The sequence below is a fragment of the Meriones unguiculatus genome, chromosome 11 (genome assembly GCF_030254825.1).
Source record: "Meriones unguiculatus strain TT.TT164.6M chromosome 11, Bangor_MerUng_6.1, whole genome shotgun sequence".
NCBI classification, from domain to species: domain Eukaryota; kingdom Metazoa; phylum Chordata; class Mammalia; order Rodentia; family Muridae; genus Meriones; species Meriones unguiculatus.
Genome location: NC_083359.1, coordinates 83,802,701 through 83,946,879, shown reverse-complemented (window position 1 = coordinate 83,946,879; position 144,179 = coordinate 83,802,701). Strand labels below are relative to the sequence as shown.

The following is a 144,179-nucleotide window of genomic DNA, read 5'->3' as shown; positions in this document are numbered from 1 at the left end:
GCTCTCTCTGCTGACCTGGTTTTAATGACACTCTTAAAAATCCCTGAGACGGGCTTAGCGGACAAGCCAGAGGAACCTTAGATAACTCTTCAAGGCAAAATAACTGCTCTGTTCCCGACCATGTGTGTCCTCAGTAGCTGTCTGCCGCTGGAGTCTGTGTCACTATCTGGTTAGTATTTGAGGGAGAAGCCCACTCTGCTGTCTAAAGACCATTTGCCTTGTGAAGGAGCTATATCATATCACGCTATATTGACACACTGGTTGTTCTGACGTGAATCGCCTGAGAATTGGACTTCAGAAGGGCAAAGCTGGCATCTTCTACTACGCAAGACAAGGAAGAGCTTATTTGGGAAGGGATGCCCACCCATCTAAGAGCAGTTTGTTGGAGAAAATTGTACTCTGCCAAAAATTTTAAAATCATCATTCCTACCAAGGCTAATAGAAAAGGATTCCATGAGTTAATGCCAAAGCCAGTCGTCTGGTTTACTGTCACCCCTAGCAATGTATCCACTGCCAGACAGCCGGTGGGTTTTCAAGTGTGGAGCCCTTAAGAGAAAGTACATACTCACAAAGAAGATAGGCGATGGTGTACATCACTGCGTGGCCACGATAAATCTATAACAGCAATATGCCTTGCAATGTGCTTCTGTGCGTTGGCTTATGACACAAGTCGTTAAAAGTGATTCTAGAAGGATGCAAAACAGCTCAGTGTGAGTAAATAGGCGCCTGATGGAAGAACCACTTCAAAGCCTTTTCAAATTTCCCTGTGGAGCTGAAGAGATGGCTGGAAGCTTAAGAGTGCTTGCAGCTCTTGAAGAGAACTGGAGTTCAGTTTCCAACACCCACCTGATGGCTCACCCATCAGGTTCCACCCACCAGTTTCCTGATGGCTGGAAACTCCAGTTACAGGAGATCCAACACCTTCTTCCGGCCTTTGACGGCTCCTGCATGCATGCGGTACACATAAACTCATGCAGACACACACACACACACAAACAAACAAACAAAAAACACAAAAAGAAATAAGAAAGAGGTCATCCCTGAAAGTTCCTCTTCTTGTGAGTTATTGGGAAGAGTTTGCTCCCTATAGATAGGTGCGAAGGAAGATCTGTACACTTTGACAGTCAGTTCTGCAAACACACACACACACACACACACGGACCAAATTCTCCCTTATATGCTTTTCTGAATATCTTAAGAGTCTCTGAGCTCAGGAATTCAATTTGCTCAGCTACTAAGAATTAATGGGGAAAAAGGAAGAGGAGGAGGGATTGGAAAGGGAGAAGAAACAACAACTTCTGTGGAGTGTTTTTATTTTTGCACTAGTGGTAACGTGGGGAACCTTTTCAAATAGTCTACTTTCCACCTGTGGAAAGCCTGAGTAAATAGCATGCTCATTTATTTCACATAAACCACCTCCATAGGCAGATATACACTGGGGTTGAATATATGTAATAAGCTCTACTCTTCTAGTTTATATATTCAAGTAGAAAGATTAAAATTAAACAAACTATCATAAATCAATACTGCCAAAGTGTGAGATGTGCTTGGAAGGGGCCCTACAGGATGACCCAGTGACCTAATTTAGCGAAGGGGTATGTTGTGGAATATGTTTGAACTTTGGGAATAAGGATGTTCCAAGCCAAGGACAAGAGGTAAGAAGTCCCTGAGCAAAAGAGAGTGCTGTCACAGTACCGAGGGGACAAGCAGAAGGCTCAGGGTTAAAGCCAAATAAACGAAGACTTTAGGGGCCATGGCCGTTGTTTCTGACTTGACCTAAATGCAAAAGCAACATGATTTAATTAGTGTTTCCAAAATCTTAAATACTGCACAAGAATTTTTTAAACATCATACTAAGCTATGATTGACTTATGACAATAACTCATCCACTTAGACAAGCACTTGAACGAATTTTAGAAATATACTTAGTTGTCATTCATCAGCGCAGTCACCTCAAAATGTGCCTGGAGTCACAGATACCTTCGTTTTCCTACCCTTTGCCCAAAGCAACCACTGACTTGATTTCTAACACTGTAGACAGGGCTTGGAAGTGGTTTGCCGGGTCCCAAGGTGGGAGTGTTGAAAGGTTGAGATGTGTAAGAGTTTGGGCTAGTAATGGGTCATGAGGACTCTGTCCTTGCGTCTCAGCAGTGGATCAGGTTGGTAGGAGTGGATTAGTCCCCATCACAGGAGGTTGTTATTTAAAAATATAAATAAATAAATAAATAAATAAATAAAACTCAGTCCTCCCTGGTCTTCTGCTCCCTATCTCACCATCTACTCTCTCTGTGGCACACATTTCCACCATTATGCTGCCACGCTCACCAAGACAAACAGAGATGTTGGTGCCATGCCCCTGGGCCCTCAGAACTATGGCCCTCAAAAGGCCTCTTCTCTGTGTCAAGTGTGTGTTCTTGGGGGTCTTTTTCCAGTAGCTGAAAACAGACTAAGATACCTTAATTGCCTTCTCTAGCATTTTATCTAAATGGAGACCTGCACCAGGTAGAGTTTTGTGTCTGCTTGGTTAGCTCTGTGTACCAGTGTTGCAGGGTGTCCCAGTAACTACCTCTGAGCGGCACTCGGTAATGCACATAAGACACAGCTGTTTTCCTTCACCAACTGGTGAGCACCTGGGTTGTTTGCAGACACTCACTATCCTAAATATTTATATATTTATGTGGACATATTCTTTTCTGGGGTAAATTCCTAGTAGTGGGATTCCTAACTCCTTTTTAAGGTTCTATGTAACTCTTCGACAGCCTCACGGGAACTGGATTCTAGGTGTGCCGAGATTTGTTTATGGTCATTTTCATCACCTTAACACTCAGTTTTAAGCGAGCACACTTTTCTCGTGGCTTCCGGCTGTGGTGTCCTCCTTGTGTCTCACTTCCCACTTCTGCCCAGAAAATTACTAAGGTAAGATTTGTTGTAATTTAGTACATTTATGGTATGGACTTTTTAACTCTTTAGAAATATTTTTTATTATCAAAGAAGCAGAGGCCAGAAGCATCAGATTCCCCTGGAGCAGGAGTTACAAGCAGTTGTGAGCTATCCACATGGGTGCTGGGACTTGAACTTGGGTCTTCTACAAGAGCGGTGCCTGCTCTTAACCACCGAGCCACTTCTCCAGCCCCTATGATATGAATTTTTATACTTAGTCTCTAAAGAACTTGAAATTCATGTGATTCGTGCTGTGAGATCGGAATGAACTTTTCCTTTCTATAAATAACTGAATATTAGAAGCATTTTTTGGATACCTCGTTGTTCCTCCGTTGGTCTGAAAAGCCACTGATTTTTGAAAAGTCATCTTTAATACACTAATTTTCCATGAGCACACACAACAGCGTTAACCAGTTCTCTAAAACTGCTAAGACATTCTTTCTTACAGTAAGAAAAAAAATGCAATAAGAGATTAAATACAGTAAGAGATTACAGTAGCTAGGCAATAGTGAGTCCTAAAATAAAACTGTGATTGCAGCATACATGTGTTTTCACTTTTAGCAGGGGCTTCATCTACCCGGCTGAGAGAGCTATTATGTCAGCACATGAAACGGCTACTTTAAGAGGAGAGTACAGACTACATTACATAGTATTTACTTTGAATAAACTAAATATCTATCGACTTACATGATGCTATTAAAGTCAAGTTCTACATTAGCGTCCTGAGCTCTTGGGGTGCACGAACATTCAAGCTAGAACCCTGGCCTCAGAGGTAAAGGCCAAGATCCGAAGCCTCAAACAATGTTAGGCCTCCGCTAAGTGATTTCATCAATCCGGTGAGAGGTGGGTGTGGCAGTGTGCAACATGCCTCCATTTCTCCTGCTTGTCCTGCAAATTGTTTTTCAGAGAGACCCCAGCTAGAAATTACCCAGGAGCAAACTTACTGAGAGGAATTTTAAATTTGATAACTAGTGAATAGAAGGTCCGTGACCTGTGGCAGTGGAGAATTGGTCTTTAAAAACAAAACTAAAGCAAGAAAGACTTCACTTAGGTCCCACGTCGACAGAACAAAAGTACAAGCAAGTGCTACAAACTAGAAACCATTATTCCACAAGCCTATTTAGATGCCTGACAGAAAGGATATTTCCATTACACATTTACTTATGGGGGCATGGTATGTGAAAGAAGGAAGGGTCTCAGTCTCTGGCAGAGAAAGGACTGGGGTTGGATTCCCTCCTTTGCTTCCTTCTACTGCTGCAGTTCTAACCAAATGGGACACAAGATTGTGAGTTGAGGCCATATTTTCAGAGTTCTTAATCAAGCCAAAGTATTCTAATAAGTATTATGGTCCCCCTTATACAGACATGAAAACTGAGGCCCAAAGGAGTTAAGTGACTTAAAACGTGTATAGCATGCCATGGTTCAAATCTAAGTCCAGCTGATTCCAGAGTTTGTGGTCTTAAATGCTTGACTCCGACTATTCGAAGTAGGAAAACGGTTGGAGGCTTGAGCGACACATTAGATCAGCTGGCTGTAGGCCCTCCAACAAAGACACACTCTCACCATCCAAAGTACCAGAAGGATGTTCTCAGATAATCCAAACTTGAGACAGAATAGGAGAGTTAGAATTACTGCCCTAAACAACCTTGTTGCAAGTGATCTGATTAGCCTTTTGCTCGTCTAAATGGACCAAATATTTAATTTAAAATGGCAACTCAGGTAGCAGAGATGGCACAGTGGCTGCTCAAGCATGAGGACCTGAGGTTCGGCGCCTGGCATCCATGTAGAAAGCTGCCTGTAATCCAGCACTAAGGATGGAGACAGAAGGATTCCTAGAGCTTTCTGTCAGCCAGCCTATCTGCATTGATGAGCTTCAGGCTCAGGGAGACATCTCGACTCAGAACAATAAGGTGGAGAACAACAGAGAAAGGCATATGACATCAACCTCTGGCCTTCTTGTACTCAAGTGTGTGTATGTCCTGGAAACATGCACAAACTTGCACACACATACATGAAGATGATGATGATAAATAAACGATCAGATTATAGCATTATAACTGGAACTTTGTTTCCCACCTATGAAACGTTAGACTGAATGTCATAGACCAGTCATAATCAAAAGCATGTAATTCTCTAAGTATAGGATTGTAGGAAGAATTAGCACAATAACACCCTGAGGGAAAAGATGTTCCAAAATAATTATCTTAGCACAAACTGAGAAATGCAAACAGGTGAATGGATGTAAGAATAACATCTACATCAAAGAAGGTAGCAGCATAAGGGAACTCTGTCATTCCCAGCCCACACTCAGAACATCATCACCTACGCTAAGAAACATTCTAGCCGACAAAGTAGAGTGTAACTGTAGCTGGTGACCAGGCAGGCATGGGAGGTAACAAGATATTACTTGCTCTAAAGAACATCAGAAGAAGCTTGAAAACCAGAAGGCCTTTGTTTAGAGCTCTTAGTGAAACTGTCCCTTCAAAAGCCCTGAAAACATACATAGGAGTACCATTATGCAGACTGAGCAGGTTATTTTTAAGAACATATATGTACATGCATGTGTGTGCATTTCTTTCAACAATTACTGAAAACAGAGGCCATAAATTTGAAAGAAAAGAGGAAGGGAATGTATGGGAGGTACATTGCAGGGAGAAAAGGGATGATAGAAACTATGTATTATAATCAACAAAAAGAAAAGTCTGGCCACCGGAAATTTCCTAGGAGTTCACACCAAAGAATGAGCTACAATGAAGTGATTATCCCTGTCCGCCCAGGAGCTCATGGGGGATAGTGCCACCTTATTTGTTGAGCTTTTCAAGACCAAACAGAATATATCTGTGGTGCCTTTCTTTACTCACCTCTCCAATCTAATATAAGATATCCAGATTTCATCTGTTGATGGAAACAGATCTCCACACTCACCTCCCTCTTGAGCTAAGGCATCTGCCTCCCTGCTTCTAATCTTGCCCCTTGAAATCCATACTCCCTTCAGCTGCCAAAACCATACGTTTTCCTGCTTAAAACATTGTACTGGCTTCCCCTCCCATTTACAGTAGCTCTCAGACTCCTTCTTAGAGTTCAACACATCAAACTTTCCCCTGCTCCTCCTATTTGTGTGTTAATCACTTGTCTTATTGCTGTATTTAAAACACCCATTGAAAAGAAGGATTCATTTCACTCCTGTTCAAAAGTATAGTCCATCATAGTGGAGAGTAGTGATGGAGACAAGAGCTTGAGGCAGTTGGTCACATTGTATCTGCAGTTGGTGAGCAGAGAATGATGGATGCTGTAGTCACTCATGTTTTCACTTTTATTCAGTCCACAACCCCAGACCATGAAATGGCACCACCCACATCTTGGTCTATGTGTTGGTTTGAATAGGAAAGGTCCCCACAGACTCATGTGTATAAATACTCGACCCATAGGAAGTGACACTATTAGGAGGTGTGGCCTTGTTGGAGGAAGTGTGTCACTATGGGGGCAGGCTTTGAGGTCTCCTCTGCTCAAGCTATGTCCAGTATGGCAGACAGTCTCCTTCTGCTGCCTGATGATCAAGATGTAGAACTCTTGGCCTCCAGCACCATGTTTGCCTGCATGCCACCATGCTTCCCACCATGATGATAATGGACTAAACCTCTGAAACTGTAAGTCAGCCCCAAATTAAATGTTTTCCTTTGTAAGTGTTGCGGTAGCCATGGTGTCTCCTTACAGCAATGGAAACCTTAAGTCAGTGGGTCTTCCCACCTCCATTCATCTACTCTGAAAAGTTCACGTCAGCATGCCCAGTCACCCGTCTCCTTGATGATTCTCGGCAGTAAGCTTAACTTGCCCACCTTTCTCAAGCAGAACCTGTGCTGTTTCTTAGGGTTTTTCTCAGGTGCATAATAAGAAACAAAGTCACTCCTTGCTATCTATGGGGCATTGCCCACAGGACTGCCCAACCCGTCTCTTTTGATGCTAAAATCTAGGGTTGCCTGTCCCTCATTCAAAATGTCACAGGCCTGGGGAGACAGCTCACTTGGTGAAGCACTTGCCTTGCAAGCATGAGTGCCCGAGTTCTAGCCTCTTTTGAGACAGACTCTCACAATGTAGCCCTTGTGATGTAAACCAGGGCGGCCTCAAACTCACAGAGTACCTGCCTCTGTTGCCTAAGTGCCGGGATTAATGTCATGCACTTCTAGGCCCAGCTCAGAACCCATGCTTTTGTTTTCGAGTTTTTTTAATTGCCTGTTGCACTTATAATCCCAATTTTGGACAGAAGGATTCCTGGAGCTCCTTGACCAGGCAGCCTAGCCTGACTGACAAGCTCCAGGCCACAGAGAGACCCCGTCTCTGGGATTATCCCTGATGCCTTGCCCTATCAGTCTCCCCCTCCAGCTCTTTATCTGTTTGTTTGTAATATACTTTATAGTAAAACAGTTAACATAAAGGATCTCCCTGGGCTCTGCGAACTGCTTTTAGCCAACTGAACAAACGGAAGGAGGGGAGTCACAAGGGACCCCCATTTACAGCAATGTACACAGCACAATATACAGAGCAAAATGCAGGGCTTTCAAATGGCACCTGAACTGGAGAGGAACGCATAGAATTGCTTTGCTTGCTGAGGGCCACCTGAGCCTACCCAACCTTTGCTCCAAGGAGGAAGAGAAGCATTCTCAGGGGAACCTACCCTGAGAAACAAAGCTTGATGATTGAAAGCCGCTATGGGAACTAGAGAAAACCAGCTTTCTCCAGGTGGGCAGAGTCAGTGCAAAGTCCAGAGGGGCCCCCCTGCCTGTTTGCGCACTTCTCTCTGGGTTAACATGCTTTTGGTCCCTACGTTATCACATTCTGTTAATTTGCACACTCTCTTGGCCCCTTGGCCTCGGTGAAATCAGATAATCTTTTTGATAGAAACTCAAACAAGATTCCCAGAACAGTTTCCCCTACTTTTTTTTCCCCTGCTGACCAACATTGCAATAGCAAGTCTGCTTTTCAAAATCTGGGTGCTTGAATTTACATTTTTCCAGTGAGGCCAGAAATTCAGTATTTAGTATAGGCAGCAACCAAGACTACATCTTTGCTTTTGCAAGAAATGACTTAAAAAACAAAAAAAGCGACACTAAGATTGTGTCAAGTATGAGCTACATTTAAAGTGCTAGTGGGGTGTCAGAGAAAGTAAGAGAATCAAAGCCATGAGAAGCAACTAGCAGTTTTAAAGGTGGCAGAGGAGGGGAAGAAATTCCAAGTTATAGACAGCCCAAGAAAACTGATTTTCAAGTCTAACATGGCTGAGGTAGAGAAATATGAAAAGTTAAAATAGGTCGGCCTGAAAGCCAGGCCCTGAACCTTCATGTGTCTTGTTAAGTTCCTCTGGGGTGAGGGTAATTTCACTTACTCATTTCTTAATCTTTGGTGGCACACAGAAGCAGATGATTAAATATTTGTTACATGGAGAAGCAAATGTGTGAAGTTACACTCCCTCACGCTTAGCGGAGGTAGGCGGCCTAGCCGTGAGGAATCCTGACAGATGGAAGAGGCTGAAAGATAAGCAAGGAGAAAATTTGCATTTGACTTATGCATGATGCTTGATGACTCATTAGACGACTCAGAGGCTGTTTTCTCGGTGTTCCTACACAGAGTCGGATGGTGAGAAAGGCAAAACTTATTTCCTTCCAACAATTTTCTTTAAAGGAAAAAGAAACAATCATGAAAATAGAGTATGTTCACTTCAGAAAAATCGGGAGCTGTCTCAAAGCTATAAAGAAGGCTCCTTATATCCCAGGGGCCTCACCATCACAGTAGCAGTAACATTTCTCTCTTGCGTCATCAAAGATGCTCTGAAAATATGACTCTGGCGATGGGATTTTTCTGCTGGCGCAAATAGCAATGTCCCTTCATTAAACTGGTCTTCTGTTGTTGGACATGCAGTTTCCAACTGTTCACTCCAATTTTGTAAATGTTTCTTTAAATGCATGCTTAACGTGTTCCACACTCAATGGTCCCAAATATAGCCTTTCAAATCCCATGTAGGACATAAAAAGAAGGCCAGAAAAGCTACACCACATTTATGTAAAACAGCCTACAAGTAGAAATCTCTAAAACTAACACATATTCACAATATTTTCTCAGTCAAAATTCCTACTGAATTTAGAGCTACAAGAAATGAGTCTAATGTATACAAAGAATAGCAAAGATTGTGAGTAGCTAATTGTGTGCGGTGTGTGTGGGGGATACAGATATGAAAGACTTTTTGTAGTATATATTAAAACACAGGAAAAAGCCACTTCAAAGAACTAACTGAACACTAGCACAGCACAAACAGATCAACAGAGCAAAGAGAGCCCCAAGAGACCTGCAAGCACATAGTCTTCACATAGGATGTTCATTTTTTCCGTATAACTTAATTTTATTTGTGTATTTGAGCACTTAGATTTCCCCTTTTATTTTTTAACTACAATTTCTTTGGGTATGTTCTGTTGTTTGCTCATTTGTTTGTTTGTTTGTTTGTTTTGGATCATTTTCTTTCCACTTAACAAAATTTTACAGGCATATAACCAACTATTTTCTTTTTTAAATTTTTTATTTTTTTTAATTATTACATTTTATTGACTTTGTATCAATCTGTATCCCGCTCCCTCATCCCCTCCCAGGCCCACCCTCCCTCAACTCCTCCCATGTCCCTTCCCAAGTCCATTGATAGGGGAGATCCTCCTCCCCTTCCATCTGACCCTAGCCTATCAGGTCTCATCAGGACTGTCTGCATTGTCTTCCTCTGTGGCCTGGTACAGCTGCATTCCCCAGCAGTGGGAGGTAATCAAAGAGCAGGCCACTGAGTTCATGTCAGAGACAGCCCCTGCTCCCCTTACTAGAGAAAGCACTTGGAGGCTGAGCTCCCAAGAGCTACATCTGAGCAGGGGTTCTAGGTTATCTCTATGCATGGTTCTTGGTTGAAGTATCAGTCTTTGCAAAGACTACTGGGTCCAGATTTTTTGGTTCTGTTGGTCTCCTTGTGGAACTCCTATCCCCTCCAGGTCTTTCTATCTCCCCCTTCTTTCATAAGATTCCCTGCACTCTGCCCAAAGTTTGGCTATGAGTCTCAGCATTTGCTTCAATGCCCTGCTGGGCCAGAATCTGCAAACCACCAAGTTGTCCCTCAACTGAGGAATGAATACAGAAATTGTGGTACATTTATACAATGGAATACTACTCAGCAATTAAAAACAAGGAAATCGTGAAATTTGCAGGCAAATGGTGGGAACTAGAAAAGATCATCCTGAGAGAAGCAAAAAGACACACATGGTGTATACTCACTTATAAAGAGATATTAGATATATATTATAGGATAAACATACTAAAATCTATACTCCTAAAGAAGCTAAACAAGAAGGAGGACCGTGGGTAAGATGTTCAATCCTCACTCAGAAAGCAAATGGGATAGAAATCAGAAGAGGGAGAAAACAGGGAACAGTGCAGAGCCTACCACAGAGGGACTCTGAAAGACTCTACATAGGATGTACTAAGAGACAGTTTACTGGGTCCAGCCATCTCAGGAACAAGTTCCATCTTGCTGGCAGCATCAAAACTGAGTCCATGTTCCCAGACCTGGAACCCAACTCCAACTTGTTCTAAATTCTGGATCTCATGAGTCAATTGACCACATGCAACAAACAAATCCACTCCCGCTTGCTCTGTGATCCCATCCTTTGAAAGTGCTTTACAATCTCCCTGTGGGCATCCGGAATTGGCCATTTCCCTATGGGTGCAGAAAATAAAGCTTTCATTTTTAAGCTTTTCTGAAATAAGTTTTCTCAGCTTCCACCCCAAACCCGGCACCGGAAAGGACAGATACTTAGTAAAGGATGCTAGAACTGAAGCAGGAGACAACAGGAGTCCTGCTACAAAGTAGCTGAGTTAATTGGAATCCAAGAGGAAAACCTCTGACACCAAGGAACACGTGAGAGATCACCATCCTGTACTTGGCATAGATAAGGAGCTAGGGAGGACAGCCTGAAAAGTACACAGTCAGTGCGAAAATGCGTAAGTTTAAACATCAAAACAGAAATTGTCCTTCAAAGAAGGATATTGTAAAGCTGGCTGGCCAGTAACAGCTGCAAAAGAATACCAGCCAGGCATGATAACACACTTTGGGGAGAGAAGAGGGAGGACCAGGAATTCAAGGTTACCCTGGGCTACAAAGCAAGTTCTATGCAAGACTGAGTAACATGAGAGCCTATCTCAGGAAAAAAAAAAAAAAAAAAAAAAAAAGAATCCGTCTTCTCTAAAATTCTACAGTTATATAGAAAATACAGGGAATTTCTGTAAATTAATAAATAAAAAAATAGAAAAAGCAATAAAAAAATTAGATAAAATATTACACTGGGAAAATCTCAGTGGAAAGAATCTGATATATCATCTATGAAAAATAATTTTTAGGCACTCTAGTAATCAAAAGCATACAAGTTAAAGAAGCATGAAAGAACTGGGCTGTGGTGGCACATGCCTGTAGTCCCAGCATGTGGGGGATGGAGCAGAGAGATCAATTCAAAAGCATCTTTTGCTACATCATAAGCTCCAGACAAGCTTGGGCCAACCCCACATCCTGTCTCAAAAAAAAAAAAAAAATAGTAATGAGATACCACTTCATAAACACTTAAAGCTTTCATACTACTAAGAATCATTAAGAATTTAGAAAAAAAAAAAATCAGTATTCTCAATAATGTTCATCTAAGCCAGGCACGGTGGTGCACACTTTTATTCCCAGCACCTGGAAGGCAGAGGCAGGCAAATCTTTGTGAGTTCAAGGCCAGCCTGGTCTACAGAGTGAGTTCCCAGACAGCTAGGGCTACACAGAAAAGCCCTTTCTTATAGATAGATAGGTAGGCAGGTAGACAGACAGACAGACAGGTTTGTAGATACATACATACATAGAATAAAACACTCCTCATCTGGAACTAAGTTTATAAGGTCACACTGAAGAGTGAGTTCACAATACAGTCAGTACTCTATAACTGTGTGTTCCATGTCCAGAGAGTCAACAAACCAAAAAATTGCATCTGCATGGCCAAACTCCTTAAACAGTATAGTATGACAAGTATTTACATTATACTCTGTATTATAAGTAATCTACAGATGATTAAAACATAATGATGCTATACATAAGTAATATCTAAATTCTGTGATATCTAACCCAATGAATTTGTCACCTGAAGAAAATTGTGTCTGCAGAAGAGATCCAATTCCCACAGAATACCGAGCGATAACTGTGGTTGTGCGGCTAAGTATCTAGAAGCAATCAGTGGCATCCCCAGAGAGACCTGGGTGTCGACTTCATCTGAATCTGAAGAACCCGTGTGTCTCAGTGCGTGTTGCAGTCGAGAACACAACTCTGTCACATGTGACAGATGTGTTCAGTGGGAGACTGGGCAGCGGTCAGCATTCATGAGCCAGGGACATTCGGCAGCACAGCTCCTTCCTGAAGACACAGTATCAAGAGGGACAACACGTAAGAACCAAAATAAATAATATCTGTATCATGACAGCAATGTAATTTTTTCCAGCATTCCACTTGTATTGCGTCTCTGGGAGTTTCACATCACGCACCCCAATTGTATTCACCTTCCAGTCCTCCGTGTCTTTCCATCCTTTTGTTACCTCCCTTACCGAAAATGTAAAAAGGAAAGTAAAAATTAAAATTAGAATTTTTTTTTAAAAAGTGTGTTATCTGCATACTCACTGGAGGGTGGTCAAGCCCTCAGTGGCCTGTCCCTTAATTAGAACTGAGTCCTTTCCCTCCCATACCTTTGCCAGAAGCCATCAACTGTGGAGAGCTACACTTCATCAGCCCCATCACACCTTTTAAGAGTTCTCTTAAGCTGTTAGTTGAGGGGGAGGGGGTTGTCACAAAAGCCTTCCATGCCCCTCCCCCTCAAACATGTGTCTGGAGTCATCAAGATCACTGCAAAAGTTAGTTAGCCTCCTTGCTCTTCACAGCCAGTGGGAGCATGGATCATGGGTCTCCACATGATTTCTGGTGACAGCACAGACAGCAGTAGGACCACAGAGAAGGCACAGCCTGACTGGCTCTTCTGTCTCACCACCCAGCTGCGGCAGGGGCCTGCCTGCAGTGATGTGATTATTAAAGACTGCAGCGGAGGCGTGTCCTTCTCCGTATCTTATATCCAGAGGCAAGCGATTGTGGCTTGTCCCAGTATGAGTGATGTTTTTTGTTTGTTTGTTTGTTTGTTTTTAGATTTAGGTCACTACTGTATTTCTTTTTTTGTTTGTTTGTTTGTTTGTTTGTTTTTTATTTTATTTTATTTTTTTTTATCAGTTACATTTTATTAACTCTGTATCCCAGCCGTGTCCCGATCCCTCATTCCCTCCCAGTCCCTCCCTCCCTCCCTCCCTCATCTCCACCGTGCCCCTTTCCAAGTCCACTGATGGGGGGGACCTCCTCCCCATTCATCTGATCCTGTTTTATCAGGTATCTTCAGGACTGGCTGCAAAGCCCTCCTCTGTGGCCTAACAGGACTGCTCCTCCCTTCGGGGGTGGGGAGACCAAAGAGCCAGTCATCATCACTACTGTATTTCTACGGCCTAGAATACCACAGACACACATTACATTTTAAGAGACTTTGTTAGAAAAAAAAAAAACTGTATGACTTCAATTCTGTGGAATTTTAGAAAAGAAAGTAGGAGAATGAGTGATGTAGTAAGAAGAATATTAAGGTCATAAATTCTTAGTCTATATACTTCACACTTTAGGCTCACAAATTTTAAGGAGGTTGTTGTGTCAACTGACAATATCAATACTATGAGTTTTCCAGACTTGTGGTACATATTTTTTTAGATGGTATCCCACTGTGTAGCCCAGGCTGGCCTTAAACAATACTTTCTCTGGCCCCCAAGTGTTATTACAAGCTTTTTTACACACTTGCTAGCTTAGCAAGCCTATCTTTTAATGTTCCTCTGAATGAAATGATAACTCAGTTTAAAGTGATCCTGGCTCCTCAAAGCTTTTCCAAGTTTTTCAGGAGAAAATGCCTTACAAAATACACTAGAGAAGCCACAGACGTCTGTGTCCTTAAGTGTCAACTTTCTTTAATGTAAGACAGGGGGAAACAACCTCTTCTGTAAATATAACTACTGTTTACCTCAAGAAATAGATTGTTTGATTAATAGCCTTGTGGTAGTTACATAACAAACAATGCAAAAAGTGTGGAATGTTCAGTTCATAAGCCAAGAGAACTGAAGAGCATGAAAACATTACCCTGAAAATTGCTGTGGACCAAAACCACAAAAATCAGCTTTGATTTGCTGCGGGGGCCCATCAATTACTACAATAAATGAAAAAGAAAATTACATCAACTATATTATTTAAAATCATACTGTGAAGTAATAGTGGGAGTGAACATTGTGTTAACTTTTAAGTTAACTGTATAACTAGTGGTAGATTTTAATACTTTTAAAGGGTTTTCCTTTTTAACATTTAAAAATTCTCATTGAGGGATTTAAATTATCTGAGGTGTAAGCAGCTTTTCTCCTGGCTTCCTGTAATGAAAAAACAAAACAAACAAAAATCAAAAAAAATAAATAAATAAAACAAGCCTGAGTAAATGAATTTTGAAGAGCAACAGTTTAAGAATCCATTCTTGGCGTTTTGGTTGTGAGCCTGTAAGAGGTGATCTATCTCTTTTTTTTTAAATGAGTTTCTAAGCTGATTACTTCAGGCTAACCTGTCTTTCTCATATCCCCTTGGGATTTCGTCACAGTAGCAGAAAGGGATGCACCCACTGGGCTACAGCTGATTGGATGCTGGGCTGGTTTTCCTCTTATGTGTGAACTTCTATAGGAAAATACACTCACACATGCACTCAGGGGCACTCATTCATAAAACACTCACATACACACACATTCAGATACATTCACACTCTTATACACACTCACAAACACACATTCACACACACTCTCTCTCTTCTTCACATACACACATGCTCACACAAACACACATGTTCACACATACACACACTCTCACATTTACACTCAGAGACACTCATACAATATTCATGTACATACACTCATGTACACATGCACACATGCGCACACTCACACACACGATCAGATACCACCTTCGGCTTAGACACGGGCACTGTCCTTACACTCCCTGCATGCCATTTTTATACACAAACAGCCCACAGAACACACATAATGACATCATAATCTTCCTCTCACTTCCTACCCCCTTACAAGGGGTGAAACACTGAAGAGAATGAGCAAGTAGATAAACCAATTGAAGAAATCATGGGTGAGATTTGGAGTTGTTTAGGGATACAAGAATATACAAACGATTATACCCTCAAACCATGGAAAACTGTTTCTTAGCACTTAGCATTGATGACGTAGTTTTTACTGATAAACTGTTATTTTCATTTCCACATGAACATTCACATTTTCTCACCCTTTAATAAGGAGTGAAATTTACTTTGACAAGTAATTGAATTTAAGGAAGGAGTTTTTATAAATTACATTTTCATAGACAAGAGCATAATTGAAATAAACTATCGCCTCAACATCTAAAGGAGTCTTGCAAAGAATGTAAATATCATAGTAAGTACTGTTCCTCTCGCAGAGTCCAGGGGCCCTTGGGGATATATAAATCTATAAAGGTTCAAGTCCTTTATATACGTGTTCACACATAACCTGTGCAATTCTCCCACGTATACTCAACCAACATAAATGCTATGTAAATGGGTGCTAGGTTCTACAGTTTAAGGAATAATGGCAAGGGGGGACATTTGTACACGTTCAATGCAAATGCAATTTTTCTTTCAATAATTTTGATCCCCCGTTGGCTGAATCCACAGGTGCAGAACTCACAGACTGAGTTCTGGCTGGCTGTATATGTGTAGTGAGATCCGCTTGATGCTTTGCACACTGCCGTCCGCTATACACAATTGTTCAGTGTCTGTTTGCCACACCGTAATGAAAGATCTGAAACCTCAGGAACATTCGTGTGTGTGTGTGTGTGTGTGTGTGTGTGTGTGTGTGTGTGTGTGTGTGTGTTCTGTTTTATACACTGTGTCCAGAACATAACAGGCGCTAACAAAGGTTTGCTAAGTAAATGAAGGCGTGCCAACAGGGCAAAGTACTGCACACCTGTCATCTCCATGCTGCGGAGGCTGAAGCAGGAATGTCTGCAGAGTAGCACTGTTCCCGAGTCAGCTTCTGATGCAGAGAAAAGCACTTTTTAGAGCACCACCAACTGGGCCCACGATTTTCTCTTTCTGCTTCCTCTAGAAGAGCATTACTGTTTGCCACGAAGCTGCCTTCCCCAGCTCTCAGTAGCGTTATGTTCTGGAGAAGTGGTTCAGCAATGAATTGCCTCAAAGGTATTCCCAGGGCTACAGTTTGTTTATGTCACCAGAGCTGTCCCTTGGAGGCCTCCCAGGATTCCCTGGACACACACCCAAGACATTCACAAGAGGTGTGGTTAAGCCGATGACTCCTGGAAATTTTTTTTTTTTTTTTTTTTTTTGCAGGTCAGTTTGATGTTGAACTCAGTAGCAGCTCTGATGCAGACAGAGTTTGCAGCAGGAGCCATCAGCAAATGCACAGAAGGGCCAAGCTGAGCTCATTCTTCTCAAAAGCAAAGCCAGGCCGCAGCTTCCTAAGAATCACTCAGCTTGGAGAGGGAATTAGATCATTTTGACACATTCGTTTCATCCTCTCGCTGCCTGCGCAGGGGTTTGCTGAAGCAGGGGTGGATTCTGACACAGGGTGATGAAGAGGACACTCTGTTCTTATTGATGGAGGCTGTTCAAGAGCATCAGGCTCTCCTCCTGCCATTAGGGAATCCCCCGCCCACAGTCCTCAACTTCTGCATGTTTTTATGAGGCTGATGTGATTTTTCTCCTGACTCCACACAGCTGCAGATGCAGAAGGACGATCCAAACGTCTTGTTAGAAAAATCATGTGAATACCACATTTTTAATTTCAACTTCCAACCAGCTATCAAAAGTAACCAGAACTGAGCTGGAGAGATTGCCTAGTGGTTAAAAGCACATACTGCTTTTCCAGAGGACCTGAGTTCAGTTCCCAGCACCTACATCAAGCAGCTCAAAACTGCTTTTAACTCCAGTTCTAAGAGGACGCAACACCTCTGGCCTTGAAAGGGGCGTGCACTCATGCACACAGACACCCACACAGATACGCACACACATACATCCCTGCCACGATGAACCGTGTACCCTCTCAAAGTAATTAGTAGAAGAGTGGTGGCAGCTTTGCTGAAGGCGGATAGACATTGAAAGAGCGCTGTTTTCTTTTTTCTTAGGAAAGTTTTGATCAAACTTTGTTTGGTGGCCTGTCTCCAACCACTGCTTTTCAGTCAAGTCTGCGTGCTCCACTAGCAACATTTCCACCTTCTCAACAAAACCTGTGTCCCAGAAATTGCACGTATTTAGACTAAATTTTCCTGGGCCCTCTTTATGTCTAGGACACCTCAGAAAGGTGCTGCTCTTTCCCCAAAGCTAATCCTGGTTGGAAATGCCATCCCAGACCTCCCCAAGACGCATGCCCTAGCTGGCTTCTGATCCAATCAAGATTCAAACACCAAACTACATTACACTTCTTTTTCTTTAAAGATTATTTATTTATTTTATGTAGATGAGTGCTCTATCTGCATGTACACCTACATGCCAGAAGATGGCATCAGATCCTAGTATAGATGGTTGTGAGCTGCCATGTGGGTGCTGGGAATTGAACTCAGGAGCTCTGGAAGAACAGACAGTGCTCTTGACTGAGAGCCACTGATCTAAAACCTCAGTGCTACATGTCTGTAGTCCCAGCTTCTTAGGGAGCTGAAGCAAAAGAATTGTGAGTTCAAGGCCAGCCTGCGCTGCCTAGAAAAACATGCCTAAGACATGAAAAAGAATAAGTTTAACCTTTTGAATGTTCATGCTATCAGAAAAACATGGCACCTCTCTACTTTTTGGTTTTCTTACGCTGCCAGGGAAGAAGGGCACTCTTGAGAATTTAGATGCATACAGCAAAGTATTTACGCCTGAAAAAGGGTGCTCAGGAAGTTTTAATTCTACTCTATGTCATAAAGAGGTATCTCAGTTTAGGAAAGTGTAAATCATACATCCATTTCACATAACTATGACTCAAAATACAAATTATGAGCATTGACTATATTTTCAGGAAAATTACTATAAACAGCATTAACATGGCTTAAGCTTGGTAACTCAGTATAAAGCAAGTTACAGTTTATTCAAATATTCTGCATAATAAACATAACTGCTGTATTTCATGGTATTTATTCTTCATGTATCTGCTTAATTGCACTAGTGCAATTTAGTCTTTTGTTCATTGTTACAATATGTTCCCAAAAGTGGTAGCAATTACTGCATTTGGTTAATATAACTGTGAGAATATTCTCAGAAAAGAAAGCCTTACAGGCTGTATCTCTATTTGAAGAAATTAAAGACCATTACAGGTGAAGTTGGGGCTAATTTTTTAGTCTCTCTCATAAAATGTATACATTTGGTGATTTAGCGGGTGGTAGTGCTGTTTTAGGTTTGGGCAGCGTAGTCTGAAACTCACTCTGTGGACCAGGCTGACCTAGAACTCAGAGATCTGCCTGTCTCTGCGTCTTGAGTGCTGGGATTAAAAGTGTGCACCACTACACAACTGGCAACATTTTGAAGTTTGTTTTGTTTTTGTTTTTAGGGATGAAATGACAAATATTCTTTGTATTTTTTTAAAAAGCACAAAAAAGCTCATACATTAGATCAACTATCTTTAAGGTCACATGTAGTTGGTTGGTTGATTGGTTGGTTGGTTGAGTTTCCTTTTTTGCATTGTTTCTTGAAATGGGGTCTTGTTAATGTAACCCAGACTAGCTTCAAACACTTGAGTTTCTTGTCTCATCCTCCCAAGGCCTAATTTCCAAGAAAGTAGACTTAAACAGGAGTACAACTAGATTTCTGAAATCATGGAGTCTGGTATTCTTATTTTCCAATAAGGAAACTGAAGATAAGAAGTGTGTGTTGGTGTAAGGAATGGATTTTAGTGGTGGGGATCTTGCCTAAGACATAAAGTTCTATCCCCAGCATCATAAAAATAAAAACAAAGAAATCTTAAAAAGGTCACTTGGTGGTGCCCAGACCATAAGCTTCTATGAATTTTCTTTCATCAGCAGCAAGTGCACAAAGCTCGGGAGCATACATTGTTTAACAGATGCTAGCTGGATTTATCCCGTGAACCAAGAACGGGAAGAATGGTATTGCTTATATATTAGATGTGCTTCTGGAACAAGGCACTATGCGGTGAATGTTTGTGCCTGCTAAGCTGCATTTGTTAAAGCCATGACTTTGATGTGGGAGAACTAGGAAGTGAGCTTTGGAGAGGCAGTTAGGGAACACATAGGAGCCCTGTGTGTGTTAGGGCCCCACAGGAAGAACCATGCTCTCTCTCCCACACCCAGTTCAGACTCTTGTAAGAAAGCTCTCAATTGGCCTTTTTTTTTTAACTTTACATGTATGTGCACCATATGTGTGCCTGTTGGATCCCCCTGGAACTGGGTCATGGGTGGTAGAGAGCCACAGTAGAGGGGTGGGTCCACTCTGAGAGCATGCTTTTAACCACTAAGCCATGTCTCCTTGCTCCTATACTTTCTACCCTCTGCCACTGTGAGAAGGAACTGTCCATTGTTTAAACTACCCAAGCTGCTTTATTTTGTCACTGCAGGCCAAGCTGGCTAAGGCAGAAGGTTTGTGAAAAGAAAAATTTCTAAATGGTGAAGGAAACTAAGATGTGAAGTAAGCCATAAAGGAAAACATTGGAAAATATTTTATTATGAAATTTTTCTCTAATTTATGAAATGAGGGACTACAACAAACACCCAGGCATTTACAGGCCCACTTGAAGCAATTGTCAACATTTTGCCATCTTATTTCATGTGTTCCCTTCCTTAATTTTTTTTAAATTTTAATTTGCTTAGTGGAATTGCTTTTAGATTTATTTTATCTTTAAATACTTGTTCATGTGTGTTGGGTGAGGTATGTGCACATGAGTATGGGTGACTGGGGACACGGAAGAGAACATGATATTAAGCCACCCAGTAGGTGGTTGCTTGGAACCAAACTTGAGCCATCTATAAAAGCAACAAGTCTTCTTAACAGCTAAGCCACCATGTGGGCCAAGTGGGATATTTTTATAGCAAAATCAAGACATTTTACCTATAAACATTTCTGTAATTATCTCTAAGAGATGAAGATTTTTAAACAACACACCCACGTTAACTTTGTCATACTTTATAAAATTAAGGACAAATCTTAATGCCAAAGTCAGACGTAGAGAAACATAAATTTATGTATACTCTAATGAATCAAGTTTTCGAATTACCTCACTTTTTTCTTCTGCTGTTCTGCAAATACAAATCTGGGTGCTCAGACTCCAGAGAATAAAAATAGGCTGTGAATCAAAACCATTAATCATGTCCTGTTATTTTTAGTTATTTGTCTCCTCCTGATATTTTAACTCAGCATCAGTTCAATATATTTCGTCATGCTTTTTTCTGGGGAACAGTGTTTTTGATCAATTATGGAAATTTTTGACCAAAACACTTAATCTAAATCTGAAGCCAAGCGAGTTGTCAAAGTCTACATCCATCTGCCGCTTCGGTGATCACTTCATCATTGAAATTCCTATGCCAGCTTTCTGTCCTAGAAGTCACCTTAGGTGGTACATGTCCTGGCACTTGGGAGGCAGAGGAAGGAGGATTAGAAAAGTCCAGTGCCATCCTCTGTTACATAACAAGTTTGAGACCAGCCTGAATTGAATGAGATTTTGCCTGAAAAAAAAAAAAATTGTTTCAAGTCAACTGTGATTCAAGCATCTTCCACAGAATTTGTATAAAATCCTCCAGAAAAAAAAAAAAAAAAAAAAAAAAAACAACACTAAGCCAGGCTTGGTGGTACAAGCCTGTAATCCCAACACTCAAAGGGGCAGAGGCAAGCAGATTTCTGCAAGCCCAAGGCCAGCTTGGTCTACAAATTGAGTCCAGGATAGCCAAAGCTGTTACACAGAGAAAACTTGTCTCAAAAATACAGCCAAACAAAACAAAAACCTAGAAATTTAAAACTCACAAACAGATCATATTGCCCTCTTCACAAAGACAAAACACTCATGAAAATTTGAGAGAGCTATTTGGCTTTGGTATCAGTGCTTTTATTTCCATTTGAACAATGTAAAGTCCTTCTGTACTTAATAGGCACACAATAATATTTGTTAATTAGTGAGGGCATGGAGATAGTTCAGTAGAAAAAGCATGTGCTATGCAAGTAGGAGAACCAGAGCTCAGAACCCCAGCACCTACATAAATGCTGGCTGAGTATGTTGGCCATTTTTAATCCCAGCATTCATGAGGTGGAGAAAAGGAGCCCCCGCCCCCCCAAAAAAAAAAACAAGATGGCTAGATATATTTGCTGAATTAGGGTAATCTAAGTTGAAGTCATAAAAAAAAAAAAAATCCTGCCTCAATGCTTAAGGTAAAGAACAACCGAGAAAGATATCCAACATTAGCCATGTGCACACAATTGCATGCACATGTGCCCATGCCATTTTACTGCCATCAACAGAAGCATGAATAAAAAAAAAAAAAAAATCACTTTACCCTCCTTTAGATAGCATTTGGCAGGAGGGATGATTGTTTCAGGATATTTGAATATCATACACAGAAAACCTAATTGTTAGCAAAACATAAAAGCTTTCACGGACAGATGTCAGATGCAGTTATGTGTGTCCTAAAAAGATGTGGCTTGGGTGTGCCTCTAAATGCCTCCATAGATAAGGATTCGAAAGAACGGAAAGTTCCTTCCTACTTTAAGACAAGTTGCTTGGGAAAGATTTTATGGTCTTTGCTCTATGACCTGGGTGTCTTAATTAGGGTTTCACTGGACAACTCTTTTAAAGGACAACATTTAATAGGGGCTGGCTTACAGTCTCAGAGGCTCAGTTCATTATCATCATGGCGGGAAGTATAGAGGGCAGACATGGTGCTGAAGTAACCTAGAGTTCTACACCTTGATCCAAAAGCAGCTAGGAGGAGGCTCTCATTCCACACTGGGCAGAAGATGAGCATAGAAAACCTCAAAGCCCACACTTTCTCCAACAAGGCCACACTTACTCCAACAAGGCCATACCTCCTGCAACTCCCTGTGGACCAAGCATTCAAACACATGAATCTGGGGCCTGGGAGGAGGGCATGCCTATTCAAACAACCACACTGAAGCAAGGTCAGCCTCCACTCCCCACCCCTTGTAAAGGTGAGATGATTCAGCCCCTACTGACATGGCTTGGAGCACCCCCACCATGACGGGACATGGTTAAGCCTGCCAAAGGTGTGGGGGAGAAGCTAGAGACCTCTTTTATAGGAACTGGACCTTTTGGCTTGAAAGAGCCAAATTGACCCAGATGTAAAATAGGGACTATGAAAAGTTGGGAGCGGGTGGTAGCATGGATAAGCATGGATAAGCCTGACGTGGCACACTATAGTCCCAGCAGACTTAAGAGGTTAAGAAGGATTCTGAGTTCTAGGTCATTCTGAGCTATACAAGTCCCCTTTCACAAAAGAAAAACAAGAAATAATAAAAGGAGGAAGGATAACGAGTACTAGATACAAGGACCAGGTCCTGGTGCTGCACAACACAGACAAATTATTACAGTTCAAAATAACTTGCTGCATATTTTATGAAGAGCTATGAGAGAACTCAAAGGTGCCAAACAAAGAGCTGATGAAGTGAGAGAAATACTAATTGCCAGGTCTACAGAAATACTAATGGCAGGCAAGGTTCAGTTGTGTTGAAAGTCTACATAGAGCCCATGTAAAGTGAAAATTAATACACACTGATACAAAATTACACAAGCCAGGTATGGTTGATATAGGCCTGTAATTCCAGAAGGCTGAGGCAGAAGGATCACAAGTTTAAGGCTAACTTGGGCAACTTTCACAAGATCCTCTCAGAATGATTCAAAGGGTTGGGCTGTAGCTCGGTGATAGAATGGGCAAGGCCAAGGGAGGAAGGAAAAAGAGGAAGAGAGAAGGGGAAAGAACATAACTAAAAATCATTTTTCGTTAGACATAGTGTCACCTAGCCCATTCCGGCCTCAGACTACATAAGCATTCACTACATAGCATATGACCGTTCAACGTCCACTCAAGAAGCATATGATACTCATGCCCTATGTCCTAGGTCCCGAGACAGATGTAAGTCTCCTGTGCTCCGTGTCTTCATACAGTGTGAGAGCCAAAGTTATGTCTTAAGTTTTAATGATTATGGCTAAGAGATCCATGAAATGAACATGCCCCTGACCTGTAAATCCCTTGACCAAGGACAGATACTTCCTGAAAACCAGGAGGCTGTTGTTTATGGGAGGTAACAAGCCACACCTGTTTTCACTCCCCTAGCCCAACTACGAAGCATCTGTGGGCAGGATTATGTGGGCAGGAAATATGTTGGGATGGATGCTTGCCCCTGGTTGGACCCAATGGGAAATGCAGTAAATTGTGGGTTTTGCCTCTTTAAGCCCCTGCAAATAGTGACTCGGGGTCCTTTCCCTTTGACCCCAGGTATGGACCTGGCCAGAGTACATCCATCTGGCCAGTATTTAATTAAAGCTAGCTTCATGTCTGACTTTATAATAGTGGTCTTATTCTCAACCGGTAGGATTAACAACACCTTCTAGTTTTAATAGGAAGACAGACTCTTAAGAGAGAGAGAGCAGTAAGTACGATGAAGGAAACCTGCAAGATCATACACTGAAGCCTGAGAACAGAGAACCTTTAACTTTGGTCTGTTAAAGAGAACATCATCCAGACACTTGTGAAAGACAGTGAGACAGATTTTATTTGAGACCAGTTATGATGACAACAGTACAGGGACCACTGAAATGTGGTCTTGGGCTGTGGGAGAGAAAGGAGGGTCCACTGAATACAACAAGAAAAAGCAGAGGTTCCAGAACTTTAAACTTACATGTTATACTACTGTTAAATACATCTAAAAAAAAATCCACAAAACATAATAAAATTACAAGGAAAAAGCTCTTTTAGATAAAGGTAAAAAATGCAAAGACAAACCCTTAGGCACCATGGTTGCCTTAGGTGACAGGCCATGGAGACTTGGATTACAGTCATGGCAAATGAAATGGAAAAACAAAGACCTGACAATTCACTGTGTATGGAAGATGGTCCAGATGGAGGGGAGAATGGAGTCTGGGGGACTTCCCAGATTTCTGGTGTGAACAAATTATGTAGATGGTGGTACTGCAGGTTGAGTTGCTAGGGAACAGGCAGAACCATGCATGTGGAGCTTTGGAGAACTCTAGCCTGGGGAGAGAGAAGGAGGCAGAATTAGGCTAAGAAGCTGCCCAGGCATCCAGAGCCAGTCCAATATATCCCATGTGGAACTCTGGAACTAAGGCAGGCTTTCAGGACATATGATGAGTTGAAATTGCCAGACCTCTCCACTGCCACTCCAACCAACAGCATAGGCCTCTGTGAGGTAAACCCGGGAAATTCAGCTCCCTTTAAATGAAGCCATCCTCTAAAAAGGGATCATATCCAAGGGCTGTTCTCATCCAGCGCTCCCAGGAACTTACAAAATAAGCCATGTCTTCTCAGTGGAAGACCTATGCTGCACACTGTACCGTTCCTGTGGCTGGTGGCTCTCTCGTCCACCCACACAACACTCATTTCTTGGGTTGATAACAAGTGTGTATTCAGTCAACCCACAAGTGCCAGCCAAGCACTCTACCGGTGTGTTAAGAAAGACTGAAATGTGATAATGTGTTAGTTACTTTTCTCAACACTGTGACAAGAATACTTGGCAGAAACAACTAAAGGGAGGCTGGACTGGTTTTGGCTTACAGTGTCAGGGCTCTTGGTACACCACAGAAGGGAAGGTCCAACGGAGATTCTCTGTGATGGTGGAAATACACAGCAGAGATTGCTCACAGGGTAGCCAGACCAGGAACCAGGGAGTACACAGACCAGAAAACATACAGAGAGAACATAATGGACAGGCCCTGCCGGCCACCAGAAACCTGTTTCCTTTAACTAGGCCTTCATCTCTCAAAGTTTCCACACTGTCCCCCAAACACAGAGTTCCCTGATGGAGACCAAGGATTCAATTTTAGGAAGAGGACATTACACATATCTACAAAAGAATTTTTAATTTATTTTTACTGAAAATAGTTTTTTTCATACAACATATTGATTATGGGTTCCCCTCCTGTCCTAGCTAGTTTTATGTCAACTTGATACAAGCTAGAGTTATGAAAGGAAGGAACTTCAATTGAACAAATGCCTTTATAAGATCCATCTGAAAGGCATTTTCTTAATTAGTAATCAACAGGGGAGGGCCCAGGCCATTGGGGGTAACGCCATCCCTGAGCTGGTAGTTCTGGGCTCTATAAGAAAGCGGGCTGAGCTGGCCATGGGGAGTAATTCAGTAAGCAGCACCCTTCCGTGGCCTCTGCATCAGCCTGCTCCCATGTTCCTGTCCTGTTTGAGTTCCTATCCTGACTTCGTTCAATGATGAACAATGAAATCAAAGTGTAAACCCCTTTCTCCGAAAGTTGCTTTGGTCATGGTATTTCATTATAATAATAGTAACCCAAACTAAGCATGATACATCCCCCAACTCCTCCCACATCCTCCCCACCTTCCCAATTGCCCAGATCCATACCCTTTCTTACTCTCACTAGGAAATAAACAGGAATAGAGTAGCAGCAGCAGCAATAATAGAGTAGGCTTAGATTTTTCAAACACCTACTTTAAGGTTCTTAAACGCCTCTACCATTCTTCCCCCCACCCCACTCCCACACACACCTTAGGTAGATTAGTAGGGAAAGAGGCTGGAGACCTCTTTTGGCTACTTCCTGCTGATTAGGGTCATTGGGTCCTTTGGGAATATACCAATCTCAGTCGTCGGGATACCAGCAGTCCAGTCAAACAGCAAAGCAGCAACCCACAGCAGCAGCAGCAGCAGCAGCAGACAGCAAGCAGTAGCAACAGAGGTGCTACCCCTCACTCAGCAAAAGTGGCCAGACTCCGCCACAGTGGTGAGTCCACTGAAGCAGCAAAGAAGTGAAGTCCTCCGGTGCAGCCTGAAAATGCAGAAAGTGTTGTCTCGCTGTCTGTAGGCTTCTATTTATTCCTGTCAGAGTCCACATGAGGATGTTTTCCAGCTGGCAAAACCTATGCCCCTCACATGAGGTAGTTTCCAGCTGACAAATATCACTCGACTTTTCACAGGGGTGGTTTTCTGGGGCAGGAGGGGGAGGGGACATCCCCACATCTCGCAGTCGTATCCAAAACCAAAAACATGTTCACATGACACAACTGAGTTTCCAAAGAAATGAGAAATTTTCATTTCATAGTAATAGTAGTAGAAATAATAATAATAATAATAATAATAATAATAATAATAGAAAAAAACCAGAATATGACAAAACAAACAAATGAAAAAAAAAAGGCATACAGACAGACACAAAGAGACACACATCTATACACACAGAAAATCCATAAAAACACAAAACTGGAAACCATACTATATAAGCAAAAGACCTATAAGGTAAAAATAAATAAATAAATAAATAAATAAATAAATAAATAAATGACCATACAAAACATTACGGGACAGACCAAAAAGAAACTTCCAAAAATCCCATTGAGTTGTTTTGTGTTGGCCTATCCCTGGGGCTGGGGCCTGCCCTTAAGTGTGGTTTGTATGCCCAGTGAGCGACTCCATTAGAGAAAACTAATTTTTCTTTTCCTTTTGAGCAGTTATCAACTGTTAGGTTCTGGGTTAGGGATGGAGGCCTGTGTCTACTTTTTAATCAGTGCTGGGACCCTATCTGTCATACACTTACACATATTTGCACAGTCTCTGTGAGTTCATATGTACATCAGTCCTACCATATCTACAAGGCCTTGCTTCCTTACTGTCTTTCATCCCCTCTTGCTCACAATCTTTGTGCTTCTTTTTTTTTTTTTCCAAGTTCCCTGATGCCTGAGGAGAGGGACTTGATGGAGACATCCCGTTTAGGGCTGAATGTTCCAACATCTTTGACTCTCTGAACACAGTTTAGTTGTGGATATCCGTATTTGTTCCCACCTACTGCAGAAGGAAGCTTCTCCGATGATGGCTGAGCAAGGCACTGATCTATGAGTACAGCAGGGTGTCATTAGGAGTCATTTATTGCCGTGTTGCTTTTCCAAAATAGTGTTTGGTTTTTCCCTAGGTCCTTCTTCTACTTTTCGGTTCTTGGCCCCCCTGGCAGTGTTGGACACGGGTTCTGTCTCGCTGAGTAGGCCTTAAATCTAATCAATTAACAGTTGGTTACTCCCACAACTCCTGTGCCACTATTGCACCGGGTAGCTTGCATGCAGACCACCACTGTAAACTGAAGGACTTGTAGCTGGTTGGTGTTTACCTTCCTCCCCGGTAGCATGCAGACTTCCTTCAAGCAGCATGAACGTTAGTCAGTATGGGTGAAGGCTCTAGGTAGGCATCAGCTTCACTTCTCTGTGTTCAATGAATTACTTAGGTGCTGTCTTCAGCAGGGGGGCTTACTAATCAGTTTGTGGAGAACAACAAATAGCCTGGGTTGTTTGGTGGTTTCCAATGGGACCCCTTTGACCAGAAATAATTCAATTAAATGTAACCCATTCCTTGCATTGGAGGTTTCATCTGGCAACAAGAACTATCTAGTTGTAGCTTTGTCTTTCCCATTATTTGGTGACTCCGTTTATGTGTATATATTTTCTTTCCTATGTGTATATATTTTTAGATGATTCTACTATTTTGGATTTCCATATAACCCCTCAAATGGTCCTTAGTTTTAGCTGTCCCTCTCTGTATTCCCTCCCTCTCCCCATTTGGTTCTTCTATTCCAGTTCCTTCCCTCCATCCATCCATAACTCTCTATTCTATTTTCCCTTTGTAGGGAGATCCTTCCCTAGCCCCCTAATCGCTTACTCTATACCTAACCTTCTACAAAGGAGTTTTAGACTTTTCATCTTCTGTAATCAAATCACTGTGAAGTTAATCCTTAGTTTCTTAAGATGGTAATGATGAGGTTCCTGTGGGATTCAATTTGAGGAAACTGGCTCTGTCTACGTCTGTCTAGACTGCTGCACTCACACCTATCTCATTAGTGAGCAGCAGCCCAAGCTCCTCAGAGCTGCTTCTGTGTCCAGGTAAACCATACTCTATCTTCCAGCTAAATAAATATTCCAAACAATGACCACTTACATCTCCAGCAGCCACATAATGGCTAAGACACAGTCTACAGTCAATTAATACCTCCTGGAAGAGACCTAAGTGCTAATAAATTTGGTACTTGACTTCTCACATGATAGCAACACAATATGTAAATTTTACATAGTCTACACAGTATCCAGGTAAGTCCTGCCCATAGGCTCCTATGACTCCTGGGATGAAATGGAAATCTTTCTGGAATAAGTACATTGACACCAAAGAGAGTGGAAGAGAGAAGATGTCACCAGGGAACCCAAGACAGGACAGCTCCTGAAAGGCTTCCTTCTCAAGTCCACATTTCAGTCTAATCTAATGCTCAAACTCTCACTTTAGGGTGAGAAGACAAGCAGAAGCAGATGTGGCAGTTAGGTTGAGGAACGTTAGTTTTCAAAGGCAGATGTTAGAGTTGACAAGTGTAAGCTTTGTGGTCTGATAAGGGTAAAGGCTTATTGTTTCAGCTGTGTTTCCAGGTCATTCTGTTCCAGATAGCAAGTGAAGTCGTGCTTGGCAATAGGCATTACAACTAGGGTTTTAAGTGAATCATTGAATAAGTCAATAAATGAGTGTAAAATGTTCTTTTCTACCTTATTCTACTCCAATAACACACATTCAATTGGCCAGATATTTTAGGATCCGATTTTTTTAATACATTTGAAGTTTTACTCTTTTGTCCTTCATCCTCACTTCTCTTTTATGTTCAAAACCATACAGCTACAAATTAAAATGCTTTAAAATCTTCAAATATGTCTGGCTTTAGGGAGTAGTTCCACAAGATGTTGCCTCTGTCTGGAACATTCTTCACCCTCTTCTAAAAATATTTTTTTATACATTCATTCATTCGTGTGCAGGGTCAGGGAACATGCCACAGCGTGTGAGTGGCGGTCAGAGGACAACTTTCAGGAGTCAGCTCTCTCCTTCTACCTTGTGGATTTCCAGGGTCAAACTCAGGCCATCGGGCCTGGTACTAAGAATCTTTACCGACTGAGCCACCTGCTGGCCCTCTTTACACATCTCTATATACAAACCAACTGTCTCCCTTTTGTCCAAATGTGGCCCTATCATACCCTGCCAGAATTTCATGTATGTACACATATATACACATACACACATGCGGTTCTCTAAAAAGTACTCATAAACATAACTTTTAGATATAGTTGCTTGTAATTTTTTAACCCCACTCTACTCCCGCTCCCTTGAAAGAACTTGTACAGTCTTACTCATTTATGTCTTCTGTCATCAGCATAAGTGTGCACTGCATCATAGCTTCTTAGTAAATATTTACTGAAAAAATTTTAGCCCAGTGTGATGGTTGCACACCTTTAATCTCAGCACTCTGGAGGTAGAAGTAGGCTGATCTCTGTGAGTCCAAGGCCAGCCTGGTCTATGTACTGAGACTCTGACTAAAATAATAATAATAATAATTCACCAGGCGTGGTGGCACATACCTTTAATCCTAGCCCTTGGGAGGCAGAGACAGGCGGATCTCTGAGTTTGAGGTCAGCCTGGTCTATAAAGTGAGTTCCAGGACAGCCAGGACTCCACAGAGAAACCTGTCTCAAAGAAAAACCACTACTATCACCACCAACACCACCACCAACAACAATAAATAATTCAAATATAACTCAAGTTAAAAATCCTACATTAGAAATAAAACCAAAATATAGATTTATGACATATGACATGCCATAAGATGCCTAAAATCTTCTGAACTACTAATTAAAATAGGTCTTTTGCCCACTCACCTTCTCACTATGTAGCATTGGCTACCCTGGAACTCCCTGTGTGGTCCAGGCTGGCTTTGAACTCACAGAGATCCGCCTGCCTCCACCTCCTGAGGGCTAGGATTAAAGGCGGGCACGATCACACCCAGCACCTTTCCTTATTTTTTTTTTATTTGTTTGTTTGTTTTGTTGTTGTTTGAGACTGCGTCTGTCTGTATTGTCCTGAACTTTGCTCTGTAGGCCAGGCTGTCCTCAAACTCTGCCTCTGCCTCCGAAGTGCTGGGAACAAAGGCATGTGCCATCAACACCCAACACCTTTTCTAATTTTAAGTTATTTTGCTATTTTGTTACAGTGACAGAAATTGGCTAACTCATTTCAACAGTCTAACGGCAAAAGAATAGTGTGATGCCAATAACAGAACCAGCTGTTAGAGTGCCATGTCATGATTAATCTGTGCTATCAACCAAAATTTAGCATCACCAGGGAAACAATTCTAGACATGTCCCTAGACATGTGGACAGCACCACCCAATGGACTCAGGTCCCAAAGTGAAAAAAAAAAAAAAAAAAGTTGGAACTCACCTGAGTGCAGGCATTCATCACACTCAGCTTCCTGGTTGTAGACACAATGTGACCTCACTCACTGCCACGCCTTTCCTGCCATGATGGACTGTATCACTTAACACTCTAAACCAAAACAAACCCTTTCTTCGTTGGGTTTCTTCGTGTCGTGTCATGTATTTTGTCACCACAATGAGAAAACTGCCTAGTATACCCAATGCCATAGAGCCCGTGAGAAGGAGGGGCACTCCTGGGGCAAGGAAGACTTAAATGCAGCCAAAGTGTAAAGCTGGGCCTTGGCTCAAGCACCAGCTCTAACGTTAGTATGAGCTTGAGACCGGAACCATTTCATCTCTGAGCCTTGGTTTTATAATCTGTATTACGAATTGCATGTGTCAAATATGTACATAGGTTTCACAGTGTCAGCCCCCAGGAGTCACTCAAAAATTGGCATCTATAACAAAGTAAAAGGAATGAATAGAGTGATGGTAGGCCAGACCAAAACATGGAGGTAGTGTGTTCAGTTGCTTTCTTTGGCACCTGGGACCTACCTTCTCAGCTCTCTGTAGCCTGGGGCTTACCCCTGGATGAAGCAGACGAAGCTCCCTGCTACTGGTCTTAAAGAATCTTTCTAAGGCAAAAATCAAGAAGAGTTTTTTTTGTTTTTTTTTTTTTTTTATGAGGCTTGAGGCTGGAATTCCTGTCTCTACTCCTCTATAGGCACCATAGGTGAGACAACTGTTTTGCTCTTAGGGCTTTCCTGGGTCATGAGACCTTCTCAACTAAGACCAGAAAGGTTCCATGAAAACAGGGATGGCGGGTCACTTTGCCAGCACCTTGTCAGGTTGGGTAGCTGTCATAGTTAAATGTAAACTAATGTACAGCACTATTTTATCAGTCACTATAGTAACTGAGATTTCCAAATTAAAAGTATATATTCATACAGGGGACAGTGTGATGGCTCAGTAGGTAATAGTACTTGCCGTGTAAACCTGGCAACCTGAGTGTGGTTCCCAGGACTCACAGTGGAAGGAAAGACCTCACTCCCCTTCTGACTTTCTCACATGTTCAATGACACATGAACTTGTAGAGTCTGAGAGTGCCTGTACGCATGCAGCATATACACGCAATAAGCAAATATTTTTTAAAGTTTCACATAAGCAATATTGAACGCTGAAATGAATAGTTACAGTTGAGTGTGATTTACCCCGGGTATTAGATACTTGCAAAGCTGTTAATATTTTTAGTTGCTAATCCCATTTTCTTTTCTTTCTACCAAGACTATGTGCCATATGAAGTTAACAGTGCCCCCGTGCTGAATATTGAACTAATTCCCATTTGAAGCAATTATCTCAATGAGACTAATCAACCCAAAGAAGTATTTCTGAAACAACCATTTAATTAACCCCAGCAGAAATAGTAATAGAGAATACAAAGAAATGAATAAACAAGAACTGAGCTAGGCATAGGCTCTAGACTTGCAGCACAGGAAAATCTCTCTTCCACAAGATGTTCCTCAAAACGCCTGGTTACCATGGAGAGAGAGAAAAAAAAAGATTTGAAACTGGGTAGCTCCGCTTGCATACTGCATGCACAATAAGTCGGACAGGAAACAAATGAAGGGTCCTTACGCTTCGAAAAAGCAGCAGCCAGGCTTGTAATTTCAGAAATAATGGAGGACTGTAAGTACATTTGTCAGCATTACCTCAAATCTCTGTTTTCTGGCCTAAAAATATTCTAAAAAGCATTTTCCCCTGTATCTCCAATTACCACCCCTTACGTTCTGTTCTGGTTTCTCCTCTGCATCCGCGCCACCTGACCCACTCCTTTGTGCTCTTCCCCTCCCTCTTTACACCATGACTCACTTCCTGGCTCAGGGAAACTCATTTGAAGAATGCTTAAGGCAAAACTGTGAATCAAGCCTTCCCCCTCTTCTCTCCAGTCCCGAGGGACTAGACATCCCAGCTAATGTTCCTTGCTCCCCAACAGCAGTGCCTCTTGACTTGGTACTCACCCCTCCAAGAACTTAACTTCTCTCAGCTAAGAAGAGTGGAGAGCAAATCCCAGTTACCTCATAACTTACTGACATGACACGATAAATGAATGCTTTGAGCCAAAATGTATCTTTTGTTTAATTATAAAAAGTTTTTTGGCTATCTAATCATAGGATGGCAAATAAAATATCTTTAAGTTAATAATGGATTAGCAAATAAAAGTGTTATCTTTTTATATCTAATGTAAACTTCTATATGTTAAAAATGCATTGTAATATTTCACATAAAACGTCTGAGTTGGCAAAAAGTGGTCTCTTTTCAAATTTTATCCTAGTGTGTGTGAGTGAGTGCGTGCACAAGTGTGCCACACGGATTCAGGGTACTCTCTGTCCAGAAAATCCCTGGGAGCCCATACGAGGGGGTGTGAGCTGCCTGGTGTGGATGCTAGAAACCTCACTCAGGCTCATAGAACCCATGAGCCGTCTCTCCAGCCTCCAAGGTTGTTCTTTGAAGCAATGATATCGTCCTTGTCTTCACTTACAAGCTTGCAACATCTGCAGTCATTAATATAACAAGGTTACACTTTCGTATAGTGTTCAGATATTATGGCTTTCCTTATAGTCAAGTTATCATGTTTCACAGTTGTCCCACATCCTGCTTTTCTTTGTTTGAAGCTAAGTCTTTCTATATAGCCCAAGCTGTCCTTCCGCTTCAAGTCTTCCTGTTTCATCATCCAGGTTTCCATGTGCCGGGCTTCCATTTTGAGCACCATCTTGCGGAAGAGGGAATTTCCTGTGCTATAAATCTGGAGCCGATGCCTAGCTCAGTTCTTGTTTATGAGTTATCATTTTATTTATTTTCTTGCTTGTTTGTTTGGGTCAGTGATTTACTAATAACCCCAGCTGGCCTGGGACTTGCTATGCTAAGGCTGGCTTTGAACTCACAGAGATCCACCTGGCTCTGCCTGCAGAGTGCTGGGAGTAAACGGGTGTACCACAACGCCCAGTCCCACTGATACTTTTACTTGTAACCTACTGTCTTATCAATTCTTAGTGCCTCCAGCTTTCTGGAATCAAACACATAAGTTATTAATTAATTAATTTTACTTACTTTTGGTTTTTTGAGACAATGTTTTTCTATGTAGCCCTGGCTGTCCTGGAACTCAGTATGTAGGCCAAGCTGGCCTCTAGCTCAACAGAGGTCCACCTGGCTGTGCCTCCCAAGTGCTGGGATTAAAGGTTTGTGCCACCACACTCAGCTAAGTAAACATTAAAATAGTAGATAATGCTGAACAATCACACACACACACACACACACACACAAATCATATTGTTTGGCAAGTCAATTTGTTTTCAATTAAAAACTATTTTGCCAGATTCCATACCACCAATTTAAAATCTAGTGTCAGTCTAAAATTATTGTTTAAAAGGCCACATTGAAAATTAAACAAGTTTTTTTTTTTAATTTTCCATGAAAACATTTTTGTTGTGGCAAATTTATCTATACTACTGAGGTATTGGGAGCTCTACAAATAACTGAAGACAAAGTAAAGGTTTTTTGAATGTTTTGTTTACATTTATATGCACGTGTATGCTGTATGTGTATACATATGTATGAATGTGGAATGTGTGAATGTATGTATGTTCACATGCCTGTGTGTTGGGGTCATGTGCACATATGTGGCATGCATGTGGAGGTGTGAGATTGACACCAGAGTTCTCCTCCATTGCTCTCCACCTTATTCTTGAGGCAGATTCTCTCACTTGAACCCAGAGCACAAAGGCATGACTAGCCTAGCCAAACAGCTACCATGCCTACTTAACAGGGTTCTGGGACCCAAATTCCAGTCCTAACTCTTGCACAGTAGGTGCTTACTCACTAAGTCATTAGGCCAACACAAAAGGTGTTCAAAGAGTAATGTTCACCAAAACAATTTTACTACATTGTGTAACAGTAACTTTTATTCTTCTGATTCAATTATCGTCTTGGAAGCTTATTGCCCTTGTCTGTTAACCCAGGCCTAGTCCTGGAAGCTTCTAGCTTCTGTACAATCTAATCTAGGCCTAGAATGTTTCCAGCCTCTGAGACTCACTGCTGAATAAGCTCCTCCTTTCTTGTTTTTTCTCAACTCTTGCTGGCTGGTTTAACCCAGCTGTTCTGGCTCAAACTCCTCTCCCAGCTGACTTATTCAATCTGGCTTTTCTCTTGGCCTCTGAATTGCCCTGGTTGGCCTCAAACTAATTCTAGAAATCTGTTGTAATCTTCTGGCTCCTTCTCATTTTCCAGCTCGTTCTGTGTCTAGCTTGTTCTCTCTTCAAGCTCTTGATTAAATCTGCCTCCCCTCGCACTCATTCTCTCTGCTGCTCCCTTAAGTGGCTTCCCTTTCCTGGCTGCTCTCATGAGAGTTGGGGGTACCCTCTTCTGTCAAATCTTTCTCTAATTCATCACTTTTTCTGCCTCTCAATCAGACATCATTTTCAAACATGGGTGCTTCCTTCTGCAAATTAACTTTACTTTCATTGTTTGCGATTAAAGGCATGTTCAACCACGCCTGGGCCTAAGCTTTTCTTTATCTGAAACTTGCTCTCTTCTGGGCTGGCCTTGAACACACAGATCTGCTTGCCTCTCTCTCCTGGAATTAAAGGTGTGTCTGTACTGTAGCTAAATCACACAGATCTAGAAGGTCTTTGGATGTGATCTCTTGCCAGAGCAGCCATGCCCTGAATTAAAATTCCTCTACAACATTGTTTTTTGTTTTTTTGTGGTTTTTTGTTTGTTTGTTTGTTTGTTTGTTTATTTTTGTGTGCAGAAATTCCTGCCATTTGCACCCATGGAGAGGAGATGATAACTTGTGGGAACTGGGTCTCACCATTCCACCCTATAGGTCCTAGGGATTGAACTCAAGTCATCAAGCTCGGTGGCAAGCATCTTCAGTCACTGAGCCATCTCACCAGCACAAAAAGCACTATTTTGCTGTGGACATTAAACTAATACTTGGAGCTTTTAGTCAGACTCTCCCTCTTCTCACTACCAAAAGAAATGGGAAATAAGGAAAACAAGACTGCTCTCTGAGAGTTAAACTTTAAGATTGCACACTAAGAGCAAGAGTGGAAATAAGTAAACTCACCTTTAAAGCACAAACTGACCTGACTCCACTGTGATTTGATTTTTATTGAAAGAACATTGCTAAGAGGTAGCTATGGAAACAGAGGAAGGAACACGCAGGGGCACTTCAGGAGCCCGTGGCCATCCAAGTGCTGTCAAGGAGGAGAGGAGCCTAAACCATGTTCTAGCTATATTGGCAATCGATGTAGAAAATTGCAACCACTAGAAACTTGATACATATTTCAACTTTTAGAACAAAATCATCCTCTTGTGGAAGTGAATGAATCAAGGAATGTCCTCACACTTAACTACGTTTTCTGAACCTATGCTCATGCTCACCAGGCATTTCAGACAGCACCTTTGGTTTCTTTCTTTTTCTTTTTAAAGATTTATTTATTATGTATGTACACAGTGTTCTGCTTGCATGTGTGCCTGCATGACAGAAGTTCGCACTAGGTCCCATTAAAGATAGTTATGAATCACCATGTGGTGGATGAGAATTGACCTCATGACTTCCTGGAAGAGCAGCCAGTGCTTTAAACCACCGAGCCATCTCTCCAGCCCCTACCTTTGGCTTCTTAAGTAGGTTTAGCTACACAGAAAATGCTCTTGCTAGCCGGGAGTGGTGACCCGCCCCTTCAACCCTTCAACTCTAGCACTCAGGAGGCAGAAACAGACAGATCTCCAGCCAGCCCTGGGCAGTGGCCCATGCCTTTAATCTCAGCACTGGGGGAGGGGGACATAAACAAGCGGATCTCTCTGAATTCAAGACCAACCTGGTCTACACAGTGAGTTCCAAGACAGCCAGAGCTACATAGTTAGACCTTGTCTTGAAAGAAAGAAAGAAAGAAAGAAAGAAAGAAAGAAAGAAAGAAAGAAAGAAAGAAAGAAAGAAAGAAGGAAGGAAGAAGGAAGGAAGAAGGAAGGAAGAAGGAAGGAAGGAAGGAAGGAAGGAAGGAAGGAAGGAAGGAAGGAGGGAAGGAAGAAATGCACTAGCTCTGTAGTTATAAACATTGATGTTCTTCTGGGTGAGCAACCTGACTACTATCTGGAATTAACTAAAACTCACAAATGGAGAGACACACCTGGGAAGGATTTTTTTTTTCTTAATTTGAAGTGCTTGTGGTTTATTGTTCCGTTATTTTATCCCAGCGTTCTACCACTGTGGCGTCATCCCATAAACTGGCGTCACACCAGTTACCAGCGGAATAGTTTACTCAGACCAGGAGAAATGACAACAGGCCTTTAACTTGATTATACACTATACGTATATTTCATAAAGTAGACAAATAACATACAGTCATGAATATTTTTCTTTCCTTTGGAAAGAAAGATCAAATCCAGAGCCTTGCACCCATGAGGCAAAAGGCTACATGGCACTGAGGTACACGCTCAATCCCCCCAGACACAATGTTATTATCTTCCTTCCTCAGTTCATATACTTTCTTGTCTCTACGTTATACTTATCTAATAAATATCTGCATAAGTGAATTTTTTTTTTGGCTTTTTGAGACAGGGTTTCTCTGTGTAGCCTTGGTTGTCCTGGACTCACTTTGTAGACCAGGCTGAGCTCGAAGTCACAGAGCTAGATCCGGAAGCCTCCCCAAGTGTTGGGATTACAGGCCTGTGTCTGTTATTTTTCTCTGTTAGCTGGTTGGTCCAAGAGATAAACACTGCCAGGAAAATCACAGAAACAAATAATGCCTTATTTTACACAATTACAAATGCCAAAGGTGGTCTTTGCTGAGACCACTGAGTCCACTCTTTGTCCCTAACCCTTGGATTTCTTTTTCACTCCGGGGTAACTTCAAATCTTCTCATCCTGCCACACCAAGACCCCTCACTTCGCCCCCCTACTTCACCAAGAACACTGTAACAAAGCGCCGGGTGTAAATTTACGTGCTCGTCCATCAGCCGTGTCGATGCACGGAGACAGACCAAATCAGAATTCTGAACGACCCAAGGCTTCTGGAATCTTCCCAGGTGAAAAGCATTGTCTCCCCGAGATCGCTCTGATGGATGGAACTCCCTTCTTCCAGTAGGAGGCAGCGTTATCCTCCGCCGCAGTAGAGCTGCCACGGAGGCGTCACGTGACCCCGAAGCCTCCACCCTCCGCCCCGGGTGGGCGGTCCTGCGGAGATTTTGCTCTACGTACGCAACGTCGTGACGTAACGCGTAGGGGCTGGCTAGCCGCCATCTTGCTTCTTTTTCTCGCTCGCTCTCACCCTCTCAGGAGGTAGCGAAAGTGCTTTGGCGGTTTGTACGGCCGAGGCTCGGGCTTTCCGGACCCGGCGGCCCTGCGGACGCTACCTCGGGGCTCCTTCCCTTCCCCTCCCCCTGATCCGTACCCGGCGAGTTACTGGAAGCGCGCATCCCTGGTTCTCACCCTGGCGGGTAAGGAGAGCGAGGGCGTCCGGGGCGGGAGGAGGCCCGATGGAGGAGGACGGGCTCGGGGCGCGGGAGGCCTGGGGCCCGCGGCGCCTTTGCCTGGGCTCCCGGCATCGCGGCGTCCGCCGGGGCCCGGCGCGGGCCCGACGCCCATGTGCGCGGCGTGTGCTGCGGCGGGACCCCTCCACCCGCCGGCCTGCTTGCGCCCTTCTTCCCCGGCGTGGAGGATGGTGCCCGTGGCGGCTCCCAGGGCCCTTCCTGCCCGTGGAGGCTCCTGGGGGGATGCTCTGGTCTGCAGCGGGCGCTGGGGGGCCCTGGCCGGTGGTGGAGGCTTTGCGGGGACCCGGGACCAACCCCACTTCCGCTAGGGACGTGCTGAACAACTTCTTGGAGGGTTTGGGTAGGCTTTCCTCCCGCTAGGCCGCTCCAGCCCCGCGTTTGCGGGCATGCCGCTCGGCTGCTGCCTGTTACGTATCAAACCAGTTAGTATCGCTGGTTGCTAGGGTAGAGACCCCATTTCGGAACGAAGAAAATAGCCTGGGGGTCAGCGAGGACTCTTGTTTACACACAAGAAGCTCTCTGTCCCTTTAAAAAGATGTGTGTTTGTTTGAAGTTTGTTCAAGATTTTTGGGGTTGGGGGTCCGGCTTGCCCATTAATCCCTGGCTGTTAAAACTACCCGGATTTCCGCATTGGCTGTTCTGTAGCCCAGGTTCATAAATTCATAGCCGGGCAGGATACTTAAAATGGTACGGTAGGCGGCTCTCCTGTTAGGATTACTCTTTTGTAATGCACCAGAAGAATCGGAGGGTGCTTGGTTAAGTGCCTGGTAGTCAGTCCCTGCAAATGGAAGTGATAGGGTTGGTATGAGCCCCACAATTTTGAAAAGTAGATCTAAGCTTCCATGTTGGTCATTAAGATGCTGCTTTGGCTGGAGCCATTTTTAGGTGTGTGTCACAGATGCACTGCAGCATCTTTTTTTCTGGCTTGCCCCAAATGTATTGATTCTCCAAAAATTAGAAATAGGAGTTTGCATATGCAAAGAATTTATTATTTGCTTTTCTGGGATTGATTTTTCAAAGTCAGCTGTTTGGTTTTTTTGAGGGGAGGGGTTTCTGAGCATAGAACGCCGGCTGTTCTCTTATTAGTTAACCTCTAACTGTACTGATCACAAGACCCTTACATACATTATTCGTTTTGATTCCTTCTAGTCTTTTGAAGAAGGTGCTCTTATACTTGTTTTACAGATGAGGACAAGATATTTGAGAAATTGAAGTAATTTGATCAAGGTCACACAGACATTTTTAGTGGTACTGTATAGCCTTTCTAAACCCAAAGGGGATGCTCTGAACTATCAAATGATAGTGCCTATTTGCTCTTATACTTTTATAATTGTTGCTAAAGTAAGGTACATTATTAACTGGTAGTTTTACTGTAGCTTGCTTTCAGTATTTGAACATTGTTACCTGTGAAGGTTAAATTGTTGCCAGGTGTAAATGTGGGTTTTGTCTGTTTGGCTTGGGGAAGACAGTGGTGGGCGTGAGGCCAGCCTAGGCTGCCTAGAAAGACCAGGTGAATGCTTAAAGCTAATTTTCCCTTCCTTCCTTCCTTCCTTCCTTCCTTCCTTCCTTCCTTCCTTCCTTCCCTTTCTTTTTTTGAGAAATTGTCGTTAGACCATTCTTTTCCTTTATAAACTAAAGATGATAGTAGCGGTGCCTCTTAGGCTGGCTGTAGAATTTGACTGTATAAAGGTCTTATTACTGTGGGTAGTGCATAGTAAAAGGTCAGCTAAAAATGGAGGGAGAACAGTAGAGTACTAGTAGAAAATAATCTTTCAGGCAGTATAATCTGTGTTCTCAGAATAACCCAAGTCTTTGAACACTTAAGTAGTTTTCTTTTCCTCTTCTACGTATCTTTACATTTACTTATGAACATTACTTCGTAAAAATTTCTCCTTCATGCTCTGTATACTAAATAGCCCTGGGATCAGTTCTAGCCCAGAATGAAGTGTAGAATTTCTTCAATGTCTATGAAGATAATACTGTGTCCCTGAATATACTCCCCTTCCCCTTACACACCTCAAGTTGTGAGTTAGCTAGGTGATACCTTTCTATGGAATTTTCATAATAGTATCTGTAAGAGATCATTGCAAAAATGGAAAACATGTCAATTAAATGTTTAGAAAACTGAATTCTCTTTTTTTGGGCATGGGTTTTTTTGTTTTGAGACAAGGGGGCTTGCTCATGTAGTCCTGGCTGTCCTGGAACAGACTCTGTAGACCAGGCTTGCCTCAAACTCAAGAGATCCTCCAGCCTTTACCTCCTGCTGAAATTAAAGGTGAGTGCCATCATATCCAGGAGTGAACTTTCTATAGTTTATTTAAGTTCTGACTAAGACACTTTGACTTCAGTAAAGCCAGACTTGTCTTGTTGCCTTGTGCGTGGAATGACGTGGTGAATACTTATCTCAGTCTGTATTGTTGCTTAGAAGTCTGAGTTAATGTTAGTTTCCTTTGTCAGAGCATTTTAAGTTTAGTAATACCATTGATGTATCAATTCAAGCATCTTTGTGGATCAGTATTTAGAGAGTCACTTGTGTTTCCCTTCTAGAGCTAACTATAAACTTGTCTTTGTGCCACTTCTATTTCTCATTTTATTTCTAGAGATTAGCAGGAGGCTAGCCATGTTGAGGAGCCTGTGTCTGCATATTTGTAGGAACAGCCGATTAAATGAGAGCTATTACTGAGGTTCAACAGTTAACTTTTGTCTCATTGGTAGGCATTTTTGACATAATACTACCTAAGATAATAAAACTATTACTGTGTGTTAGATTCGTCCTAAGAAGCATTGCTGGGTGCTGAATATTAAAGGAAGGTGCGACCAGCACATAGAGCATTACTGGTATTTTTAAAAACTGCTAATTAGGAAGCCAGATTATCCTGGTAGCCAACTTTAATCCCAGCACTCAGGAATCAGGGGCAGATGAAACCCTGTGAGTTCAGGGACAGCTAGGGCTACACAAAGAAGTGCTGCCTCACGAAACAAAACAAAAAACTGCCATCTGAGAATTTTCGTTTTCTTTATTAGTCTGTTTTTCATTACTAGGCCATTTTCATGGTTCTATCACCTACCTTCTATGGTGGCTGGCATAAATAGTTTATTTACATTGAGTGATCAAGGGTTGGAAATACCAAATAATAGATACACAAATAAGGTTACATGATGCAATACTAGTTGTGAAGTTAATTTGCATCAGATTTTTCTTTTTTTGTTTGAGACTGGTTCTAACTGGTGTAGAACTCACAGATTGGCCTACCTCTGCCACCCTGATGCTGGGATTAAAGGCTTGTGGCCCACAACTGGCCTAATTTTTATTTTTATTAAGCTATTAATTAAAGAATCCTTTCATTTTGGCAGATCTGCTGAATCAGAGGAATGTGGCTTTGTTTCTTTCTACCAAGATATTTAGTCTTAAAGATTAATGATATTAAAAGTTACCATGAGCTGGTACATACATGCCTTTAATCCTAGTAGTTGGGGGCAGGCTGTACAAATAAGGTATGAGTAGGTGGGGCTTATCTTAGAATTGGAGAGAGCTCTTTGTGTGGCATTCATGAGGTCTTAGGTTTAGTCTCCTATACTGCCCTTCACACCACAAAAGCTCCCTTATAATCTTTGGATTCATACCTGAGGATGAAAATAAAGGCATACAAGAAACTAGAGGAGATTTGGTACAAAAAATCTGCTCACAGAAAAGTATAGTATGGATCAAATGACTTAAAGGAAGGCATGATGGCTAGAAGATAAAATAATTGTGGGGCAGAAGAGGTGGCTCAATGGGTCACTGTTTACTGTGAAAGTAAGAGACTATGGCCTCAAATGCTCGGCACTTACATAAAACCAGGCATTACACAGACCTGTAACCTCAGTATTTGGGGGGAGTGGTAGTAAGCTTCTGCTTCAGTAAGAGACTCTCACAAACAAGGTGGAGAGAGTCTTAGAAGACGCCTAGCATATTCTGATCTCTGAATATAGGCACACAACAACACACAACAATTGTAATTTTTCTTACCCCCCCCCCATTTCCACTCTGTAGCTCAGGACTTGAAATAGAGACACACACCAACACCAATAATTGTAATTTTTCTTATCTTTGTTTTTTTCCACTAAGTTTCACTCTAGCTCAGAGCTTGGCCTCAAGCTCTTACCTCAGCCTCCCAAGAGTGCCAAAATTACAGGCATTAGCTATCATGCTGGAGGGGAGGGGGCGGTGTTCTGTTTGTTTGAGGCAGAGGTTTATTATGTAGCTGAACTGTCCTTTAGTTAACGTCCTCCTGCCTCAGCTCTTCAGGTACTGGGGTTATACATGTATTCCAGAGTTATGGTTGGTTCTTTGGGTGCCAGGGAGAGTCTCGCACATGCTTGACAACTCTTGTTTGACTAAGCTATATCCTAAGCCCTGTAACTTTTTTTATTTATCAAGGGCTTTCTACCCAGCTCTAGACTAAGGCTATTGGGAGGTGGGGTGCAGTCTCTGAATCTGTACTATAGTAAACCTTAGAAGTGGAGTCTTTTCATTGTAACATTAGAAAACATTTTTAAAGTTGATTCTATATGGCTACCTAGCAAGAAGACAGTAGTAAGGATCCTGAACTGAAATAATTCACAAGTTTGGCTTTGTCTCCAACCCATCTGTTAATACTTTATTACCCCACGCTCCACCCGTGTCTCATAGTGTATCCAAATTGCTTCAGATTTGCCACCCTTCTATCTTAGCCTTCAGAGTACTGGAATTGCAGGTGTGTGTACTATACAGTTTTACTTTACTATCTTTTAATTAAGTGATTTTAAAATTAATGTACGTAATTATGTGGCATTAGTTTGTTTTTTTTTTAAACCATCTAATAACTTTTCAAATAAACGTATACTCTCAAATTCTGATGTGTGGGCCACGTCAAAATGTCATTCCATCGGTCTGTCTTTCTACCCTTTGGAACATATCTGCTATAAAAAATGAGTGTTGGATAAGAAGCAACAGTTGCAGATAATGAAGACCAAAAGTGATTAAAAGCCTAGAATGGAACAGATTCACCAAACAGGAAAAGATAGCATTACAGAAAAGGATACAAACTAGTCCTAATAGGTATTTGACAACTGTATTAGAATGTCTTAAGAGAATCTAGAACAAGAGCAACTAAGTGGCACTTCTACAGCAATGAGGCAGAAGGGAATAATATAAACACAGGGTTACTAGAATTAGATGTAACAAAATTTACAAAAATATGTGATAAACAGCCTTTGGTTTAAGTAAAATATTCTTGATGACCCGAAAAGACTTTAGGTCAAGTACTGAGGATGGAACAACCTCTTTTTCCACAACCCTCTTAAGGCAGGGTTGTGGAAAAAGGTGATGAAACCTTGAATTTTTTTTTTCAGGTGAGCCAATACTTGAACTCTTAACTATAAGTTTTAGAACTTAGGTTTTGTTCTTTTCAGTTTGTAGGAGCTGTCAAGTTCAGATCCAGTCTCTTTGATTTTTATAAAGAAAACCATTAAATGTGTTTTCTATATCTTTTGAATTTAATATTCTGCACATACCATGAGTCTTCCCTTTATTTATTTACTTACTTACCTGTTTATTTTTGGGATTTTGAGGCAGAGTTTCCCTCTGTAACTGGCTTGTCCTGGAACTCACTGTGTTGACCAGGCTGGCCTTGGTCTCACAGAGATCTGCCTGCGTCCTGCATGCTGGATCAAATGTATACACTACCATGCTTGGCTTTAGCCATATTTAAAGCACAATCATGGAAAAGGAAATATAAAAGAGGCAATAGGTGTCCTAAGATTAGGTTATAAAATGACTCTAGTCAGGAGAGAGACAGGTGGTTCTCTATGAGGTTAAGGCCAACCTTGTCTACACATAGAGTTCCAGGCCAGCCAAGGCAATATTGTGAGACCCTCTCTCAAATAAGTCCCTAAATTTTGAGTCTGAAGAAAGGTGATGGTGATGTGTCTTTCTTTCTAGATGCTAATTTATAAGTACAGGGCTATTGTTTGTGGTTGTATGGTCAGTGCATTGCATAGGGATTCTAGGATGAAGAACACAAGAACTTAAATATAGTCCATATTCCACTAGCAGAGTTAAATGCTGTTTTAAAGATATCAGCTCCTTGCAGAGAACTCTAGTTATTCCCAGAAGGATATATTTTTTCTATTTGCTCAAAGGCTTTGTAGAGCCCAGCAGATGTTCTCTGAAAGGCTGCTTAGGGAAACACTTAGATACACATTTAGAACATCAGAAAGGGGCTGGAGAGATGGATCAGTGGATGAAAGCACTTGTGCTCTAACAAAGGAACCAGGTTTGGTTCTCAGCATCCACATGGTGGCTTACAACCATTTTTAATGCGTTTTAAAAGTGTACATGAAGGCTGGGCATGATGGCATACGCCTTTAATCTCATTACTCGGAGGCAGAGGTAGGCAGATCTCTAGAGTTCAAGACCAGCTTGGGCTATGGAGTGAGTTCCAAGATAGCCAGGGCACAGAGAAACTTTGTCTCAAAAGGTGGCTATTGTAATTTATTAGATATTTTTAGTATAAATGAAAAATGGTATATTAAATACCATATCAAATTTCAAAGAGGTAAGAGCATTTTAAGAGTTCTTATTCAGTCAGACAGTGGTGGCACACACCTTTAATCCCAGCACTCAGGAGGCAGAGGCAAGCAGATCTGTTTGAGGCCAGCTTTGTCTTCAGAGTTGAGTTCAAAGACAGTCAGGGCTATGCAGAGAAACCCTGTCTCAAAACAAAACAGAACAAAAAGAGTTCTCATTTAATCTTTAAACATTTTGTTTCAGTTAAAGTTTTGATATTTTTCAAAATATGGCTGCTGTACGGTAGTCTGTAATTATAAAAACTGCCTTTAGAATTAAGTTTAAATTTTTATATCTAAATTGAAGAAGCATGAGATGGGAGATAGCGAATTACTGTTCAAAGTTAGGGAAGTGGCTCATACAAATTTTAGTTTAAAAGTGGGAAAAGAAAGATGAATGTGGGACTGGAGAGATGGCTTAGTGGTTAAGAGTACTGTCTGTTCTTCCAGAGGTCCAGAGTTCAATTCCCAGCAACCACATGGTGGCTCACAACCATCTATAATGAGATCTGGTGCCCTCTTCTGGCATGGAGGTATACATGCAGGTGGAGCACTCATTAAATAAATAAATAAAACTTAAAAAAAAAAGAAAGCTGAATGTGGTTGCTCGTGCCTGGGAAAGTGAGTCAGGAAGATTGCTGCTAGTTTCAGGTCAGCCTGGGCTACCTAGTAAATTACTTTGTCTTAAACCAAAAAAAAAATAAAATAAAATAAAATAAAAAAAAAGAGCATTACTGGCTGGAGGCTTTGGACAGAGGTGTGAAATTTGGTTATATTGCTGTATTAGATTATTTATTCAATAAAGTACTTTTTGTTGTATAGTTTTGTGGTTCTAATACTGTGATTTGTGTGTTATTTACCACAATTAAGATCAGGTTGTAGAAAGATGAACCATCTTTCAACAGGCAGGAGGAGGGGTTTTAGTTTTGTTTTGTTTTTTGACATTTTGAAGACAAGGTGTCATGTGCTATTTCTGACAAATTTGTACATGGAAAGAATAAAATTAGAAAGTGTAAGGGAAGGGATATACTCCCTTTAATGTTTGAAGACCACCATTTCAATATTGGGAGAGTTAGTAATTTGGGAAAAGGATGTTATACTTAGATTCCAGCCCCCACTCTAACCCTTTAGTTATCTGAAAGATTGAGTCTCTGGGAAAGAATACTTACCCCATAGTTTAAAAGTCTTTGGCCCTCCCAGAAAGTAAGATTGGCTAGAAAACTATGGAATTGGTCTTAGGAGTAGTTGTATATAAAAAGCAGTTTAAAATGCTGTGCCTTTTCAGTAAGGATGCCCAGATAATCACTTGAAATAAATACTAAATGTGAGAGTTGTACTTTTCTAGAGTAGGCCTTTGTGTGCGTGTTTGCAGATGTGGAAGCCAGCATTACATGTTTTCCTCAATGCTCTCTACCGTACTGAGAACATCCATCTTTCACTGGACACATCTGCTCACTGTTTGACTAGCTAGAAAATCCTAGGGATCCCCTTGTCTCTGAGTTAGCACTGGGATTACAGGTGCAAATGGCTTCTCCCACTTCCACATCCAGTGCACCCTGATCCTCATTCGTGTTTGCAAAGTTCATTTTATCACTAATCCATCTCTCTTCAGGTCTTCTTAACCTTTTTACAGAAACTTCTTTTTGTCTGTGGTCTTGGTATACAAAATATACAAAACAAACATAGTAATAATCATGAATTTATTTTAAAACAATACTTTTGGTATTTTACTGTTCAAAGATAAAAGCTTTATAAACAATGATAGCTTGTTTATTTTTGCATGAATAAAGAAGTTTAAGTATTTGCTTTATACAATGTAAAGTCTTGAGCATTTTTCAGAGGTTGACTGGTACAGTACTGAGAATGACATAAGTTCATAATATAAATATCAGAACTACGAGGACCGTCTTAGGAATTTGTAAGACTCGCATTCTAAACTAGAATGAGGGTGAAGTCATCAACTTGAGCAGTTTTAAAATCAGACAGTGTAGCATAATGTAGTCTAAAGGTAAACTAATTTGATACATGCTGAGGAATGACAGGAAAATATTGTTTTTCATAATTAAATCATTGTTTCTATATAAGCAAAAGCTATAGGTACAGTGAAACACTGGAATTCATAGCACACAGACATTGCCAGTACTAACCAAGGTGTTACAGGCAGCATTGTTGCATGGCACGAAGGTCTACACAGCATGCATGGTTCAGTGCTTCCAGAAACACTTTGGATTTGTTATCAGACTGCAAGTTAAGAAGCCTTTTACTATTATCACATTTTGTCATTGACCTACAGAAGAAGCTGACTTTTTTAATCATTTATTACAATTTATTCACTTTGTATCTCAGCTGTGGTTCCTTCTCTCATTTCCTAATTCTACTCCTCCTCCCTCTTCTCCCCTGCTAGTCCACTGATAGGGGAGGTCTTTCTCCCTGTCTGTTTGACCCTAGCCTATCAAGTCTCATCGGGACTGGTTGCATTGTCTTCCTCTGCGGCCTGGCAAGGCTGTTCCCCCAGGGGTTGGTGATCAGAGAGCCTGCCACTGAGTTCATGCCAGAGAAAGTCTCTACTCCCTTTACTAGGGTCTCCACTTGGAGGCTGAGCCTATGGGCTCCATCTGAGCCTGGGTTTTAGGTCCTCTACGTACATTGTTTTGGTTGGGGTATCATTCTCTTCAGGTCCCCGAGGGCTCAGTTTTTATGGATCTGTTGCTCTCCTTTTGGAGCTCCTGTCCCTTCCAGGTCTTTCTGTCTCCCCCTTTCATAAGATTACTTGTACTCTCCCCAAAGTTTGGCTATGAATCTCAGCCTCTGCTTGGATACCACTGGGAAGCTGACCTTTTTTTTCTTTTTTCTTTTTTTTTTTTTTAGCGGTGTTGTTTTTTGTTCTTTGTATGAAAGATTTGCAAGTTAGGTTGTTTTTCTGATTGTAAAGGCTTTTCTTTGTCCTGGAAACATATTTTTCTTATTTTCTTTTTGTTTTTGTTTGAGATGTGTTCTCATAATTCAAGTTGGTCATGAACTTCTAATGTTCCTGCCTCCGTTTTACAAGTCCTGGGATTATTGGGGTGCACCACCATACCCAGTAATGTTTGCAATTGTGGCCTGGCAGTTATTTGTATTATACATTGTTCTTGGAGAAATGATAGTTTCTTCCAGGACAGCCACAGAGAAACTGTCTCAAAAAAACAAACCAAATGAATGAAAAAATAGAAATGATAGTTTTTGGTATTTTAGAGGCCTTCAACGTATTGGGTTGTTTTTGGCTTTGCTATTATGGAAACAAATGTACTTTAAAAACATTTGAAGTTTCTTACACAAATGATTAACACTGGAGACAGAAGATATGACAGTTGCTCTGATAACTCACTGTTATGTGTGTATATTACATATATACACATTAAAATATCATTATACCTCGAATATATAATTAAAGTATGTAAAATCATTGGATATCACTTTAGACATTGAAATTTCTAATTCTTATAATGTTCATTAAACCTTAGAATTTGGGGAATACAGTAGCTTGCTTTTTACCTGGAAGCCACTTGTGATTGGGAGGTTGCCAGTCAGTCTTTAATGTAAATAGTGTTTATGCTAAGGTGTTTCTAGAGTCCAAATTGCGAATGCCAAAATAGCATTAAAATCTTTTTCCTCTCTTCCTCATTTCTTTTCAGAGCTCTCTTTCTCTCTCTCTCTCTCTCTTTTTTTTTTCCTAAGAAACTGGTAGATTCTATTCATGGGAGTTATATATACCACTCCTGGCTATCTCCCAACATATACACCACACACACAATGAAGGAAGTCACCAGAAAAGAAAAAGGTGCCCAGCATATAGGCATAGGGAGAAATTTTAATAACTAACTTGCAATTATAAAGTTTATGATTGGCCTGGTTTGTTAATAATGATCTTCAGATTTGAGCGTGATAACCTTAAACTTAGTGTGGTAAGTACAAACTTGGGTAGAATTGTTAAAAATTGAGATCTGTGCATCAGATTTCTATTAACACAGCAATGTATTTGTAAAGTAATGCTGTCATAATGCTAGCTATTGTAGAACTAGAGGCTTTTCATTCAGACTGCATTTAAGAAGTCATGTTTGTGGGGAGGTTGTTTTGGAAGCCCTACCTCTGTTAACCAGTTTAGTTACCCCTCTCTTGGCAATCTGCCTCAGTAGCTAGGATTATAGACTCCACTACCACATAGGGGGAAATTCAATTTTTAAATTGTTATTGCAATTCTTTAACAGTCTTAAGATCTTTTTAAATATTTTATTTAACTTTATGTGTGTCAGTCTCTTGGAATTTATGTTGCAGACACTTAAGAGCTGCCATGTGGGTGCTGAGAGTTGATCCTGGGTCCCTTGGAAGAGCAGACAGTGCTAGTGCTCTTCACCACTGAGCCTTCTTTCCAGCCCCTAAGATCTTTTTAAATCATAAGAAATCATTAATAGATTGCTGTTCTTTCAGATGTGTCTATGATTTCATTTGTTATGTCTGCTTTCCAGCTCTATCCAAAAAAAATTTTTTAACAAGAGACAAAGAAAAGGACAGGGTCTAGCAGATTATCCAGACTGTACTTACTGGTCATTTTTTAGTATTCAGTGGATTCAGATAAGTCCCCTGCTCAAAGCAAACCCTATAAATGCCCAACTCCTCCTACATAATAAAATTGACTGGTACAGGCCTGTAGTTCTGACACTTGGGAAATAGAAGAAACAGAAGGACAGGAGATCAGAAACATCATCGCCTACATAGTGTGAAGTTGAGACCAACTTAAATTACATTAGATCCCGCCTCAAATAAATTAACATGGTGTTCGCATTTAACCAGTACACATGCTCCCATATACTATTAAGTCCTCTCTAGATTACTTAATACACCTAAACAGTGTAACTGTTACATAAGGAGTTGTACTGTATTTACCGCTTGTGGGTTTATCTATGCAGTTCCTTATTTACTTACTTAGTTTTTATTTATTGAAACAATACTTCTCAGAAAAGGGTTCCATCTGCAAGTCAAACTTAGAACTCAGAGATCCACCTGTCTCTCCCTTCACAGTGCTGGGATTAAAGGAGTGCACTACCACACACACCCAGCGTGGCTTCCTTTTATTTTACTTCAGAAAGGCTTTTGTTTTTTCTATTATTTATTGTATATTTAGTTTAATTTTCAAAATCTCTCTCTCAGTGACAGGGACTCTCTGTGTGTATGTGTCTTTCTCTCTTCTCTCTCTCTCCCCCCTCTATGCAGGGAGGTCACTTCAAAAATTTCAGTACCTGGTTACCCTACAGCTTGGCTGTTAACTTCACCATAATGGAGGCCACCATGGGGATGGCAGCCATCATGGTTCATCACCAATCTTTTTTGGTTTTTTGAGGCAGGGTTTCTCTGTGTAACTTTGTCTGCCCTGGACTTGCTTTTGGAGACCAGGCTGGCCTCAAACTCCTGGAGAGAGCCATCTACCTCTGCTGGGATTACAGGTGTGTGCCACCGTACCCGGCTAATATTCTTATTTTTATTTGTATCTAAAGAATATTGTTAAGCCTGGTACAGAGTACTGTTTCAAAAACAGACCGAAGATGAAGGAATTAAATAACTTGATAATGGTTATATTTCATGAATACTGAATATATTGAAACTAGGATGGATTGGGCTGGTGAATGTTTGGTCATTTTAAATTGGACAATCTAGTTAAAATTGGAGTAATAAAATACTCTGTTCTAGACTTAATACATCAATCCTCTCTTGCCCCCAATATAGCTAGGTGACTTAATTTCTTTCTCAAAGTTATGGAGACTGGAAGGTTGAAGTTGCTAGCATGCTTTGTCTTAGGAGGGCTTTCTTCCCTGCTTACCCTTGAGCTCTTTTCATTGTACTGTCATGACAGATGGAGCTCTGTTGTCGCTAAAAGTGTTGATTTATTCGTGGCTTTTATGCCATCATCTAAACCTAATTACCTCTCAACTATGTTTCTAAATACTTCTGGGTTAAGGTTTCATAATTTTCAGATTACACAAATTCCTCTTCTAATCTGTGGTGCTTTTATGTTATATACTTGAAAATAACATTTCTAAACAGGTGGTCATCTTTATTAATGGAGGCATCACTTAATTGTGTGTAATGATTGATCTTTGGCATCCTATATTGTAATACATCATGAGAAAACAAACTATTTAGAGTCTCTAACTTTAAATATGTTACTTAATTTAAAATGCTAATCTCCTTAATGAAAATAAAAATTTTATTTGTTATGATAAAATTATTGGGCACTTCTTTTGAGCACACCTAAATTAATATTGAAGCCACTGTTTTCTAGCTGTATGGGTTTTCTTTTTTTATAAGTTTCTTCATTTGTGAATTTTAATGATTTTTAAGTACTTCTAAGACACAGTCCATAATTTTACATTATTTTGCATGCCAAAACATTTTTGAAAGGTGGGCTCCAAAATACATTGTTAAATTAGAATGTAGGTCTATAATTCTATACATGTGAAAAATAAATACCAAAGTTTACTAGTATTTTTAAGACTAGAGATAAGAGAAAATGCTCTTGGAGAAATTGAAGGAAAAGAACTTACTTTGTGGAGAACATATCACCTTTAAAAAATCTTAAGGAGAATTAAACTTAGTCTTTTAAAAAATTTAAAAATGATTGAAAATGCCTGTATTTCTTCATCTAGGTGCCCTGCCTGTTGCTATTTTACCTTATTTCCTTTGTCCTCTGAGCAAAACCAGACCGTTAGCAAGCTTGATTCTTTGGACATGCTCAGTATTGTTACTGCCAGTAGTTTTGGTGACTGTTGCTGAAGTCACCAGCCCCATTTGCTCTCCTCTGCCTTATTCCTTTCTGCTTTCATCTGCTAGCTTTGTTGTAACATGCCTCTCCCAGTTTTGTAGTGTCTGGTTAAGAGCCAGACGTTTTGCTTTCAAAATGCAACTTGAACACTGTTCTCACATGAAGTAAGGGTAGAAAGACAAAAAGAAGCTCACTGGTTAGCTTCTTCTCTTCCCACGTCCTCTGTAAGAGCAGCCAATGCATTTAACCACTGAGCTATCTCTAGCCCAGAGGCTGGTTTGTTTGTTTGTTTTTTGTTGTTGTTGTTGTTTGTTTGTTGCTAATTTATTTTTTTGAGAATTTCATACTTGAAACTATATTTACATAATTTCCTTCCCTCCAACTCTTACTCCCAATCCCTCACAAATTCATAGCCTCTTGTTCTTTAATTATTGTTATATATATGTATATATAATTATAAGTACAATCTGCTGAATCTCTTTAGTGCTGCTTCTATGTACATGTGTTTAGGACTGATTCCTTGGGATTGAATAAGCTACCTGAGGGCTTTCTCCCTGGAGAAAACTAGTTTCTCCTTCTCTTAGCAGCTGCTAGTAGCCTGTAGCTCTTCATTTGTGAGTGTTTTTTCATGTTGTTAACTATTGTCATTGTTTCGGTTTTGTATAGGTTAACATATTGTTGTGATTTCTTGGGTGCAGCTTTCCTATCCTATAGAAAAGGCAGTCTTGTAGGAGAGACCCTGGTCCTCTGGCTATTACCATCTTTCTACCCCCTTGAGGTTTTTTAAAATTAGAAATTATACTGACAGAAAATAGTGTTTTTGGTCCCTGTAATTGCACTGATGTTTTTAAAATCAGAACTTAAAGACTGAAAACAAGTGGTTTGAAGGGTTTCTGGGATTACTAATTAAATAATTTGTACTGGTTTGTTAATATTAATGTCAACTGCAGCCATGTCTTCACACAGCAATTATTTCTCTTCAACTAGTTTTCTTCTAGTGGCTCCTGGCATGTAGAATAAACACAAAGGCAGCACTTCTTGTCCATCTAGCAAACTCTACAAAATTTGATTTCTGTTTACTTTAACTTCCTGTTCTCCCTTTCTCTTTTAGGCATGAATTTTATGGTTGACCTTACATTTCTGGGCTAAAGTTCAGTGGGTTGCAGTTGGGGCTGTTCTGTAGATACACGTAGGGGTAAGGGAAGGTTTTCAAGGAAACTTTACTCAGCCTGTCCTTAGCAATTCTGCATAAACTAGTAAGTAGTGGGGAAGGGGGGCAGGGAGAGGAGAAGCCAGAGGAGGATATTGGTTGTATCCTGCGGTAGACCTGGAGCTAAGGAGCCAGCCAGCCCCAGCTATCCTTTTGCCCTTCCCCCACAACCTCAAGCTGTTAGTTACATGACTCTGTCTGGTATTTACCTTGGTGCCAGGGTTTGTCAGGTCCTGTTTGGGTGGAACCTACTGGACCATTTTCCTTTAGTTCCTGTCATCTGAGAATTTTGTTGCCCTTGTACCCAGCTGAGTTTTTTCATTTACATTTTTGTTTTACTTGTTGATTGTTGATTGCTGGGAGAGGCATGTAAAGTATGGTCAGTATGGCTCCATACAAGTGAATATAGACAAAGTAGCTGATGGTCAAAGACTTGTGAGTGAGTCTTGTCTTTTATACGGGAAAAACAATTAGAAAGGTAATATACAAATATGTATACACACACTTACTATGTTGTCATTCAGTTCGTTCTTGTCAGGAACTTACTTGCCTTTCATCACAGGCACATACAACTCTGCTAAGGACTTGAATTAAAGTTAAGATTAACTTTCATCTCTAACACGTCTCAGGGTAGCACAAGCACTCCTGTGTTGTATACATACATACATACATGTATATGGATATGGATACTAAAATCTTAACCAATGAAACTAATGTCTTTAAAACCTGCTGGAGCAAGTTAATTCATTCAGATGTAAGTTTTAGCAAGTCAGTCATCTGTAGGATACACAAAGTTTTCAGAGTATGTCTTTATTACACATTTAACAAAATAAATAGATACGTGTTTAAAGCTAATAGCTGTGCATGATGTTTTAGATGTTGTGGTATATTGTAAAAGGACAGGTGGTGCCTTTGTCTTTGTGGATTTTAAAAAGTGTGCATGCGAGCATGCCATGGTGCAGGTCATGAGGTCAGGACAACTTTTGGGACAGTTTCTTAGTTTTTCTGGTTTTGAACATGATAGGTATCTTAGGGCGCCAGGGCATTTGCCTTTTCTTTTTCTTCGTCTTTGTTTTCTTTGCATTTGGATCCAAGTCTTTGGATATTTGGATCCAAGTCTTTGGATCCAAGTCAGAGTAGCCTTTAGTGATCAGCTAATTAGAAGTAATCTACGTTCCTCATAGTGTTCCCTAATTTGTAGCATTGTTGATATCTGAAGTGACATTATTGTCATTTAAATCACAACAGTAGAACATGAGGCATCAAATTTTTAAGATAGATTCTTCTATCTCTGGTCCATGAATTACTAGAGCACTGTTGCAAGCTGGTTGAGAAGAGAAAATGTGAGACTATCTGAGTTAGGCCAGAAACAGGGAGGGGGAGCAAGAAAGCTTTTCAACAACTCTTGTTTTTCTAAGCCAAAATTGGTACTTTAAATTTTCCTAGAGAACTTTTATTTCTTATGATTTATCCTAAATTTTGTGTATTGTTTTATCACCAATTTTATCTTTTATTTTGCTTTGTTTTTCAAAACAGGGTTTCTCTGTGTAACCCTAGACCAGGCTGGCCTCAAACTCAGATCTGCCTGCCTCTGCCTCCTGCCTTCATTCAGGTATATGGGTTCACTTATGTGTGCGCGCACACGTATTAGGTGTTAGCTCATTAGGCTTCATCTTAATGTTTTGTAGTTTTCAGTTAACAGGTCTTAAACCTCCTCAAGTAGTCTCTTAATGCTGTCTTAAATGGTACTTGTTATATTTACTTTAAATTTCTGATCATTGTTGCTATATTGAAATGCAGTTGATTTTGTGTGTGTGTGTGTGTTCAGACTTTGTATAATTTTGCTATGCCTTATGTTTTTCTTTAGCCCTTACCAGCTTTTCTATGTATGTAGCCCTATAATCAACAGATGAGGCAATTTTAATTTTTCTTTTTAATTTGATTTCCTTTTGTTTCTTTAACTTTTACTGGCCAGAATTTTATTTTGGTATAGTTGTAAACAGAGAGGAAAGTGGATATCCTTTCTTTGTTCCCTTTTTGAAGAGATAGGGTTAAGCAAATCTGTTTTTTAACCACTCCTTTCTATTTGATTTATTGAGTTTATCAGAAACAAATGTTAGTTATTTCTGCATCAGAGGAGATACATGATATTTCTGCTTTGCTTTGTTAATGTGGTAAGTTACAGTGCTTGAGCTTTGACTGTTGAGCAGAGCAAACCTTGCAGTTTGTTTGCATCCTAGCAATAAAATCCAAGACCAAGGCAAATGCTTTACCACTGAACTATATTCCCACCCCAGTGGTATTTTGTTTGTTGGTTTGTTCTTTGCAATACTAGACTTTTTTTTTTTTTAAGATTGACTGATTCATTCATTCATCTCTTTATTTATACACTTTATTTATTCGTGCACAGCAGAAGAGGGAATCAGATTCCATTACAGATGGTTGTAAGCCACATCTGGTTGCTAGGAATTGAACTTGGGACCTCTAGAAGAGCAGTCAGTGCTCTTAACCTTAACCACTGAGCCATTTCTCCAGCCCTAGTGCTAGACTTCTTACCTAGAGATTCACACAAGCTAGACAAGTGGTCTACCACCAAGCAGTATCTCCCTGGAGTAGTTCATTGAGTATTGTATTTTAGCTTTGTTAAGTTTTTTGGATCTGGATTTTCATTAGATTGTGATGGTTTTGGCCCCTTTTTCCCCTCTCTCTTTAGGAAATCCTAACTGTGCACATAAATGACTAATTGAAATTGTTAAAAGACTCAGTTTATAATGTGTCATTTTAGTTTGGTTTTTGGTTTTGAGAAAAGATTAGTATGTAGCATAGGCTGATCTTGATTGGCTTGATCCTGCTTTAGCTTTCCAATGCTGAGATACAGGTGTCAGCCACCACATCCAGTAAGTTTCAGTGTTTCACGTTTTTATGTATTTCAGTCTCTATGCTATTTGTGTTGATCATTACTTTGTTTATTACAAAATTTTTAGGTAGCCATGTGTCTTGGGGTTTCTCTTTCTGTGAAAAGATACCATGACCATAGTAATGCCTATAAAGGAAAACATTTAATTGGCTGGCTTACAATTTTAGAGGTTCATTACCATCATGGTGGGAAGCATGGCAACATGGAGACAGACATGGTACTGGAAAAGCTGAGGGTTCTACATCTTGATCCAAAGGCAGAAGGAAACAGTAGCCACACTGGGCCTAGCTTGAGTATAGGAGACCTCAAAGCCTGCCTCTCTGTGACACACTCCACCAACAAGACTATCCCTACTCTAACAAGGCCACACCTGCTAATATTCCCACTTCTATGGCCAAGCATTCAAACACACGAGTGGTGGAGGCCCTAATTATTCTAACCACTATATAATGATTGTGATTGATTATAATAATCCAAAAATAAAACTAAATCTTGGTGCCGGGTTTTTGTTTGTTTTGTTTTTAGTTACTTGGGTTCTGTTGCTGGCTAGCTTCATTTCTGAACAAATCAGTGGTATTCTCTCAAGTTTGAGTAAAATTTTTGACCTGAGAGTGGCATGATGCTTCCCTAGGCAAAATTCAACTTTAATTTTAACTGAAGCGATTATTTAAGATTGCCCTTTCTTATTTAGCCACCTTTCTTTTTTATAGTTGTAAATTCTGTGCCTTTAGAAATTATATTTGCGTAAGGCCAGACATGGTGGTGAATGCCTTTAATCCCGGGCAGAGAGGCAGGAGGATCACTGTGATTTCAGTGTTAGCCTGTTCTACATAACAAGTTCCAGGACAACCAGAACTGTATAGGGAGACCCTGTCTTGAAACAACAAAGACATTATATTTGTAACACTATGTAGTTTGCCCTTACCTTTGATCTCATTGTTAACTGTCATATTTATAACAACATTTCATCCACTCCCACCATAGTAGGTAATATAAAACAAAATCAAGAGTGACTTGTGGCTCCTGAGAGCAAGATCTTCATTATTCCAGTATTCTGAGAGGTTGGATCCTTTGTTTACTTTTTAACTTAAGAAAGTGCATCCACTGTATTTTCCTGTGTTTTATCTGGGAAGAACTGTTGGTGGGTATCTATTCAGAAAGACATTTTACAGATATTTTTTTCCCCAAGACAGGGTTTTTCTGTGTAGCCTTGGTTGTCCTAGACTTCTTTGTAGACCAGCTTGGCCTCAAACTCACAGAGATCTGCCTGCCTCTGCCTCCCCAAGTGCTGGGGTTACAGGCGTGCACCCAGCCATTTTACAGAATGTGAACTATACAAAAACTCATTTTAACACACCTTTTGTTCTATGTAAAAACAGTACTTTGTGACTTTCAGGAACAGTTCTTTTGTGAACCACCATGTGGTTGCTGGGAATTGAACTGAGGATCTTTGGAAGAACAGCCAGTGTTCTCAGTCTCTGAGCTATCTCTCCAGCCTCAGTCCTTTCTTTATTTTATATTTGGAATTTCTGTATAATTTATAGGATTATTTGTTTTGCCTTTTTAAAATTCAGGGGTTTTATGTATTTGAAGTGTACATTGTACCATTTGGGTAACCTCTAAATGACTACTGAAGTTAAGCAATTTGCTGTTGACCTCCATCTCCATTGTTATCTGAAGGAGTGCTAAAAGTACCTAACACCCAGGTTCTATTAAGGTGTGGAGCTCACTGTATAAGTGGATGACCTTGAACTCCTGATCTTGCCATTTCCTAACACCCAGACTTATTCATTGTGCAATGTACAGTCTTCTCCTTTTAATTGTAATTCTCACAATTAGTCTCTTCCTTTTGACCTAATTCCCTTCCTCTTTCTTACCTCCTCTAAGTACTTTTTCACTGTTCCTGTGTATTGGTTGATTGAATTTTCCACACATAAATGAGGTTCTTTAGTCTTCCTGCTGTTACTCTTTCTGTTTGGCTTATTTCATTTAGCACAATGGAGTGGCACCAACTGAAGCCTTAGCACTTTTATCCATGGGTGGGGATGGAGAGCTAGCTAATCTGGTAGGTAGGTGCTATCTTATTGTAAACATCTGGGATGAGGGAGTTGAAGTTGCTAGTTTGTGTATGTCAGCATTCAAATTCCCAAAGGAAGCCTTTGCTAATTTTCCATGTGTCTTGAGGCATTTGGTCCTTGACCTGATCAAGCCCACCTTAGATAATATGCATTCACTTGGGCCTCCCTCAGTCTAAGGTTCATCTGTGTCATTGCAGGTAGCAGTAGCAGTTTTTCTTTTTTTTTTTTCTTTTTTTTTTGGAGGGGGTTGTTTCAAGACAGGGTTTCTCTGTGTAGTCTGGGCTTTCCTGGCTTTGTAGATCAAGATGGCCTCTAACCCACAGCAGTCTTCTTGCCTCTGCCTGCCTGAGTGCTGGGATTATGCCACCATGCCTAGCTATCAACTTTCTTAAGGCTAAAAAAAAAATCTCCATGTTTGTGTTCACCACAATTTCTCTATCCATTCATACACTTTTGAATGTTTGCATGTTTTAGTTCAGTGTGAATATTGCTATGGAGTAATGAACATAAGAATGTGATTATCTGTGAGGGAATAATTTTGTTATTTAATTATAATTAATTATATCAACACCAGTATTATTCAAGGGTTGCCTTTTTCTCTATACTTTGCCAAATTTACCTTTGGGAGATGTCTATTGGGTCCTATATTTCTGGGCCCTCTCTATGTTCATATTGCCAGTTCTGTATTATTTTATAGATTTGAGTATGTGTACACTGTCAACATTCAATTTCCAACCAAAGGAAGCCTTTGCCAATTTTCCATGTGTCTTCAGTCATTGCATCCTTGACCTAATCAAGGATATATATTATATTATGTTATGTTATAATTATATTATGTTATATAGATTGTATTATTTACATATTATATATATGTATGACTGTGTGTGTGTGTGTGTGTGTGTGTGTGTGTGTGGTCATGTTCCATTGACCAGAGCAGGAGTGTTATAAGGTGCTTCACCTGCATAGTCAGTGGCTGGAGTGGGGGGAGGGGACCTTTTTTGAAACAGGGTTTCTTTTGAGAAAGGGTTTCTCTGTGTAACCCTTGCTGTCCTAGAATTTCTCTTTAGACCAAGCTAGACTCGAACTCAGAGATTAACCTGACTCTCCCTTGCACATTAAAGGTTTAAGTCATCACCAACTCTGCCTTACAATATCATCTTTGAAGAAGGGAGGAAGAGATCTTCAGTTGTATTGCCCCCTCCCAGATAGTTTTCAGTCAAGCATGATAGTACTTTCCTATAGTCCCAACTACTCTTGTGCACAGGAATTCAAAATTAGCAGTTGGGCAATTTTGTGAGACCTCTACCTAACCCCAGATATCCTGGGGATGTCCTATGTGGGACCTTCCTTGGTTTTGTAGAAATTTAGTTGTTTATTCCCTTACTAATACATCTTTAATTTTTCTCATCAGTGGTTCAGTTTGAGTGAGCGTATATTTTCCTTCCTTATTTAAATTGATTCTCATATTCTTTTTTGCTGTGGCAGTTGCCCTTCCCCCATTATTTTGAGATAGGATCTCCCTACACAGCTCTTGCTGTCATGGAACACACTTGTAAACCAGGCTGGTTAACTCACAGAGGTCTCTGCCTCCTTTGTGCTGGGATTAAAAGTTTGTGTGTAGTTAAGGAGGGTGCAACATATGTATACCACAGCCCACACATGTGGAGATCACATTTTGGAAATCAGTTCTCTCCTCCTCAGGTAAGGGGTGCCCAAGAATTAAGCTCAAGTTATCAGATTTGGTTGCAAGTTAAAGTTGATTAGTTGTTGTGTGTTTAATCAATCTTGCTCCCAAGAATAAACTATATTTGATTATGGCATATAGTGTTTTGGTTTCTGAGACATAGTTTCACTGTGTATCCCAGGCTGGCTTTGAACTCCTGAGTCTCCTTTTTCTATTCTTAGATGCAGGTATTACAAGCATGTTCCAGCCATGCCTGACTTCCTGAATTGAGCATTTTAACACATTTGCTCACTTGTTTTATTGCTTGGTGAATTCTGTTCATAGATTTAATATTTGGGTTTCTTGTATTGAGTTCTGGTTAACATGTAAGTATTTGTTCCTCATAGTTTAATTTTTCAACTTATGTTTTTATGCTGGAAAGATGGCTCAGCCATAAAGGCTATGCTCACAACCAAAAATATTCCTATATTCTATGTGAAGTTGAAAGTGTGCTCCAAAAGGAAAAATATAATTAGGCAGTGGGGTGTGTTAGTACTTAGTTTGGGATGATCAGTTAGTATTGGAAGCAACAGGAGTTTTGATGAAAATACGCAGAGATGAGAAATGGGTCAAAGACAAAGTATACCCCACAGGAGGAAGAGTAGGCTTTAATTTGGGGTGAGAGGGAAGATAGAACATTGCTACTCAGCTTCTCACTCTTAGTATAATAAATATTATATAGTCTGGGTAACAAGTTGAGAATCTGTGTAAATATGCCTATTCATAATGAGTGTTGATAGATTTGTTCCTCTTTGTCACTGTATCTATTTCTTCCTGTATCATGAAATTGATGAAAATTTGCCAATGGGTTAGATTGTGTAAGTGTGTACAGATCTCCTTACCCCTAATTCTTTTGAAACTGGGTCTCACTGTATGGCCTATGCTGGCCTGGAATTTAATGTAGACCAGGCTGGCCCTGAACCTGTTTCTTCCTCACAATGCTAGGATTAAAAATTTGTGCACCCATGCTTGGCCATACATACTTTCCTTTTAAAATTGTCATTGAATAATTAAGTGAATGTGGGGGGGGTGCTTAATGATTTGATAGGTAGGTAGTAGCAAATTGTATATGTAGTTTTTTGATTATAGCTTTTTCCTAAACTCTCAAAGGACAAATTGGTATTTAATGTATATCTGGAGAACTGGGGCTATATGTAGTTCTGATTTGCCTAGCATATTGTGTAAGGTCCTCAGAACTGTAAAACAAACAAAAACCCTTGTGTGGCATGTTGCTGACATGAGTTTTTAAAATGTTTGTGCAGAAAGTTGTACTGTCCTATAAGCTATGGTTTTTAAGCTATTGATAGTTTGCCCTGTTTCCACCGTACCTAGACCCTTTAGAAAACACACAAACATTATCTCTTTAAATTGAAAGGACAGTGTGAGAAATAATTTCTTTTCCTCCTTTTTATTAATAAGCGAGTTTTAAGTTAGAGCTTCTGTTAAAGATTTTTTTCTATTGAAGGAAATTGTGTCATTTTCCTATGATGAATTCCATGTAGACTGATAGACAGTCATTTTAAAACTTTAGTTAAATAATGTGTCATTATTAAGTAGTAAACTAGGTTCATCACTTCGGAGATGTGAATTTAGTAAGCTTTTTTATCAGCTTATACTAAAAATTTCCTTTTTTTTTTTCTTATGTGCATCATAAAGACTACTTTTAAGGGGCGTGGCAGGAGGCTTTGGACTCGATGAGTTTCCACCGAAATGTCGGAGAAGTCAGGCCAGAGCACAAAAGCAAAGGATGGGAAAAAGTATGCAACACTCAGTTTGTTTAATACTTACAAAGGGAAGTCTTTGGAAACACAGAAGACTACAGGTGAGTAGGCCCAGTAGAATTTATAGTGTTTATGGGTTTGTTAATGCAGATGCTACTATATCTACTGTTTTTGATTAGAAGCTAGGGAGAGCCCATTTATATTGCCCTTTGTATGTGTTCACATACACAGAGCAAAAGAGGGAAAAAGAATTTAAATATTTTACCATTGAAAATTTACACTTAGAGAATGTTGAAGATTTATTTTTTAATTATGTGTTGGTATGGTGTATGTATTCATGTAGGTATGTGAACATGAGTGCAGGTGCCTGCAGAGATATATTCCCGTGGTGCTGAGGTTACAGACAGCTGTGAGCTGTGAAACGTGTGTGCTCAGAACTGAACAGTCAGTGGTCTTAACCTCTGAGCTAACTTACAGCCCCTCACAGAACCTTTTATACATACTTTTATATTCTCTCTTCTGACTATAGAAAAAAAAACATGGAAAGATCCATTCATTCTCTTCTTACCCCCTCCCCCCAAGTTTAGCTACAGGAAAAGTCTTTTAACTTGGGTCCCTTGAGCCAATAATATAGTGAAAAGTGGAATATTTACAGTACTGTGAACATAATTTATATCTGTAACATTCTTTTGTTTGTTGGGGGTCAGGAGGTGTTGAGACAAGATCTTGTTGTGTAAACCTAACTGGCTTAAGCTATGTAGATCAGGCCAGCCTCCAACTTAGAGCAATTTCCCTACCTCCACTGGCCAAATTGTGTATTTAGAGCTTGTATGCTACCACTTTGAACTTCCTTTTAACATTTTAAGTTTTTGTTTTTTTTTTTTTAAACTTTGAACAGATTGTTTAAAATGTTTCAGAACTAGTATCACATACATATACGCCCCCGAGGCCTACAGTATTGCATTTTTAGAAATTTGGGGTTTGGGGGACAGGGTTTGGTGCGATTTTTTTGTTTGTTTGTTTGTTTGTTTTTTGAGAGAGATCTTGCTTTGGCTCCCAAGATGACTTACCTGTTGAGTGGCTTGTTTAATTTAACCTTCTTGTTGCCGGTTTATAAACTGAGTTTTCAGAGATTTTGAGATTAGGGACTATTCAAAGACTCCATTGAATAAAATGGATTATACAGTAGATGTTCTAAGAAAATTGATGTTACTGATCTTTTAGTTGCAGCTCGACATGGGTTACAGAGTCTTGGAAAAGTTGGTATTTCACGGCGGATGCCTCCACCTGCTAACCTCCCAAGTCTCAAAGCAGAGAACAAAGGCAATGACCCTAATGTGAATATTGTGCCTAAAGACGGCACAGGATGGGCATCAAAACAAGAGCAACATGAAGAAGAAAAGTGAGTCAGAATCTGTTAAAAGAATAAAATACTTCTTTCTTTGTAGGAAACTTTTGTGTCGGTAACTGCTGTGTGGTGAAAATCCAGCCTTTATTGCATATAAAAATAGTATATGACAGTTAAGATTCAGAGAGCTCTTTCATCAAATGGAAACAAGTTAGCTTGCTCTTTCATGCTCATCTGATGGCTCCTATCTCAGAATGATAAAATCTTTGACCTTTCTTAACACTATTACTTAACAACATGAAAAATGAACTCAAAACACCTACTATAAGCCCAACTAGCATCTACTGCAAACTTTCATATGAGGGTGGAACCCAGCGTTCTGGGTCCTTGATTAATTCTGAGAGTTATTATATATGCTATTAAAGTAAATATATAATAAATGTGTGTATGCACACTTTTACAGTCTTTGAGGCTAGTGGCATTGTCAATATAGTAGCTAATCAACAAATTTACTTATATTACATAGCCTGTTCCATACTCCCTCCTCTCCCACCCCTTCAAATCAGGGATTTTCTTTCTAATGGGAGTAGGAATTGATTCAGAAAGAAATAAAAAGAAAAAAAAATATGAAATTGGTTCTGTTTCCTAAATTCCAAGATGCCTAAGAATTCTGTTTTCAGCATAGAAACTGCTTGGTGTATCATGGGTGCTCAGGCATTATTTACAAAGTAAGTGAAAAATAAGAATTGGTACTATTATGTTAGCCTTAGTCATCATTCATTAGTAAATATTTTGTCTTCTATTTGTCAAGATACGTGCCAGATTATTAGTTGGGCTAAACAGTAATTTTAAAAGTTTGAATAAGTTATTGTGCAGTTGATAGGATTTATGTTGTTTTGTTTGCATGAATCTTGTCAAATTTCCATATTTCTGCTTAATTTATATGCTATATTTGACCACCTTTGTAAAAGCCTTAGTTTGTTTTAGAATTATTTTATAGTAACAAGTGAGCTGGGGTTGGGTATACCAAAAAATTAGTTTTATCTTTTAATTCAGTATTACCATGTTACAAGGATTGCATAAAACTGTGAACTGTTTTATTCATGAGAATGGATTAGACAGATTGCTATTGCATGCTTGAATTGTAATGGAGTGGTGAATCTATCAACTAAAATTGAAGTTTGCCTAGCTTTTGCCCCTAGTTATCCCAGCATAAGCTGTATGTCTGCTTATACTTATACTTCTGTTTATATGTATTTCTTTGAAGCATACTGGTAGTTATTTTTAGTATCAAGTATTTTTTTAACAAAATGAAAAAATAAGCAGCTGTCATCTTCATAGGTTATTCAAAGGTAGAGATGAATGGGAGAAAACAGCCACAGCTTTAAAGGAAATAATACAGGAGCAAACCATTTATGAGTGATACATCTATAATCTATATTAATAAGCTTGTAGCCAAACTTAGCATACTTAATTTACATGCATTTAAAAATTTTTAATGTGTAATATCTGAAATAATGGATTAATATTTTTTTAAAGAGCACCAGAGGTGTCACCAGCACAGCCCAAACCTGGGGTTGCAGCTCCCCCAGAAGTAGCACCTGCTCCCAAATCATGGGCCAGTAACAAGCAAGGTGGGCAAGGAGATGGTAAGTTGACATTAGTTGGGGGATCTGATTAGGTTTGATGGTTATTGAACAGCCATGCAGGAAACCAAGGTAGAAAGCATTGCCAAGAGATATGTTCATATTCTTAAACTTTATTGGGCTAGTTACATTTCATCAAAAGTCATGAGTGATCTAAAGAAAAGTTTGTAAGTTATCCTCTACCTTTTAAAAGTTGTAACAGCTCAAAAGACATGGCTTATATCCTTAACACTTTGATCAATGCAGATATATCACATATAGACACTGTGTTCATTTCCCTAAATGTCCCACCTTTTTTCACATACCCTAGTAAGGACTTCCGGTTTGTGAAAAATTAAAGAATGTCCATAAAGCACAGTAGCTATAATACTTGTAAAAATGGACACGTATATAAATGAATAGTGAGATGGCCTTAATTATTTGGTGGTAAATCAAATGCAAACATCTTAGTCTTGCTTGGAACTTGGTGTTTATCTAGTCAGAAAGTACATTTCAATAATCCAATTTAAACCATTTGTTAAATGCTTTTAGTGAAGAAGTTGGACTTGGGTGGGAGTCAAAAATACAAGAGAAGCAAAGTAGCAGCTCACTTGGCCTAGTCCTTTTCATTGATGCCTCTGCAGTGTATCTGCAGGTTTCTCTCAGATTTCTGTCTCCTCGTGGCGGTTCATTAATTTTTTAAAGGCTAATGTACATTTTAGTATTTTATTGATATAAACAATCATTAGAATGTGGAGTAACTAATAATTCATCAGAAAGAAGCAAGAGCTCTATCCTGGGAGGGTTGCTTCAATTATCTTCATTATAAAAGTTACCTCATTGTGTTTTTGAAAAAATTTAGGAATCCAAGTGAATAGTCAGTTTCAGCAGGAATTTCCCAGTCTACAGGCAGCTGGAGATCAGGAAAAAAAAGAAAAGGAAGGAAATGATGAAAACTATGGACCCGGACCAAGTTTACGCCCACCAAGTGAGAATGCTTTCTGCATGTTTTATCTTTGATGTCACTCGTGTGCTCTTGCACATAGGACTTGCCTACTCTCTAGAGACTGTTGTATTCATTTAAAACTAGAATTTTTGTCTCAGTAGTACCACTGTAACTATAGAGCTTATTGGAAATGTATAATTATATCAAACTTACTAAATCAAAATCTGTAAAATGTTCAGGAATTGTCTACATTAATAATACGTAATTCTTTTACCTTTGGTTTTGCCCTGTTCATTTCCTTCCTCCTTATCACATGCATGCATCTGCCTCAGTCTGCCAAGGTTGGGATTCTAGGCTTATGCTACTGTGCCTAGCCTTATATTGATCTTCCTATGGTAATAAGTTTTTTAGCACATTTTTCCCATTGTATAAGATCTATTTTTTTTAACTTTTCTTTGTATTCCATGATTGCTTGCTTTCTGAACTCAAAATGAAGAAATATATTATTTTAGGTAGTGAATGATACTTTATATGTAGGATAAAGCAGAAACTAAAAATAGAAATATGAAATGTTTGAGAAATATGCAGATGTTTTAGCTTTAAGATTCCTCTGACAAATTTTACAGGTCCATATTTTTAATGTTATATTGTTTTTCATATTTTAGCCTACTTCCTGTCAAACTTAACTATATCATATACTTTTATTTAACATTCATAATATTAATCAATTAGAAATTGTGTTGGCTTGACTATTTCTGCAATTGGTTAAATTTTGACCTCAAAGTTACCTATTGCCTCCTAATAAATATGGCAGCTTGAGTCAACAAACTGAACCCAACATATGATCTCCCACTGTTTCTGAAGGCTAGGAATCCAAAAGAGGCCTAGTTAGAAGTTGTGACTAAAGGAGTCTGTTACAGCGCTTTTTGCTAGTACAACTCGTGACATGCCTTCCGCAGATTAAGTGATAGAGAGAGGCTAATGTAAAAGATTGAACATTTTTCTAGAATGAGGGATATTTGTCTGTCTCTTTTAATAGTTTTAATAGTTGTGGTTTCAAGGTTTCCTTAAAACCAGAGTGGTTTTGCTTGGTTAAACATTTAACCAAGATAATGTCACTGAATCTGCTTACCTTGGCCTGCATAACTAGTAATAGTTGACTAGAAGTAAATGATGTAAACATCTCCATCAGTTCTTCTGAGTTGTAGAAATCCAACTTACTTTTCTTAACCTCTAGAATTCTCAGATACATGACTATCTGACAATAGACCAAGGGAGAGTAATGATTTTGAACCACTACAAAAATACTGCTAAAGCTTCATAGAGATTCTAATAATCCTTTGATGGGTTGTCAAAGAAGTGTATAATAACTTTCTTTCTTCAGAATCCATAACTCTAGACTGCCTAAATGCATTATTAGAGGCCCCACACATGGGCTTTCCTCCACCCCTTTACTACTTAGTTGCTGACATTTTCTTGAAAGGTGCTTAGGCTGGTTGGTGTCATTGTTAGGTTACTAATATTTTCTTAACTCCAATTTGTCCTCCACACCAGACGTTGCTTGCTGGAGAGATGGTGGTAAGTCTGCTGGCTCACCTTCCTCTGATCAGGATGAAAAGCAACTTGGCCAGGATGAAAACACAGCTATAACATCAGAACAAAATGATATTCTAAAAGTGGTGGAGAAGAGGATAGCTTGTGGTCCTCCACAGGCCAAACTGAATGGACAGCAGCCTGCGCTTGCTTCTCAGTATAGAGCTATGATGCCTCCATATGTGAGTATTGCTAAACATGCAAGCAGTCAAATGGATTGTGTGCTTTGGGATTCAAGAAGAAAATTGGAGTGGGGAAAATAGAGGTCTTTGGTCTCTTTAACTTCTAACTAAAAATTGATTGTGAGTATAGTAAAGTAAATAAATCACATGCCTCAGTCATATAGGTTGTTTCATCATTAATAGAGACAAAGTATGTTTATAGCACATTACTCTTAGCATTAGAGCCATGAGTTAATAAAGAAGCCAAGATGTAGCCAGATTTGGTAACCTTTTAATTCCCTCCTCTTTCTTAGAGCATTCTAAGTTGAAGCCAGGCTGATCTACATCATGAGTTCCAGACCAGCCAGGGCTACTTAGTGAGACCCTGTCTAAAAAAACAAAGGATAGCACAGATATTAATAGCCATATCACAACTTTTATTTATTGTGGAAATAAAATTTTAGTTTAATAGTTTCTTGTATTAGTATGTATTTTAGATAGATTTAAAACTTTTTATGATAAGAGGTTCAGGGGCTTACTAAGTTGCCCAAGGGAGTTCACAGCCAATAAAAAAAGTTAAGAAGTGTTTGAATTTTAAGTAAGTTTTTAAATCTGTAGTGTGCCTAGGTCCACCTAGACGTATACCTATACCTACAGGTGCTCCTTAGTTGATGTTTCAGTCTCTGTAAGCCACCATGGGTCTGGGTTAGTTGTCTTTGTTGGTCTTCTTGTGAGATTCCTGTCCCCTCCAGGTCCTTCTATCTTTCTCCTAACACTTCCCACAGTAACCCTGGAGCTCTGCCCCATGCTTAGCTGCAAGTTCCAATATCTGTCTTGATCTGCTGTGAGTGGAGCCCCGCAGATGACATTCATGTTAGGCTCCTGTCTGCAAACATAGCAAATCATTATTAATAGTGTCAAGGGCTGGCTCTCTGATTGTGGGGTGGGTCTTAGGTTGGCCCAATTATTGGTTGAACATTCTCTCAATCTTTGTTTCCTTCTTCTTGTGGGCAGGGTAATTTTTGGATCAAAGGTTTTTTTCAGTGGGTTGTTGCTCCCCTCCCTCCACTAGCCTGCCTGGCTAGGAGGTGGTCACTTCAGTCTTCATGTGTCCCTGCTAGGAGTCTCGGCTCAGGTTACACCCATATCCTCCTCAAAGCCTGCCCAGTCCCAGGCCTCCACCTTGACAAAGACATGCTCTGTCTCAGTTTCCCTTGATCCCAGCCTTCTCACCTCCCTTCCATGTTCCTCCTACATCTGATCCCACCCTTGTTTCTCCATTCCATCTCCTGCCCATTTCCCCTCTCTTCATCCACTTATGTCTATTCTATTTCCCCTTGTGAATGACATTCCGCCACCCTCCCTTGGTTGTATTTTAAAAGAAGACGTGTTAAGGTACATAGTGTCATTAACACAGATAAAATAAAATTAAAAAATAAGTTCTTAAATTTTAGATGATTATTAGGTATTAGGATAAGTGCAATAATTGATTCCTTGGGATCAGTTCATATTTCTTAGGCATCTTGTTAAAGCTGGATACTTCTATTGTAGTCTCTTTTCTTCCATTGTTTTTGTTTAAATATTTGTTTAATTGTTGTGTGTTTTGTTCCTTCTTCCTGCCATGTTTTAACCATTCTAGAACAGCAGAGGAAATCACTTGTTAAATATTTTCTAAAGGTAGAAGGTTACAGTTCTCTGTGTGTTAGGCCCTGACCTGGATAACATCCTAAGAAAGAGTATGATTTTAAAAAAAGAAACTTTATAAACTTACCTGTTCAGCTTGGTCTTCCTAATTTTCAAATTGTGCTTCTAGATTTTTGAGCTTTCAGGTGTAGATGTTGGAAGAAAGATCAAAGCAAATGGAAGAGGAGGTTTCAGCACCAGCTGCCTCTATGATACTATTTGAAAAGGTGTTATACTAACTCTCAAAAGCAAACACCTTTTAACACCACAAGTAGATATGTGAGAATTTAGGGATTGTTATTGGAATTAATGTTATGACAGGCTTCAAAGTTTAAGCCATAAGCCACATAAACGTAATACATAGTTGGTCAAACATAGCTGGTGTTTAATTTGACTTTGTTTAAGCCCTATTAGTAGGAAGAGCCTCTTTAAAACAGCATAGTCATACCGAGTCCTTTTCTAGTATAATTTTTTTTTAGCAGAATCGAGTCCTTTTATATAATTTTTTTTTTTTTTTAGCAGAATCTAATCTGGTTCAGGATATGTATAGAGTATTTAAAGTGCATAATTCACATCATTTTTAGGCTTATGTCTATAAGTGTACTTCGTGAGGCTGTTCCCTTCCAGATCATAGGATGTTTTTATAACATTACCCCACCCCATTTTTAAGCTTAACTCTTGAGAGCTGATATTCTACAGAGATAGTCTTTGACTTTTTCCAGTCCTTAATTTTTACTGTCTGTACAGTAACTTGACTGAGAGCCCATTTTCTGTACCAGCTTAACCATCTTTCAGGATGCTGTCTTACCCACTTCTTTCCCTTTCTGTAATCTGAATTGAGTTCCTCTTTATCACTGAGTTTATCCAGTTGTCACACTCAATAATTCCAACCTGGATAAGGCTTTTTGGGGTTCATGTATAATGAATTTATGCTTTTTACCTTTTTCATGTCATCATATAAACTAAAATTTAATGTGAAGCAGAAGTTCTTTCTGTGTCCTAGTTAATACTTTTTTGTGTTAATGAATTTCTGGAGGTGGGGTTTGAGGTCACTTGTCTTTAAGGCGGCAGATCTTTGAATTCACAACAAGCTGTTTTATAGCAAGTCCCAGGCCAACTAGTGAAAATTCTTCCTTAAAACAAAACAAAACAGTTTTTCCAAAAACACTGTTCTGTAAATGGTTCATTATTGATATGGTTTGTTAGGGAGGAGGATTGGTGTGGTCTATCTATATTAGCAGACAAAGTTAATTATTCATATTATTGCTTCATGCATTCATACTTTATATTGTATATCATAAGTTACTAGATTTTGTTTTCTTCATCCAGATGTTTCAGCAGTACCCAAGGATGGCATATCCACCTCTACATGGCCCCATGAGGTTCCCACCTTCTTTATCTGAAACAAACAAGTAAGACTTAAACAAAGCCTACAAGGGATATGTGCCTATTGAGATGTTTTTGAATATTGAGTGTTCGTTTTTCTGTTCTTAGAAGTATAGTTGGCTGTTTAAAAATGTGCTACCTCTTGTAAAATAAAATTGAAATAGTAGTTAGGCAGTTTGGTGCAGGCCTTTCATCTCAGCATTTAGGAGGCAGAAGCAGGTGGATCTCTAACTCAAAACTAACCTAGTCTACATAGTGAGTTCCAGGACAACCAGGGCTACACAGAGAAACCTTGTCTGGGAAAAACAACAACAGCAAAAGAAAACTAAAACCGTTTTTTAAGACTATTTTAAAATAGTGTTTTAAAAATTTGGTTTTCATAAAATTCTGAAAGCAGGAAAGCATCCTAAAACCAGTGATAATTATTTTTCCTTTCCTCCCATGTTAGTCACTCCATTCTTCTCTCTTGCTTAATGTGGGAATTTTAACATCATAAACATTACTCATTTCTAAGTAAAAAAATATTTTGAACTATTTAAGCTACAAATTATATATTAATGGTTTTGGTTGTGTCATGCCAGTATATATCTTGCTATAGAAAACACTAATGTTGATTTGAAGTGGAATTCCAATGTTTTAATACTCCCAACACAATATAATTAAAACATTTTTTTTTTCTGTGCCCTCCTATTCATTAGAGGCCTTCGAGGAAGAGGTCCTCCTCCTTCTTGGGCTTCCGAGCCGGAACGCCCTTCTATCCTTAGTGCATCAGAACTGAAAGAGCTCGATAAATTTGATAACCTAGATGCTGAAGCTGATGAAGGTTGGGCAGGTAAGAAGCAGAGTTTATTGAGCATTTTAAACTGGTAGGTGTTTAAGCTGGCACAGTTTGTGTTTTTTGAGGTCCATCTAACTTTTCATTCTTTGTCAGGTGCTCAGATGGAAGTAGATTATACAGAACAGCTGAATTTCAGCGATGATGATGAACAAGGAAGTAGTAGTCCTAAAGAGAACAGCAGGTAACTTGTGACATTTTTGTTATTGACAGTATAATTTTGTTGACAGAACATGAGCTGTTTGTGCAAAGATGCTTCATTCATAGACATTTAGTTTTTGGAAATAGGTTTTCTTTATTTTCTTTAGACTATTTAATTGCTTTAGATTCTTGCTTTATTTATTTATTCATTAATTTATTTTTATTTTTTTTAGTCCTTAAAAGCTTAGCAAACAGCATTAGAGCTAGCATTAGAGCTTTAGGAAATGGGCCTGTTATCTTTGTACTGTTTTACTCTTAAAAGAGAAATGGGAATATATGGGTTAATGTATAATAAAAAGTTGGGATTTTAGCTGAGTGTGGTGGTGCACACTTTAATCCCAACACTAAGGGAGGCAGAGGCAGGCAGATCTCTGTCAGTTCAAGGCCAGACTGGTCTACAAAGTGAGTCCAGGACAGTCAAGACTACCCAGAGAAACCCTGTGTCAAAAAGAAATTTAAAAAAGTTGGGCCTTTACATGCCCAAATTGTAATTTTTCTCAGACATGCCATTGTAGTATGCTATAGTTTGATGATTGATCATCTGTAAGATATCCAAGATGTGTTGAGGATTTTTAATAAGCTAATTTTTCTTTCTTAGCGACCCAGAATAAATTACAATGCAGTCATTGATATTTTAATATCACTTATATTTGGGTAATATTTTGAGAGGACAGAAAAATAATGTTTTAGATTTATTTACATCACAGATGAATATCCAGCTTGAGCAGCTGCTGTACTGCTATTTTATTTTATACTTTGATAATGTGAATTAACTAGTCCCCAAGCCACTACAGAAACATTGTGTGTAGTATTGATTTAAATGAATTAACATCACAAATCTTTATCATTAGTTGTCTTATACATTTTTTCCCCTGAAATCATACAGAAAACATTAGTCATTAGCTTTTGTAATTCTTTTTTGTTTCTTTGATTTCTTCTCCATTTTGGTTCTTCAGTGAGGACCAAAGTTCAAAAACCCCTGAAAACACAGAAAACCGAAAAGAAGTAGATGAAGCTTCCAGCACTAAATCATCTTCTCAGATATCTGCTCAGCCTCCAGTAGCAAAAAGTTCTTATGGGAAGGGACCTCCATTTAATCAGGTTCGTTGGAGCTATACAGATCCTTATCATTACCATTACTTTGAAAGAATTGATCTTACAGTCAAAATTGGAGGGACTTAAAAAGGGGTTATGTGGTTTGCAGGCATGTATGGGATGCTGGTGGTAGTTAGTTTTGCATTGTTTTCTTTGAAACAAAGCCTGTCATGTGGGCTGGCCTCAATCTTAAAATCCTCCTGGCTCTCCCCTCCTGGCTGCTCAAGTGTCACGCATGTGTCAAAGTGCTTGACTGGGATTGTGTGTTTCCTTGTTTTTAAGTAAGCCTAAATTTTTGCTGTTTTTATTGCCTGTAAAGTGAAATTATTATTGATGTGGTAGCTAAAATTATTAAGCCAAAGCTGAAGCTCCACTTTTTGTCTTAGTAATCAAGTCAGGTCAAAGTAGAGGGATATTTTCTCAAAATAAAGTGAGGTGTTTTACTGTTTACTGAATGCTTTCCAAATCTTGGTGCTTATATGTAGGGGAATACAGTGTCTTTGTAGAGAAATCTTACATAAAGAAAATGGAGACATAACACCTGAGTTATTCTGGAAAAGATTGTAAAGGGGAGAAATGTGGGGAACAGGTATATTTTGATCTCATTTATGAGTGGAGATGGTGTTAGCAATAGCTGCATTACAAACTGAAGGAGGTCTTATAGTAAAGAAAGTCATTGTAATTCTTAATTGGGAATCAGTGTGTAGGTGGCATATATTTGAATTGGTACAAAACAGATGGAAGAACATGCCCATTAATAAGTTAAAAAGAGCAAGCAGGCAGTCTTTGTAAGGAAAAGGAAATCCTTAGTGTTTGTAGTGGGTTTCTTGTCACTTTACTGAAATGGCAAAGTGAGTCTGTAAAAAAGCAACTTTACAGTGCCTGATGTTCTTCATTATAGGAACGTGGACCATCTTCACACTTGCCACCACCTCCAAAGTTGCTTGCACAACAGGTAGATATTATCATATGCTGTACTTGGTTTTATTTAGCTTCCTTTTGATGCTGAATATTTGTAACTTTCATGAAACAATTGTATATTGTTCACTGCGGCCTGTGTGTTTTCCATGTAGTTTACCATTCTTACCAAGCAAGCACAATGTGCATCTCAATAAGGAATGGGAAACACCCACTTTCACACTTGTAGTCTTCTTTCCTGCTGCCCTTGCTTCTTGGAAAGCCCTTTACTTGTTCCTTGCAGTCAGTCCTGTCACTTACTACAGTGTTTCAAGAAAAGCAAGCTTACATAGAACCTTACCCATCATACATCCTCTTCCCTCATGCTCTCTTTCTTTGTTCTTTTTCACAGCAAAACTCTTTTAGTAAGTTATTTAAACTTCGCTCGATGAGTCACTACCACTCCTGTGAGTGCTGTATGAACAACATACTCATCCATTCCCTCTTCTAAGTTAGATTTCCAAATGTTAATCTGACAAAGGATTTGTACTATGTTAAGAGAAAAATTTATAATCTAATAAAGCACATAGCTCAGCAAAATGATTTTAGCTTCACAAAGGAAAATATGTGAATGTGGTTCAGAGAGATGGCCCAGGGAGAAAAGTAATTGTATATATGCATGAAGATATGAATACATACATGCAGGAGAATCAACAGATGTTTTTTGCTGTACACAGTAATGAACAACAGTGACACCTATTTTAAATAAGGTGCAGGGCAAAGAATGACCTGCATATGTGCCTGTGCTCATAAGTAATGAGCATGTTTATGTATAGAAAAGCCACATCATATATGCACACTTTCACAAAGAACATATATGGTCAATAAGCACATGGACAGGTGTTCAGTATCTTTAATAACCATGGTAATGCAAATGTAAATCACAGTGATATTTTCCTTGTGCACCCATGCGGATATAGGATAGGCTGTACCCTTGAACAGCTCTTTGGAATCTGGCAAACCTTATGAACAGTGTAGGAAGGCAACTTGGCAGCTTCTTAAAGGAAGCATGTGACTTGAGAGTGTCATCACTGGCTGTTTATTCCAGAGTAGTGAAAATATACAGACTTGTACATTTATAGCTTTTATATTTAGTTTGAATACGACAAGCTACTCGGGATACACATCTGTCGTAGGTTTCTGTTCCTGTAATGGAATCCTAAACAGCAGTGAAATAGTATACGCTACAACAAAATAACCTCCACAGTCTTACAGTGAGCCAAAGAAAATAGCACAAAAGATACAACATTTTCTGTTTCAGTGAAACTCTAGGAAAGGCAAAACATTGTTAGGGTTAAGGTAGTTGAAGGTCATGGGTGAGAGCAGAAGAGTGATGGAAACAAGTTTCTTGTGTATATCATAGCCTTTTATGAAATTATTTCTACTTTATCAGCCTGTCTCTGAGCTGTAGATAAAGCCATGAAAAGAGTTTGATGATATCTAAATAAAGTGGTACACATTCACTTTTTAACTACTGTTTTCACTGTGCCATTATTTTTTCCCTTTTTTGAAACTGTATATGAATTTCAATCTTTTCCAGTTAACTTTGTTTCTGTATGTTCAAAATCTTGGGTTTTATTTTGTTTCTTCATGGCTTAACCGTTCGTCTCTATTTTCTCATTCTTTAGTAGCTTTCAGCAGTCTTTTTAAACTTTTAGTCTTCATTTGAAAGCATTAATGAATAATGAAAATTCTATCACTTACATGATCCTCTAACTCTTCTGGATACAGTTGCAAATTTGGAGACTTAAGTTTTGAAATTTTTTTTCTTTGGGGCACTTTCTTTGGCAGCCATTTCTTCCATCTTGTTTCTTGTTTCTCTCACTTCTACTTGCTTGTTCATGTTTTTGCTGCTTGTGTGCTGTCGTTTTACATATTTAGGCCTTTCTTTCTCCTTGTGCTATTCCCCTTCTAAGGCATTTTGTCTGCAAGCTGCTATTAAAGTATACGCTTAAGTTTCTCTTACCTCCGAATAAATATTTTGAAATTCATTTTTTTTTTATCTTAGCATAAACTGAGTGAACAGTAATGTGTAACACAATGAATGGAGATTTCTTTACTCAGTATGTAATGACCTAATTAATTTTTCTCCTTTTAATTTGGTAGCTTATTAGATGCTATTTCTTCTTGTTTGTTTTCTTTTTAATTTCTTGAGTTTTGAGCACATGGCAGAGGTCAAAGTTCAAGTTTGGAATGTTCATTCTCTTCTTCTATAATGTGGGACCTATATTATATTCTTCTATATTATGGTTAAACTTGGGTTCTTAAGATTTGGCAGCAGATGCCTTTAACCTCCATGGCTCTTTGCTGGCGCCCTATTTCCTTTCATTTAATGTGCATGCTTTGGCTGGAGAATTTCTCTCTCTCTTTTTTTTTTTTTTCCCTTCCCGTCTTGCCATTTCTCCATGTTTAATGGTACCCAGTATTGCTCACAAAAAGTTACTAGGCTGACGAGATGGATGGCTCAGTAGGTAAGGGTGCTTACTGCCACGCTTGACAACCTGAGTTCCCTCTGGAGAGTCTATAGAATAGAATAAGAACACGGACTTCTACAGGTTGTTCTCCAGTCTCCACAAGTGCACACACAAGTAGATGTAAAACAAATTCTCTCAAAAACCAAATTCTTGTCTTTATCTGTTCTCATGCTCTTCAGCATCCCCCACCTCCAGATCGGCAAGTACCTGGAAGACAAGGCCCTTTTCCCTCAAAGCCTCCAGTACCTGATGCTGATGAAATATGGAAACAAAGACGAAAACAACAGTCTGAAATATCTGCAGCAGTGGAGCGCGCTCGTAAGCGCCGCGAGGAGGAAGAGCGAAGAATGGAGGAACAAAGGAAGGCGGCGTGTGCAGAGAAATTGAAACAGCTGGATGAAAAGCTTGGTATTATAGAAAAGCAGCCATCTCCAGAGGAGATTAGAGAAAGGGAGAGAGAGAAAGAACGGGAACGGGAGAAAGAACTTGAAAAAGAAAAAGAACAGGAACGTGAGAGGGAGCGAGAGCTTGAGAAAGAACAAGAAAAACAGAAAGAATTGGAGAAGGCAAGAGAAAGACAGCAAGAGAAAGAGTTAGAACAACAGAGAGAAAAGGAACAAGAACTACAGAGGTTGAAAGAACAGGAAAAAGAGGGTGAGGTAAAAGAAAACGAGAAAGAAGAAACGGTTGAACCCCAAGAGCCCATTTTAGAGCCTTTGACAGAGAAACAAGAAAGTGAAAACAACTCTAATAAAGGTATGATACCCTCTCCACATTTTATATTTAATTTATTTATTCTACTTTATTTGGTATTGATGGAGATTGGAAGCATGTCCTTGCAAATATTTGTGATGTGGCATTCTCTAACATAGAACTGGTTTTCCTTGGGATAAAAACCTGTATCTCTGATATTTAGTAGGAATGCTTGTCCCCCTTGTGAATAGATTTGTTTCAGCATAGCTAGTGATCACTCTGAGTTCTTCGTAGCTTTTTAGATGGCATTGGTTTTTGTTTTAAGAGGGTCGGCTGGCCTGGAAATTGCTGTGTATACTAGGCTGGCCTCAAACGCAGAAATCTCTTATCTTCTAAGTATGCTAACACACTTTACTCTTGTCTGCTTTTTTCTAATATACATAGATCACTTGGATTTTTTATAGATCATAACTTGTAAATACATAGTATTAAATTAATATTTATTGAAATAAATGAATGTCTTAATAGTATCACATTTTTGTGTAAATGAAGGATTTGGAACTGTGATCTTTTTAAGAGTCCCACTTTATGAGAATCTGTTTTGATAATCTAGTGATTTGGGTTTTTTTTGTGGTCTTTAATATTAGGTTACAAAATGAAGATTTAGGATGTTGTAGACAATGTTTTCCTCTTTAAAGTATATTGTATTTTATCACAGTAAAAAAAACATGTTTGATAGGAATATCTTTCACAATTTTTTTGAACAGAAGAGGAACCAGTTTTCACTAGACAGGACAGCAATCGCAGTGAAAAGGAAACCACACAAGTGGTACAGGAAGCAGAACCTGAATCAGGGTCTCAACCCAGACCTGCTGTATTACCTGGTTATTTCAAACAGTTTCAGAAATCATTGCCACCACGATTTCAGCGGCAACAGGTAATACTGCAACCAGAAATACTTCACCTCGTATGTGTGATTGAAAATACTTATCATTCAGTACTCTAATAATTTAATAAAATGTAAAACATGAAATGATCGAAACTTATCTTTTTCTTTTAATGCACTTGTGACTTTGTCATGTCTTTTTATTATTATTTTTAATCTGAAGCTTTACTCATAAACACATCTTCCACTTCTAGGAAATAATGAGTTGCACATGTCAACTATAAGAAAGTATTATGACTTGATTGGTCTTATGCCAACTCTATACTTACTCTGTTTATCTTTAAATATCCCACTAATTGATCATAGAATAGAAATTTCAACAAGCTTGATTTTGATTTTCCAGGAACAGATGAAACAGCAGCAATGGCAGCAGCAGCAGCAGCAGCAGCAGCAAGGTGCACTCCCACAGACTGTTCCTTCACAGCCATCTAATGGTTCAGTCCCTCCTCCCCCACACAGGCCTCTTTACCAGCCAATGCAACCCCACCCTCAACATTTGGCTTCTATGGGTTTTGATCCAAGGTGGCTCATGATGCAGTCCTATATGGATCCTCGGATGATATCTGGAAGGCCTGCTATGGATATTCCACCTATTCATCCTGGTATGTTGGTAGTGACTGAGTTATGGCTGACTTCAGTTTTTAAGGGTTTTCTTGTCTTGTCGCCCCCTTTTTATCATAATTTCCTCAATAGCAGAAAATTGGAGGTAAGAACTTTAATAGGATTCCTTGGCTAGGTCTTTGTCATGAAATTAAAGCTTTTAGTATAGACATTTATGCCAGCTGTCTGACGAGACCAAAGTACTAGCTTGTTTTCTGTTTTAGAGATTTTAATTTTTGAGATGGAAGTTATACTTGGTAAAATCTTATTAGTATTCTCACTCTGCCAAATATTTCAACATTTGAATTTTATCTCTACATATGTATTCCTTCCTTTTTCTTTGCCTATCATTTGTCATCCTAGCAATTGGATTTTTTTCTTTATAGGTTAGTCAAAAAGTAATTAAGTTAGCTATCTGGGGGGTTCATTTAGAATCTATTACCAAAATAATACAGATTTAGGACTGATTAAAAAGCTCTTCACAAGTCATATCCTAATTCAAAGCATGGTGGCATGTATCCATAATCCCAGGACCCAAAAGCCTCTGGCCACAGAATTCAGGGCTGTCTTAAAGGGTGGGTTGGTTGGTTTGTATTTTTGTTCTTAAATCTCACTATTTGGATACTGAGTTACAGATTTTAATAGGAGATACTATGAAGATAAAATGAGTAAAATTTGCTGTAAGAAATAATTTTTTCCCAAAGCTTACTTAGCCTTATTGGCATGATTCTGATATCTCTTTTTCTGTTAACTGTTTTTAATATATATACTTTTTTTTTTTTTAATAAAGTAGACTCCTGTCATAATCTCTCTCCCCTTGGTTTTGTTCTTAATAGCGATAGGTTTGTATGTATTAATGGTTTTGTTTCTTTCACTTTACATAATTCTCTTCTTGTATGTGTGAACTTTTCTTACAGGGATGATTCCTCCCAAACCATTAATCAGAAGAGACCAGATGGAAGGGTCACCGAATAGTTCTGAGTCATTTGAGCATATAGCTCGATCTGCAAGAGATCACGGTATTTCACTTTCTGAACCTCGAATGATGTGGGGTTCAGATCCCTATCATGCTGAGCCTCAGCAGGCGACTACTCCCAAGGCAGCTGAAGAACCTGGGGATGCAAGGTAATAAGTTACTTAACTCAATAAAACATTAGTAGAATATTGTATTCCTAAAGATCATTATGAGGGCCAACAGTATAGCTTATGGGCAAAGGTACCTGCCATTGAGCCTGATGACCAGAGTTTGATGTTTGATGCCTTCTACCCATATGGTAGAACCAACTCCACAGATGTCCCATAACACCAGCTCTTACCACCCTCTATCAGCACACACAAAGACCCCAAAAAAATTAACATTTTCTTTTTAGAGATCATTCTGATTTAAGAGACTGAGCCATGAATCTTGGTGTGCTTTGTTTTATCTTTGTGCATATTCTTTTTCTTGTGTCTTTTTAAAAAATCAGCACGAGCAAATTACTTATAAATCAGTTGTAAACTAGTTTTTTTGCACTGACTTAGGTGCTTGAACCTAGTAGTAGATGTTTTAACACAGCAGCTCTTTACAGTACGTTGTATGTAAAAACAGAATTATTTGCTTTCTTAGATAGTCTGGCCAGTGGGCTAAAAAAATTCTTCTAGTGGTGAGAAATGATAGACAGTTGCAGTCGTTAGAGAAATTATGTAAGACCACAGTTTAAAGAGAAATGATAGTTTGTAATGGATAGTTGATTAGTGACTCTTAATAATCAGTAGCCAGGGGGTTGGAGTTTCTTTTATGGGATGTATTTTAAAGATTATATTTTCTAATTATGTGTAATTAACTGGAATAGATAGATTTGCTCTAGTATATTAGTTTTGCAAATTAATTGGTGCACTACAAGTTCATATCTTTGTGGTCCAAACTTTTTTTTTTTTGATTAATTGAGCTATAGAGCTTCGTATTGCATGGCTGAAATTTTACCGTTATTTAGAGCAGCAACTCTACATTTCAAACTACCTTGAACCTTCTAGTAAGCCTTCTATATTCTACTTGAATGCGTTTGATTACATGTACCATTTAAATGGAATTGTACAGTTGGTACCTTTGCTACTAGCTCAGACAGTGTTACAGTGTTTAACAGTTGTATTTTCTTATTAATCCGTTAATAGCATTTTGTACCAGGTTTTCTTCATTTACTCAGCTATATAAATGTGCTGTGTTCTTCTCCTTGCTGAGAATATCAGTGCTGGGAATATCAGTGCTTTTTATATTTGCGGTTCATTATTTTATATTTTATGCTTTATAATTTAAAATTGGAGGATTGTGGGAGTAATACTGCAGAGGTGGGGTATAGGTACACATGCAAAAGATTGTTAGTATGTTCTTACCGTTTTTTGGTTTCTCATCACAGGCCTGAAGCTGCATTGGATCATGAGCAGATTACTGCTACTTACCCTGTAGAACATAGTCAGCTGGAGACTCATTCCAAAGCAGATGTTGCTAGAGACTCAACTGAAGCAGAAAGTCAAAAGTTTTTAAGCAGATCAGTGGAAGATGTACGACCTCACCATGCTGATACCAATAACCAATCTGCTTGTTTTGATGTAGTTGATCAAAAGAGCTTACCTACTCCTACAGAAGAGCGGATCTCGGCACTAGAAAGTCAGCCTGCCCGAAAAAGAAGTGTTTCCCATGGATCTAACCATGCTCAAAAGGCAGAGGAGCAAAGAAATGAGCCATTTGTCAACATACCTAAGGTTACCGGCAGATGTGTAGATTCTAAAGAAACTGTAGAAAAGCCAGAGGAGAAGCCAAGGAAAGATGGCTTTCTGCGATCTTCTGAAGTACCTAAGCCAGAGAAAGTCTATAAATCTAAATCAGAGACTCGGTGGGGTCCAAGACCAAGTTCCAACAGAAGAGAAGAAGGTAATGACAGGCCTGTGAGACGGTCAGGTCCCATTAAAAAACCTGTTCTTAGAGATATGAAAGAGGAGCGGGAGCAGAGGAAGGAGAAGGAAGGTGAAAAGGTTGAAAAGGTCACTGAAAAAGTTGTTAAAGCAGAAAAAACTGAAAAGAAAGACCTTCCTCTTCCTCTACCACCTCCAGCACCAGTTCAGCCACAGTCATTGATTCCACCACCAGTACAGCCAGAACCAGAGAAATTACTATCAGCAGAAGCATCAGCTGTGGCTCAGAAGCCAACTCAAGACACTGAGAGGCCTTCGGAACCTGTAAATAGTGTCCAAGTGGAGCCTGCAGTTAAAACTGTAAACCAGCAAAGTGTTACAGCACCAACAGTCAAGGAAGAGAAGCAGCCTGAGAAAGTCATTAACAAAGATGTTGTGGTAGAAAGACCTCGCCCAGATTCTAGACCAGCAGTTAAAAAAGAAATTCCTTTACCTGCTAGGACCTATTGGAAAGAAACTAGAGATAGAGATTGGTTTCCAGACCAAGGATACAGAGGCAGAGGCAGAGGTGAATATTACTCCAGAGGTCGAAGCTATAGAGGCTCTTATGGGGGTCGTGGCAGAGGTGGTAGAGGACACGCTCGTGAATATCCTCAGTACAGAGACAACAAGCCAAGAACCGAGCATGTGCCTTCAGGACCTCTCAGACAACGAGAAGAAAGTGAAACACGAAGTGAGAGTTCTGATTTTGAGGTTGTTCCCAAAAGAAGGCGACAGAGGGGTTCAGAGACTGACACAGACAGTGAAGTTCATGAAAGTGCAAGTGACAAGGATAGTTTAAGCAAAAGCAAACTTCCCAAAAGAGAAGAGCGGTCTGAAAACAGAAAACCTATCAAGCCCCAGTCTTTTAAGCCTGAGAATCATGTTCGAATAGATAATAGGCCATTAGAAAAACCTTACATAAGAGATGAGGATAAATCTAAGCCAGGTTTCCTTCCGAAAGGGGAGCCTACAAGGCGAGGCAGAGGAGGAACATTCAGACGAGGAGGAAGGGATCCTGGAGGCCGACCATCACGCCCTGCCACCTTAAGAAGACCTACTTATCGAGACAATCAGTGGAACTCAAGGCAGGCAGAACCTCCTAAACCTGAAGATGGAGAGCCGCAAAGAAGACATGAGCAGTTTATGCCTATACCAGCAGATAAACGACCTCAAAAATTTGAGCGAAAATTTGACCCAGCTAGAGAGAGGCCCCGAAGGCAACGTCCTACCCGACCACCAAGGCAAGATAAGCCGCCTCGATTTAGACGGCTGAGAGAGAGAGAGGCTGCTTCAAAGACAAATGAGGTGTTGGCACCCACAAATGGCACAGTTAGTAATCTCGTTCAAGAACCAGTTAATCCGCCTGGGGACATTTCTGGAAATAAGACACCAGATTTGTCTAACCAGAATTCTTCAGATCAAGCAAATGAAGAATGGGAAACAGCATCTGAAAGTAGTGATTTTAATGAGAGGCGTGAGAGGGATGAAAAAAAAACTGCTGATGTGAATTCGCAAGTAGTTGTAAAGGCTGGAGAAAATATTTTGCCTCCAAAAAGGGAAATAGCAAAGAGAAGTTTTTCTAGTCAGAGACCTGGAGTTGATCGCCAGAATCGCCGTGGCAATAATGGTCCACCCAAATCAGGAAGAAATTTCTCAGGTCCTAGGAATGAAAGAAGAAATGGCCCACCATCAAAAAGTGGAAAGAGAGGGTGAGTACTGTTGGTGGTGGTTGGCTGGTTGATTTTGGTTTCTCTGTGTAACCTTGGCTCTCCTGGAACTTACTCTGTAGAGCAGGCTGGCCTCAAACTCATGAGGTCCACCTGCCTTTGTGTCCCAAGTAAAGGTGTGTGCCACCACCACGCAGCTGAGTGCTGTGATTTAGATATAAAACATGTTCCTTTAAAGATGGTACATAATAGACCTTGTTCTCAAAGTGTATTTGTGAGTTAGAATTTAATGTGTCTGAGGAACCTTCAGTGCTAAGTCACATCTTCTAAAAGGGTTGTCTTAGGAACAATGTATGTAGCTTTAGACATACCTGTACTTCCAGAAAAGAACATACAGCTTCTGCGCTTGACAAGTGCTCTTGATCCTAATGAGGAGCTAGGTTTCTCCGGGTGTGTTTTAAGACTTGAATATGTTAGAGCCACATACTCTGGCACTCTGTCCTATTGGCTCAGACGTCCTTTTTGAGTTGTCACCGTAAATTAGATTCCCTTCTGGAGTTATTTAAGTAACCTAGAAAGCCTGTCTATCCACCAGGGGTCTAGCGGCCACTGTGAGTCCCCTGACAATGGATATTAATTCATTTTAAAGAGTTTCAGTGTCTGAGGGTGTAGTAGCTTAGTAGGTAGAAATGTTTTACCTAGCACTACATAAAACTAGGTATGATGCATACCTGTCATCTCAGCATTTGGGAAGATAAAGGTAGGATCAGAAGTTTAAGGTTATCCTTGGCTAGATGGTTCAAAGACAACCTCTCCCAAACCTCCAAAAAGAAGGAAAATTTAATAAACTATGCTAAGGTTGCTCTTTTTTTTTAATACTAAAATGTTGATTATAATGTTAATATTAGCTTCAGTATGAGGCAAAATGGCTTTGTTCAGATCTTTGACAGATTAATTGTAAAAGATGGAAGCTTTATATAATGTAAACAAAGCCAGAGTATGGGATATTGTAGCATATTATACATAGTAAGGATTCTTTAGACAAAAGTGTCAGATACTTGTTGGGGTGGAGTGATGGCTTAGTTGTTGAGAGCACTGACTGCTCTGCCAGAGGACCTGGGTTTGAGTCCCAGGACCCATTTAGCTGCTAACTACCCTCTTTAACCCCAGTTTTAGGGAGTTGAACAACCCTCTCAATTCCAGCTTTACAGGAGCCAAGGCCCTCTTCTAGCCTCTCTGGGCAGTCCACACATGGGTATAGACATAAATCCAGGCAAAAGACCTATACACATAAAATAAAAACAAACATTGTTTAGGAATTTGCTACAATACTGCACTAATCTCAGTTTCTTGGTTGCATATAGTTAGGATTTTCAGTTAAAATTCCAGAGTAGTGGACCAAGTATGTTTTCTGAGTACCTGCTCAACTCACAGGTGTACATATAACTTTGAATTTTGGAGTGAGTAGGATAACAACAAAAGCCAAAATAATTGACTAGACTGAACTATTAGAATTTCAAGTAATAATTCTTAAAATCTTGATCAGATTTTTGTGTGGTGGTGTGTGTGTGTGTGTGTGTGTGTGTGTGTGTGTGTGTAAGAAACAGCGACTTTAAACTTGCAGAAATACCAGTGATGCTTGTAGTTGCAACAGAGTTTGGGAGGGCCCATTTGGAAGAAATAAATTCATTCTTCAAATGTTGGGAGTTAAATGTCATGTATTAGTAATCTTTTATCTTGAGAAATTGTTTAGACGGATATGAAAATTTATCACAGAGCCCCTTTTTATGTTGTGTTTCACTTGGGAAGTTCTTAAAAATAAACGTGGGAATTGTTACGTTAGGGAAGAAAAACCAGGAATATATTTGGCTTATAAAGTGAGTTTTCATGTTAAAGCTGTTTTTAATATGTTTACATTTATATATAAATCCGATTAAACTTCTTAAACGTATAGAATGCTGTTCTTCAAATCAATTTTGTATACTCTCCACTTAGAATCAAATCCAGTCATGATTTGATTACAGAAGTTCTTTTGCTATATCCATGTTGTAGCTCATTTATAAAATGTTGGGCAAATGTACACAGTTACCTTCTGGGGATAATTAGAATTCTAGAATTTAATTGTTGGGGATAATGTCAAAGAACTGGTCTGCTGTGTTGGGAGCATTAGCTTTAGTCTTTGAGGCTATACCTTCAGAGGCTGCTGAGACCAACTGGGTCTTTCTCGGTGCTGTTGTGTCTTGCATGTGCCTTTACAGACTGCCAGGAAGAGTGTTTTTCTTTTGTTGGAGTATGTAAAAATCATCTTAAATTATTTTTTAGGCCATTTGATGAGCAGTCCTCTGGCACAGCTGGTGTTGACCCTGTCAGTGGTAACCTTGCACACCACCAGGAAGGCACATCTAATGGTGCAGGACAAAAGAACTCCAAGGATGCTATTGGGAAGAAGAAAGATGACACCAAACCAGGTCCTAAAAAACCAAAAGAGAAAGTAGATGCTCTGTCACAGTTTGATCTCAACAACTATGCAAGTATGCTACAGAGTCTTTTCTTTTACTTCTTGGTAAATTTAAGCAGATACTATGAAAACATAAGAACAGAGAACATTGTGCATTTATGTTAGACATAGAGGCTGACTGTGAAATACTAACTTGATTTAAACTAAAGTAATGCCAGCCATTAGCATGTTATGAACATTGGTACAAATTTATTGATGATACCCCAGGAAGGTTTCACTGTTCTTCATGGGGAGGGGTTTAAAATTGACCAATCCAATAAAATTACAAAGTACACTTGAGAAAATACAGAAAAACATTAAGTAAGGATCTTAAGGTAGAACTGAAGCGATTCTGAACATTACTTTTTAAAAGAAAGTCAACTCAGTAATACAAGCAGATAATAACAGGAGAAAGTGTTATTGTAGGTAAATTAAGAAAGCTACAAAGTGAACAAGTATGAGAGATGATGGATAACAAGCAATAATAAAATATTCTCAAGCTAGATGATTTTACTTTTGAATAGTATATGATTTGTCATCCATTCAGATGAAACCAAAGCTAATAAAACTGACCTTATTTCTAGGCCAGTGGTCCTCAAAGTGTGGTCCTTGACTATTTGCCTCACTAGGAAATTTGATAGAAATGAAAATTCTTATTGAACAAACCTATTTAATATGAATTTGAGAACTAGTATTCCAGACTAGTGTTTGTAACTCACTTGGGGGGAAGTGAGAAAGAAATAACTGATCTTAATTGCATGCTTAGGAATTTTTAGTGGATCATTTAGAACAGTGATTCTCAGTATGGGTGATTTTTCCACTCTGTGGGACATTTGTCAGCCCGTTTTAGTTGTCAGAACTGGGTACTACTTGCATCTAGTGAAGAGTGACAGGGAGCTGCTAGGCATTCTACTTAAAACAGTCAGTATATTACATTGTTCCGAGGCTGAGAAGACATGCCGTATTTTTGGTTTGCTTTTTTAAAAAATGAGAGAGCAAGAGCGTGAATTAGCATGCCTGTGTCTGTTACACATTGTAAGGAAGAAAAAGTTATATTGGGAATGGTGCCACATAGGTATAATCCAGCACTTGGCAGGAAGAGGCAGAATGATCTGGAGTTCAGGGCCAACCTCAGCTATCCGAGTTTGAGACTAATGGGGTCTACATGAGACCCTATTTCAAAATCAAACAGGGTCTGTCATTCAAAGCTTTTAGTTTTAGGGTTTTGTTTTGTTTTTTATGTGGCGGTCATAAATGTGAAATAACTTTGAAATTTGCAAGTCTGTTATGGACCCTCTTACATGGTAGGAAATAAGTTATGCCCTAAAATTATAAGAAATCTTTTTCTACACCTGCAGGTGTTGTTATCATTGATGATCATCCTGAAGTAACTGTGGTTGAAGACCCCCAGTCAAATCTGAATGACGATGGCTTTACTGAAGTTGTATCTAAAAAACAGCAAAAGCGGTTACAGGACGAGGAACGCCGAAAGAAGGAAGAACAAGTCGTACAGGTGCAAAACTCATCATTGCTGCTAATCTGTGTGCTGTTGTTCAGAGCATGTTAGCTAGTTACCAAGGCTGCTTTCTACTCTAAAGTCATCTGTGTTTAACTAAAGAGTTGGGTGATTACCTTCACACCTGGGAATTCTTACCTAGAGAGTAGGTCATTGTAAAATGAGATAATCACTATTGCTTACTATTTTTCTTAAAACACAGCATCTTTTCTCTTATTCAACAATTATATATTACTAATTTGTTCTGTGGCAAAATTCACTTTGTCTTAAATTATCTTAAAAATTGAATGAACACAAGTGCCCTGATCCAGAAATTATTGGGGGGAGGGGCAGTCAATTTTATTTCAGATTTTGGAGGGAGGAGTAAGCCTGTATACATATAAAATTGTATTTGTGCTTTTTCTGCATATAATCTTCGTGTAGTTTGTTATCTCATTAGTACACTGGCAGTATCCAGTTTGGAAAACTGAATTAGCTAAGTTCTAGAAACAGTAGGAAGTAGAAATTGTGTATGTGTACTGTTTCTTTGGGTATATTATTTGACAGAATAGATGATCTGTCTTTTTTTAAGGTGTGGAGCAAAAAAAATATAAATGAGAAAGGAAGGAGTCAGACTTCTAAGCTTCCTCCAAGGTTTGCCAAAAAACAAGCCACTGGGACTCAGCAAGTACAAGCTTCGGCCACGGCACCAGTTCCCGTCTCTTCCTCAGCTCCAGTCTTAACATCCGCAGCAGCTCTAGTTCCTGCCTCCACCCCAGCTCCAGTTCCCATCCTGGCATCAGCCACGGCTCTAGTTCCAGCTTCGACCCCAGCTCCAGTTGCAACCTCAGCCTCAGCTCCTGTGTGCACTTCATCTTCAGTCACAACCTCCTCCTCATCCCAAACCTCAGTCCCAGCTCCGACTCCTATGCTTGCCTCCGTCTCAACAACAGCCTCTGTCCCCATTCTCGCCACTGCTTCAATTCCTATCCTTGCTTCAGCTCTAGTGCCAGCTTCAGTTTCTTCTCCAACCCCAATAGTCTCAGCTCCAGCCGTGCCAACTATTTCCACACCAGCTACCCCAGCCTCAGCGCCAACAGCCTCCATTCCTCTTGCCCCAGCCTCAGCTGCAGTCACTGCCCCAACCCCAGCTGCATCAGGACAAACACAGATGCAGACCCCAAAACCAGTCCAGACTCCACTTCCACCTTCAGTACCATCTTCAAAGCAGCCACCACCTTCCATTAGATTACCTTCAGCTCAAGCATCTAATGGCACCGATTATGTAGCTCCTGGGAAATCCATCCAAACTCCACAGTCACATGGTTCTCTAACAGCTGAATTATGGGATAACAAAGTGGCTGCTCCCGCTGTGCTGAATGACATTTCTAAAAAATGTAAGTGTGCAACAGAGAAGTGTAAAAAAGGAGAAGATACAGAACTACTGACACTTTTTTTTCCTGTCTTATTTCAATTATTTATGTATTTAACTTTTTCAGAATAGGGTTTCTCTGTGTAGTCTTGGCTGTCCTGGTCTTTTCTTTGTAGACCAGGCTGGCCTCGATCTTAGAGAGATCTACCTGCCTCTGCCTCCCTGAGTGCTTCGAATACAGTTGTGGCCACTGCGCCTGCCTTCACTTAAATATTTAAGGTCTCTCCCACACCTTCTAGTCATCAGTTTTTCTTAGTAGGAAGCAGTAGTAGCAATTATTTCTTAGCTTCCTTTCTTGAGATGCTTGTTTCTAATAAGCATAATCCACAGTATACTTTTTTTTCATATTGAGGTTTCATATCACCCTAGCATGGTTCTCACCAGGAAAACCAACAAATTCCAGTTAAGAAAAAAATCCTTATACACAACTGGTAAATTAACTCAACCAATATGAAAATCAATATGCAAGTTTTTCAAAAAACTAAAAATAGAACTACTGTAGGATTCAGCTGTTCCATTCCTGGGTGTGTATCTGAAGAGATTGAAGCCAGCACAGAAACATGGACGTTGATGTTTATTTAACAGTATTCACAGTAGCCAAGATAAGTAATCAACCCATATCACTCATTTACACATAAATCAATAAAGATCTTGTGTAACACAATGGAATGTTACTTGGCCTTAAAGAAGAGTGAATTAGGTCATTTACAGAGAAATGAATGAAAGTGTAGCTCAACATGTTTAACAAAACAAACCAAATTTCACATGAACAAGTATTTTATGTTTTTCCTCATGAGCTCTAGATTGTATATGTGGGTGGGGTGAACAGGCAGTTGAAAATAAAGGAGAAAGTAAAGGCCTGGCTAGGGGTCAGACAGGAGAGTGTATTGGAAGGTTAAAAGAAAAAGATAGTGTTTTTCTTAGGTGGACCCTAAAGTGTTTATAAGGATAGGGAAAGAGAACCATTTAAGATGAACTAGAAAACCAGGTGTCTGTGGTGGCACATGCCTGGCAGGACTCAAGGAGGGCAGAGGCAGGAGTATCTCTGAGTTCTTGAGGCCAGTCTGGTGTAGAGTGAGTCCAGGACAGCAAAGGCTATGCAGAGAAACCCTGTCGCAAAAAATAAATTTAATAAGGAGAGGTAAAAGTGTAGAACATGTGTTTTGTGGATGCAAAGTGATAATATGAGTGTATAAAAAACTTGAAATGAGGTTTCTTTATTTTGGCATGTAAGAATGCCACAAACCTTTAATCCCAGCACCCAGGAGGTAGATCTTTTGAGTGTGAAGTCAGCCTGGTCTACAGAGCAAGTTCCAGGATAGTGAAAGCTATACAGAGAAACCCTGTCTTGAAAAATGGAAAGCATTAAAAAGAAAAAAAGTATGTGATGTGGAGATTTGTTTTACTGTCTGGCTAGCATTATTATAAAGGGTTGTATGAACTAGTCTTCAGCATCTAAATTTCAGTGGTTACATTTCCTTCTTTTTAGTAGGTCCTATTAGTCCACCACAGCCACCTTCAGTCAGTGCATGGAATAAGCCCTTAACATCTTTTGGATCAGCACCTTCATCAGAGGTAAGAATAGACTTACTGGCATAGATAGATGTTGGTGACATGGTTTTTTAAAATAATTTCTTAAACTTCATTGTGGTCATCCTAAAGTATCATTCCTTGGGAGTCTCAGAAAAATCGGAACAGCCATTGTAGAAGTTAGCAGCACAAAAGGCCAAATGAGGCCAGAGCACAACACCCCTAACAGTGATAGAACACAGCATGCACGAGCCTAGATGCAGGGAGCAGTTATATGTTTTTCCATAGCAAAGCAAAAATCAAAAACAAAGCTATGACCAAAATTCAAATGTTTCTTTGGTCTAACAAATAAATTGCTACTTCATATTATTTTTGGCACTACTTTCTATTGGTATTTATTCCTTTCCAAGTTGTTTTGCTCAGAAATTTTTTCTGTCTAGCTTTCTAAAATGGCTGTGTTCTTAATTCTGTCTTAGCTTTTCCTAATGTTACCTATCCAACTTTTTTGTTCTTTCGTTTTATCTAATATAATAGAAATGAGATTGCCTAGCACAAACAATGTGTTGAGAAAATTAGCTTTTTAATTAGTGACAAGATTCTGTAGATGTGTATATGTCACCTTACCAGTCACACAGTACTTTGGGGTTTTGTTTTTTTGTTTGTTGGTTTTGTTTTTAAGTTATTTTCAAAGCAGACTTCCAAGAAATTGGTGATACTGGTTTTTCTTTTTCATTTATACCTCTGGGCACAGTTCATTTTAAATTTGCTTTCTGAACACTTAAGCCAAGTCTTCTTCTCTCCTTCTTTCTTTCTTTCTTTCTTTCTTTCTTTCTTTCTTTCTTTCTTTCTTTCTTTCTTTCTCTCTTTCTCTCTCTCTCTCTCTCCCTCCCTCCCTCCCTCCCTCCCTCCCTCCCTCCCCCCCTCCCTCCCTCCCCCCCCCCCCCCCCGTTGGCTGTCTTGGACTCGATTTGTAGACCAGGCTGAGATCCTCCTGCCTCTGCCTCCCCAGTGCTAGGACTATAAGCATGCTTCGGAGTGTTATTCTAATCTTAGTTAATATGTAGAATTTCTTTAAACCAAGCTTCTGTTGTGCTTTTTATATGTGGCACTGCATACATCTTTCAGTCAAATCTGAACTTGTTTACTGTGATATACCAAGTGTTAAAACATTATTTTATTAGGGAGCAAGAAATGGTCAAGAGAGTGGTGTTGAAATTGGAATTGACACAATTCAGTTTGGTGCCCCAGCTTCCAATGGGAATGAAAGTGAGGTGGTTCCTGTGCTTTCAGAGAAACCAACTGACAAAGTTCCTGAACCTAAAGAGCAACGTCAGAAACCGCCACGGGCAGGGCCTATTAAAGCTCAGAAAGTGAGTACTATCCATTAGGTAGATGTGATTCTGAAATAAACCAATAAAATTGTTTTAAATTGAATTTAGTGTTTAAGAAATCTCATTATGATATATTTTGTCGTAAACATTGACTTTAGCTTCCAGATTTGAGTCTAGTAGAAAACAAAGAACATAAACCTGGTCCCATTGGAAAGGAACGATCATTAAAAAATAGAAAAGTGAAAGATGCCCAGCAGGTTGAACCAGAAGGACAAGAGAAACCAAGCTCCAATGTGGTCAGAAGCACAGATCCTGGAACAGTAAAAGAAACCAAAGCAGTCTCAGAGATGTCTGCTGAAATAGGAGCAATGATCTCAGTATCCTCTACAGAATACGGCACTGATGCAAAGGTATGCAGCATACACTGGTGACCAGTTTACTTGATGCACATGCTAGATTTAAAGTGAGTGACAGGAACATCAGTAGTGTACTTTTTATGCTGAACATTTGATTATAATGGTTGTTGTATAGCAGCTCCCCGTCTTTGCCACCCATCTACCACTCACAGAGATCCACCTGCTTCTGCTACCTAAGTGCTAGAATTAAAAGGTGTGCATCATCACCTGGCCTACAGCAAGCTTTTATTTTTGATGTTACACCATATGGTGAAAACTGTAAGGTCAAATTTTTTTAGGATTGACTTGCTTTTGGTTGCCACATTGAATGAAAGGCATGTATGTTTTAAAACACAGCTCCCTTATGTCTGTGAGTTCAGGATCCAGAATTCAAATCTGGATCAAAAATATTCTCCCTTAAAAATTGAGGGTATTTCGGTTTGGTTTAGTTTTTTGTTTATCTTCATCAAACTAGAACATCCAGTGGCAGAACATTTCGTTGTATTATACGCTGTTAATGATGTAGAGAAGATGGGTATGATATTTATGTAAGTTACATAAAGATACTGTAAGATTTTACTTAAGACTTGAGTGTAGGCCCAGTATGCAACTAGTTGTACCTGGAAATGAAATTTATGTTAAGTGACTAGAAACAAATACTTGTATTCATTTGGGGACATAACTCACAGATATTTAGTCTTCTTGATGGCCTCCTACTTCGTGTATGAAAATACACAGTAAGTATGTATAGAAATCCAGCACCAATTGTGGTGTTGTCCCTTGAAGGTGGTGGGTCCATGCTGTGTTATCGTACTGTTAATTGGTGGATTGAAATTTTAGAGCATAGAGTTTTATGATCTTTCTCTCTTCAAAACAGCTTTACTACTATTAATTGTCAGCTTTAAAAGGACTTTTCTGTCACTCCTCCACAGGAATCTGTAACAGACTATACCACACCTTCCTCTTCTCTGCCTAGCACTGTGGCTACTAATAATGCAAAGATTGAGGATACTTTGGTTAATAATGTAAGTAATCAGTCAGAGATTGGCAGGTTTGGGTAGAAACCTGACTCTCATCTTATACGTTGCCTTGTCTAACACACACTGTTTTGACCAATATTTGACAAGAGTTTATAGTAAGTTTGTGTTTGTGACCACTATAGCGAATATGCCTACTAAAAATCAGAGTTTAGGCTTCTCCCCCAAACTCCCTCTCCTTAAGTTATCAACTAAGACTTTGTTTTCATGACCATCCATCAAACTCCCTCTCCTTAAGTTATCAACTAAGACTTTGTTTTCATGACCATCCATCCTATTAACCTAGTTTGGTAAAAAGTTTTGGATTTACTCTTACGTACTGTAGTTAATTCTATTTGGCTGGGTAATTTTGTTCACAAATAAGACTTTACGATTCAGTGAAGCCATACTCATTTAATGTCAGTAAAATAAAAAGAAACTGTTTCCAGAGGATCAAGCATTCCTTTTCAAATTTAAATATTTAGACCTGGCCTCATCAGCATACCTTTTGTGAAAATTGAGCTATAATAAGAACATAAGTATCCAACTTTCTTAAATTCCCTAATATTGGGTGATGTCATGTTGCAAATTAAGCCGAAGTTCTTCGGAGTGGCCAGATGATAGTTGGATGTTTTAAGTCAGCACAGTTTATCATTTTGCCTAGTTCGCTACTAATGAAAAAAAAACTAGTCTAAAAATATTGAGTAATTTGCTATGTTTGCACGCACAGTTTAGTTTTGACATTTAAAACTTTCTTGTATGGTCCTTGCTTTTGAGAATAAATAGGAAGAAATTTGATCTCCCTTTTCAGTATAAACGTCTGTAATTAAAAGCTGTCAGAATTTAAATGTTGTTTCCAAAAATATTTTTATAGCCATACATGTTTAGATTTCTTCAAAAGGACTTTGTGATTTTCAGTATAAAAAAAATCTTGATTTTTCTCATATTTTATCCTTATGCTGTGTATTTGTTTCTCTGACATCAAGGATGTAGAATTTTAGAAAGGTAAACTACGTTAGGGGTCAGTTAATCAAAACTATAGTCAAATCAGAAGACTTAAACTACATAGCTGAGGAAAAGGAATAAAGAGGAGTCAGTTGTAATTGCTATTGAGAGCTGATAACCTTTTCCAGTGTTTCGAAGTTATGTGACTGCTTCATGGACCAAGCCCTAGAATCTACCGCTCCCCTCCTCATCTTACAAGAGGAATTTTTTTGTGTGTAATAGAAAACTTAGAAAAAAAGCCTTTGAGTTTAAATACTGATTCCAATGCTGCGTTATCAATAACATTACAATAAAGTTTATGCTATCTTTTCTCAATTAAAAATATAAAATGTCCCTTTTTCAAGAAAGTCTGTGTTCTCTGCCAGTCTGTCATCTGGAATATAATTGGAGAAATATAAATTTTATAATCATTCTCTAAACATGTAACATTTTGTCATTGAAGAATTATATAAGAATTATTATTATATATATAATATATATAATATATATATTGAAGTGCTCATCTGTATATATAACAGATGAGCACTTCAATAGTCTCCTTGTGCTCCTAAGGCCAATTAGCATGTGTCTTAGTATACTGTCAGATACTGAGGAAGAAGAGATCAAGTCTTGTGTATAGGTGAATGGTCTATATTATTAGCAATATATCTAAGGCATCAATGAAAGCAAAAACCTAAGTTACATTAGGCATTACTGTAAATTGGGTTTAGATGACTTAAATGTTGCTTCCTTGGGCCAAGTGTGGTAGTGATTCTGTGCTAACTATAAAATCTGCTATGAGAAAACTTTATGGCCTTTTGTATGTCTTTTCATTAGTTTATTTTATAGGCAGAACTTTTGTCTTTAAAAATAAAACATTTAAGTTTATTTCTGTTGAAACTTTATATAGGATTCTTTTTTAGAATGTATGCTTACATGTATAAGCTTGAGTAGGTTTATGTGCACAGCTTGCATGCAAGAGCCTCTAGAGCCCAGGAGAACACGTTAGCTATTCTGGAACTGTATTGTCAGTCACCAGGATTGAATCTGGGTCCTTTATAAAACCAGTAAGCTCTTTGAAACATTGCGGCATCTCTCCAGCCCCAGTATAGGCTTTTAAATGAAATATCTTAACTTGTGGAGTAGTTAGTATTAACCATATTAAAATTAGTGTGTGTTTTGAATGTCCCACAGAGTTAAGTACAGATGACATTTTTTATTACTATGGCTTAGCTAGTTTCAAGATTTACTTAAAAATCTTTGTCAACTATTATGTTTTGACGAACCTCAGTTAGATATAGTCTGTAGCATATCAAGGTGATTTTCTTAAAATTTGAAACCCTGAAATCATCAAAAGCAAACATCAAGCAGTGCACATAGTAAAATTACAAGATGTAGGGACTGAGAGTTAAAAAAGAAAATATGAATAGTGCATATTAAAGTTTCTAATGGTATTTGCTATAGTCATATCTTTACATTAAACAGTTTGATGTGGTGAATCTGGTTACGTGATGCTGATTATTTTGTAGGAAAAAGGTTTTCGCACTGCTATGTTAAATACTCAGGATAGGGACCTGCAGGGTCCTCCATGTATGCAGAACGCTGTATTTCTTAGAACTTTAGTGTACAGAGTATGGCTCTTAGATCAGTCATATTAGCACCACCTGGGAATTTTTAAGATACAAGATTTCACTTCAAGTATAAAGAGAACTACCTTGAATAGTAAGTACTTTATATTTGAGGGAGGTTCTTTTTTTTTTTTTTTTTTTTTTTTCTTGGTAATTTGTGCATACCCAAGTAGATAGTGTTTCTCTTCAGAACTTTAACATAATTGTCAGCCTCTGTAAGCATATTTTGGGCTTTTGTAGCATATTTAGATCGTGATATATTGTCTGCCTTTTCAGGTGCCCCTGCCCAACAGCCTTCCCCTCCCTAAGAGGGAGACTATACAACAGAGCTCCAGTCTAACTTCAGTTCCTCCTACTACCTTCAGCCTCACCTTCAAGGTATGTACAGCTTCCATCTCTAAGGCTCCTTAATTACTGCATGCAAGGAACATAAGGTCACAATAATAGCCTCTTTTTTTTTTTTTTTTTGAGTGATATCAAATTATACCTTAAAATCATATTAGCTCTTAATACTGCTTGGCAGTGACAAGGTCTGTTGTGCTTGTATATTTTGTCATTAAAATAGAATTACAGTTTGTGATTTGTACTCAAATACGAAGTGCTAATTATAGTAAGAATGCCCCCCCCCCACCTTTTTTTAAGTCATGTAAATTGAATGGGTGCAGGAATATTTTGTGAAAAGGCTATTAACAAAAGCATACTTTATAAGCAAAATTGAGAAATTTTGGCTTGGAGTACTAAAGATTGAGCTTGGGACCTCACATTTGAGGCAGGCACTTTACCACCACATTCCAGCCCTTTGCTTATTTAGACACGGCCTCACTAAGTAGCCCAGGCTGCTATCTAAATTTATGGTCCTTTTGCTTCTTGGAATCTGATTCTCCTTGAGGTTAGTTAGTGATTGAGAAAAAAAACATGGAATTGGGTTTTTTATATGTGTATATATTTACATATATATATATTCATAATCCTGGCAAGCATGCTATTTAATATATAAAGGCAGAGTTTCCTGATTAGTGAATCTTTGCTGTTGTACAGTAGAGGAAGAAGCAGCTAAGTTGTTTTACTCATATGGCCAGTGTTAATCTCTATACTCTATAAAACCTCATGATTACCTTTTTGTAAGAGTGGAATAAATATGTGAGGCTGTGACTTAGGAGATGTCTATTGTGCCTAATCCTTACTGTTTAGTACCAATTCTTGTTTGGCCACGCTGTTAATTTTCTACTCAGAGGACTACCTCAATCTGGGCTCACTAGCTTGTTTTATAACTCCGATGTTTTTTATGATTCTGTTGATCAAATTTCACATAAAAAAATAACATGTATACTTATTTTTGAGCCAATTATTAATTCTTCAGAAGTCTGTTGAGCTTTGCCTTTTTCAACTCATTTTTAACATTTCAAGGACTGTTATACACAGTTAAAACTAAGTAAGTTTAACCTACCATTTCTTTACTTTGGTTTTCTTTTTTTAAGCCTTTCTTGGAAAAATATTTGGTTGTAGAAAAGTTCTATATGAACATTATTGCCAGCATGTAAGATAATTATCCTTTTAACATCCTTTAATTTTCAAAGACAAACTATTTCTATGCTGGTTAAGAAGTGAAGTTAAGTCAATATATATATATATGGACTATACCATATAATGTTAGTTACCTTCAACTGAAAAGAAATAGTATTCTTTCAAATTACTACAACCCCAAAAATGTCTGGTTACTGTTACAGTGGTTCGCATACTAAGTTCTTTGCAACATGTTTTGATTTACCTTTCAACAGATTTTATGAAGATCAGGTTGGCATTTCCTAGATATGTAGATTCTTTATTTTTGTTGCAGAAGAAATCTAATTAATAAAAAAAAGATTTAGACTTTCTTCTCATCACATTATATATGGAGAATCTAGATCTTAAAATAGGACTGGATGTACATCAGCAAAGCCAGCCTTCTGTCAGAAGCCAGGCAGAAACTTTATCTGTTCCTTCAGGAATGGAGGTGATGCCACAAACAGAACTCATTAAGAACAAGTAGTGAAAAACTCAGCTAAAACACTCACTTATGTATTCTGAGTAAGAGCTCAAATAGAGGGCACAGCAGGAGCAGGGAGGTGTCTGGAGGTACCATTCTAGGACTTAAGAGGATCTAAGAATTTTGGGATGAGATGGGATTTCAGTGCCATACAACCCTTCACAGCCTTTGCTTGTTTCTTTGTTTTTGGAGGCAGGGTTTTTCTATGAGATCTTCCTCCTGGCTGTCCTGTAACTCACTGTGTAGACCAGGTTGAGGTTGGCCTTGAACTCACAGAGGTTGCTTCTGCACCTCCTCTCTTCTCCCATGCTGGGATTAAATGCGTGCACCACCAACACACAGCTTTTATTTTTAAATTTTACACTTGAGTTAGCATAGTGATTGTGAGAAATACGTATTTGTTCTTAAACATAAAGGAGTCATACAATTCGAGTCATTAACAACAGCATAAGATTAAGTGTTGAATTGTGCATGTTTTTTTAAAGGGGGTTGATAAAAACATATTAAGATAGATTAAGAATTTTAAAAATTACATGGGGAGTAGTGGTGCATGCCTTTAATCTCAGCACTCTTGGGAGGTAGAGGCAGGTGGATCTCTGAGTTTGAGCCAGCCTGATCTACAAAAGTGAGTCCAGGAAAACCAGGACTGTAGAGAGAAACCCTGTCTTGAACCCCCACCCCTATCCCCCAATTTTTTTTTTTTAAAGATTCTAGAAATTGGTATTTTAAGGGCTAACAAACTTATTAGTGCTACCTTGGAAAATGACCCTCTTACAAATCATCTTGGAGATTATCTTGGCTTCACCTTTCAGCTCAGTACTCTGTCTGGTGATACTGAGAACCTTACAATGTTGGAGGATCTTTCTCTGCTCTCCAATTCAGAAATCACTGGATACATAAAATCATTCAACATTTGAACAGTAGCTAGTCTAAGTTGAAGTGTGCTGTAAGAGGAAAGGAAAAAGATGCTGCACCTGAAATTTTAATACTGAAGAAAATAACTTAAGAAATGGGTGTGGTGACACTTGTGTAAATCTCTGGCTTAAGAGATAAAGGCAGGAGTTCAGAGTTATCCTCTAGTACATAGTTTAAGGCCAGTCTGTGCTACAGTGAAAACAAACTAGAAGAAAAGATATGTCTTAGTATTGTTTACATCGATCAGTATTTCTATTATATAAACCAAATTAATAATTACTTTAGTTTTTAAAATGTAGCTGTAGGAAATTGCTTATGTGTTATCATTGTTATCTGAAAGGTAGTAAACAATGCTGCTTCACTTTGAAGATTTAATTCTGTTTTTAAAAATGAGAGTACAGGTAAACCAAGTTCACAAATACAAATAGCTACAGACAATACACCAGGCTAAAACTTAATCCTGTTACATTGCCATCTGCATTTGAGAAGTATTCATTTAAAAAGAAGGAATTGGGGTTAGGGGTGCGCTTTGTGAGGCCCTTTCTGACAATAGGTAGGAAGTTACATCTGTCCCATAGAGGAATTGTACTTCATTTTTATTACTCTGATGGAAGGCCGGGCCATTTGTTTCTTGATAAGTGCTTTAGGTATGGTTCAATGTGTGCTTCCTGAAGCTTTAAATAATTCTGTTTTAATAATAATGGGGGCTGGAGAGATGGCTCAGTGTCTAAGAGCACTGGCTACTCTTTCAAAGAACTTGGTTCAATTTTCAGCACCCACATGGCAGGCAGCTCACAACTGTTTGTAACTCCAGTTCCAGGGGATCTGACTCTCTCTCTCTCTCGTAGGCAGAACATCAATGTATATTAAAATAAAAAAATAAAAATAAATAATAATAAAAACAGGTGTGGTGGCACTTGCCTTTAATCCCAGCATTTAGGGAAGCAGTGGCAGGCGGATTGCTGTGAGTTAGAGGCCAGCCTGGTCTACAAAGCAAGTCTAGGACAGCCAGGGCTGCTATAGAGAGAAACCCTGTCTCAAAAAGAAAACAAACAAAAACAATGCTTTGGGTGAAGGAACAAGGAAAAAGCTTGAAAAATCTCAATCTGACACATTGTTTGGAATCTATAGACTGGAATGTAGAGGATGTCATCTCTTTGTTTTGTTTTGATTTGGTTTGGTTTGCTTTTTTGTTTTATGAAGTCAAATTTATTGCAGATGGAGTCAGCACGCAAGGCATGGGAAAATTCTCCAAATCTGCGGGAAAAGGGGTCTCCAGTAACTTCTACAGCACCACCAATTGTGAGTGGAGTCAGCAGTAGCGCCAGTGGACCAAGCACTGCTAATTACAACTCATTTTCCAGTGCATCAATGCCTCAGATCCCTGTTGCTTCAGTCACTCCTACAGCGTCACTATCAGGTAGACATTCATCATGCTTTCCTTATATACTTAATGTACCCTAGACAAGCACTGTATACTGAACTGCACTCCCAACTTAATGATCTGTTCCCTGTGCAGAAGATAATTCTTTATGAAAACTCCTGTCCTTCTCTTACCTGCCCTTTTGTGTCTCAGAATTTTAATGTGACTACTTTATAAGTTGCTTAGAAAAGTTTTTGCCAAATCCTGAGACTGTCTTCCAAATTTTACTGTATCTAAGTAATTAAAAACCCAGTTAGAAATAATAATTCCCACAGCTTTTGATTTTATTTTATTTATTTATTTACTTTTTTATTTATTTATTTTTCAGTATGTGTCTGGTTTAAAGGTATTGTAGAGTAAGTTATATTTTCTAATAATAAGCTAGGGGGTTAGTGCTTCTACTGCTTGAGTGGTTCCTGGGAAAAATTCATCACGAACTGGAGTTGCAAGGAACTGTATTCTTTGTTACAGTTTTACACAACTGCTGAGTTAAAAGTTTTGTAGTTCTTAAAGAATGACAACTGTTTCCAAATCTTTGATTTTATTTTACCTATATGCAGTCATGCTGCTCTGCTAAACACAAATTTTATTTCAAGCTTTTTCAGTATTCCCTATTGTTTTCAAACATCTAGGGAACTGCCTTTCCAATGGATAAAAAATAATACACCCTGTACAGAATTGGCTTGCTTTGGCTGGTTTTTATTTGGTGATTACAGCATTGTTTTTCCATATTCTGCCATATTGTACTAATTTTTGAGAACCCACTCGACTCTACCACAGTTACTTGGAATGTCCTTAGCTGTTTTTCTGTTACTATCGTGTGTATTTAGACAGACCCAATGTAGTCATGGTGGTATATACCTGTGATTTCAGTACTTGGGATATTGATGGAAGGTCGGAAATTTAAGGCCAACCTAGACAACAATAAAGGCACTGTCTCAGAAAAGAAAAAAAAAACCTCAGAGATGATTGCTGCATTGTAGTGCCATGCCAAACAGTGCCCTAACTGAAATTTTCTTGTTCTCTAAAACTTGTCCAGTCATTCCCCACTGCCCATATGTTAAAGGATCTTAGACGAGCTTTAACTCCTGTTTGGTATAAAACAAACAGAAAGAGATTGGTAGGATGAGTTGGAAGGTTCCTCAGTCTTTCTTGACATCCAGTGACGACTTCTTTATCCACTCTATTGTTGAGGATAAAAGTCCGTCCATACTTCACAGAGACTTTTTTTTTTCCTTCCCCCTCTTCCCTTTTTAAGACAAGGTCTCTTGGGTTTGTGACTGGCCTGGAACTCTGTAGGTGAGAATATATATGATTCTGCCTCTACCTCCTGAGTAAGGAGATTATAGCAACAATGTTCCAGGATTGTAGGCATGTGCCACCATGCCTGGTTTATGAAGTGCTGATGATCTACATGCTAGGTGTACCTCTTACCAGCTCAAACTACACGGCCAGCCCCTGAGGCACTCCAGCCCCCTCACTTTTTTTTTTTTTAATCTCTGGTTGTTTGAAAGCTAATATGAATGGGACCCATATAATCATAATAGTTGTGACGAGTGAATATACTATATTTTTCTCCCTTCTTCAAATACAGGAGCCGGTACTTATACTACCTCTTCTTTGAGTACAAAATCTACAACCACATCGGACCCTCCTAATATTTGTAAAGTAAAACCCCAACAATTACAGACAAGCAGCCTACCTTCTGCCAGTCATTTTTCACAGTTAAGCTGTATGCCTTCCCTTATTGCCCAGCAGCAGCAGAGTCCACAGGTTTACGTGTCTCAGTCAGCTGCAGGTAATACTTTTAGGTTGGTCATAGAAATTTAGAAAATGCGGATACATGCGTTCTTTTCTTCTCATAACCCCTCTAAAAGCTTGAATTTTTTAAAATGTGCTTTGTTAATATATCCTCCTAAATTTGAATTTTTTTCCTCCATGACAAGAATTCTGGGACTTTTAGAAGGGGTGGGTGTATGCATGCGTGTGCGCCTGTCTGTCTGTCTCCACTTTTGTATGTTTATGACAAATTAGTGTCTTATAATTTGAAAAATAATTTATGTATATCCTACTTTTTCACTGAAATAAAGCTTTGTTGCTTGGAAGAAAGAACATAAGAGCAGCAAACAAGAATAATGTAATGGTGACTGTTACAGTCATCATCTGAAATGCTTAAATTCTGAATAATACAACGAAGCTGTTTCTTGCCATTCATAAAAAGATTTGTCAGTACTAGCATCTGTTAATACCTGATACCTAAATATACTTATTACTAGTAATACGTGAATCTTAAAAGATTTGTGAATTGGTCTATATTGACTGTTCTATAGATAGGAATCTTGATTTCTGTCTGCATCAAAAATGCATGTTTTAAACATGTAAAAATATATTTAAAATCTATACTAAACATTTGATTATTAAATACTAATTGTTTTGAAATATGTTGATCTATTCTAGTCCATGGTTTAAAACTGGAGTGGATAAAATGTTGCCAGTACATAGCCAGTTGAGAACATATGAGAGCATTTATTTTTCATGACCCAGTAGCACTAAATTTACAGTGTTTTATTTACATGTACTTTTTTTTGTGGCTATTTTCAGAGGGTTTACATTTGAAATAAGCTAGAAAATCTTCCTTTTTAACTACTGTAAGTAATTCAGTTTACTACATGGAAAATTGTGAAATTTAGACAACATTGTTTGTTTTTCCTGGTGGTCTGTAGCTCAAATCCCAGCCTTCTATATGGACACAAGTCATTTATTCAATACCCAGCATGCACGATTGGCTCCACCATCCCTGGCTCAGCAGCAGGGCTTCCAGCCTGGACTCTCTCAGGTAAGCATCCTGGTCTGTATTTTTTGACATTTCCATGGCTCTAGTAATTTAGCTTGGATTTGAATTACCTTGGATAGGCAAAACATGGAAATGTTTAATTATACAAGTTACCAGAGTTTAATATGCCACTGTGCAGTAGTAAGTCATAGGTTAAAAAGAAAATTGGTTTTACAGGGCTGATTTATAGTATTATAAGTCTTTTATTTTTATGTTTGGAGTTTTGTAATTTTTATTTTCCTAATCTTGTGATTTGTGTATGAAAAGTTTGTACATATTATATATGCACTTTTTTAAAAAATTGTATTGCAGCCAGCATCAGTTCAGCAGATTCCAATTCCAATCTATGCCCCACTGCAAGGGCAGCATCAAGCCCAGCTGAGTTTGGGGGCTGGCCCAGCTGTTTCCCAGGCTCAGGAGTTATTCAGTTCTTCAATTCAACCGTATAGGTAAATTGTCTTACGAGTTGCTTACATTATTCTTAATTATATAATTGCAGATTATACAGTATCTAGTGCTTATTAATTCCTTTTCCCCAAACCCTAAGGTACTGTGTTATAAACTAAATAATTACCCATGTTCATTATATTTTTCAAGTCTGTCTCTGGTGATTTCACCTAGGCCTTGTTTTCTTCTGTTCTTGCGCTTAGTTCAGATATAATTTCCCTAACCTGTGAGCAGTCTTGATTAAGGCTACTCTATCCAGGCATGGTGACTTGCACTTAGTGTCCCAGTTCTTAGAAGACAGAGGCAAAAGGATCACTGCAAGTTCAAAGCCAGCCTGGGTCGTAAAGTGAGATTCTGTTCAAAGCAATCAAACAAAGAGGCTTTATTTTCTTCCATACTGGTCTTAAGACTATATGTGTAATGTCACCAAAGAGAAAGTTAGGTTTGGTTCCCAGTTTTGTAGTGAGCATGTAAATGTATGAATCGTTATTATAATAATAATAATGTAAAATAATAATAAGGTAAAATGTAAACTGTTAGTTGCTAAAAGTAGGCTTTTCTTTAGAACTTTTGCATGTGGAGCTGCTCCATACAGGACTTAATCTTGAAACAAGTGTCTATACTGTACATTGTCTTCTGCGTCATTATTGGGTACTTGGTCATTTGGAACACAAGCTTTTCAGAGTCTAAATAAAATGAATGTATGACATGACCTTCTTCTGCTTAATAGATCACAGCCAGCCTTTATGCAAAGCAGTCTGTCCCAGCCTTCTGTGGTCCTTTCTGGTACAGCTATCCACAACTTCCCACCTGTCCAGCACCAGGAACTTGCCAAGGCACAATCGGGACTTGCCTTTCAGCAGACTTCAAATACTCAGCCTATCCCTATACTGTATGAACATCAGCTGGGACAGGCATCAGGACTAGGAAGCTCTCAGCTAATTGATACACATCTTCTTCAGGTTAGGCAATGCTTGCTTCTGTTCTTGTTGTTGTTGTTTTTTTTTAATCCAGGTTCTTTTATGCACATAATTACAATTTACAAAGACAAAAGCTGTGAGGCATAATGGGCCGAGTAGTATAGGTGCACATCTTTAATCCCAGCACTTGGGAGGCAGAGGCAGTCCAGTTCCTGGGTTCAAAGACAGCCTGGTCCACAGAGTTCCAGGTTGGCCGAGATTGTGCAGAGAAACCCTGTCTCAAGAAACAAAACAACTACAACAGCTGTATATATGAGAGGGAGGGAAAGAGGGAGAGATCTTTCTTTTTTTTTATTTTTTTGATTTTTTGATACAGGGTTTCTCTGTGTTGTCCAGGAACTTAGTCTGTAGGTCAGGATGTCCTCAGACTCACAGAGATCCACCTGCCTCTGTTCCCCCTGTGCTGGGATTAAATGTGTGTATCAGCATGCCCAGCTAAGATCTTCCCTTTTAAAATGATAATGTTGGTAAAGATTGCATGGGACTTCCTTCTCAGTTTTTCTTCTGTTTTCTTGTAAATGATTCTAGGCAAGAGCAAATCTTACCCAGGCCTCCAATCTTTACTCTGGACAAGTACAGCAGCCTGGTCAGACAAATTTTTATAACACTGCCCAATCACCAAGTGCTCTCCAGCAGGTAAACTATGGCATGGTAAATTTCCTCAATTTTCTATATTATTATTTGTATTGTTTTGTTATTCTTTGGAAATTTATACATAGAACCAATGTAGAGGGAGTGGTTTTCAAACTTCACTGAAATGTTCCGGCAATTCCATTTGATCTATTGAAAGGTGAAAGTACATCTTTGGATCCTATAGCACCCAGCTCCTCACCATTCCTACACCTCTAATTCATTCTGGGTTTACCATTGTTTGTTAAAGCCAGGTTTCTATGTAATGGTTTATAAGAAAGGAATTAGAACTTTGAAAGCCATTTTTTTTTCAAGAGTATAATACATGATATACCCATTAGTGTTAGAGGTGAAGGAAGACTGAGCAGATCACTATAATACAGCAGTGTGGCAATAAGGACAACACCTTAAATGTATGGGTACAATCAGACTTTTCAATGGAAAATGAGTGTTCCTCTGACATTTTATACATAGCTTTTAAACTTAGCTTTAGTTTGCCGTTGTTAAGGAATGGCAGTTCATAATACTGTCTTACTGAATAGTAAGAGTTGTTTGTATAGGAAGTAAAGGTTCTTTTGCTTATGAGCACTCATTTTGCCCAAGCCTGTAAATAATGTGGAAATAGTAATAGAGGGAACTTAAGCTATTTTAATTGTGTATTTTCTGGATATTTGAGTTGTTCTGGGTATCTTCAAAGTTAGTCATCATTTCAGTTATATAATTTCTTCATTGTGGTTAACATATATAACATATAAAGAACTGTAAACCCCGATCGATGTTCATATGATAAAGAAATCACCACATACCACATTTCTCAATACCTGTCCCTGTTATGCAATGTATGGCTATATATTGTCATACCTCTGGGCTGGGTATGGTAGTTCATACCATTAGTCCCAGCACTTGGAAGGAAGAGACAAGCAAATCTCTGTGAGCTCAAGATCAGCCAGGACTACATAGTGAGACCATGTCTTAAAGGGGAAAAAGGCTAGTGCTACTTACTTAAAGATTTGCTTATGGTATATACTTAAAGTATTTTGCTTACATTTTTAATGTAAAATTATTTGAAGATCTCTGTATACGTGTGTATTTGTGTGTATGTGTGTGTGTATATATACTATTACAAGCAAATGGTTACCCTTTGTTTGCTTCTTTTTCTAGGTCACAGTACCTTTACCAGCATCCCAGCTTTCCTTGACTAATTTTGGATCTACAGGACAGCCACTTATTGCTTTGCCTCAGACGCTTCAGCCCCAGTTACAGCACACAACCCCACAAGCACAGGCTCAGAGCCTAAGCCGTCCTGCCCAAGTAAGCCAGCCTTTCAGAGGATTAATCCCTGCTGGAACACAGCATAGCATGATGGCAACTACAGGAAAAGTAAGTGAAAATTGGTTAATACACATAAAACTTTACAACCAATGGATGTCAGAGATAATAGATATGTCTATCTGTGCTGTCTAGAAGATAAAATGAGTATGTTTGTGTGCTCACACAATAAATGTCACTTTAAAGAGGCTGTAAGATCTCTCATCAGCCTCTGTCACCCTCTGCCAAGGCCTAAGACCTCAGTTCAATCCCAGGGACCCACATTGTATAGGAAGGAGAGAACTGATAACCAAAAATTGGCCTCCATATTCAGGGTGAAGAAATACGCACATGCTAAATAAATAAATACACAAGGCATACTAAAAATTACACATCAATTTTTACAGCCCCACAGAAAACCTCAAGTGAATGTATTCTTATGTTTTTCTTACACTTCCAGCTTTTGTCTAATAACAAAGAATTCAGGGTTTTTTTATACAAACATAAGAATTATATAGGACATTAAGCACAACACTTAGCTTACAGAATTAAGGAAATGTTAACTTTATTGTGCTTTTTGTCAGATGTCTGACATGGAACTAAAAGCCTTTGGGAGTGGCATTGATATCAAACCAGGAACACCTCCAATTGGTGGTCGGAGTACCACGCCGACATCTAGTCCGTTCAGGTAAGGTGGACATTTAAATTTGCTCAGGAAATTGCACAATAATTTGAAATTTTGAAAATTCAGTTGTTAAACATGTTAGGCAGAAGTTATTGAGACGTTTATTTTGTTAATTTTATCTAAAGTGTTAACACTTAAGAACATTCTCTCAATGTGTAGGAACTCTTAATTCTCTTAAGTGTAGGAACTCTTTCTCAGCCTTTGCCTCTCTTAATAGCATTACCATATTCAACCACTAAATGTGATGAAAATACAAAAGAAAAAATGTCTTTGAAAATCTAACTGCATTGTTTACTCGGCACTACTCTACTAACCAGTGAATTCTTTTCCAAGGGCTACTTCGACAAGTCCAAACAGCCAGTCTAGCAAAATGAACAGCATTGTTTATCAGAAACAGTTCCAGTCAGCCCCTGCCACAGTGAGAATGACACAGCCGTTTCCTGCACAGTTTGCACCCCAGGTAGGCAGACACCAGGGAGGAGGAGGATAGTGCTTGTAAGTGGTGGCTCATCTGTCTGAAGTTGTGGCTCTGACCAGTGTGCACCTTTAATGACAGCTTGTCTGGCTTTAACCCTGAATGTGTGGTACTCAAAGTAAATAGACAGAGGCAGTGGTTGTTTAGTTTTAAAGCAGACATTAGAAATGCTCACGATTCCCCACACAGCTCTGACAGTTTTGAGTTCCGTCTCTTTTGTCTTTTTTGAAGTTTGATTTTCAGTGAAGGGTCCCAGTGCTTAAGTTTTCCAGGCCCACAGCTGGTTTTTGTTTTTATAGTATCTGTGCAGTTAAAGTAAGATTTTTCAGGATGTTTTAAATAAATTTATAGGTATGTTTGTTTCTCCCCTTGCTGATCATATTGAAGACTGTTTAAGATTAATAACTCACAGACTAGAATTGGTTCCTAAGGGGCACATTTGAGTTACTGTCACCTTACCTTTGGACTGTGTTTTGTGTAGACGTGTGCTTTTCTGCAGTTGTCCCTTTCTGTCTCCCCAGTAGAGTTTGCAGCTGAAGTGCCATAGCATGTTTTGCCTAATTTTTCTGTTAAACATAAGCATGGCCCGTTTGTTCTTTGTCCTTATTAATGGAATGGCACGACCCAAAAACTTTCAGTGTCAGAATGGGCACAGATTTACTCAGGGATAAGCCAACCTGGTCTAGTTGGCCTTTTTTTTTTTTTTTTTTTTTTTTTTTTTTTTTTTTTTTTTTTAACAGTTCAATGTTGTATGTTTTGTTTTTTTCACTCAGATTCTCTCTCAGCCTAACCTGGTCCCTCCATTGGTAAGAGCCCCACATACTAACACCTTCCCAGCGCCTGTACAGAGGCCACCAATGGCATTGGCCAGTCAGATGCCTCCTCCGCTGACCACAGGCCTCATGAGCCATGCTCGTTTGCCACATGTGGCCAGGGGTCCTTGTGGATCACTATCTGGAGTCAGAGGTAATCAGGCCCAGGCTGCGTTGAAGGCTGAACAAGATATGAAGGTTAGTACAGTGTTAACGGCCAACAGAGAAGAGTCTGTCTCTAAACCATGTTTAAAATGCCTCTGGACCCATAACCATGTATCCAGGCATTCGTTGTCTTTATCAGACTTAACCAAGCTAACGACTTTTATTCATCCCCACCCCCATTTTTTTTTCTCCCTTCCATCCTTACCTTTTCCTCCTTTTTATGACCCTCTTCCATTTTTTGCCACTGTAGTCAGAAAACAAGTTAACATTTTAAACTATATTCAGATAATTACTTATGAAATAAGTGTTTGAGGGAGATCTGAGCTTGGATATAGTATTTTTAAATATTTTTTTTAAAAAGTACTATGGCTTATTTATTACAGATTACCCTGTTTTATTTTTCTCCCCTCCCCCCTCCCTTTTTTTTTCTTTTTTCCTTTCCTCCCAACCCTTCCTTCCCCACCCAGCTTAATACATAATTATGGTTATGTGAACTCTGGAATGGGTAAGACATGTCAGCTACCTTGATTTTTATTTCTTCAGAAGTCATTTGAGTAATTTTCATCTCAAACTGTTTCCACGTCCTTTTTTACCTGCCGCCTGAGGTGGCCATAATCTAGAATGCAATCATAGATGAAGAGCTCAGAAAAGCACTTTGGGATCCTTCATGATGAAAGGCACAAATAAACATGGGTTTGCTGAGGCCGTTAGGAGTCTGTGTGGGGACAGTTCTCAGCATACATCTTATCCGTCTGCCTTTACAGCCATTTGGAGTTTGTTTTTGTAATTACTTTAGGGTTGACCTTAAGAATTTTAGTAATTTTACTTGTTTTATCACTACATAAATTAGACAGAACAGAAAAAAGTTTAGTGCTCAGAACAGGGAAATGTGCACAATAAGCTTTACTCTGAATTAGAAACATTTGTGATGATTCTATTAAAGAATTCAGTTAACTGACTAAAGTTTCTTGGTTGATAGATACCCTTTGTGTTTCTAATGCTGAGTAATGAAATTTAAAGACTGTCCTTAGGAGAACTCTTACTTAGATTTGTTAGGCTGTGTGCTTAGGGTTTCCATCTGTTTGTTACTACTAAAAGTACTAGCACCAAAAGCTTTGCAGATTGTGTAGCCTTCCACTCCTGGCCACTTGGCCTCTTGATTTTTAAACATTCTAGTAGAAATGGCATTCGAGCCTAATAATATTAGTTGGGCTGGGAAAGCACAAATTTATTGAAACTTGTCTTTAGATTTTTAGATAGTATAGGTTACCTGTAGAACTTGAAGAAGTTCTTAATGTTTTTTTTGTTGTTGTTATGTACAAGAGGGGTAGAAAGTTAAGTTTTAATTGTATAGAATATAGTACTATAATTTACAGATTAATGTAAGTATTCCTTGGGGTACATTGTCAATGAAACTAAGATTATTTACGAGCTCAGAATGTGGTAGGAGCTATCAGAACTTAGTGATGGAGTGAAGTTGTAGTTACTAATTTCTGATGCTCTTCCCCTGCAGAAGAGAGCTGTGGGAAGAGGACTCAGCCACAAGACATTTGGTCCTAGGTGTTGGTAATGCCACAATATAAGTGCTTCCTTTTCATTTTATTATAGACCACATATTGATAACTAGAAGTTTTAAGTGTTACATTACATGTATGTTTTCAGATTTGCAAGCAGCCTCCCTGAATTAAGTTGGGTATTAGTGAGCTGTTCCCAGAAAAGATAACAAACCAGCAGCAGTGTCTGTTTTATTGTTTATAAGAGGGCAGACTCTAGAAAGATGGTGGGAGGTGGTCTTGTTTCAGGTGTTTTTTAAAAAATCACATTTTTGGTTTTTTGTTTTTTTTTTTTAATTAAAAAACAGGAAGAAGCCTATGCATTTTAAACTGAAAGATCAATGGGGCCAAACCAACTTAGGGAAAACTGATTTTTATGATTGGTATAAAAGTTTGAACTGAGATTGATTTGACAGGCTTTGGTAATGTTAGGTAGTGTTGCAGTGTTTTCAGTTCCTGTTTTCTTCTTTTTTTAAGGCAAAGCAGAGAGCAGAGGTTCTTCAGTCCACGCAACGGTTCTTCTCTGAACAGCAACAGAGCAAACAGATAGGAGGCAAAGCCCAGAAAGTGGACAGTGATTCAAGTAAACCTCCAGAAACACTGACTGACCCTGCCGGTGCCTGTCAGGAAAAAGTAGAAGAAAAGCCGCCCCCTGCACCCACCATAACCACCAAACCTGTTAGAACTGGACCAATCAAACCTCAGGCGATCAAAACCGAAGAAACAAAATCTTAAAGGCTGTGGCTCGTTGCAGGGCATTGGGGGTGGGTGGGCAGGGAAAGTGAAGTCAAATAATGCCAGCAGCCACAGGGGCAAAGTGATCTGTGACATTATCCTGTGAGATGCACAAGGGGCATAGAGCATTTTACACTGACAGCTGCTACACCAGTTCAAATGAGGTGTAGCATTTGCATCTTCAGTCAGTTATATACCAAGTACGTGCACAGTCTGTAAGTGCATACAGTTTAGACCCAAGGAGCTTTATGATTAAATGAAACACCAGAAGTAGGAGGAGTGATACCACAGAGTAGCTCAGCTGGACACCGGGTGGTCCCATTGGTACATGTCCTGTGGTTCTTTTGCTCCCTTGTGTTTGGATGTGTCTATGGCATTTCTAGGCTTGACAGTAAAATGATGCTAACTGGTGCTGGATAGAGGAGCCTTATTTTTTATTATGGCAGCTTGCTATTTTTGTAACATGGTGATTTGGTTGAACACAATAAAGTACAGTAGTAACTGATCTCCCCTTCTTCCTGGATGAGTGAGCAGATGATTAAATAATTGATGTCAGCAGCATCCTTGAGTATATTCAAATGAGCAACGTTTGGCTTCTGCTTCTATTTAAAATGATGCTATGTTTTGATTGTGGTCCGAAGTTTTGAAGCACTACTTGGCATCTCCTTCCTTTGATAAAGTGTTGGTAAGGTGAGGTCTTACTTGTCTCCACTAGGGTCATCTTCATATGAATCCAGTGGTTATAGGGTTTTGTTTAAGGGATATTTCATTTTTTAATAACGGTTTTTAGCTGACATTCATGGAGAGAATCTGTAGAACTGTGCCGCTAGTGAAAGGAAATCCTGCGTGAGAGTGTGTTTCTTTACAGAGCTGTGTCACACCATCCTTTGGGCCCTCTGCTGGAAAAGTAGAATCAAGTCTCAAATAATGCCTTTTAAATTGTATCCTCTAGTATTATAGATGTAGGACAGTACTGTACCATACCTCTGTGAATGTAAAATAGCTTGTACCTGCTTTCTGATACGTAGTAGTGACTGTGCTTTATCAGAGCTGTTTTTAATGATGTTGCTCAGAATGTTTTCTTTCCAGATGATGATTGAGAAACTAATTTAAAAAAAAAAAAAAATGGTGCCAGGTACCACAAGAGTAACGGAACTGTGCTGTTTTCTGGGATTTTTTTTTTTTTTTTTTTTAATGGAGTGTGCTGGATGTCTACAATTTTGTTCAAATGACTGCAGAACCTGGAAAAGCTGTTGCTGCTATTGATGCGTAACATACTGCTATTATTGGTCTTTTTATATAAATATAAATATATATATACATATATATATAATTTGAACTTTTTGGAAACTTTAGCTGTGCTGTCAACTTTGGAAAAAAGTATCCCAGTTTACCATGTTGAGTTGGCATTGTACAGAAATTAACAGCCATATTGGTCTAGAAATGTTGAACTTAATTTTTTTTTCCATTTGTACAGGGGTAACACACTGTATTAAATATGTAAGGTCTTATCTACGTGGGTTTGATTACAAAAACTAATAAAGTATTCTCTAAATAATGAACCTTGGAGCTTGTAATCCATTTCAAAACCAAAGACCACAACCAAGAGTACATTTATACTCATGGGGGGAAAGGTCATCCAAAGAGTTCAGCACTGCCCTGAATTTAAGAGTTTTAAAGCTTGGGGCTGGAGAAATCCCTCAGCAGTTAGGCATACTGGCTGCTCTTCAGAAGACCCATACTCAATTCCTAACACCCACATAGCAGCTCAAAACTGCAACTCTACTTCCAATGGCTCTGACACTATCACACCAATGCACATAAAATTATTATTTTTTTAAAGTATTACTTTATTCAGTTAAAGTCAATGTTGTAGAGGGTAGTAATTATGGCTCCTGTTCTCAGGATAATCAGACTTTGATTGCAAAAGGAGGATCAGGAGTTAGGTACCAAGTTTGGGGCCCATTCTGTGCCCTTTGATACCATGTCTCAAGGAGAAAAACAAACCTAGGGAGGCAGGCAGCCTGGTTCTTGTGAATTTCAGGATAGCCAGGGCTACACAGGATGGGAAGGAGGGGTGGGCTAGATAAAGTCAGATAAGGAGAAGCCCAAGTTTGATTTTGATTTTAAACTGCCAAATAAATTTGACCATTCTTAATTAGAGGAACCAAAAGTAGAACTGAATGTTTGTATATATCTCAGTATTTTTGTTGGCATGCTCATAGTCCTTACCATTATTTACTGAGCTGGCAAAGCTCAGATTCTCATTGTTTCTTCCTGTGGGGTGCCTAGGCTTTTAGACAGACAGGGCTTTAGCAGAGCCAGTCACTGATCGTTCATATTTGTGCCTTTGGATATTGTGGTTTCTAAACACTCAAGAACATTGGCTAAGCTTTCAGGTCTGTGGATTTTAAGTTCTGGCTTATTCCAAGGGATTGGGAGAAGTGATGGTGACAGAACCCCTGCCAAAGAGCTACAGTTACTATGTCATGTTTTTGCCTTCTTTACTAAGTCACCTCTGTCACCACTACTACCTTTTAGGTCATAAAAGGTTAAGAAGCCTCTGTAGCTTAAATTGTGTCTGTATACCAGTCCATACTACTATACTGTGATAAAGCACCACTGATAATTTTTGCCTAGGACTGTAAGCCTATCCAGCGGAAGGAAAGTATTTGTGTAAGTCAGTGACCCTTTTGGAGCTTGAAAGTCCTTTCAGTAGGGGTCAACTAAGATCATTGCAAAACACAGATATTTATATTATGATTCATAACATTGCAACCATAAGGTAGCAACAAAAGTAATGTTCTGGTTGGGGCTTACCACAACATGGGGAACTGTTAAAGGGTCATGCCAGTAGGAAGGCCAAGAACCACTGGTGTGCGTGCAGTTGTACAATTCTTACCTGTCTTCCAACTACAAGATAACCCCAAAACAGTCCAGCCCCTTAAGCTGTTCCTGTAAAACAAGGGTGTGGGTTTTTTCACTTACTTGATAAATTGTGGTTATGATGAAAAAGTGATAGAAGAAGAGAGTATGTAAGCCAAGCATGGCGGCACACTCCTCCCAGCACCCGGGGACACAGAGGCAGGCCTGGGCTACACCGAGAAACCCTGGGGGTCAGGGGGAGTAGGTATAACTTGAAAAGCTAATTTTGTCATGTAAATCTTAGCAGTAACCCTGAAGCTCTGGGCTAGAGGCAAGATCTAGACGGTTGAATGAAAAAGTAATTCTAGATTGTGAGTTGAGAGTACCAGAATGAAAAGTGTTGAGGTGTATTTTTCTAATAGCTCAATCACCAGTTTTTTGGAATTTTTGTGTTGTGCTGCCATTATATCGCATTTCATAGTTCATTAGCATTGAGTTTTGCATTACGTAGCCAGAAGTTCAAAATAATAAGTATCATCCAGGTTCCTTTGGGTCAAGAGTGTGTTGCTTTGGTGTAGTGCCTTTGACTCAAGGCCCTCGGATCTTAATCCGAGCCAGGTGTAATATGGCAGAGCACCGTAGTGCAATACTTGGCACAGACCAGGAAAAGAAATAGTGGACAGCAGGGAGGTGGGAGAGTCTCCTTCAGCACAGGAGAAATACAAGCAGCTACACCCAGCCCTGGTGCTTTCCTCAAATGTAACCGAGTTCTGGTTAGCTCGCCGCCGCTAACTTAGATGTTGCCCCCTCAAAGTGTTGGAGCTTGCTCAGCATCCTTAACCAGGTAACATAACCTGCATCCCACAACAGAGTTCACACTTCACAGCTCCTGGTACCTGACTTCACACTTTGTCAAGTACACTATGTTGAACAACCACACACATGTTTACATATATACACACATACTTACGTCACGTGAAGCAACACCACCCCTCAAAGGTAATAAAGTCAGGTCTTTGTTCCTAGGGTTTATCCAGGTTTCTCAGGGCACCTGCTGAGGAGATTGCTCTCAAGAGGCTCCTTTGCCTCTTCTCACCACCATCCCTCTTCGTGACAGCTATCTTCTCATCTCTCATTCTCCCAGCTTTAAAAGGAGCCTCGCCTCCCCTTAAGACTTGATGTTTTTGGAGTCCAGAGGCAGGTGGGTCTATTAAGTTGGAGGCCAGCCTGATCTACATAGCCAGTTCCAGGTCAGCGGGGCCACATAGAAAAACCCTGTCTTGAAGAAAAAAAAAGACTCCATCATGTTTAGATGTCCATGTTATATGTCAGCTTCCCTTCCTGGACAGACAGCTGCTGCCAGCTTTCATGTTTAACAGATGTTTTACCTGAGGTAGCAGAGCAGATGGAAGCCTCAGCATTTTTATATCAACAGTCTCCAACATCATCGTCTTACCCAACTGTCTAACGGGCGGGCCGAAAGTCACTGTGTCTCTGCATTCAGTCCTAGCACAGTCTACTTTGGACTGCTTTCTGCATATATTCTCAGAGACCCCTTCCCCAGAGATGACCAGTAAGAAGCACGGGTACTTCCTCGCATTTCTTAGAACCACCTGCATGGTGGCAGAGTGCTTCTGTATAAAGGGACACCTGACTGGCTTGTCCATGGGTGGGAGCAGCTTAAGAGGATATGCATATGGAAAGCACTAGCAGGGATTCTGTCCAGGGGCTGACATGCTGGCAAGAAAGGCAGGACCATTCCAAATCCTTCTCTGACTAGTTTGAACATAGCAGAGAAAATTACTTATCTCCCTGTCTTCCCAACAAGTGAACAAGCCGGGATAAATAGAAGCATATCTGTCCATCTCAGCAAGGAAGAACTAACTTGCTATTTGTGTATTTGTCTTTGTTCTTCACTTTAATATTTTTATTCTATTTTTATTCTTCTACTTGCTGTCCCTTTTTAAAGTTCCTAGTTTGGGACTGGAGAGATGGCTCAGTGATTAAGAGCATTGGCTGTTCTTCAAAGGACCCTGGTTCAATTCTTAGCACCCATGTGGCAGCTCACTACTGTCTGGTCTGTAACTCAAATTCCAGTGGATCAGACTCCCTCACACAGACTTACATGTACACAAAAATAAAATGTACACAAAATGCTTTTTTAAAAAGTTTCTAGTTTGTCCAATAAATACTTTAGCTGTGTTTCTGTCTTTACTGGGGTTGTCATTGTGTTTAAATGCCTGGCTTACTTTTTCAGTTATTGTGTTACATGGGTCCATTTTTCATTGCATAATAGTGGGCTTTGAAACCTCAAAGAAGATCGCCATAGGGGAAATGGAAATGGCAAGGCTGAGCTGTGTATGAAAGGCTTAAACAAGGCTGGGGCAATGGAAGGTCCTTTTATAAAAAAAAACCAAGAATGGGTGAAAGGCTCTCTAGAGATCTACAACTGAATAAAAGATTGGGCTCTTCAACTTTCCACCATGAAAAGAGGGGTACCCATAATTTCCTGTCCATTCCTGGGTAACTAGTTGTTTAATGATTGTTTGATGGAGGGGATGTTGCCTCCTTTAGGTATATAGGTATATAAAACTTAAAGAAAAAAATGTTTAGTAGAAAGCTTTAGCCGAAAAGATCCCATATGAAAAAGATACCCAAGCCATCATTTGCACAAATAATAAGGAAATAATAAATTTGTGAAGGGGAAGAAAGAAAAAGCAAAATGATCCCTCCAAAAGTTCCTAAGTTCAAGATCTGAATATAAGTATCAAATGATTGGAATGCCAGACTAATTTACAAGCTGATCAGTGCCAGCAAAGAGGAAACAAGTAAAGGAGTCAGTGGATAAGGCACGTAAAGGTGTGGATGAGAAATTTATCAAAGATAAAGATTAGGGAGGGACATCATGGAAATGAAAGGCTCGAAATCGTTTTTAAAACTCGGTGGTGGTGGTGGTGGCACATGCTGTTAATCCCAGCACTCCAGAGGCAGAATCAGATGGATCTCCGTGTGTTTGAGGCCAGCCTAGTCTACAGAGTGAGTTCCAGGACACCCAAGGCTGCACAGAGAAATACTGTTTCAAATATGTATGTGTGTGTGTGTGTGTGTGTGTGTGTGTGTGTGTGTATGTGTGTGTCCAAACCCTGAAAGTCATTAGATCTCAGAAAGGACAGATCTCAAGAAAATAACCATGAGAATTAGAAAATAAACATCAAATTGGTAAAGCCAGTGTGCTAGTCAGGGTTCTTTGCATGAACCGAACTGACAGAATGAACGTATGTTTATATATGGGATTTATTAGGCTGGCTCACAGGGTGTGCTCCAGACAGTTCAACAACCGCTGTCTCACAGCGGAAAGACAGGATTTTCTACGTGTTCAGCCTACATGCTGTGTGTCCGAGCAGCCTGTCTGGCACTGGAGTCCTGGAGGAGGTCTGAAGAGCTCCTGTCTTCGGTCCACAGGGGAATCCTGAAGAAGCTGGGTTTACTACCAGCAGGAACCGGATAGAGAAACTTGCCAGAGAGGATGAGGGCAGACACAAACTGGACTCCATGGCTTTAAAAGAAAAATATGAAGATGGGACGTGGGTCTGGGGGGAGTTATGTGAGTAGCAGACTGTGACTGGGATAAAAAAAAAAAAAAAGTATTGTGCATGTATACAGAATTCTTAAAAAAATAATAAATTATTAACCAAGGGTTGACTTTTAAAAAGTCAATATGAATAAACCCTTAACTAAGAGTCAAATTAATGAAACTACAAAATAAACATAAATAAAAAGCGTCAGGATAAGGGAGGGGAAAGACTATTTAAGCGAGCTGCAGAAATCCACACCAAGGGGTGGGGGGAGGAGAGCGGCACACCAAAGAGAAGAAAGCGGACAGAACCGGGCGTGATGCAGAAAGGGAAGCAGAAACCTCATCCGCAGGCTCAGCCTGCCAACCCCGAGCAGTTCATCAGACAAGGCATCGCTCTTAAAGCACCTCACATCCGGCTGCCGTGGAGCAGAGAGTGTGGAGTCTGGCAGGATGGTGCGCAGTGGAAAGGAGTTCTTGCTCAGGAGGCTGTGGCCACGTGTCACCTTGAAAGGGAACCTGGCGCTTAGAACTGAGCTATCCTAGGGACTTGAGGCTAGGAAAGAATCACATAGGAAAGCCTAAATACAGTTTGCCGTAGCTCCGGTCGGGGCCGAGAGGTGCTGGATGCTGACAGATGGCAAAGTAGAAATCACAGCAAGTCAGTCCAGTCAACAAGCAGGTGGGTCCCACCCTCAGGGCTCGGGATCAGATCTCATTAACTGAGAGAAATTCTGGAGACTGATAATCCAGAGTCTGACATTAGCCAGTCGATTAACTACTGGGGCCACCAACTGCTTGTAGTTGAGAGAGCTCTGAAGTTTGCAAACAGACCACTTTAGGCACATCCCCCTAGCAGTGGGTTTTGACAGTACAAAAAAAAAAAAAAAAAAAAAAAAGGTGCGTCCGTCCAGATCTCGGCGCTATAATCGCTTTTCCCTCTCCCTTTCTCCAATTCCCCTCCCCCACCTCCCGCAAAGCTAGAATGTTAGCTGCTAGCTAACCCTACAAGCTAGAGAAAATCTACAGAAGGAGGGAAAACCTGTTCAGCCCATATGCTGCAAAGCCAAGTGTGACCAGCAGAGGTCACTAGTGCATAAGGAAGGGAAGCTACCAAGGCGTAGCCCATTAAGATGGCTGTTGATTACTTACCCAGTCCAGGCCAGTAACTGCGTGAATTGCAAGTTCAATCAATTAACCCACTTCCCTAACTCCACACACACCTTGGATCCAGAACGACTCTATCCCGACACTTTATCTTTCTGTTTTGTTTTCCCTTGTGTTTAAAATCTATTTTTCTTTCTTGTGCATGAGCACTTGCCTGATGGTATGTATGTGCACATTGTATCTGCCTGGCGCTCGAAGAGCCCCCGTGGAATGTGGCGTACAGATGGGTGTGTGCTTCTTTGTGGGTACTGAAAACCGAAATCTGTCTCCTGTGGCAAGAGTAGCAAGAGTTCTGAGACACTGACTGTCACCTCTGCCCTGGTTTGGTTTGGTTTGGTTTGGTTTGGTTTGGTTTGGTTTGGTTTGGTTTGGTGGGCAGGTTTTCTCTGTGTAGCCCTGGCTGTCCTGGAACTCACTGTGTAGACCAGGCTGGCCTCAAACTCAGAGATCCACCTGCCTCTGCCTCCCGAGTGCTGGGATTAAAGGCATGAGCCACCACACCTGGTATGAACCATCTCTTAAATACCCTATTAGTATTATTATCATATTTTAAAGGCTTTTCTATTTTATTTTTATTTATCTTCATATATTTATCTACTCATAATTAGGCAAACTTCTTTTGGCCTTCTGTTTTCAACCTCTATGCAGCTTGAAGTACTATTTTGGCTCTATCCTACTGTATGCTCTTAAAACTTCAATGTTTTTATTTTATAGTCCCGTTCTTGTGGTTATGTAATTGAGGTTATGGATTCCTATCATTTTTCTTTAACTTTTTTTTTTAATCTCTTGAATTTTTCCCTTTCCCTTCAGAGATTTCTCCACTGTCTGTCTCTGTCACTTATTTCCTTCATTTCTTTTCTCCTTTCCCTCCTACCTTCTTTTACATCATACATTTTCTGTTTCCACTTTGTGTGCAGTTTGATGTCATGCCTTTAAAGCCCTTTGATTTCTCTACTGCTGCTGGAGACTTAGCCCCCAAGAAACACAAGAAATACAAACATCGGTGTAGCACAGCCCCGGCGAGAGAATGAAAGACGCTGAAATAGGAAAGGGCTGGGTGGGGATTCCAAATATTTGCCAGTAAAAAATGAATAGTAAGCTCACACTGGATGCAAACCAGCAGATAATTGAAATAAGAGAACTCGTCCCAAGACCTGGAGAGGAAAGCCAGAAAAAGAGGGAGTCGGGAAAATGGATGATAAAAATCAGCAATGTGGACGTAAAAGTCAGCAACAGGACAAAACAAAAAACAAAAAAACCCAGTGATGAAATTGAGATTTTTTTTGTTTTAAAAAATAGAAATGTTGGCATTGAAAAACAACAAATCAAAAACAGCCCCCCTCCAAAAAAAAAAAAATCATAGCAGAGAGCATCACCAATTGAGTCAATCAAGTAGGGGACAAGAGCAGAGATGGAGGAAATACTAAATTCAGATTTCAATAGAGGAAAAAAAAAAAAAAACACTGCAAGAACTTTGTAATATGGTCAAGGCACCAAACCTAAGAACTGATGGAGTAGAAGGAGCTGAGATTAAAAACCAGAGGCATAGAGGATCTATTCAATGAAGTTAGAGCAGTAAATATCCCACATCTGGAAAACTGGACATCCAAACACTAGAAATATTTAGAATCTCTGGGAGATAGGACCAGAGAAGAACCCATAACATGTTGTAGACATGATACCAAAAATACTAAATAAAAGACAATATTAAGATGTAATGGAAAAATACTAACTTGGGTACAAATGCAAACACAACAGAATAATACATTTCTCACTAGCAACCCTAAAAGCCAAGTAAGTATGACATTTTCTTCTTTCTCCCACAACCCCTGTAGGTGTGTGTTGGGGTGGGTGGGGTGGAGTGCCACTATAGTCTGTGTGTGTGTGTGTGTGTGTGTGTGTGTGTGTAGGCCAGAGATCAACATCAGATATCATCCGCAGCTGCTCTTCACCTTAATTATTTGTTTAGTTTGAGACTATGTAGCCCTGGCTGCCCTTGTATCTCCAGAAATTTGCCTGCTTCTACCTCCCCAGTGTTGGGATTTCAGAAGTGGACCACCATGCCTGGCTTTCACCTTCGTTTTTGAGATAAGATCTCTGAACCTGGCTGTCACTGATTCTGCTAGACAGACTGGTCCACAAGCCCCCAGGGTCTGACTAACTCCTCACCCCAAACCCCATCCCCCAAGACTGTCTTCCAGACCTGTGCTGCTGTGCCCAGCTTTTAGGTGGGTACTGGGGACCTAGCTCAGGTCCTGATGCTTACACAACAGGCCTTTTACCCACTCAGCAAACCATTGCTCCAGCTCCTAGGTGAGTCTCTTACAGCTTTTGTGGATTTACTTGGAAAATCCAAGGGAAAAATGGGGTCAGAATGTTTGATCTGGGAGTTAGCATGTTTGTATGGTAATGAGCAAGATCTAATAGGAAGAGAAACACACACACACACACACACACACTCACACCTCCTTACCCCAGAAAGGGAACCCACACAGATCAAAGTAATGATTGCATGAGTGTCCAACTTGGTGAACTCACGAGTTTGTTTGTTTGTTTGTTTGTTTGTTTTAATTAGGATTACTGAAAGCAGTGTGGGTGAGGGATTACTTACAGGAAGCAGAGATGATGCAAAAGCAGCCTGATTCCAAAGCCACAGCAAAACAAACAGCAAGAACAGCTGCCCTGCCAAAACAGCCCATCCCAACACAGGTGACTCATAAAAGCTGCAACCCTGGAACTCTACACAGCCTGCAAGTAGCTCAACAGTTTGATTGTCTGCAGTTGGGGTGGTCAGAGTCTCTAGAGGGATAGGCGAGAGAACCAACAATGCAAACACAAAGCTGGAGGGTGGAAGGAATCGTGAGGGTGGCAGTTCCCTTAAGCTTGCTTCTATGTTCCTCAGCTGATGGGAGGAAGCTAGCAGGGAGCTAATGAATCAAGCCGTGTTGCACAAAGGTGTCTCAGGAGCATCACAGTGAGTGGCCTTGGGACTGATAACCAGAGCTCCTTACAGTGGATTCTCAGGATCTGAAACCACAGCTCCCCCAGGGACCATTACCGGCTCTACCGAGTTATTCCTAGTTTTACCCAAGAAACTACAGTTTCTTTTCCATACCTCAGGGCCTGGGGAAAGCCTTGGACCTGCCTAGCTCTCAAAGTCCTCAACACTCCTGCTGGGGAGTGAGGATTCAGGGACTGGTCTGTCACATCCTACAGGATAGTATAGGGTAGTGTTTCTCAACCTGTGTGGATCAAGGCCCCTTTGGGGGTCACCTATCAGATATCCTGATATCAGATATTTATCTTATGATTCACAACAGGAGCAAAATTATGAAGGGGCAACGACATAATTTTATGGCTGGGGGGGTCCCCACAACATGAGGCGCTGTATTAAAGGGTTGTAGCGTTAGGGAGGTAGAAAAGCACCTCAGTAGGAGGGAATGATTTTTCTAAGACAATTACTGTTTCTGGGCCATTTTTATCATCAGTCACTCTGGATGTTGATGAACTACAACAAATTCCTGAAGGTCCCTATCTCCAAAGCTATTCAAACAGCAACACAAACAGCAGGCCATTGTAAACTCCGAGAGTTTGTAAACCTTTCACATTTTAGACACTTAGGCACTTCAGGAATCCCATGGTTAAAAGAAACAGATGTGAGCACAATTCTAGTCTGGATTCAAGGGAAGGGGTACTTAGCCCAGCTGTAGAATACTTTCCTAGTGATCACATGGCCCTGGGTCTAAGCCTCGGCTTAAAACAAAACAAAACGAAAGAGGAAATTTCAAGATTCTGGTAAGTAGTTGTTGGGGCTCCAGGAGTTCAGCATTGCTAAGCCCTGAGACACAAAAGAAGAAGCAGAGCTTCTTACGTGTTTTCAAGACGTATGAGGCTGGGTTTGGGCTTATCCTTGGCAATATAGGAATGGAAATAACTGTATCTACCTGTATACACGTTCCTATAATCACTCCTATATTCAGTCCTGGGCTAAACTTTATTCAAGCATTCATTTAAACATTTTTAAGTGGGAGAGTTGCTAGAGGGGAGACTTTTACACATATTTTCTCAGGCTTTATTCCTACCCTAGGAGAAAGATAATATTCTTTGACAGTTACTTACTCAAGGTCACTCAGCTCAGAAGAGGAAGGTGGGGATTCACCTGCCGACTCTTCAGAGCCCAAAGCACCTGCCACGCAGGCAGAGCTAATTTGTTTGTTTGAAGCTGGGTCTCTCTATGCAGACCAGGCTGGTCTCCATCTCCCAGAGCTCTGCCCGTCTCTGCTTCCTAAGTCCAGCAGAAGTAATTTCAGGAAGGGGAAGGAGAAACGCTGCCTCTGGGAAGACAGATGCTCCCGAGTACAGCTTTTTAATGCCTACTCAGGAGCGTCAAGATGTTTGCCAGGCCAGTTCACCACAGTCTAAGCTCGTGGTGTTCCCGGTACCCAAGTAACAGGGTCATTCTCTGTGCAGAAGCCCCCAATGTCTCCTTGCCACACAGAGGACATTTTGCAAGGCTATGTTGGTAGAGAACATTGGTGTCAGCTGCTATGTGCTGCAGGTGCAAACTAATCCCATCAATTCAAGTTCCAGAGAGAGACTCACTCCTGGAGGATAAAAGAGTAGAGGAGATGAAGACGTGGGTCGATTGTTGGCGCTTTCCTTCTCTGAGGAGGCAGAGCGGCTGTTCTACCAGGACCGAATGAAGTGATAGCATTCCTTAGCAAAACCATGAGCTGAAGTGTGGAAGCCAGCCACACATAATCAGCAGATCTGGGGTTCAGAGGTAAGTCCATTGTCCCCCCAGGAATCAATCTGTTCAGTCTGAGGCCCAGGCTGTTAAGCTCAGGCCATGGAAACCATGCTGTCACATCGGCAGTGTGGACACAGGAGTATGCCACAGCGTACAGATTCCTAATTCTTAAGGAAAGGCAGAGCATGGACCTGCAGGCTGTTTGCGTCATTTCTAACGTCAGGTCCCCGCTCGGTGCCTCCTGCCAAAGCTTCCTAACTTCTCTCTTTGCTTGGTGGCCCCATTTGCCTCGTGGAGACCACGATACAGGAGAAATGGTGGCTAACAAATAAGCACGTGAAAAAAGCTGCCATGTGGTAAATGGTCTTGCCATACGGGTAGGCTGGCAATACTCCTGTTACCAGCACCAACCTTCTGGTATCCTGGCTCTTTATGTGGCAGTGTAAATGACTTAATTCTGTGCCCTAGTTTTGAATTACTTCTCTCCCATCGCCTCGAAGGCAAGGGCTCTGGGAATAACCATCAGCCAAAGAACCCAGTGAGAAAAATGCTCCCCTGGAGTGGCACCAATAGTTGAGAAGCCACATGAGTCAGGGCCTCGGAATAAGCTGACAGACTCAATTCCCTTCTTCGGGTTCCATTGTCTCTCCTTTACCAAGGCCAGTTATGACTCTTCTGTTTCTCCACTTAGCGGTTGGAATAAGCACATGTGTTTTGTTTCAATAGCCAGTGAGTCCTGGGCCCTTCCCTCATCCACTCTCAGGTTTGAGGGAATATCTACCTCTTGACTAGGCTGGGGGAAAGCTGTGGCAATGAAAGCCCTCTTCAAACCACTCCAAGTCAGACCCAGCTGAATCCCATTTCCTGCTTCCCAGGTGTAGCGTATGTAAAATTCCAGAAAAGCTCTATGGACAAGATTGGCTTCCCTGACATGGACCTGGTCTCTGAGGTGAACAAACGTAGGACTGCCATGGCTTTGAGGTATCTAACAGCTCTACCTTGCGTGTGAGTTAAGAGGGCGAATGACTGCCGAGCCAAGCCCCAGCTGGTTTGGCAGAGGAGGTAGGAAGCAGGGATCAGTGAGAATGTACTCATCCACTGCTCTCTAAGCTGCGCCCGAGAGGCGGGGCGGATACTTTGCAGGGCAGAACTTTCTCACGAGTCCCCTCAAGAGACGATGGTCCTTCATGTGTTTGGCCCTCATGTGGGTGATGGAGTGAGCTTTGGAATCGGTGGATGCGGGGATCGATGGTGTTTATTGTTTATTTTAAATTTTATTGCTTTGCGTGTATGTGTGCGTGTGTGTGCACATGCATGTCTGTCTGTCCATCTCCACCTAGGAGTTCTGAGGATTGAACTCAGGCCATTAGGCCTGTGTGGTCGGCTCTCTTTCCTACTGAGCCACCTCATCTTTGATGACATGATAAAAGTGTTTCATCCCTAAAAGTTCTCATATGCCCATGGGCATTCTTTTGATGGAAAGTTTGGCAACTGAACTAGAGAAACTTCAGTTGAATTTGAGTTTTAATTATATATATGTAAATAATTTAACTTTAATGTATATTAAATAAATTTATATGATATACTACAAATTGGCCACTTATCTGAAATACATATTTAACTGGACACCCTATTTTAGTCTGCTAGTTTGCTTGGTGTTTTGCTTTGGCTTTTTGACGCAGAGTTTTACTATGTAGCCCTGGATATTCTGGAACTCATTATTAGACCAGGCTGGCCTCAAACTCACAGAGATCTACCTGCCTCTGCCTCTGCCTCTGCCTCCGCCTCCTGAGTGCTGGAATTAAAGATGGGTGCCACCACATCCCACTCACCCTGCAATTCATTTCCTACCTTTGGCACGCCTGTGATGTTGCCTCTGGGGATGGCATCTCTGTGGGGAATAATAGGACTCTACTGGAATTGCCACCTGGCTAGACACAGTAGACCCCACTGAGTCCTTCAGTTTTAGCAAATGATAACATGTAAGTTTGTTTAGTGGATTTACAAGTCATAGGATCCTTAAAAGAGCCTTGACCTAAAATAAATAAATAAATAAATAAATAAATAAATCTCTTTATTTATTTATTTATTTATTTCCCAAGGTTGAAATAATTCTGATATGGCAAAACAAACAAACAAACAAACAAAAAAACCCAAAAACAAAAGAAAACCCAAGCAAACAAAACCCAGCAAAGCTGGCACTTTGCCAACACTTCCAGAGTTTGCTCTTTGACAATTATAACCCTGGACATCCTATTCTTGCTAAATCTTCCAAGATAACGGGCCAAAGGGACAGACATTGTTGAGGTGGAAGATGAGCTTCCACATAGCCTTTTTCTCAGTGTGGCCTTGAGCTTTAGAGTTTATTGAGAAGTAGTGTTGAATTGGCAGGTCTGTGTGCTTTCTGAGTTCGAACACACATGGGTGTTGGGGACCTTTGCTGGTAGATGCGCAGGCAATTGACACCCATGGTTGAGACCACAAGGAGGCTGTTGTTTCTAGAAGGTTGTGGTTATTGGGCCCTGGTGTCCCCCTGAAAGGAGAAGTGCATCTCCCTCTGTCAAACAGCTCTACTCACATATTCCCCATCCTCTCAGCAGCATGAGGGATTTGCTTTTATCGGGATCATGTGCCCCAGGCAAGCTGCCTTCTAGCTCAGCTTCTTCAGCAGAAAGCTGTAAGATCTTACGGTGGGGTGTAGTTTAGAATCTGCACGTAGCTTGTGATGGGCCTGTGGTTCACAGCCAACTTTTAATCCCTAGAGTGTAATCAGTGTTCAGGGCAGAGAAAAATTCAAGTCTGTAATAGCTTACTATGACAGTCCCGTTCCCTCGAAGGCAGGATTAGCCTAGATCTGCGCAAGATGGGAAACACCTCAGTGGAGGAGGAAAAAAAAAACTCCCTAGCAGGTTGGAAGAGGGGAAAGACAGGTAGAAGGGAGATGGATAGGAAATGAAGGAGCCTTAGGGATGACCGGCCCTGAGAAATGAAGCTGAGTGGAGCTTCACGAAGAGCAGACCGGTAGGATAGAGAAAGACAAGCTTTTGTCGTCAGAGACCCTTCTGGGGATGAGGAGAGTGAACTGTACCCCACTGGCTCCTGGGGACCAACAGGGACTGCTGAGTTCATTCCGAAGAGGAAAGGCTTCTAATTATCTCACTTTTGCAAGTGGGTAGCTCTGAAGGTATGAACACAGGATGATGTCCTGTAAAATTGTAAAATATTAAATAGTTCTCTTTGGTACTGGCATCTAGACTCTGGCCTCTCTCTCTGCCCCACCTTTAAAAACAACCACTCCATTTTAGTGTGTGCATGGGCGTGTGTGCACCTGTGCATGTGTGCACGCACACAGCGATGCTCTTGTGGCAGTCAGAGGACAGCTTTCAGGTGTAAGCTCTGTCCCACCATCATGCGGGCCCTAAGGACTGAACTCAGCTAATCGGACTTAGTGGCCAGCACCTTAACTTGATGAGCCATCTCACCCTATCCTGCCTTTATTTGAGTAACATTGTCTGTGTCTTTCCTCCTAGAGAGGAAACAATCACCAAGAACTGTGGCGAAGATAGGGAAATGACCCCCGACACAGACGTGGAACAAGAGCCTCCCAGCAAAGTCAACCTCAGGGTCCCTCCGGCTCCACCTCCTTCTCCAGCTAATGCTACAGACCTAAGCAAGTACAAATTAAACTAAGGTGGACTTGTATGTAGATGCCAACACAGGAGCTCACTTGGGGTCTCTGTGCTTGCTTTTGAAGACTATCCTAGAAAACCTTGCCTTCCCTTTTCCTACTCTAGAGCCACCGCTGGCCGATGCCTGTCCTCATGTGCTGATTAACTTTCCTCACACTGACAGAATATCTGACAGAACAACTTAAGGAAGGATGTGAGGGTTTAATTGCACTTGCGCTTTGAGGCGCTGTAGCTTAGCCTGGCAGGAAAGGCCTGGAAGCAGGTGGGCTCACGGTGTAGAAGTGTGGGCAGCTGCTTGTTCGTCTCTCAGCAGACGAGAGAGAGAGAGAGAGAGAGAGAGAGAGAGAGAGAGAGAGAGAAGAAAAGAAAGAAAAAAAAGAGGCAGAGCACAAAGCAGGACCAGGCTAAACCTCAGGGGCTTGTCCCCCGGTGCTGCTTCCTCCAGCTAAGTTTATCTCCAGAAGACCCCACAGCCTCCCCAGTAATGCCACCACCTGAGGGCCAAGTGTTCAGACACGCAAGCCTGTGGGGGACAGTTCACATCCAAACTCTCACCCCACTAACTCACGTTAACTTGAGTTTTCAAGCAGAGTCTCTTGAGACGTGTGTGGTTGGTTTTGTTCTTTCATTTTGGGCCATGCTACATAGGCCATTGCTGGTTGTCCACTGTATTTGAGTTTTTAAAAATTGTTGGGTTTTGTTTATAATAATGAGCTCTGAACCAGTTGAAAATCCAGGCCTCTGTGACAGTAACTCTAAAGGTCTGAGGTCAGGGCCTGGAGAGTGGCTCAGTGGTTAAAAGCACTTGCTGCTCTTGCAGACGACCTGAGTTCAGCTCCCAGAGGCTTACAACTGAATGTAACTGGAGCCACAGAGGCCTGGATGTCTCTCTGGCCTCTATAGGCACCCACATAACACACACACACACGCACACACACACACACACACACACACACACACACACACACTTATAAATATGAACCTCAAAAAAGATCCATGGTCCAGAGAATCTTGAAGTGTTTGAGGTTATCAGACCGTATGCCTGGGCACCTGTATAGTCCTGTACACTTTTCATGCTAAGTTAGCTGCATTCCTAATCCTTGTGATGATGCTAAGGCTATTGAGTTTGAAATTTTCTTCCAGTATTTTCAAAGTTTACTTCTAGGCCATTGAAGTGATTTTCAAAGTCTGTAACGGAGCACACTACCCTTACAGGCTGCATACATCACAGGATAATTTGTTGGGTAACAGCACACCTCTTGAATGTCACACCCAGGCCTTAGTAGACCCCACTGATGACTTAGGGGTTTCCCTGAATGGTATAAAAGCATCAGACAATGTGACCATTGAGATTCACATCGAAGAATGTGAATGCTGGTCTGCCATCCTTTATTTCATCTCTGTCCCCACAAAGTCCATTTTGCAAAAGTGTTTGGAGTCTCCTAACCCCGGCTAGTAGGCTTTGTTCTCTTCTTGAACTTTGGCCCCAGGGTTGGGCAAAGAGGGAGCATACCCTAAAGCCTGCCGTTGCCATCTGCTCAACATGCGCAACTTCATCCTTGGTCAAGTGAGGAAACCAACAACCTGGGTTCTCCTGAGTGGTGCAAGCAGGCCAAGCACAGATGCTCTTCGGTGAGGGCGGAGGTGAGGGTGGGGGGAATGAAAAGTTTAGCTTGACTGACACCCCAGTGGGATAAAGTCCAAGCTGAACTGGCAAGATAAAATATGCTACCGCCATGCACCAGAGAGAAGGAAGTTAACATCAGTCACTGAAAAGTCGAATGAACTCTGGGCAATAGCTCAGGCTGTAAAGTGTTTGCCTTATAAGCACCGAGACTGAGTGTGAACCCCAGAAGCCATGTGGGAATTTAAAAAGCCGAGTATGGTGGTGGGTACTGGTGATCCCAGAACTCCAGGGAGAAGGTGGGAGGAGTTTTGGAGCGCACTGGCTCGACTTACAGCAAGTGCCAGGTTAAGTAAGAAAGCCTGTCTCAAGGAAGGGAAAGAAGGAAGGAAGTTGGGGCTGAAGAATGATATCCCAGGTTGTCCTCTCACTTTTACTCACCTTCATGGATACATACACACACACACACGTAGTCATAGGAACACATAGGTATACACCCCCCACCCACAAAGCAATGCTATGGACTGGAGGGAGAAAGTTATTTTCTGGGTGGAAAGCTTTAGTTTTGGTAAGATGAAATGAGTTCTGCATATGGTGGTGATGGTTGGCACAAAACTATGCACACTATAAAAAAATCTATGCCCATTTAAAACAGTCAGGATGTGATCCAAGCCTAACTACAGAATTTCAATCCCCGGGTCTCACAACAAGGCTAGAGGAAACTGACTCCTTTCTTTAAACTGTCCTCTGAGCACACACACTCAATAGCATGTGTAGTTATTTTTAAGTGGTTAAGACGGTAGTTTGTATTGTGTTTTACCGCAGTTTTTAAAGTTGGAAGAAGAGTTCTGTAAGGCTTGCTCACCTGAGAAATTGTGGCTTGGGAATATGCTCACCTGAGAAATTGTGGCCAGGTGTGATGGTGCGGGCCTTTAAGCCCAGCACCCTGGGGGCAGAGGCAGGCAGATCTGAGTCTGAGGCCAGTGGAGTCTACAGAGTGAGTTGCAGGACAGCCAGGGATATATAGAGAGACCCCATCTCAAAACAAAACAAAAAAATCTGCTCTCTGTAACAACAGATAAATCCGGAAATGAATCTAGAAAAGAAAAAGGCTAGGCTGAGGGAAAGAGACCAAGATTGTTCGGGAAGAGGCAAGGACACAATCAGAGAGAGGTGGGAAGGTGTGTGCTCCACTGTTGACCCGGACAGAGCAGGAGAAAGCGGGCCCAGGCCCCGCAGACGGCAGACGGTCGGACACTCCCACACGCATGCGCACATGCCTGTCCCATCTCGCCGGCAGGCCATCCAAGCCAGGGGCGCACTGACAACTGGAATCTGTGTCTGGAAGCAAAGATTTCCTCAGATCCCAAGGACAGCAACGTTACGTAAGATAACTTTATTACACAGGGCGAAGGGCTACGCATTGCCCAGCCACAGGCCTTCTGAAGCGTTAGAAGCCCACTGCTGTGAGTGTATCTTGGGCCGGAGCAGTTCCACCCACAGGAGCCCTCCGGCTGCAGAGCTGCTGCTGCTTCTCTGGGCTCATCGCAACCACACAGCTTGCGAGAGCAATGGTTGCCATGAGGACACGACCGTGCCGATAGCTTTTGCTCCAGATTGCCGCAAGGTATATAATTTCTAAAAGGATGCACACGGCTTTAAAAGCTGACGGAGGAAAACATCGTACACGCGGCTGTCCAAGCCCCGGGATTATGTCAGTCAGAGCGTAGTTGGGCACGCTGACCTGGACGAATGGAACCTTGAGCGAAGGAAAGCTCCGTGCATTGGGCTGGCTCCCCCCTGCAGCCGCTTGGCCAGGGAGCCCCGAACTCCGCCGCCTTCTGCCTTTGCTGGTAGGGGTAGGGGGCTCCTCACACCTCCGAGAGCTTGATCTCGTAGGTGACCATGTTAAAGTTGTCCCAGGCAAAGAGCTTCCTCTCCAGGGGATTGTAGTCAATCATGCTGCTGTACCTGTAGCGGTTCTTGAACGGGATGGCCAGGGTCTTGCTGACCCCCGTGCCGGTGTCGTAGGCAAAGTTGACGGTTGCCTGGGCTGAAGAGTAGCTGCTGACAGTGTACAGGGTGCCGCAGATAACGAAGGCGTTGGCCACGGACTGCTTGCGGATGTTGGTCTCCCACGTGCGCTCGAGTTCCAGGGTCTCCGGGTTCAGTTTGGAGAGGACTATGGCCCCCTTGGCTTCCTCTGTGCTGTAGACGACCCAGAGGCCGCTCTCGTCCACCGCTAAGTCGATGTCTGTGTAGCCGCCCCAGGCGTAGGGGAACTGTCCGTGGTAGCCGGCTCCAGGAATGTCCTTCTCCGCCTTCACTGTCTCCATGTTCAGCTCGTACCTGAGCACCGTCCTGGACTCGGCCCCCTGGAAGTAGAGGCTCCCGGAATACACCACGGCGCCCGTGCTCTCCAGAGCCCGGGGGAGCACGTGAACCTTTGAAGGGTAGCCCTGCTCGAACTGGCTCATCTGGCTGTACTCAAACACCTGGCGGATGCCTGTGCCAACCGTGTCGATCCTCCAGGTGGTCTCCTGGGTGTAGGGGTGGACGGGCTTGGGGTCTCTCATCCACACGCCATACTTGCCGGTGATTGTCTCGGCCGTTCTCAGAGTGACTGGCTCTCCTACCCAGACTAGTGCTCCACAGCCTGACGAATTAAACAAAAGATGCCATGTATCCACTATCTATGAGTCTTCCAAATACAGGCAGCAGGAGGGTAGGAGCAAAGCAGAGAAGGCAGGGACAGTGTGGTTGACATCTGAGCCCTGCCATCCACTGACCAGGTGACCAATGAGGTGCTTAGCTCTGTGAGCCTTGACTTCCCCTTGTGTTTTTGTTTTATTTTATGTGCCGTGGTGTTCTGCCTGCAGGTATGTCTGTGGGAGGGTGTCAAATCCCCTGGAACTGGAGTTACAGACAGTTGTGACCTGCTAGGCGGGTGCTGGGAAATGAACCCGGGTCCTCTGGAAGAGCAGCCAGTGCTCATAACCACTGAGTGATCTCTCCATCCCCTAGCTTTCTCATTTATGACACGGACTAAGAGTTTTGGGTAATGATATTGTCAATGTAGAGATAATTAGATGTGCCCGAGTGTTAGGTTTGGAGAAATACACAGAAAGCATCATGTGGTAACTCTGTGAGGTGAACGGACCTCGCTCTCCGTAAGGAAGAGGCTCCCCAGAGCTCTGAAGAAGCTCATGGAGCCTGGCGGGCGTGTGTGCGGATTTATTACTCTTCACGTCTTTCGAATTGGGTCTATTTTATTTACAAAGAGAAATCGGTTCATTGTAGGCGTAATCGATATGGCGAAGTTTTTCAAGCTTCACTTGAGGGGCCACCTATTTGATGCATCTCTTTAAATATCATAAAACAGAGTATAATCTATTTCATGTACTAAAGAGCTAGCTGAGAGTTTCAGTTTACTGGATTGGAGATAAATCTCTGTCCTTTTATGGGTGCCTTCAGTTTCCTCACAAAAGGCAAACAGTGATGCTCATTTATTGGGGATTATACTTTAAATGCTTCAGAACATCCCCACAGACCCTTCAGTGCTAGCAGAGATTGTTAATAACAGAGTCGACATTATTTTCTGGAAACAGCAGCCACATTTCATAGGATAGATTTTTGAGGGACAAATGCAATTTTCCTTGTTGGATAAAGATCAGAAAAATCCCTTTAGTAACAGACGTGTTGAGATGATGCTCAGGAAACACGTGGCCCCCCAAGGGTGGGGGGAAGGAGATAGAGCGTAGAGGAAAAGGACTGACTTCCTGTTCACCTGCCCAGACAAGGCATCAGAGGATTTCTGCTCCCCTCCCCCACAGCTCTGCTTCTCAGGAAGTCACCTGTCCTCTCTCCTGGGTGAGCAGTTGCTCTATCCAAACAGAACACAAAACAAGACACACACAGGCCAGGTGGGCTCAAAAGGGAAGAATTCTAACTTCATACCGTTGTCTCCCTCTTTGCTCCTGGGCAAGCCAGATGGATGCTCCTTCAAGATTTGGGAAGCAGGAACCTCAGTTAACTCTGACTTCAGTTCCTGGAAGGCCAACGTGTCCAAATTCCACTGAGAAACTGTATTCAAAGAGAGAGAAATGATACTTGGAGAAGAAATGGCACAAGGATAGACACGACGTTTGATGGTTTCCCCTAATACTTGATATTTGAGATTTTCTGTGGGGGGCCAGGTAAAGGAAGATGCGGCATGTTTGAACCACATCAGCAACTCATTGGAACTGGGATAATGGCTTCCCTGGGGTTCGTTCTTTCTCTTACTTTGTGACTATTGGAAATTTTGCACAATTAAAAAGCTTACAAATAATATATTTGCATAGCTCCCTGTTTAACATGGACTTGAATATTCAGCACCAAATAAAACACAGTAAGAGTTGTTTGTGACTTATATAAATTCCACTAGGGAACTTGGTTGTTAGTGAAGTATGGCTTCTGGGATTCAAACACAGTTAATAGCATTCTCTTAAATGTGTGAATTTCAACAACTCAGTATTTACTGAAACTAAAGGGTTTTCCCTTGTCATATGTGAAGAGCTTACAAGAACAAATCAGCTTTTGGTTTTTAGCTATATTTTTATTTTCACATGAATAATTAAGTATGCTGACGGGGTAAGATGACATTTCTGTACATGTGTACAATGATTAGTGGTCAGCTCAACGTAATTCCATCTTCATTACCTGAGACACTTGGTATTTCTGTGTGCTGGGAACATTCACAACCCTCCAAAACTATTATGCAGGTAATTGTCAGTAACACATTAAGCATGCTGGAGGTTCCTCTAGACATCCCTTGGAAGAGGGAAGAGGCCACCACACCAGGGTCGCTGTGAGCCACGTTTTCCTGGCATCGCAGGCCTTCCTGTTTGCAATTGATAAAAAATCTTTCATATTTGACAGTAGGTTGGCTTTCTGTTTGCTGTCTTACTGAGGGCAAGATATACGTTAAGAAAAGAACTGTACACACCTGCCACTCAGCAGGAAGAAAATAAGAGGTCCTCTTTAGCTTCACAGACAATAAAGAAAGTGCAAAGAAAAGCAGAACGCTAGGCATTTTCATGGATGACTTTCTGAAGGTAACCAAACACTGACACAGACACTAAAAAGTATGCGCGAGTGCGTGTGTGTGTAAAGAGATGATTAGCAGCTATTTATCAATAGTATTTCCCATAATTTAAAAAAAAAAAAAAACCCTACTCCTGGTGCCTCTGAAGGTCAAAGACTGAAGCCAGGCTTTAGCACTGCCATCTGACCCAGTGGGATGGAATGACTGTCGCCACTCAGTGCCATGCCCCAGGTACTTCGCTCTGTGTTTACCTCCTCTTCCCCTAAGAGTCCTGCTGAATGGGATAACAGTAACTGCTGTTAGCCTCATCAGCAAGTGAGAAAACTAAGGGTCAGAAGGGGTGACCTTGGATACTCTACCGAGCTTCACAACTAGTAAGTGTCGGGGCTGGGAGCTGAACTATTGTCTTCTGAAGTCAGGGGCTCTGTCAGCTATGAACAGACTCTTGGCTCTCATAGCCAGGCGCTCCCTTGCGCTGTGTAGAATGAGCAATGTTGAACTATCCCAGCAGAGGGCGCTATAGTGACATCCGGTGAGGAGGAAGGTGGGCAGTTCCCCTTCCTTGGCTTCTTCGCATCAGGTGCTCTTGAGGGCATTCTGAGGTTCCTAACTCTGCATGTGGTTCCTTTGAAACTTCAGCCTGGTGGTGGACACATTCCGTAAGGAAGCCAGAGCCAGCCCGGGGACCTAGGTCCTCTGTGCAGCGGCACAGGTCCATGGGGGCCCTCCTCACGGGCAGACAAGAGGACTTGAATCTGCTGCTCAGGCCAGGGCAAACAGTACCTCTGCTCTCCGACAGGTGGAGAGTCCCTTCCCTAGCGAGGTCTGAAGTTCTTCCAAGCCTGTCCATCCTACCCCTGTAGCCCAGGCTGCCACATGGAGATTACTTTCATGGAGTTTGTTATATTCGCTCTGTCACCATCATTAATAATTTTCTCTGTGGTTAGGTATAGAGCAAAGGACTATCGGGGAGGGACAGCGCTCCCTTGGAAGGGAAAGTAGAATAGATGGGTGAGGGGTGCAGGGAGGACCAGACTGGGGAGGGGAGGAAAGAGGGAAGGAGTCAAATGAGAAAACACAGGGAGGGACAGCTAAAATCAAAGGCTATTTGATGAGTGACCCCCACCTGGGGCAGAGCTCAGGCCCCAGGTGATTGCTCAGCATACCCAGAGAGCACAATTGCCCATCGGATCTTCTGCCTGAGAGGCAGACTCACAGGACTGTGGGATTGCGTCCCCATCCTGGTCCCAGCACGACCCCACACCATGGTTGAGAATCGGCTCTGATTCTCTTCCTGTCTTCCCTCGCTCTTGACAGGGAACCACGCCTCACGTACTTCCCTTGTGGTAAACAAGAGCCCTGGTAACACAGAGGATCAAGGAAAGCCTTCCAGAGACCACAGGGCTCATTTCCACTTGGCAGGTGCAATGCTTTGTGGTCATCTCAGCCAGGAGCTTCTGGCAACGATCAGATTCCCCGAGGAAGCCACCTGGCATGTCGCTGAAGCAGGGGAGCTTTGTGCAGAGGGGCCTGGACCGAGCCAGAAGTTGTAGTTTCCTATTTAGTGCTGCCGTGTCCCGGCTGTGGGCCTTTGGGCAGACGAGTCAGGCTCTCTGGGGGCCGGTACTCTGCGCTGAACAAATGCTATCAGGTTGTTCTTGAGGATTACATAAGGACCATAAATGAAATAATCCCGAATAAAGAAGTGTCTGAACTCTGATCTCTCTGGAATGTTTAAAATCAGTAACATTCCATTTTGAATATAGAAGGAAAGCAAATGATCGTGAAAATAATATTGTATCAGATATTTGAAGCTTTCATGCTTTTTTTTCCTTAACGGTATTGAGATTTATTCCTTCCATCGTTAAATTTTTTTTGAGAGTATCTGCCACTCTCTCTTTAACCTCATACTGTAGGGGAGCTGCACCTACGCACCCAGCCCATTATTAACTAATTTGCATGCACACACTGATGGCATTGTAAAGGTTTTCGTAAACGGTTTCTAATACTGTGGGAAAACTCAGTTATTTAAATGGAGGGAACAGGTTTTTAAAAATGCCACGGTATTTCCAGGTTGACACAAGTACTTCAGGAAAGGGAAAGCTAGCTGTGGCCTGGTTATCGGTTGTCCTGGGTGCTGTCTCTAGGCCCAGTGTAGGCCACAGAGCCTTGACGTTAAGTATGGGCTGAGGTTCTTAATGACGGCATGCAATCTGCACTCAGCGGTGGAACTCCACCAGAGGAAAACGTTGCCATTACACTCCAGCGCCAGGATGGCCATTCTGCTTCCTCCTCCTACCTTTTTCTCAGCCTGATAAGCCATCTGAACACCTCTGGCACTCAGCCCCTTCCTGCCTCCCTCCCCGCCCCCAGCAGTTGCTATGGCAGTCTGGCTCTTAGGGGTGTCACCTGCCAGCACCACTTATCCTCTCCCTGCCCAAGCTTCCCAGGCTGTGTAGGAGTTTTGTGAGGATCAGCCTGGCGTCCTAGCTCTCATAGGTGAGGGGCTAGCAGATCCAGGGATAAGTGCTCCCTGGGGGCCAAGCTTCTGTTTCTGGTGTGGCAAACCATTTGGTGAGCCTCCTCCCTTTCTGTTTTCATTCACTGAATCACTTGCCTCTGTGTCCTGTTTCTTTTCCTGGCCTCAGGGCCCATGGAATCCACTTGCTCACAGGACCAAAGCCCCAGCCCAGCTTCTCAGCCTCAGAAGGAACTGCTCTCATTTTTACCTTTGAGGTGAATAGTATTTCTTCCCTATTTGGGGCTTGCATTTGTGTGGGTGTGCATACTGAAATACAGACACACACATGAGTAATTTCTCTGAATCTGAGAAGGTGTTTTTCTCTGTAACAATTACACCCTAAAGTGATGGTGACAGTTTAAACTGTGTATGGGCTATGAAGAAGCCTGCCTTCCTGGCCTTTACTTTATATACTGAGACTCGCACCCCAGGATGAAAATACTTCAGTTCTTGACATTTCTGCCCATATTCCAGCCCCTCAGAATCCTCCTCCTGATCCCTGAGCCTGGGGCCTGAAACTAGATCTTTGTTCCTGTCATTACTGTACCTCTCTGACCTCCCCCTATCTCAGAAAGGGTTTCCCTGTGTAACCTTGGCTGTGCTGGAACTTGCTCTGTGGACCAAGCTGACCTTGAACTCACATAGACCCGCCTCCCAAGTGCTAGGGGTTAAAGGCATAAACCACCACCACCTAATGCTCTCTGACATTTACAGGCCCACAAACTAGAAGTCAGGAGGGGTCTTGAATGTCATCAGCTCTCAGGACTGAGTTTTGATTCTCATGCTGCTATTGACTGAATAGGTCACCTTGGATCAGTTGGGTAGGCTCCCGGGCCTCAGCTTCCCACATGTGCACAAATGAGCTCATGACTAGATGCTTGTCACGTTTCTTTCCAGGTATCTGTTCTTGTCCTAATGCATTCCCTTGCCAGATAATGCTCTACAGAAAAAGACTCCCACATTTGAAGCTCATTATAATGGGGTTGCCAACCTATGTCTAAAGTAGAGTGGCTGGAAAGGACAAAAAGAAAATGGAGAACACATCAAATACATTATCAAAGACAACCACGCCCTTTAAACAAAAAGATCACAAGACAATCAAAATAAAAAGCATTGCCTCTATTTTCACTTGCACACATACTCCACCCATATACACTTATAGTTGGTTTTGTTTTTTTTTTGTTAAGAGTATAACTTCATTCAAGTCTAAATTTTGCACATAATTTTTATTGATGCTATTTCTCCATCTGTCCTTTCAGAGGCCAGTTGAAATCTTAGCCACCACTGGGCAGCTGGGCAGCCCTCAGTCCCTAAGCTACCTAGGACCTCACCTTCCTCTAGCTTAAACATAAATGTTTGACTGTTATCATTAATGGGAGAGGAGAGAGTGAGATAGAACACATGCACCATGAAAATAGAAGCAGACAGCACCTGGGAAGGTAGACAGCAAGAGGGACCCAGGGAGGGCTGTGGTTGGGGAGAGAGATGGGTTTTATGAAAAGTGTAATAGCTTGTATTAAGAAAAAGACCAGGGAAACCCATGATTCTGCACGCTAACTTCAATTTCAGTAGCAGGAAACATCATTCTTACATTATAGTTATTCATTTGGACCCCATAAAAGTGACTTACAACGTGAATTTGTTGCCATGGTATGGATAAGAAATAAACACAGGAACTAAATAGCTTGCCTCCTGCCAAGCTCAGCACTGACTTGGGTTCCGTAGCCTCACGCTCATGCAGATTTATGTTTTAGGTAAAGATCTCTTTTAGAAAACAGTTCTTCTATTACACTATTCTGGAGATTTTCCCAACCCTGAAAAGGAGATGATACTGAGATCATGCTCCATGTGCACAGCTTGCTTGGATCCAGCAGTTGTGGCCTCTCTTCTTCTTGCTCTCTCAGAGAGTAAGCTGCATAGATCGTGACAGCTCACTCAGCCCTAAGCGCTTGAGCACATGGTCAAGATACTCGCCCTCATAACTACACTCTTAGCTGAGAAATGCAGTGTTAATACAATGACCACTAATAATCGCTCTGTATCAAAGCTCCCCAACCACCCCAACCCCGCCCTTGTGTAACTGTCACCTGACCACGTAAGAGCTGATGAAGGATGTCCACATATTTTCCTGGGTTTATTAGACTCCTTTATCTGAAATGAACCCTGCCCCTCATTTTCACTGTTGCTTGGCATTAACCCTTTCCAGGAGTCTAGACAAATCGTTCCACATCTGAATTTGACTGGGAACAAAGCATTCATAAAAAGTGATACAAATACTGTTTTCTAGCCTTTGGGAATAATGTGTCCATCTCTTAATCCATCCAAAGATCCATCTCCAAGCAGGAGCCAAAACGAACAGAAAAGGCTTCCTAACCCTTGTGAGAAGGGACACTACAGAGTTGTCACGTGACATGAAAACAGACATCCTTTGACTCAGCAACAAAATGCAAAATTTCCAAAGCCACATGCCAAAGGACCTGATAAAGAAATTGTTTTCTTTTTATTTACCAAGGTAGGAGACACCGCCTTTAATCCTAGCACTCAGGAGGCAGAGGCAGGCAGCTCTGAGTTTAAGCTTAGCTTGGTCTACAGAGTGAGTTCAGGACTGCCAGGGCAGCATAGAGAAATCCTGTCTCAAAAAACAAACAAAAAAATTAATAATAAGGACACCAGCTTTCAATGCACAAATTACTTGGCATCTCCTAAGCAGAGGCCATTTTGGTAGGAATAACAATCCAAGAAAAGATCGAAAAAGAATCAATTATCCAAAGGGGGCATCAGGCCATTTTCTACTGATTATTAACCATTTCTCATTTGGCTGTGGGCTGTGACAACTTTGTCATGAATGGGCACAAGAACTGAGACCCAGTGACCTAAACAAGGAGCCAGCTTGCCAGAAGGACATGAAAGTGTTTGGTTTGCTCTCCTGAATGAAAGTATTGCATGCTGGATCTGCAGCTTCTGAGAGAAAAGACTGAACAGAAAGAGAAGCCCGGGAGGTCTGTAACAGGCCACCAGCAAACATGCCACCTCCTGGATTGGGCAGTCCCCCCCCTCCCACCTCCAGTGTTCTTACCATCCCTGGAGCCTGGCAGCATGTCCTGAGAGGAATGCTGGCTTGAGGGACACTGGCCCCTCCTCAGCCTTGCTACCTCCTGGCTGCTGCCTTCCAGCCTCCTGGCCAGATCTTCACGCTCTTGTTCCAAATGCCTCTTCTCTTCCTCTAGCGCTGACTTGTCTCTCAGGAGGTTGTTATAGGCCACCTCTAGCTCTCTGGCTTGGGTCTCCAGCTGGTCCCTTTCTCTCCTCAGGGCACTGAGCTGGCCCTGCAGCCCCTCCTGGGCCTTCTGGGTCCCAGCAGTCCGGCCCAAGGTCAGTTGGTGGAGCAGACTCTCCAGAGAGCTGAGCCGGGCTTTGGTGGATTCTAGGTCTGCTTGCTGACTCCTGCTGTCTCTCTGAAGGTCTTGGATGATGGCTGACGTGGCCTGGTCTTCCATGGGGCAGCTGGATTCATTGGGGCTAGCCACAGTGAAGGTGTACTGACACCGGCCACTCCGATCATTGGCCTTTCGGAGCTGTGCTGCCCCGGCCCCCATTCCCCACGCCAGGCAGGCCAGAAGCAGCAGCTGGAGAGCTGGCATCTTGGGACCACAGCTGCAGCAGCACGCACAGAGAGGCACCGGGGTAGAGGCTGGGTGAGGAAAGCAGTGTTTCAAGGTGTCGGGATGGGTGGCCCTGCTGGCTCAAGCCTGACGGCCAAAGAGGTTTATGTATCCTGGGGAGCCCTGTGTGGAGGGAGGGAGTGGTGACCACGTGAAGCTGGGTTGGGCCAGCCATGGAGGAAGGAGGGCTTTGCGGGGGCGGGTGTGTGTGTGTGTGTGTGTGTTACACTCACACTGCCAGCAAGATTCTTAGAAAATAAAGTGCCAGAAGACTCTTTAGAATTTATTTTTTGGAGCCCCCTGCATGTGCCCCACATCCCACCAATACCCCCTGAGTTTCTAGTCTGTTTGTGTGTACATGTGCACACACGCCCACCTTGTCTGGCAGGAGCAGCTGCTTGTATGCTCGTTTGAACAGGGATGTAAGTCTAGTTCATGTTTCACTGGACCCCTGCACTCTGGACCAGTCAGTGTGTAAGGAGCCGGGGAAACAGACATGCCCTAGCAGACACGCCCTGCGGCAGAGGCAGAGACAGAGGCAGAAGAGCCTAGCACCCACAGGCTCCGATGGAGAGCCGAGAGCAGGATTCTTTCCCAACCCTAGGTTTAGTTAGCATCAATATGCGTACATCCTTAGAAAGACTCCCTAACTACAGCCTCTTGTCTCAGCCAATGCTCTGGACCAGGTTTCATGATGAGTGTGCCCCCAAAAACCTACCAGCAAAACCTGTGCACCCATCTCTGAAAGATGTTTCCAAACATATACAAAGAACCAAAGAAACACATCACGAAGTTACAAATATGAAAATACTTAAACACTGAAATATATGCTGCATAAGATATTCAATATAAGATTTAATTTTGAAGGACTTCTGAGCTTATATAATGTTTCACGAAACCTGTATCAATGTAATATAGGAATGAAAATATGTGTGTTGTTAGAATAGCTTTAGCTCTGTGGATACATCCAGGATGAGGTGAAATAACTGAGTGAGAAGATTGTGAAAATGAAGTTGGAATCTATTTACCAATTCAAAAAACTCATGGGATTTCACCTAGTAATACCTACTTTTCAAAGTAAACCAACTAATTTGAGGGCTAATATGGAGGGGATTGTTTAAGTCTAAAAAAAGGTTCAGGGATAATTGGGCAGTAGAATGAGACTTCCTTTCCTAGGTAAACAAATGGCAACCAACACACACACACACACACACACACACACACACACACACCTTCCTCCAAAGGAAAAAAAATCAATTGAAAAAAACTTTGCAGCAGCGTCAAGTGTCAAGCACTGTTGAAAGTTTATGCAAGTCAGTGCACGAGAGGAAGCCTCACGAGAAACTTTCCTTATTGGTATGTGTGTATATGGCAGGTGTGTGAGTGCAGGGGCGCGTGTGCCAGGCTGTTCGTGCGGAGGGCAGAGGACGACTCTTGAGGGCCAGTTCCTTCCTTCCAGTGTGTGTGTGTGTGGGGAGACCTGGGGATTGAACTCGAGTTGTCAGGCTCGTGCAGCAAGCCCTTTCGCCCACTGAGCCATCTCACCGACCTCCTCACGAGGACCTTACAGCAACGTTTGCATTTGAGCAATTTTAGGCTCTCAGATACTAACGGCATCTTCAACGTTTGGGAAATAAGGATTTCTGATGTCCCCTAACAGATTCGCCTGAGGACTGAACAAGCGCATCTTGCTCTAAATGTGTTCTTCTTGTGTGGGGGTGGTGGGGCGTGTATGTGTATGCATTCATCTGAGTGGCTAGGCATGCGTGCGGAAGCCAGGAGCTGGTGTTGAGTGTTGTCTTCTGTTACTCTCAACTCAATTTATTTTTTCTCTCATATTTTATATTTTTTATTTATTACAATGTATTCACTTTGTATCCCAGCTGCAGCTCCCTCCCCAAGTCCACTGATAGGGGAGGTCCTCCTCCCCTTCCCTCTGACCCTAGCCTATCGGGTCTCATCAGGACTTGTCTTCCTCTGTGGCCTGGTAAGGCTGCCTTCTTTCAATTGGGTCAACTTTATTTTTTGAGACAGAGTCTCTCACCAAGCCTGGAGCTCACCGATTTGGTTAGCTTGCCAGCCAGCAGGCACCGGGTATCCTTCTGTCTCTGTCTTCCCACCGCTGGAACGACTGGTATATTCCTGGCTTTTAATTTTGGTGCTGGCTTTCAAACTCAGATCATCACGCTTGCATAGCAAGCCTGTTACCCGACTGAGCCATCTACCCCGCCTCACGAACCGTTATTGTTATGCAGGAACTTCTAAAGTAAACCTGAGCCCAAGACATCAATGAATGGCTCCTTGTCTACTGCTGACTAAACAGGGCTCTTCTTTCTTCGCGAGTCCGGATCGCTGAAAATGATTCTTAAAAAAAAAAAAAAAAAAAAAAAAATCATATAGTCAGCAGGAATGAGGCTCAAATCTGCTTGCCTTTTCTCCCAGGGAAATTTCTTTCTTCAGAAAGGACTAGCATGATTCTTGTCCTGCCAGCTGCAGAGAAGAAAAGGACTCTGGGAAAGAAGGATGTAAGTAAGAGGGACCACGTTGCTTCTAAAGGAAGAAGACAGGACTGAGGCAGGGCTCCCTACTTCAGTCAGTTTTCCCCCCACAGCACAGCTTGGGACCCACCATCCACACCTCCCCAGGCCTTTGCAGTCACTTCGCATCGCCCTTTGTTGAAGATCTGTCCCTTTCACTCACCCTCTACCCCTCTTCATTGCCAGCGAGCTGCAGGCTCATTTGCAGCATCTCAGTCCTTGTCCAGCTGTGTGGGTGCTGCTCAGGGGTGAAACGGACAGCAGCCCCTGCCATTTCCACTCTTTCCAGCCCCACTTGTGACTGTCAGGCACAGACCACCAGTTGCTCTCTACTCTCCTCGTGGTTCCTGGCAGATGTATAGGCTTAGGGGAAGAACAGGAGAGGTTTCTCTCGTTGTTGAATCTGCTTCTTCAGCCACTCCGGCTCCCTGTCATCATTTCTCCCCCACCTAGGGTGGTAGGTAGGGGGGCTCATGGAGCTTCCACATTCTGCCTTTTCATTGCTCAGTGGTTTGAGCTCAGCTTCCTGCCAGTTCTCAGCTTCTTCACAAACAGAAGGCCGGGCCATAGGCCCTTTGAGGTGAGCAAACTGAAGCCAGAAGAGCAGAGGGTCCTGCTCAGGGTCTCACAGCCCATGAATGGCAGAGACAGAAGGAAAACCAAGTCTCCTGATCCTTAAGCTTCACCTCCTTCCATCAGCGGAGTCTGAGAAACTACCCACTACTTGCCTAGAAGTCATGAGAGACGGCAGTCACTTCTTCCATGAGCCAGTACTCTAGGAAATGAGCTTGCTTCCTCTATCCCCGGGAAATGAAGGCCTCCAATGCCAGAAAACTCACAGCACCCTTGAGCTTTTAGCAAATGATTTTGTGAAACTGCATCCTTTCATGAGATAAGAACATGCTCCTCTGGGCACGGGAGAGGGCGCCCTGGGAGAAATAGGGGCCACCCCACTCCACCAACGGCAATGAACATCTGGTGAGATTCAGCCTACCCTTTTCACCTTCCTGTCACTCCAGGCAGGCCAGCGGCCCCACACCCTGCAATTCCACCTCCTGGATTTTTGGACACTGAGACTCTTTTCCCACTGAGGAAACACTGCTCACTCCAAATTTTCAGTTAGACCATATTCCATCTCCATTTCCTTTCTGGAACCAGGAGCCAGGAGCCAGGAGCCAGGAGCCAGGAGCCAGGAGCCAGGAGCCAGGAGCCAGGAGCCAGGAGCCAGGAGCCAGGAGCCAGGAGCCAGGAGCCAGGAGCCAGGAGCCAGGAGCCAGGAGCCAGGGAGTCTCCCGCTCGTAGGTGCCAGGAAGATGCTCAGGGATGGGTCAGGCCAGCTGCAGTCCAGTTGTTATTGAGAAAGTTTGTAATGTGCAGGCCTGGAGAGGTAGCGGCAGAAGGGGCTTCTAGGGAGGTGACATTATTCAGGGGCGTCTTGTACGAGCACTCAAGGTTGCATTTGCTTCTCTTCTTTTAGCAATGGGTTTAAATTGATTGGATACTGGTTTTCTCCTGTGGGTCTCCCGTAAGGAACGATGACCCTCCAGTGATGAGCTGGTGCTGCTGGTTTTCTTTCTTTTCCTGTTGCCGATGATATAGCTGGACGGAAGCAACTTAAAGAGAAAAGGGTCGAATTTATCTCACAGTTTAAAGGTACAGTCCATCGTGCCGGGGGAAGTCAAGACAGCAAGGGTTTAAAGCAAATGATCACATTACATCCGCAATCGAGAAGCCAAGCATGGCGATTCATGCTTTTTTAAAAATTTTTATTTGTTTATTATTTTTATTACAATTTATTCACTTTGTATCTCAGCTGCAGCCCTCTCCCTCATCTCCTCCTAGTCCAATGAACCATGGGCCTTTTCTCTTCAGTTAATCTAATCAAGGTAATCCCCTATAGGTTTGCCCCGAAGCTAAGCTAGTTTAGGCAATCCATCATAGGTATGCCCTGAAGCTTGTCTCCTAGGTGATCCTAGATTCTGTACAGTTTGTAACACTTATGATCATGACTGGTTTCTCAATAAACTTTCAGTGGTTGGATGGATGGATGGATGGATGGATGAGTTATGCAGAAGGTGTGCTGGCCTATGTCTGTAATCCTAACATTCAGGAAGCTAAAGCAAAAGTACTGTAAATTGAAGGTTAGGATGAACTACATAGCAAGTCATAGGCCAGCCTGAGCTACATAAAATGACCTTGTCTCAAAAACCAAGGTGACACAAGATAAGGACTAAAGACAGGCAGGCAGGCAGAAATAGAAAAGCACCCTAAGGGATAAGAGCAACTGGTAGCATCTTATAGGCTCCTGGGGACACCCTGGACATCCTTGGTATTGCTTGCAGAGCTCCTGAAGCTTCGGGGGAAACTGGGAGGGCTTCATGGGGTGAGCTCCTTATGCAAACATACATGTAGTCTCAAATGGAATGATCTTTTCATCTGCTTGTCTTCGTGAAGAAGCAGGAGATTTAGCAGAGAAACATGATGAACATGATGATGACTTAACAGCATGAAAATTAGGACCAGGAGTAACAGAGGAGAACATGCAGTTTTGAGCTGGAATTCCTTCATTCTATCTGGCAAAACTGCCTGTGATTATAGCAGTTTTCATTTGTTCCCTGGATGGATTAGTCTACCATTCAAAAAACAGAAAAATTGGGTGGTGCTTGGGGTTGGGATAAAGCCTTTTTATGTAGTCCAGGCTGGCATGTACATGTCTTTGTGCCTGTGGAAGCCAGAAGAAAGAGTCAGATCTCCTGGAACTGAAGTTACAGGAGATCGTGAATCATCATGTGAGTGCTGAGAATCAAACCTGGGTCTTCTGGAAAAGGAGCAAGAGATCTTAGGTAGCAAGTTCTGCTCAGCCCTCTCTGTAGCCCCATTTTGGTTTGTTTTTTTGTTTGTTTTGTGTGTGTGTATGTGTGTTATTTGTTTGTCTAATTAGCTTTTTTTTCTTGTTTGGTCATTCGGTAGATTGTATTGTTTTGTTCTGAGACAACATTTTACCATATAGCCCTTGCTGGCCTGGAACTCTCTGTAGAGATTAACCTGGCCCCCATATTTACAGAGATACTACCTGCCTCTGCCTCCCAACTGCTGGAATTAAAGTTATGCATCATCACACCTAGATTGCCATGTGGTTTTTAAAATAATAATTCA

At 40.9% G+C, this 144,179-nt stretch overlaps 2 protein-coding genes across 12 annotated transcripts; one reads left to right on the top strand and one right to left on the bottom strand.

Annotated features, from left to right (window-relative positions):
• Window positions 1–37,813: 37,813 nt before the first annotated feature.
• Window positions 37,814–111,110, top strand: Prrc2c (proline rich coiled-coil 2C). 11 transcript variants are annotated; one of them, XM_060364588.1, is made up of 36 exons: window positions 37,814–38,025; window positions 61,048–61,213; window positions 62,337–62,514; window positions 64,000–64,109; window positions 64,948–65,073; window positions 66,586–66,806; window positions 69,798–69,880; window positions 70,553–70,686; window positions 70,786–70,873; window positions 71,847–71,991; window positions 72,887–72,940; window positions 75,596–76,172; window positions 76,877–77,046; window positions 77,399–77,657; window positions 78,573–78,780; window positions 80,049–82,295; window positions 84,576–84,784; window positions 86,109–86,263; window positions 86,838–87,642; window positions 89,167–89,252; window positions 90,389–90,577; window positions 90,697–90,948; window positions 91,866–91,958; window positions 94,838–94,939; window positions 98,721–98,922; window positions 100,520–100,723; window positions 101,649–101,761; window positions 102,071–102,207; window positions 102,936–103,167; window positions 103,714–103,836; window positions 104,977–105,195; window positions 105,708–105,811; window positions 106,142–106,268; window positions 107,057–107,293; window positions 108,774–108,826; window positions 109,291–109,510. In XM_060364588.1, exons 2-36 carry the CDS (start codon window positions 61,102–61,104, stop codon window positions 109,361–109,363), a joined length of 8,427 nt encoding a protein of 2,808 aa, XP_060220571.1. In that variant the 5' UTR covers window positions 37,814–38,025; window positions 61,048–61,101; the 3' UTR covers window positions 109,364–109,510. The 11 variants fall into 11 exon arrangements, with proteins under 11 accessions (XP_060220571.1, XP_060220575.1, XP_060220570.1 ...); XM_060364592.1 differs by lacking the exon at window positions 107,057–107,293; XM_060364587.1 differs by lacking the exon at window positions 108,774–108,826 and having other exon boundaries at window positions 37,815–38,025; window positions 62,343–62,514; window positions 103,714–103,821; window positions 109,291–111,110.
• A 17,970-nt stretch (window positions 111,111–129,080) lies between these two features.
• Window positions 129,081–138,570, bottom strand: Myoc (myocilin). The gene is made up of 3 exons (XM_021657232.2): window positions 137,901–138,570; window positions 131,175–131,300; window positions 129,081–129,873 (listed from the first exon to the last, which is right to left on the bottom strand). Exons 1-3 carry the CDS (start codon window positions 138,463–138,465, stop codon window positions 129,089–129,091), a joined length of 1,476 nt encoding a protein of 491 aa, XP_021512907.1. The 5' UTR covers window positions 138,466–138,570; the 3' UTR covers window positions 129,081–129,088.
• Window positions 138,571–144,179: the final 5,609 nt, after the last annotated feature.

Excerpts from the sequence above, each read along its gene's own strand:
- Prrc2c (XM_060364582.1), top strand. The coding sequence starts at position 61,102 with ATGTCGGAGAAGTCAGGCCAGAGCACAAAAGCAAAGGATGGGAAAAAG. Across the intron at positions 71,992-72,886 it reads AGGGACCTCCATTTAATCAG|GAACGTGGACCATCTTCACA; the intron begins GTTCGTTGGAGC and ends TCTTCATTATAG. Across the intron at positions 107,294-109,290 it reads AGGCTGAACAAGATATGAAG|GCAAAGCAGAGAGCAGAGGT; the intron begins GTTAGTACAGTG and ends TCTTTTTTTAAG.
- Myoc (XM_021657232.2), bottom strand. The coding sequence starts at position 138,465 with ATGCCAGCTCTCCAGCTGCTGCTTCTGGCCTGCCTGGCGTGGGGAATG. Across the intron at positions 131,301-137,900 it reads GCTGCCAGGCTCCAGGGATG|TTTCTCAGTGGAATTTGGAC; the intron begins GTAAGAACACTG and ends CTTTGAATACAG. Across the intron at positions 129,874-131,174 it reads GAGCAAAGAGGGAGACAACG|GCTGTGGAGCACTAGTCTGG; the intron begins GTATGAAGTTAG and ends TTAATTCGTCAG.